This window comes from Lathyrus oleraceus, chromosome 6 (assembly GCF_024323335.1).
Source record: "Lathyrus oleraceus cultivar Zhongwan6 chromosome 6, CAAS_Psat_ZW6_1.0, whole genome shotgun sequence".
NCBI lineage: Eukaryota > Viridiplantae > Streptophyta > Magnoliopsida > Fabales > Fabaceae > Lathyrus > Lathyrus oleraceus.
Genome location: NC_066584.1, coordinates 409,764,558 through 409,908,736, shown reverse-complemented (window position 1 = coordinate 409,908,736; position 144,179 = coordinate 409,764,558). Strand labels below are relative to the sequence as shown.

At 35.7% G+C, this 144,179-nt stretch overlaps 5 protein-coding genes across 5 annotated transcripts; 3 read left to right on the top strand and 2 right to left on the bottom strand.

Moving 5' to 3' along the window:
• Nucleotides 1–13,840: 13,840 nt before the first annotated feature.
• LOC127095904 (uncharacterized) lies at nt 13,841–14,554 on the bottom strand. Its single transcript, XM_051034529.1, has one exon. It carries the CDS (start codon nt 14,552–14,554, stop codon nt 13,841–13,843), a length of 714 nt encoding a protein of 237 aa, XP_050890486.1.
• A 1,812-nt stretch (nt 14,555–16,366) lies between these two features.
• On the bottom strand, nt 16,367–17,278 carry LOC127095903 (uncharacterized). Its single transcript, XM_051034528.1, has 2 exons — nt 17,131–17,278; nt 16,367–17,028 (listed from the first exon to the last, which is right to left on the bottom strand). Exons 1-2 carry the CDS (start codon nt 17,276–17,278, stop codon nt 16,367–16,369), a joined length of 810 nt encoding a protein of 269 aa, XP_050890485.1.
• Nucleotides 17,279–68,698: 51,420 nt separating this feature from the next.
• LOC127095902 (uncharacterized) lies at nt 68,699–69,355 on the top strand. The gene has a single exon (XM_051034527.1). The coding sequence runs from the start codon at nt 68,699–68,701 to the stop codon at nt 69,353–69,355; it is 657 nt and encodes a 218-aa protein (XP_050890484.1).
• An 18,486-nt stretch (nt 69,356–87,841) lies between these two features.
• Nucleotides 87,842–88,612, top strand: LOC127095901 (uncharacterized). The gene has a single exon (XM_051034525.1). The coding sequence runs from the start codon at nt 87,842–87,844 to the stop codon at nt 88,610–88,612; it is 771 nt and encodes a 256-aa protein (XP_050890482.1).
• A 3,893-nt stretch (nt 88,613–92,505) lies between these two features.
• On the top strand, nt 92,506–93,039 carry LOC127095900 (uncharacterized). The gene has a single exon (XM_051034524.1). The coding sequence runs from the start codon at nt 92,506–92,508 to the stop codon at nt 93,037–93,039; it is 534 nt and encodes a 177-aa protein (XP_050890481.1).
• The last annotated feature ends 51,140 nt before the right edge of the window (nt 93,040–144,179 follow it).

Sequence of the window (144,179 nt, the reverse complement as noted above, 5' to 3'; positions counted from 1 at the left end):
GATATATTCATTCGGTTATATTTAATAACCGAGATATTAGATTATCTTATTTTACTATAAGAGAACTCGTTAATCATATTTTACCATAAATCTAACTTATATGTAGTTGCTCCAAAGTCTTACGCATCATTCTCTATGATGGATTGCAAGATAGAAAAAATCTTCAATGTTCTTCAATATTGAACAAAATATTTTTTTCTGCCCTTACAATCTATCTCACATAATGATGTTGATGTTGTTGTTATAGTATTTTTGTAATAAACTTCCTATGTTCTCAATCAAATAAAACATTGAGAAATTTATTGTTTTCCGCTGTTGATAATATTGAGAAATTTATTCCTAAAAACAATCATTTATTTCTCTTTCACGTTCTCTTTCACATTCTCTGTCATGTGAAAACATTTGCCATGAAAACATTTGCTCAAGATAATGAAATCTCTCTGAGATGGATTGAAATTACATAAAAAAATTCTCTTATTTCGAACAAATAACTTATCAGAAATTTGAAAAGATAGATTGTTCTCCAAGAATCCATTGTCAAACTCTTGATTTGTTTAAACAATTTATTTTAATATTCTATGTAAACAATGTAAATATATATAAAAAAAAGCTTTTTCCCCTCGATTTTTAACAAAAATCGAGAGCTATGTGGCACTTGGGTTGGACCATATTTTATTGTTTTTTTATTTAAAAAGAAACATGTTTTACCTCGATTTTGAGTAATAATTGAGGTAAAATATAAGTGTGTTTATTCAATTTCTTCACCTTCCTTAAACAACCTTTGTCGTCCATTTAATGAGTATCAACACTCAAGACACTGTCATTAGTGATCATCGTGAAACCTAAAAGCCTCATTATAAAAGCATTATGAATATTAGTAAATCCACAAGAAACTCAAATGTTGTTGTCAAACCCTCTATGTTTAATCAGAGCGCCATGATATTTTACAAAGTAAAAGTATCAATGTGATAGGTTGCAAGAGTAAAAAAAAATTAGGTTTTTAATATATGGTTCGTGAGAGTCTATTTACTTTTCCAAATATTTATGTGATGAGTGCAGGTGTAGGAAAAAATTGGTTCAAGGTTTGTGTTCTAACATAATCTCTTAATTGAATATTTATTTTATTTATCTAACATTTTTGTTTTATATCAGAAACAAATGATTGCAAAATCCATAGAGAATATATTGCATCCAACATTTGATCTTCCTCAAGATTCAATGAAACGAGGACCAAACATTTGTTCTTCCCTAAGATATCCAACATTTGTTCTTCACTAACAGCGATGACGATGAATCAGATTCAAAATTTGTTATATATTTTTATATATATATATATATATATATATATATATATATATATATATATATATATATATATATATATATATATATATATATATATATATATATATATATATTTCCCCTCGGTTTTGTTATTAAACCGAGAGGTATATGATGCTAGTTTGAAAAATATAGTAAACTATTATTGGGGTTCGAACCCATGATCATTTAAACTAACCCCTCAGTTATTTTTGAACCGAGGGGTAAAGTTCCCACTTTTTATGCCACCCTTTTACTTCGGCATTGTAACCAAGGTGAAATCTATTTCGTGTCTGATATGTCATGTGTTATTTGTAGTAGGGAACTCTTCCTTTTTCTTAATTCATTGTTGGCTTCCCTCTATATGAATATGTTTTTTTTTTTAATTTTATTAGGGAACCCTTCCTTATAGTGGCTAGAATTGACACGCTTGACACACAACAAATGCAAACCTTTATATTCAACATTGTATTTCCTCCATTTGATAATGAACATTGATATTTGTGGTTTCTAGAGATTTACTTCAACACATAATCTTGCATACTTCTTAGGTTCTTGCTGCAACGTATTCTTATGAACTTTCATAGTTCTTCCTACCCAAATACCAACGAAGAATAAAACATTTGAATCATATCATTAAATAGGAAATCCAGAGATATGAATCCAAATAACCACATTCTCAATAGTATCACTTGTTGAATGAAAGTTAAGGCTTCATTGCTTCACCGTTAGATAGTGATTATATATGAACCAATGACCCTCTGATAGAGTTGCATTATTATCATCTTCATGCTTAAAAGAAACAAGATAATAATCATTACTCAAACCGATGATATTGATCACATATTTCCTGAACGACATATGTTTCAAACATGTTTCCAGCATCTTGTAACCAATTTTTCATCCCAACAACTTCATAATAGCTCCCCACCTCCATGCCGATAATTTTTCCTTTCTTTAGGTTCAGAGAAGAAAATTGCTCGACATTGATATTCTCCCATATGACCTTCCTCCACTTTCATCCCTCCACTCTCATCCATATTCTATACTTCTGTATCTTTTTCCTAATATTCATCTTCTCCTTCATTGTTAACACTTTGACCTAGCACCATATCTTTATATGATTTTCCTCCATCTATTCACCCGCTTGAATAACATATAAGTCAACATAACCTTTTGGAGAATATGAGGATTCAGAAAACACCTGATTTCCACCTTTGATTTTCTTGGTACTTCATTCTAGCAGATATCATTCATCTTTTGATTTTTCAAAGTTCTCTCTCGGTGGCTCCATTGTTTTTCCTTATTCACCTATAGTTTTATCTCTATTTTGATTGCTACATATATTAATTTATTACACTTGTATTGTATTGTATATTATTTGTTATCATCCAAACTATGATTAGTAATACACTTGGTTAAATTGCTTTTATTTTTAGAATCCATGCTAACTTGAGATACCAATTATTTTTTGGATTTGATAGAGTAGTGGTAAGTCAGTTTTATGTTATTAGTGTAACACCCTAAACCCCGAAACTTATATAAAAAGAATTACTCGACATATTTAGGATGCTACTCTCAACAACATGCATACTTCACATTTAATTCTAACACTCGCAATGAAATTTCAATTTAATATTCATAAAATTCAAATACCTCAACAAGTCTAAATAGGAAATTAAGATATCTTTATCCAATAATTAACTTAACAACAAAATAAACAATAAGCCCCATTCCCGATGTTACAGATCAAAGCATTTTACTGACTAAAAACAAAAAACGATAAAATAAATGAAGGTAAGCTCTAAGAAGCTATCTTCCACTCTCACTAAACAAAACTCTACTCCAAATTATCTATAAGATGTCAATGGGAGACACCATAAAGCAAAGGGGTGAGAATAAGCTCAAATATGTTAGCGATGCAAAAGACTAGGAAGGGTAACCTAAACAACAACAATAATCATCAATAGGTAATGTATTCACAGAACAATCATCAATTCACAAATGCCAACTTGTATGCAATGTGACCATACCTCAACTCTATATACATGTGGTACCAAATGAACATTTGGTTCTCTAAGGAATCGGGTCCCTACTTTTGAACCCATGAGCTCTTTTCTGAACTTCAAGCCCCCTTTTCTGAGCTTGGGACAAGCCACTAGTCCCCCTTCTGAACTAGCGAACATGCCTCTTTCAACAACAAAGATAACATATGATACATGAAATACAATAATGCAACGACAATAACACAACAATGATTACAACCTCACATCTGACTGTAAACAATCATACAACAACAACAACACAATAATGATTACAACCTCACATCTGACTGTAAACAATCATACAATAACAATAACATAACACTGATTACAACCCCGCATCTGACTGTAAACCATCATACTACAATAACACAACAATGATTACAGCCTCACATCTGACTGTAAATAATCATGCCTTTAACACATCAATAATAGTTCTCACTCTTAACTACTCATCTTAGATCAAGTTTGCATAAGTTTTTGAATTTCAATGGACTTGGATCATAGACCAAGGTACAATGTGCAATTTAGTTGTTATAAGCTTTAGGTGCTCAAGAATTAATCATAAACTTTTAAGCCTACATTGGTTTAAATTTCATCTTTTAAGAAAGAAAAAATTCCATTTTTAAAGCATGACAATCTATTGTCATCCTGTAGCAATCGATTGTCATATATCTCTGCCAACGAAAAAGTCCATTTTTAAAGCATGACAATCAATTGTTATCCTGATGCAATCGATTGTCACTGTGTAAATTTTCATTTTTTTGAATGTTGGGGGTATAGGCAATTGATTGTCATGGAAAAGCAATTGATTTCATCTGTATGTTTTGGAAAGTACTGAACCGGTACCATACCTCTTCATCTCAAATGTTCATGAAACCTTTCCATATCTTTGCATGATTTCATGATTATTTTTCAACCATTATTTCTGGTTTTCAATAGGTATTTTGTGCATTATAAATAGAAGGATTTTTCAATTTCAAAATCATATTCATCATGAATAATTTTCATATATTTTCAAGTGTCAGTAAAATTTGACAGAAACTTTTTCCTGCAGAATTTTCATTCATATGTGAAAATGTTTAGAGAAACACTTGGGCACTTAAAACTTCATATCATCTTGATTTGTTCAATTAAGGAGAATATTGAATTTTCATATATTAGAAAAATATCCAAATCTCAATTTGACCGAGTTTGCTAGAAAGTCTTCCTGTATAATATTTCATATGTTTGTTGTATTTTCAGCTAATGTGTGGTGATTTTTGTCTGCTAGAAAGTTGTTGCTCTTTCTACAGGTGTTTGCAAATGGGAAGGGTTGTCTTTCTAATTGTTGGAAAAATTCCTTTGAATAAGGATGATTCAAAGTCCACCATAATTGTTGGTATTATTGAAAATCAAGGAAGTGGTTTTCTTCTTTGTTTTTGTTAGAAGATTGTAGGATAAGTCTTGGTGTGAGACTTGTACAAAGATCTAACAATAGTGAAAATATCTCACAGGGTGTGAGGGAATTATATGTACCATTTATTTGAAAGGGGAACTTGTCTTTTATTTTACTTCACTTTTATTTTTTGTTTCTTATTCATTCATCTGTTTATTATTTCCCGAAAAATACAATAAACCAGCAAATTTCATAAAATATATACACTCAATATTTACACATGCAACAATGTAACTCGAATCACAAGTTGTACATGATTTGAATCACACAAGTTTCTATTAGCCTTTGCCTAAATTGACTCAAATCACCACTTACACATGACTGGAATCACATAGTTTCTCCCATTTTTCTGTTTGGCGATGTCCAATTTGACTTGAATCACAGTTTCTACATGACTCGAATCACGACTCTTCATGACTCGAGTCACAGTTTTAACTTGAATCGAATCACAAGAAAATGGGTCACTTCTTTTATGTTGATCTTGTTTCACTCTAATTGTTCACTTAACTCAAATCAACAAAATGTTCTTGACTCGGATCTAACAACCATTTTCACCTATTTTTATGCTTAATCTCTAGCACCTATAAATCTTTTGTCATCTCATATATTTCAAAAAAAGAAATGTATATAACTACGTGATAACAACTTCCATTTTTGAAAACTCAAAACCACTTACAAACAAAATTATTTTATCTTCAACCTCATGTTTTGTTCATTATTTAATGGATTCAAATCTTGATTGAGAAGATTTGTGATTGTTGAGCAAGACTTATCCTGGAACAAACCTTTTCTTTGAAGAGTGTGTAAATATTTTTTTGGAGGATTGCAGGACTATGGTAGTTGTGACTAGTGGTGACAAATTCTAGTAAAAATAAGGAGGTTTTTCTCTCTAGGCTGACTTTGGTAGTGTTGTGTGGAAGCCTACAAGCAAGATAAAAGTTCTTCTCAATCTTCACACAATTTATTGCTTAAGAAATTAGTGTATCAAGGGGATTGCCACATATAAATACTTGGAGAAGATTGGTGAAGCTGAGAGTTTCAAAAAGAGAGAATTAAGTAAGGATTTCACAAAGAGTTGGGCATCAAGGCTCTATAGAAGTGAAGATCCATATAGGAGGTTTATTTTCTCATCCTTATTGTGGATTATGTGATTGTATGAACTCTTATAATATTTGGCAAAACATAGTGGAATAACAAATTTCAATGGGAAACTTTTGGAGAGTGAAGCAGGCTTCTTTGAGTATGATAGAGACGAACCACTATACATCTCAGTGTATTCTCTCTCTCTCCCTCTCTCTCATTTTATTTTTTGTAGGTTATTACATGTTTTGGTAATCGTTTCTTAGTGTTGTTTATCGTTAATTCTTGTTGGTAGCGATTAATTACATAACTGTAGGTTTTGTAAGATTGAAACCTATTTGTGTTTTAGCGCTGATTAAAATTTATATACTATGGTGTTAGAATCCTATAGTAATTGTAGTTGTCTAAACAAAACTTATCGTGAAACTTTTCAATTAATCAATTAAATATAGTTTGTAACTTTTTGTTATTGTCTTTGAACTATATAAGAATAATTATGAATTGTAGTATAATTGCATTCGTGATTCCTTCCAAAATACGCATAACATCTCTATTTTCGTAGATCACTTTCTGCAATGCAAACTATAAATTTCTGTTTGAAAACCATGAGAAATAATTTTGAAAATCAGTCAATTTTTTTAAAGGGTCTATTCATCCCCCCTCTAGACCATTTCTCTACTCTGTATTCTCAGCAAATAATTTGGCCTTAGAGTTGGTCTTTTGATCAGGTCTAAGCGACTCAAAAGCTTGGGAATATGGGTGATGATGATCAAAGTGAGCGTATAATAGAGCACCAATTTTTAAAATTGATAATTATGCTTATTGGAAAGAAAACATGTATGTACATTTACTACTAGTTGGCAAAAATTTATGGATAGCAATTACCGACGGGCCTTTCATCCCTAAAAACAAAGTCAATAACTCAATTAAAAACCCACATGATTAGACAGATGATGAAACCAAAACGGCTTCATATGATTTGAAAAACGAGGAATATGCTTATCTTAGCTTTAAGCGCGAAAGTATTTTACTCAATTCCACATCCTAAGTGTGCACAAGCTATGTGGAATGCTCTTCAAACCCTTTACGAGGGAACTAGAGAAGTCAAGGATTCTAAGGTTAGCATGTTGAAACTACACAAAATATACTCGAGCACATCGCATGCTCAAAGATACAACAAAGTCGCCATCGAACTTTATTTATTCCCGAAGGAAAGGGAAACGATCGATAAAACCTGAGGGAAGAGAAAAAGGGTAAGGAAGTCGGTTATACGAGGGGAATGTATTAGCATCTCTCATATATGTTATATTTAACGAGGACTATTTTGATTGTTCTTTTCAAGAATGGGTGTTACTATCTAAAGATTACTCGCGAAAGGGAAAAAAAGAAAATAATAATTAATGTGAAAAAGAAAATAATAATTAGTGTGACAAAGAAAATAATAATTAGTGTGCTCGCCAAGGATTCGATCCCTTGTGCCTACGTATTATCATCGTGCAATAAGGAAGTAAAAGCTCTGTAGTTCGTGGTAGAAAATACAAATGTGTTAGTTGTTTTTAATGAATAGTGTTAACGTTCACGTTCTATAGTAAACTTGCTTGTATACTCGAGCATGTGAGACTTAAGTGTTTGTTTGTTTATGATAGAGTGGATGCGCTTGGATCATACTCTAGAAGTTAAACATTACTTGTATGCTCACGTATGGAGGCTTAAGCTTCGTTCACGGTAGAACGAAAGAACATGTCCTTTCTGAAAAGGTTTGAAAAGAAGATGATACCCAAAGGCAAAAATTAATTTGATGAGTTGAGTTTGCTTTTATTCTGAAAAAAATGTCTTGATTATAATTGTACTAAAGTCTATGAACGAAGGAGAATACTTTGAGTAGGGCATACGCCTCGTACTCAAAGCTACTCTAGACAAGATAGGAAAAATCCCTCTCATCATTCTTCATTGCTTAAGGCTCGTGGCGCACAATTATAACCATATTTTAAAGTGTTTTTGAGTTTATTCACAAAATGGTTTTTAGTCTTAAAGGGAAATAAAATAAAAGGAAAAGATAAACCCTAGAGATTGAGAGCTTAATCTCCAGTATGCATGCAACATTTGTATGGAAGAGTACTTAATAGTTGTTAGACTTGAATCACGCTAGAGTCTATGAACAAAGGCGAATACTTTGATTATCTAGGGCCTATGCCCTATACTCAAATGTATTCTAGACAAGGATAGGAAAAATCCTTCTCATCATTCTTCATTGCTTAAGGCTCGCGGTGCACAATTTATGTCAAAACTGTTAAGTATGTTGAAGAAGAAGCTTTGTTTGTTGATCCTGCTGATGCAATATTGCTTTTAAAGAAGAGACTTGACAATCATTTAATTCTAGTTGTACTAAAGTCTATGAACGAAGGTGAATACTTTGAGAAGCTAGGGCCTACGCCCCATACTCAAATGTACTCTAGACAATGGCAGGAAAAATTCCTATCATCATTCTTCGTGGCTTAAGGCTCATGGCACACAACTTGAATCAAAATCTACAAGTGTTGATACTCCCTTGTTGTGCTTGAATAGAAGTCCATTGTCTGTTTGCAATGTGAATGACTTATACTGACTTGATTCTTGAACTTGCACTTGAGTCTTGACCTTGTGAGATCCAGTACAACTTTAACACAAGGGAATTACCATATCAAGTGATCAAGGGTCTTTTGATCACTTGAACATGCTTGGGGAATTGAGAATAGATTAAAGAATTTGATTGATCAAAGCAAACTTTGATCAACTGAATCAATCGAGGGAAAATCAGTTGAAAATCTATGCACAAAGAGATAAGGACTGCAAAACCTTAGGGTTTAAATCCTAAACACCTAAGTCTAAGGGAACATGCCATGGTTAAGGTGTAATTAAATCAGGGTATCATATCAAAGTTTAATAAGAACAATGATTAAAAGACCAATTAAACCTAAAAGATTAGGAACAAGATTAATTCTACTAATTAAAGCTTTACCACAAAAGGATTAAAATCTAAAACAAATCATGCAATTTACAATTTTATCATGGGAATTAAAATCTAATCTAAATCAAAAAAACTAGGTTAACATCATACTTTTCATTAATTTTTCCAACAATCAATCAAGAATTAATCAACTCAATTAATTCTAATTAAAATGTCTAATCATGTTAATCTCTATATTTTGTATCAATATGAATTAAATACAATTAAATAAAATATGCAAAAAAAGATGAATAAAAAGAATTGTAAAACAAGCAAAATAGGGGGGTTTGATCAACAACACATTGGTGCAACAAGCCAAAATGGCACAAGGCCCATTATAGGCCCAAAATTGTTTCAGATTTGTTAAACAAGGAGGTATAAAAGTGATGAAGGGTGCACACAAGAAGAAATTGGGCCCAAAATGCATTAAAGCCCAATGCTCATGGCAAGGGAAATGAATTTTAGAAGCAACAATCCTCATGTGCTCAAATATCCCCATGTTTCACGTTTTCCATGCCAAACTCAGTCAAAAGTTTAAATGAATTCATTTTCCCTCCATCTAAACCTTTCCTCCACCGCGTCGGAGGTCGCCTCCTGCATCGTTTGAGCCTTAATCTTAAAACAAATTATGTCACTCTCACCGTCTCACTGTCCTAAGTCTGAATCCCATGTTCGTTTCTCACATTCCTTAACTAGTTTTTCAAATTCAAACAAACTATGTATGAACCCTAAATCACCAAATGAGAAATTAAATCATGATACTCTGGAATCAAAGCCCTAGAGGTTAGTGATTTGATTCCCCTTACCAAAGTCTATATACCTGTAACAAGAATTGAAGAAAATAGGGATGGAAATTCGGAACTCATCGGTGGAAAAGACGCAGAGGTCACCCAGAATTTCCGGTAAGTCTATTCTTCCTTTGTTTCAACTTTTGAATCTCCTACTTCTTTAACCTTCTTCTTTCTCAACCTTCTTCTTCTTCTTCTTCTTCTTCTTCTTCTTCTGTTATCTTCTTGTGTGAGTTGAGAGATTGAGATATGAGTTTGTGTTGTGTAGTAGAGATGTGTATGAATGCGCGTGCGCGTGAGTGAGTGAGAGAGAGGGAGAGAGAGAGAGAGAGAGAGAGAGAGAGAGAGAGAGAGAGAGAGAGAGAGAGAGAGAGAGAGAGAGAGAGAGAGAGGATGAAAAAAAAGTGAGAATCTGAGTCTGTGAATGAATTTTCAAGTGAAGGATGAAAAGTCATGTGAATGAGGAAGGTGTGGTGAATTTATAGGGAGGGATGAATTAACATAAAATGAAGTCTATTAGTTTGGTTAGATTCAAAATTAGTTGGATGTTAACTAAATTTGTTAGTTTTAGTTAGAGGTGAAATGAAAGTTAGTTAGAAATTCTATTTTCAGTTTGTGATATGTTAAGTGTTAAACTCTATTATATGTTAACTGCTAAGAAACTTGATTTTAGTTAGATGTAATGTTAGTCACAAGTGAAATGAAATTTGGTTAGGAAATGAGAGTCAAATTTGAAATGTTGAGAAGTTAGTGAAAGTGAAAACGATTGAAATGAAATTTGGTTTCTTCTTGTAGGTTATGGAAAAATGGCTTTATGATCATGAAGAACAAGAGCATTAGGGGTTTAGGGATGGTAGAATGATGAATTGACTTTGGTCAACTAGTTGACCAAAAAGTCAACAGTTGACCAAAAGTCAACTTATGCAAAAATGATATAATTTTGTAATCTTTTTTCAACGCAATGTATATAAACAAAGTAATTAATGAATGGAATGTATTTTCTCTACTAATGACATAATGAAACAATGGGATTCAATTGACCATTTTCCAAATTCAATGCAACCAAATTGAAAATAAGTGTTTTGAATGAATAAATGAATGACATTGAAATCAAATGACCATGAAATGATTTGACCAAATAGATAATGAAACTTTGGACCAATTGACTTTACATTGAACCTTGACACATAATGGGAGCAATGAATGATAATGAATGAGACTTGGACCAAATGATGATGACCAAGAAAACCAATGGATGAAGTGTGACTTAGATCAAATGAGACCAATAAAAGCATGAAATCAAAGAGTAGAATACGAATGAATATAGGGATACCTTAGACCAATCAAAACAAGCCATGGACTAAGGTTTAGCTAGGTCAAAATTCAAACCCAAGTAACAATCAAAGGCCTCAAACCAAGAAGTAACCCACACAAGTGTAGCCGTGATTTTTTTTGAGATTAAGCTATTGATTAACTTAACTCACAAAGCAAGAGTCGCCATCACGTTTTTATTATTTCCAAAGGAAAGGGAAAAAGTACGAACATAATCCAAAGAAGTTTTAAAACAAAACTAATAAAAAGAGACAGGGGTCTGGGGGTTAGTTATGCAAAGGGAAGATATTAACACCCTAAACATTTATAGTAATCTATAGGAACCTCTTTGAAAATCTGTGCATTTTGGCTTAAAAATGATATTGTTTTCAAAAGATTGGAGAGATAGGAAAAGAAATGTTCTTTTTAGAATTTGTGTTTGCAACGACTTTCTGAGTCTCGTGCCTACGTACCAACAAAGTGCAATGGAGGATCAATGCCTCGTAGTTCGTGGTAAAAATAACAAGGATTTTAGTTTTGATTCATTTTTAATGAGAAGGAATTTTGTCATTTTTACGGAAAATACTCAGCTAGTCACGCACAAGTATGAGAACTTTGCATCACCATAGAGAAGGGCTCCAACTTGGATAAAGGTCAACAAGTATGCCACTAGCTCTCTTGGGTAGAAAAGAATTATCGTCAATACTATGGGGATAAGATAATTACATCTCAACTATGTAAATGACTCATGTCTAAGCTTTGAGAAAAGTTTAAAAGAAAAAGTGCACAAAGGGCACAAAATTATTTAAATGAGTTATGCATTTTTTAGTCTTTTGAAATTGGTCTGGATATGCTTAAGATGTGTTAGCATTTATTAAGAAAAAAAAGTTTTGAAAATCACTATACAAAAATCAAGGTTTATTGAGAAAGTGGTTCAAGTTTAAAACAAGAAGGTTTTGAAAAGAAAAGAGAGAGGATATTTTGAAAATTAAAGAAGGAGAGGAGAATAAGAGTCTATCCTAGAGCATAAAGTAAAAGTTAGGGAGGAATAATCTAACCAAGAGATAGCAAGCTTTATGACATAAGTCAAGCAAGAACTCTCTTATTTGGATTAACCCTCAAGCAAGCCAAATAAGCAAAGAATAAATCATGTATTAGATGAAACTAGGATAACCAAGCCAAGTCTTCAAAAGAAGTCTAAAGTCAAAGGTACCAGATGAATCCTAGGGTCTCAAATTACAAGCTTCCAAAGCAAGGGTCAAGGTCCTAGTTCTAAGTCCATAACTCCACAACAATGCTAAGGATAGTAACCACAAGTCCATGAATCCAGAGAACCAAGTTTTTAGGGGGTTTCTCCTTTATTAATGACTTTAAAAGAAAAAAAAAATCCAAATGGATAAAGAGTAAAAGAGCATAAACATAAACAATATGGTATGAGATGCTTAAAATAAAAGCATAAAGTAAATGACAAAAGGATAAAGAACATAAGATAAATGACATTAAAATAAAGTTACCACAAAATAATGTTAGTAAATGATGTTACTAATCAAAAAGGGAAAGGAAATTTTGTCATCTTTTGGAGAACACTCAACTATTCACCCACAAGCATGAAAATATGGACCTTTACATCACCTATGAGAAGGGCTCAAACTTGGATAAAATCAACAAGTATGCCACTAGCTCTCATAAGTGAAAAGGAAGCAATATTTTCATACAATACCATGAGGAGTAGGAGACTTACAATCTCACTTATGAAAATGACTTACTTTTGGGACAAATTTAGCGCTATGTTAAGCAATCGTAATTGGACTTATGTAGAAGTCATAACTATCTGATGTCAATCAATAATAATATTTGTGTTAATACATGCTAGAGAAATGATATGTAAATCATTCTCCTAAAGTTACGCCACAAAAAAAAAGAGAATTGATCAAGCACAAAGGCTAAGAGAGTGGTCCATTACATCAATCCATACTTCATAATACTTAGGACAAACTTATGCATCAATCCAAAGTACCTTAAATGATCCATGATCAATTAAGAGGTAGATTTAAAATTATAAAAAAAACTAGGTCTATGGAATCATATCCGATGATGACCCAACTACAAGCTGATACTTCTTGCGAAGTATTTTGATATAGGTTTCATAGTTGCTCTTCATGGCATCCTTCTCCATCACTAGCTGATCTATAATGCCTTTTGCAAACACTAGAAGTAGGAAGATGAGTAAATGATGAACTGTTAGAGGAAAATAAATCGTCTTGGTCCCTTGACTTCTTCATAGCATGTTGTTTAAGCAACTCTATCAAGTCATCCTTTTCTTTCAACTGCTTCTGCAATTCTATCTTCTCGAGGTTTGAAGCGTGAAACTTGTCTTCCCAAGCATCCTTCTCTTACTTCATCCTATCTAAAGCTTCTTGCAACTCCTCTATGCCTTCAATACGAAGAGTGGGTGATTTGACCATTACTAAAGACATAGGTCTCTCATAAGTGTAAGACATCTTGAATTCTTTTGCTCTCTTCTTCACCCAACTAGTGTAAGGGTCCAAAGCTACATAATTCTTCATTCCAAGCTCACTTTTTCCTTTCCTATGAATATTATGCCAAGCATGCACCATCCTAGCCTTCAATCCTTGAGTGTATTCCCATTCTTGGAAAAATAAACCTTCTAACAAAGTGTTATTAGGTTTGTCCTTCATAGTGAACCCAAGTTAACGTCTTACCAAAGTCGGATTGTAGTTGATTCCTCCTTGTGTACCAAGAAGAGGCACATTAGAGAACTCCTTACAACTATCAATAATCTTGACGTCATCGTAAACAGAAGAATACTAGGTGATGTCATCATTTGTGAGAGACATAAGTCTTTGAGACCACCTTAAGCAACCCTTGTTTTTTTTAAGATATGAGACTGCGACAAATGTGAAATAAACCACTTGTAAAACAAAGGCACACAATAGACAATAGTTCCATTTCCCTTAGAAGTCCTATGATGAATGGAGAAATAGGTGTCACCAAGCAAAGTTCGAACAAGATTCCCGACCAAAAAGATCCTAATAGCATTAACATCAACAAGATTGTCAATGTTGGGAAATAAGACCAAACCATTGATGAGTAAGGCAATAATAGTTTCAAAGGCCACCATGCTACCAACATTAGCAAAATAAAAGGCTTTCTCAATCATAAACTTTGAAGTCAAGCCTCTAATACCTCCTTTGATAGTGAGATTAGCAACTACGTCAGATTTCTTCAGATGAATAACTCTAGCAATAACTTGAGACTCCATAATTCCTTCCAAACCACAAAAGAGAACCCTATAAGAAACTGGTATACTCAAAAGATAAGCATACTCCTCTATGGTAGGCAACAACTGATAATTCGGGAAAATGAAGCACCGGTAGACGGGATTGTAGAACTGAACCAGAGTACAAAGAAGACTATCTTCAACATTAGTATATAGAATAGACAAAAGTCTTCCAAAACGGTCTCTGAAATCCTTAGAATCATCTGCAAAAGATGCTAGCTTTCTCAATTCCTTAAGATCAAGACATCTGAAACTGTAATTCCAAGTATTCCTTCTTCCAATATCCATGGTTAAAAAAACTATGATGTTTGCAAAAGAATCTCTAAGTTCCTTGAAAACCTAGAAAAATGTTCATGAATGCAATGAGTGAATGATGCAACAACCACAAACAAGATCACACAAGCAAGGTCCAAAGGTTCACAGTCACGAGCATGGAGCCAAGGGTAAGAACCAACCCACAAGGTATGTACTAAGGGTATAATGACCTATAGAACAAGATTCTAAAAAGTTCCCATAGTCATAATTCCATCTTTTGGACATTATCGGCTTAAACGGCTACTCTCCAACCAATAATATTTGAAATTCTAGTAACAGACTATCGATGTCACACTAGATGTTATGACATCCAATTCTGCGCAGACAGGAAATGTATGCAGAAGGTAAATGAAAAAGGCAGTAAAAGACACAAACAATTGTTTACCCAGTTCGGTGACAAACACACCTACGTCTGGGGGCTACCAAGCCAGGGAGGAAATCCACTATAAGCAGTATTAATTCAGGACTTAAACCAATTGTTTAATCCTATCACTTAAGACCTACCCAATGAAATTTCAATCTAAACTAAGACCTGAGTTCCTACTCACTCCCCCTCAATCACCACAGTGATTACAACCTTTAATAAGTTTAAAGTCAATGGCGAAGTTATACTTCAAACAACTCTTGATTGTGCTTAAAAGCTTTAATCAAGAAACACATCACTCACGCTTAAAAGCTTAGAGTGACACATCAATTACAACTCAATGAACACCCTAGTCCAATGCAATCATCTAGGTGATAATTGCTTGGCTCACAAGTAAAACCTAATACAAGACACAATCAAAGTACAACAGTGAAATATGATGATATAATAAATGCTTCACGCTTCAAACCCCTGAGTTGCTGAAAGTAGGATTGCTATCCTTTTATAATGCAACACTTGGGCCTTGTACTTGAATTTCCTAAGATTAAGGTTAAGCAAGTTAACCTAATTTCCACATGTTAGGGTGCTAACAAATAGGCTATATGCTAGGCCTCTTAATTGTAGCTCAGTTGTTAGTTTCCTGGATTTTAGCTCAGCTGTTAGATTCCTGAAAAATAGCCTGAGATAAATACTGAAACAGAAAAACTAACTAGCCTACACTTTAGCATATGCTGTCAGGAATGAATATGATAACATTCAGTTTGACATCCAGAACATAGGCTATATGCTAGGTTTCTTAATTCTAGCTCAGCTGTTAGTTTCCTGAAACAGCAGCCTGAAATAAATATTGAACTATACCAGAAAAACTAATTGGCCTATAATTCAGTATCTGCTGTCAGGGATGAATGTCATAACATTCAGTAAATCCTGTATTAGCTAATCCTGCAGCATACTACTCAAACATGTCATCACATCAGTCAAGACATCAGAGTACAATTAGTGTTTTAACACAAAATACAGCCAATCAAAAACATCTACAAACTCCCGCTTTGGCAAATTTTTGGCTAAAACAACTTGGCATCACAACAGAGTTCACAGCAGCGGAAAGCATACGTCCAAGCAGAGAATCAAATTAGCTAATACACTCAGCAACCATAGAAGTTAAACTTCAAACAGTAGCAGCACAAGTAGATAGCAAACAACACCACACTCAGCACACATAGAAGTTAAACTTCAAACAGCAGCATAACCTCTTGTTTAGAGGACCTTCAACTTCAAATAAATCTGTTCAAACAAATCTGTTGTCTTGGGGTACATGTGTTACTCCCCCTTTTTGTCAAAAATGTTGCCAAAGCAACACTTAATATTACAGAACAAAACAAAATAAATTACACATAATTTTCAGAACCATAGGAAATGGTCTAGTCATCTGACTCAGAGTCAACATCATCATTTGTGCCATCATCAGGATTGGCATCTGCTTCTCCCTCTTCACCTTGTCTTTCAGCTCCTTCTGCAGCAGCAGCAGCTTCACCAAGCACATCACCTTCAATCATCTGCAACTTGCTAATCAATTTTTCCAAGTTTAGCTTCCTTGCCTCTAGCTCCTTGCAAGTTTCTTTGAGCATTGCAATGACAACATCTTTACCTGGTTGATTGCTTACACGGGATGTCTCACCTGTTGTCATGGCAATGTCAGGAACATGGGTACCTAGGAACAACTTATGATTGAAGGACAAAGGGATGTCTCTTTTCTTCACAGAATCATTCTCTGTTACGATGTTTGGAAACTGATTCAAAATAATACCACAGATGAGAGAAGGAAAGGCTATAGGCCCCTTCACACTGAAGCTTCCTGCATACTTCAAAGTTTGATCAAAAATATAGGATCCATAGTCAAAATTGGCTTTGGTTCCAACAACATATATGAACTTTCCAAGCATTACAGCAACCGTAGATTTATGATTGGTGGGCACCCAGTTAGCAGCTTCAATTTTGTGCAGCATTGCATACTTGACACTCAGTTTGCTGGCAACCAACTTTCCTTTGAGAGGCCACTTCCTGACTTGATTAGCAGTGATGACTTGACAGATTTTGTTGTCAGTCACCTCAAGCTCAGGTTGAGCTACATCAGGCCTTCCCAAATACATGTTGATCACTGAGGGAGAGAAATTTACACACTTGCCTCGCACATACACTTTTCTGAATTCCTTAGACTTTCCATCATCACATTCTTCAGACACATTGACAATAAATTCCTTTACTAACATCTCATAGCACTTTGAGAACTGAGTCACAGTCTTCATTAAACCAGCCTCTTGAATAAGGTCCATAATCTCCTTACATTCTAGGACATTCTGAGCCAATTCCCTTTCCAAAGCCAGCCTCTTCTGATAAACATATTTCCACCTGTTTACACTTGAAGCAAAATGGAACGATATGTTGTCAATTGGTACCTCAGGGACACTAGCTACAAGCTTGCTAGTGGTTGGCTTCTTCTTTGACAGAGTGTCAGGGACATCACATGGAACATCTGAGTCAGACTCAACAACAACAAACTTGGTCTTCTTTTTCTTGGGCACCCCTTTGCTCCAAGATTTTGTTGGACCATGAACTTTCCTCTTGAGGGAACTCTCGACTGCCACCTTTGTATTGGGAGAGGTTGGCACATCAATCTTCTTTCTGGGGGACCTTTAAGGCACTATTTTCTTTTCTCTCCTAGTCCTAACCCTTTTGGCTATGCTAGGGACGACTGAGGACAACAACTCATTATCAGAAAATTCCTCCAGGTCTACTGTTTCAGCCTCACAATTAGGGTTGTTACTGATATCATGACGTGACGTGAACTTCCTCACCAGCCACATTATCTAAGGGTTTGTCAACATTTGACTCCTTATAAGCATCAGTTTGCTCAACATCATGAGAGATATTCTTTCCTAAAGACTCAATATTTTCTTGATAAGCAACACTATCAGGTTCAATAGTGTTTAAGGGAATGGGAACCCCAAGGACCTTATGATTACTAGATAGTATTCTAGTCACCATAGTGGCAATGGCATTGTGAACATACCTAGAACCTTCTCTGGTTCGTTCATCAAGAGCGATTGCTGAGGAGAAGCCTGATACAGTTTCTTTAGGTCTTCTTGCATGTGAGGTATTCGTAGAGTCAGCAACAGGATCTTCTTTGTTAGGGTTGCATGGTTCAGAGCTAGAGGAATCAGACATGTTCTTGGAGGAAGATGAGTTGGATTGTTGAGACATGATGAATATCTTAGAGGCGAAATGAAAAGTTTCTTTGAGAGAATGCTTGCGTGACTGAAAGTTGAAACGATGGAAGAGGTAACGCTTGTTGCAAGAGTAATAGCTATTATTTGTTGACCAATCAGAGCATACTCTCAAATGTTTAATAATTTGAATTATTAAACAGTAAATACCTAACATCATTAGTTGCTATAATTCCTCAGAAGGACATATTCCCACTCTGCCCCTTAAATCTTCAAACTGAGTAGCATCTAATGTCATGACATTCTGAGTGACATTGTACTCAGTCTGCATCTGATTCATCCATACCAATTGGGAACAACTGCTACCAGAGGCTATGTACTCAGCTTCTGCAGTGGATAATGATACACAACTCTGTTTCTTCCTTTCACCTACACCATTGTGATGAGGAATAATAGGTGAGGACAACTCATGACTTTCAATCTACATAGGTCCCATTAAGTCCATGTGCAAAAATTCCAGAGTTTTGGATGTTTTAGGATGTCCAAGCTTAGGATGTGACATCTTGGTTAGCTTGCCCACCTGACATTCTCCACTGACTTTTCCTTCATCCATAAGCATCTTTGGGATTCCTCTACCTGCTTCCTTGGATATGATCTTCTTCATTCCTCTTAAACGTAGATGTCCAAGTGTTCTATGCCCCAGTTTCACTTCCTTTTCTTCCTTGGCTAAGAAACACATTGAGGAGTAGTTTGAGACTTCAGGTTCCCATAGATAGCAGTTATCTTTGGATCTGGCTCCTCTCATAACTTCCTTATTTTCTCCATTCATCACAACACACTCTTCCTTAGTGAACTGTACATTGAATCCTTGATCACATAGCTGGCTTATGCTGATGAGGTTAGCAGTTAGTCCTTTTACTAACAACATATTATTCAGTTCTGGAACTCCAGGACTGTTCAACTTACCAACACCTTTGATTTTTCCTTTAACTTCATCACCAAAGGTCACATAACTGGTAGCATGAGGTTGTCTATCTACCAATAAGTTCTCCATCCCAGTCATATGTCTTGAGCAACCACTGTCAAAATACCAGTCTTCTCTGGTAGATGCCCTTAGAGATGTGTGAGCTAATCTAGCAACCCATTGTTGTTTCTTGATGGGGGCATTATGCTTAGATGCCTTCTGCTTAGGTCTGACTTGAGAGGTCTGGTTAGGATAACCATGCAACCTGTAACAGAAGGGTTTTATGTGGCCAAATCTACCACAGTAGTGACATCTCCATCTTTGAAATTTCTTCTTTTGATGGTTAATCCTCCTGTGTCCCTGATGTTGTGACATTGGTTGTGACTTCTGTTTGATTTTTTGAACTTCAGCCTTTGAGCTTTTGAGTTCAGTTGAGGATTCCTTAACAAAGCCTAAACCAGACATGGTTCCTGATTTGTGTCCCACTTTTAGAATCTCTTCCAAAGTGTCAGTTCCTTTATTCAGCATTCTGATGGATTTTTTCATTTGATCTAGCTTAGAGGTCAGCAAGGTTATCTCACCATTTAGACCACCTATGACTGTCAGATGCTTCTTCTTCTCAGCTTCCAGCTCCTTGATGAGTTTCTTCTGCTTTTCTCCTTGTATACACACTTCTTCACTTTTGACACATAGCTCTTTATATGAGGCAGCAAGTTCATCAAATGTAAGTTCATCTCCACTTGAGTCATCATCAGAGGCACAAACACTAGTTAGTGCAGTGACATGTTTAGCAGATTCTACCTCATATTCACTCTTAGAGTCTCCCTCAGACCAGGTGACAGATAGTCCCTTCTTTTGCATCTTGAGGAAGGTAGGACATTCAGCTCTAATGTGTCCAAAACCTTCACATCCATGATACTGGATTCCCTTGCCTTGGTTGAACTTTTCTTCAGATTTTGATCTTCTACTGATGTCAGATGAAGAGTTCTTGACATTTGGTCTACCTTTTTGATCAACCTTCTTTATGAACTTGTTGAACTGTCTTCCAAGCATGGCTATAGCTTCTGATATGCTTTCATCACCTCTAATACTTCCTTCTTCTGAATCCTCTTCATTATTTGATACGAAAGCTATGCTTTTGTTTTTGTTTTCAACATTCTCATACAAGCCCATTTCAAAAGTTTGGAGAGAAGCAATAAGCTCATCCACCTTCATATTGCAGATATCTTGAGCCTCTTCTATAGCAGTAACCTTCATGGCAAATCTCTTGGGCAATGATCTGAGAATCTTTCTTACAAGTTTTTCTTCAGACATTTTCTCTCCTAAGCCTCCAGAAGTGTTGGCAATTTCAAGAACATTCATGTGGAAGTCATGAATAGTCTCATCCTCTTTCATCCTCAAATTTTCAAAGTAGTCAGTATCTGGAGTTTAGACATCCTTACCTTGGAGGTACCTTCATGAGTTGTTTTGAGAGTATCCCAAACTTCTTTAGCCAGCTCACAGTGATGCACCAGTCTGAAGATGTTCTTATTTATCCCATTGAACAGTGCATTCAAGGCCTTAGAGTTTCCAAGGGCTAATGGCTCTTGCTCTTTGTCCCACTCTTCTTCAGGAATTTGCATAATGATTCCATCTTTACCTGTCTTCGTTGGATGTTCCCATCCTTTGTTGACAGCTCTCCAGACCTTGCTATCCAGAGACCTCAAGAAGGCTATCATACGAGGTTTCCAGTCATCATAGTTAGAACCATCCAACATGGGTGGTCTATTTAAGAATCCTACATCCTTGTCCATGGTACTAGAAAGTAACGCCCCTAGATCTCACCCAGAAATTAACAGGCAGGGTGCCTACTCTGATGCTAATTGAAATTCTAGTAACAGACTATCGATGTCACACTGGATGTTATGACATCCAATTTTGTGCAGACAGGAAATGTATGCAGAAGGTAAATGAAAAAGGCAGTAAAAGACACAGAAAATTGTTTACCCAGTTCCGTGACAAACACACCTACGTCTGGGGGCTACTAAGCCAGGGAGGAAATCCACTATAAGCAGTATTAATTCAGGACTTAAACCAATTGTTTAATCCTATCACTTAAGACCTACCCAATGAAATTTCAATCTAAACTAAGACCTGAGTTCCTACTCACTCCCCCTCAATCACCACAGTGATTACAACCTTTAATAAGTTTAAAGTCAATGGCGAAGTTATACTTCAAACAACTCTTGATTGTGCTTAAAAGCTTTAATCAAGAAACACATCACTCACGCTTAAAAGCTTAGAGTGACACATCAATTACAACTCAATGAACACCCTAGTCCAATGCAATCATCTAGGTGATAATTGCTTGGCTCACAAGTAAAACCTAATACAAGACACAATCAAAGTACATCAGTGAAATATGATGATATAATAAATGCTTCACGCTTCAAACCCCTGTGTTGTTGAAAGTAGGATTGCCATCCTTTTATAATGCAGCACTTGGGCCTTGTACTTGAATTTCCTAAAATTAAGGTTAAGCAAGTTAACCTAATTTCCACATGTTAGGGTGCTAACAAATAGGCTATATGCTAGGCCTCTTAATTGTAGCTCAGTTGTTAGTTTCCTGGATTTTAGCTCAGCTGTTAGATTCCTGAAAAATAGCCTGAGATAAATACTGAAATAGAAAAACTAACTAGCCTACACTTTAGCATATGCTGTCAGGAATGAATGTCATAACATTCAGTTTGACGTCCAGAACATAGGCTATATGCTAGGTTTCTTAATTCTAGCTCAGCTGTTAGTTTCCTGAAACAGCAGCCTGAAATAAATATTGAACTATACCAGAAAAACTAACTGGCCTATAATTCAGTATCTGCTGTCAGGGATGAATGTCATAACATTCAGTAAATCCTGTATTAGCTAATCCTGCAGCATACTACTCAAACATGTCATCACATCAGTCAAGACATCAGAGTACAATTAGTGTTTTAACACAAAATACAGCCAATCAAAAACATCTACAAACTCCCGCTTTGGCAAATTTTTGGCTAAAACAACTTGGCATCACAACAGAGTTCACAGCAGCGGAAAGCATACGTCCAAGCAGAGAATCAAATTAGCTAATACACTCAGCAACCATAGAAGTTAAACTTCAAACAGTAGCAGCACAAGTAGATAGCAAACAACACCACACTCAGCACACATAGAAGTTAAACTTCAAACAGCAGCATAACCTCTTGTTTAGAGGACCTTCAACTTCAAATAAATCTGTTCAAACAAATCTGTTGTCTTGGGGTACATGTGTTACTCCCCCTTTTTGTCAAAAATGTTGCCAAAGCAACACTTAATATTACAGAACAAAACAAAATAAATTACACATAATTTTCAGAACCATAGGAAATGGTCTAGTCATCTGACTCAGAGTCAACATCATCATTTGTGCCATCATCAGGATTGGCATCTGCTTCTCCCTCTTCACCTTGTCTTTCAGCTCCTTCTGCAGCAGCAGCAGCTTCACCAAGCACATCACCTTCAATCATCTGCAACTTGCTAATCAATTTTTCCAAGTTTAGCTTCCTTGCCTCTAGCTCCTTGCAAGTTTCTTTGAGCATTGCAATGACAACATCTTTACCTGGTTGATTGCTTACACGGGATGTCTCACCTGTTGTCATGGCAATGTCAGGAACATGGGTACCTAGGAACAACTTATGATTGAAGGACAAAGGGATGTCTCTTTTCTTCACAGAATCATTCTCTGTTACGATGTTTGGAAACTGATTCAAAATAATACCACAGATGAGAGAAGGAAAGGCTATAGGCCCCTTCACACTGAAGCTTCCTGCATACTTCAAAGTTTGATCAAAAATATAGGATCCATAGTCAAAATTGGCTTTGGTTCCAACAACATATATGAACTTTCCAAGCATTACAGCAACCGTAGATTTATGATTGGTGGGCACCCAGTTAGCAGCTTCAATTTTGTGCAGCATTGCATACTTGACACTCAGTTTGCTGGCAACCAACTTTCCTTTGAGAGGCCACTTCCTGACTTGATTAGCAGTGATGACTTGACAGATTTTGTTGTCAGTCACCTCAAGCTCAGGTTGAGCTACATCAGGCCTTCCCAAATACATGTTGATCACTGAGGGAGAGAAATTTACACACTTGCCTCGCACATACACTTTTCTGAATTCCTTAGACTTTCCATCATCACATTCTTCAGACACATTGACAATAAATTCCTTTACTAACATCTCATAGCACTTTGAGAACTGAGTCACAGTCTTCATTAAACCAGCCTCTTGAATAAGGTCCATAATCTCCTTACATTCTAGGACATTCTGAGCCAATTCCCTTTCCAAAGCCAGCCTCTTCTGATAAACATATTTCCACCTGTTTACACTTGAAGCAAAATGGAACGATATGTTGTCAATTGGTACCTCAGGGACACTAGCTACAAGCTTGCTAGTGGTTGGCTTCTTCTTTGACAGAGTGTCAGGGACATCACATGGAACATCTGAGTCAGACTCAACAACAACAAACTTGGTCTTCTTTTTCTTGGGCACCCCTTTGCTCCAAGATTTTGTTGGACCATGAACTTTCCTCTTGAGGGAACTCTCGACTGCCACCTTTGTATTGGGAGAGGTTGGCACATCAATCTTCTTTCTGGGGGACCTTTAAGGCACTATTTTCTTTTCTCTCCTAGTCCTAACCCTTTTGGCTATGCTAGGGACGACTGAGGACAACAACTCATTATCAGAAAATTCCTCCAGGTCTACTGTTTCAGCCTCACAATTAGGGTTGTTACTGATATCATGAGTGACGTGAACTTCCTCACCAGCCACATTATCTAAGGGTTTGTCAACATTTGACTCCTTATAAGCATCAGTTTGCTCAACATCATGAGAGATATTCTTTCCTAAAGACTCAATATTTTCTTGATAAGCAACACTATCAGGTTCAATAGTGTTTAAGGGAATGGGAACCCCAAGGACCTTATGATTACTAGATAGTATTCTAGTCACCATAGTGGCAATGGCATTGTGAACATACCTAGAACCTTCTCTGGTTCGTTCATCAAGAGCGATTGCTGAGGAGAAGCCTGATACAGTTTCTTTAGGTCTTCTTGCATGTGAGGTATTCGTAGAGTCAGCAACAGGATCTTCTTTGTTAGGGTTGCATGGTTCAGAGCTAGAGGAATCAGACATGTTCTTGGAGGAAGATGAGTTGGATTGTTGAGACATGATGAATATCTTAGAGGCGAAATGAAAAGTTTCTTTGAGAGAATGCTTGCGTGACTGAAAGTTGAAACGATGGAAGAGGTAACGCTTGTTGCAAGAGTAATAGCTATTATTTGTTGACCAATCAGAGCATACTCTCAAATGTTTAATAATTTGAATTATTAAACAGTAAATACCTAACATCATTAGTTGCTATAATTCCTCAGAAGGACATATTCCCACTCTGCCCCTTAAATCTTCAAACTGAGTAGCATCTAATGTCATGACATTCTGAGTGACATTGTACTCAGTCTGCATCTGATTCATCCATACCAATTGGGAACAACTGCTACCAGAGGCTATGTACTCAGCTTCTGCAGTGGATAATGATACACAACTCTGTTTCTTCCTTTCACCTACACCATTGTGATGAGGAATAATAGGTGAGGACAACTCATGACTTTCAATCTACATAGGTCCCATTAAGTCCATGTGCAAAAATTCCAGAGTTTTGGATGTTTTAGGATGTCCAAGCTTAGGATGTGACATCTTGGTTAGCTTGCCCACCTGACATTCTCCACTGACTTTTCCTTCATCCATAAGCATCTTTGGGATTCCTCTACCTGCTTCCTTGGATATGATCTTCTTTTCCTCTTAAACGTAGATGTCCAAGTGTTCTATGCCCCAGTTTCACTTCCTTTTCTTCCTTGGCTAAGAAACACATTGAGGAGTAGTTTGAGACTTCAGGTTCCCATAGATAGCAGTTATCTTTGGATCTGGCTCCTCTCATAACTTCCTTATTTTCTCCATTCATCACAACACACTCTTCCTTAGTGAACTGTACATTGAATCCTTGATCACATAGCTGGCTTATGCTGATGAGGTTAGCAGTTAGTCCTTTTACTAACAACATATTATTCAGTTCTGGAACTCCAGGACTGTTCAACTTACCAACACCTTTGATTTTTCCTTTAACTTCATCACCAAAGGTCACATAACTGGTAGCATGAGGTTGTCTATCTACCTAAATAAGTTCTCCATCCCAGTCATATGTCTTGAGCAACCACTGTCAAAATACCAGTCTTCTCTGGTAGATGCCCTTAGAGATGTGTGAGCTAATCTAGCAACCCATTGTTGTTTCTTGATGGGGGCATTATGCTTAGATGCCTTCTGCTTAGGTCTGACTTGAGAGGTCTGGTTAGGATAACCATGCAACCTGTAACAGAAGGGTTTTATGTGGCCAAATCTACCACAGTAGTGACATCTCCATCTTTGAAATTTCTTCTTTTGATGGTTAATCCTCCTGTGTCCCTGATGTTGTGACATTGGTTGTGACTTCTGTTTGATTTTTTGAACTTCAGCCTTTGAGCTTTTGAGTTCAGTTGAGGATTCCTTAACAAAGCCTAAACCAGACATGGTTCCTGATTTGTGTCCCACTTTTAGAATCTCTTCCAAAGTGTCAGTTCCTTTATTCAGCATTCTGATGGATTTTTTCATTTGATCTAGCTTAGAGGTCAGCAAGGTTATCTCACCATTTAGACCACCTATGACTGTCAGATGCTTCTTCTTCTCAGCTTCCAGCTCCTTGATGAGTTTCTTCTGCTTTTCTCCTTGTATACACACTTCTTCACTTTTGACACATAGCTCTTTATATGAGGCAGCAAGTTCATCAAATGTAAGTTCATCTCCACTTGAGTCATCATCAGAGGCACAAACACTAGTTAGTGCAGTGACATGTTTAGCAGATTCTACCTCATATTCACTCTTAGAGTCTCCCTCAGACCAGGTGACAGATAGTCCCTTCTTTTGCATCTTGAGGAAGGTAGGACATTCAGCTCTAATGTGTCCAAAACCTTCACATCCATGATACTGGATTCCCTTGCCTTGGTTGAACTTTTCTTCAGATTTTGATCTTCTACTGATGTCAGATGAAGAGTTCTTGACATTTGGTCTACCTTTTTGATCAACCTTCTTTATGAACTTGTTGAACTGTCTTCCAAGCATGGCTATAGCTTCTGATATGCTTTCATCACCTCTAATACTTCCTTCTTCTGAATCCTCTTCATTATTTGATACGAAAGCTATGCTTTTGTTTTTGTTTTCAACATTCTCATACAAGCCCATTTCAAAAGTTTGGAGAGAAGCAATAAGCTCATCCACCTTCATATTGCAGATATCTTGAGCCTCTTCTATAGCAGTAACCTTCATGGCAAATCTCTTGGGCAATGATCTGAGAATCTTTCTTACAAGTTTTTCTTCAGACATTTTCTCTCCTAAGCCTCCAGAAGTGTTGGCAATTTCAAGAACATTCATGTGGAAGTCATGAATAGTCTCATCCTCTTTCATCCTCAAATTTTCAAAGTAGTCAGTATCTGGAGTTTAGACATCCTTACCTTGGAGGTACCTTCATGAGTTGTTTTGAGAGTATCCCAAACTTCTTTAGCCAGCTCACAGTGATGCACCAGTCTGAAGATGTTCTTATTTATCCCATTGAACAGTGCATTCAAGGCCTTAGAGTTTCCAAGGGCTAATGGCTCTTGCTCTTTGTCCCACTCTTCTTCAGGAATTTGCATAATGATTCCATCTTTACCTGTCTTCGTTGGATGTTCCCATCCTTTGTTGACAGCTCTCCAGACCTTGCTATCCAGAGACCTCAAGAAGGCTATCATACGAGGTTTCCAGTCATCATAGTTAGAACCATCCAACATGGGTGGTCTATTTAAGAATCCTACATCCTTGTCCATGGTACTAGAAAGTAACGCCCCTAGATCTCACCCAGAAATTAACAGGCAGGGTGCCTACTCTGATGCTAATTGAAATTCTAGTAACAGACTATCGATGTCACACTGGATGTTATGACATCCAATTTTGTGCAGACAGGAAATGTATGCAGAAGGTAAATGAAAAAGGCAGTAAAAGACACAGAAAATTGTTTACCCAGTTCCGTGACAAACACACCTACGTCTGGGGGCTACTAAGCCAGGGAGGAAATCCACTATAAGCAGTATTAATTCAGGACTTAAACCAACTGTTTAATCCTATCACTTAAGATCCACCCAACGCAATTTCAATCTAAACTAAGACCTGAGTTCCTACTCACTCCCCCTCAATCACCACAGTGATTACAACCTTTAATAAGTTTAAAGTCAATGGCGAAGTTATACTTCAAACAACTCTTGATTGTGCTTAAAAGCTTTAATCAAGAAACACATCACTCACGCTTAAAAGCTTAGAGTGACACATCAATTACAACTCAATGAACACCCTAGTCCAATGCAATCATCTAGGTGATAATTGCTTGGCTCACAAGTAAAACCTAATACAAGACACAATCAAAGTACATCAGTGAAATATGATGATATAATAAATGCTTCACGCTTCAAACCCCTGTGTTGTTGAAAGTAGGATTGCCATCCTTTTATAATGCAGCACTTGGGCCTTGTACTTGAATTTCCTAAAATTAAGGTTAAGCAAGTTAACCTAATTTCCACATGTTAGGGTGCTAACAAATAGGCTATATGCTAGGCCTCTTAATTGTAGCTCAGTTGTTAGTTTCCTGGATTTTAGCTCAGCTGTTAGATTCCTGAAAAATAGCCTGAGATAAATACTGAAATAGAAAAACTAACTAGCCTACACTTTAGCATATGCTGTCAGGAATGAATGTCATAACATTCAGTTTGACGTCCAGAACATAGGCTATATGCTAGGTTTCTTAATTCTAGCTCAGCTGTTAGTTTCCTGAAACAGCAGCCTGAAATAAATATTGAACTATACCAGAAAAACTAACTGGCCTATAATTCAGTATCTGCTGTCAGGGATGAATGTCATAACATTTAGTTTGACATTCAGTAAATCCTGTATTAGCTAATCCTGCAGCATACTACCCAAACATGTCATGACATCAATCAAGACGTCAGAGTACAGTTAGTGTTTTAACACAAAATGCAGCCAATTAAATACATCTACAATATTCTCAAGAGAAACTTGTCCAAGTGTAGTATCACGTAACAACTAATTCAAGTCTACACCTGAATAGCCACCGCACTACGTCCTAAAAGACCAAGATGGGTTGAAGGTTTTAAGGTTTCCAGCTTCTCGGGCTCCCAGGTTGGAAAAAGTAATGCCAATTACGACTACTCGCATGACATCAGTAATCCCAAGGGGCCTCCACTGAGCGGGGGATCTTAAATCAGCTTATTAAGGATTAACTTCGTGTAAGCCAAATAAGACTATACCACCCTCCTATCATAAGAGCACTCAAGTCCGGGTATAGGACTTATCTCACCACATAGAGATCACCAAGCACTAGACAGAACAAACAATAACAAACAACAACAAACATAATATACACAAGTAAACAAAGACGGGCTGAACCCACTAGGGACTACTCCCAACAGAGTCGCCACTTTTCTATAGCGGTAAATTTTTTGAGATTAATCTATTGATTTACTTAACTCACAAAGCAAGAGTTTCCACCACACTTATATTATTTCCAAAGGAAAGGGAAAAAGCATGAATAAAACCCAAAGAAGTTTTAAAATAAAACTAATAAAAAGAGATAAGGGTTTGGGGGTTAGTTATGCAAAGGGAAGGTATTATCACCTTAAACATCTATATTACTCTATAGGAACCTCTTTTAAAATATGTGCATTTTGGCTTAAAAATGGTGTTGTTTGTAAAAGATTGGAGAAATGAGAAAAGAAATGTTCTTTTTATAATTTGTGTTTGCCAAGACTTTCTGAGTCTCATGCCTACGTACCAACAAAATGCAATGGAGCATCAAAACCTCGTAGTTCATGGTAAAAATAACAAGGATGTTAAATTTGATTCATTTTTAATGAGAAGAAATTTTGTATTTTTTAAGGAGAATATTCAACTAGTCATCCACAAGTATGAAAATATTACATCACCATAGAGAAGATCTCTAACTTGGATAAAGGTCAGCAAGTATGCCAATAGCCCTCTTGGATGGAAAATAATTATCATCAATAGTATGGGGATAGGAAAATTACATCTAAACTATGGAAATGACTCATGTCTAAGCTTTGGGAAAAGTCTAAAAGAAAAAGTGCAGAAAGGGCACAAAATGATTTAAATGAGCTATGCATTTTTTAGTATTTTTGAAATTGGTCTGGATATGCTTAAGATGTGTTAGCATTTATTAAGAAAAAAAGTTTTGAAAATCACTTGACAAAAATCAAGATTTATTGAGAAATTGGTTCAAGTTTAAAACAAGAAGGTTTTGAAAATAAAAGAGAGAGGATATTTTGAAAATTAAAGAATGAGAGAAGAAGGAGAGACTATCTTAGAGCTTAAAGTAAAATCTAGGGAGGAAATATCTAACCAAGAGATAGTAAGCTTTATGACATAAGTCAAAAAAGAATTCCCTCATTTGGATTAAGCCTCAAGTAAGCCAAATAAGCAAAGAATAAATCATGTATCAAATGAAACTAGGATAACCAAGCCAAGTCTTCAAAAGAAGTCTAAAGTTAAAGGTACCATATGAATTCCAGGGTCTCAAATTACAAGCTTCTAAAGCAAGGGTCAAGGTCCTAGTTCTAAGTCCATAACTCCAGAACATTGCTAAGGATAGTAGCCACAAGTCCATGAATCAAGAGAACCAAGTTTTTTAGGGGGTTTCTCCTTTATTAATGTCTTTAAAAGAAAAAAAGAAAATTCAAATGGACAAAGAATAAAAGAGCATAAGAATAAACAATATGGTATGAGATGCTTAAAATAAAAGTATAAAGTAAATGACAAAAGGATAAAGAACATAAGATAAATGAAATTAAAGTAAAGTTAACACAAAATAATGTTAGTAAATGATGTTAGTAATCAAAAAGGGAAAGACAATTTTGTCGTCTTTTGGAGAACACTCAAATATTTACCCACAGGCATGAAAATATGGACCTTTACATCACCTATGAGAAGGGCTCCAACTTGGATAAAATCAACAAGTATGCCACTAGCTCTCATAAGTGAAAAGAAAGCAATATTTTCACACAATACCATGAGGAGTAGGAGACTTACAATCTCACTTTTGAAAATAACTTACTTTTGGAACAAATTTAGCGTTATGTTAAGCAATCGTAATTGAACTTATGTAGAAGTCACAACTACCTGAGGCCGGTTAATAATAATGTTTGTATTAATACATGCTAGAGAAATGATATGTAAATCATTCTCCTAAAGTTATGGCATACAAAAAAGAAAAGAGAATTGATCAAACATAATAGCTAGGAGAGTGCTCCATTACATCAATCCATACTTCATAGTACTTAGGACAAACTTATTCACCAATACAAAGTACCTTAAATGCTCCATGATCAATTAAGAGGTAGATTTAAAATGATGACAGTTCATCCAGCACCAATCCACACATCATGAACAAGATGGATATAAACCATCCAATTGATCAAGAGGAAGAGAATGAGATGAAGAATAAGAGGATAAGAGAGATTGCACCCAAATTGTATCAAAGGTTTGATCAAGTCATCATCAAAATCAATCATACATTTTGATGGATTAAGGTTTTCACCCCATCAACACCCAAAATCCATTGAGTTCGATGAGACATATGATCAAAACAATCATGATTCAAGGCCAACATAAGTCAACAAAGCTCAAACAAATATAAAATTCCATAAAATAAAATAAAATACATCAAAAATATTTTTAAAATGAATTTTAAAAGGGAAATAAAAGAGAAAACCCATAAAGTCCTTCAAAACACCTAATAAATGACCAAGAAAATTATGGAAAGCTGGAAATAAAATAAGAAGCATATAATAAATTTTTCAGAATTTTAAAATGCATAAAAGCATTTTAAAACCAATTAAAATAAAGGAGAAAAGAGAAAATTCAAGAAAAATAGAAAATCAAGAAAATAAAAATCAGATGAAGAAAAATAAAAGAGAATTTTAGATATTATTTTGGCATTTTTTGGATGTAAAATGAATTTTCTATGAATTTTAAAAGAAAGTGAAATTTAAAATAAAAAAAGAAAAAGAAATAAAATCAGAAAAAACACGGAGCATTGAATATGACTTCATTAATTGATGCGGCAGATCCAACAATCACAAGGCTATGACGCACAATGGAAATTAGCCAAAATAAAACACGGGATCTAATTCGAATTGGACCGATCATAACATTTCAAATGTACAACGTGTCTCCAAACTCAAATAACCTGAGATAAACTCTGGTCGTCATCCATGATGATCCCTCAGCAGAGTTTCATCGTTTGGTAAATTCAGAACACAAGACCACCATCAATGTGATCGCCTCCTCATCACGAATTCAATCTCATGCTCCAAATTCATTATTTCTAAACTGAGCATGGGGAATTTCAGAGAAGTTTCAGAAGCAAGCAAGCCACCAAAAATTAAATTAAATGATGAACACAATCAACCAACACCAGATAAGTTAGGGGAAAGCATCAGCGAGTGAAAAACTACATTGTGGTAACTTGTTTGAGTTCAAATGATGCTCGAAACTACCTTGTCCAAATGGAGAAGTTGATGAAGCTCAATCTGGTTAGAGTGATTCAGGAGGTCTTGGAGCTTGGGAATTGTTACAAAAGCTTCAGAGAAGATTGAAGGTGCTAATGAAATCAAGAAATTGGATTGAAACAAACTGGAATTCATAACACGATAGTTTAATTTTTTGGAAAAATTTCAGAGTGAAGCAGGGATTTCTTGGCTCTCAAAGTCTTAGAAATGAACGCAATAGATTCCTCTATTTATAGGGAATGTGTTTGGATCCAAATACGTATGGAATCAAGCTTAATTCTTGCAAAACGAATTTGATCAGAATGTGTGGAAAGTGTGACTTGCAATCCATCAAAACTCAGCCAAATCATGTGTTTCAAGGGTTAATTAACTTCAGAAGACTTGATTAAACATGTTTAGGTCATAAACACATGGTAATTTAGCTTGTAATTGGGAATTAGTGAAGTTCAAATTTGGACATGGTGATTTCTTTAGTTCTAAGTCACCATGTTCAACTCAATGGGGCATCTTGCGCAGGAGGCTTTTTGATCCCATTCTACTTGCGATGTGTTGACATCATAACAAAGATTATAATGTACCAAGAAAGTTTGAATTTGGATGCTTGATCACAAAGTTGTGGCATGTTGAAGTTGGCACGAAAAACTGGTCATGTAACTTAGAAAATTCTAAGTACCAAATGGATGAAAATGACCTATAATGTCTCAATGAATTCCATGGCCTTCCAAGCATATTTTGACTTTGATCTTTGAATCAAACTTGTAGAGTGCATAAAAAATGATATTGCACAAAAAGAAGAAACCTCAAATGTTGAAAATTGAATAAGTTATAAACCTTGAAAGTTGAGAAAAAGTCACTTAAAAATAAGTTAAATTTCACTAAGTCCACAAATGATCTATAATGTCTCCAAAATCCTACAAGTATAATTGGATATTTTCATGTAAATAGAAGTTATAGAGGATGATGAGAAGATTCATATGCAAAAAGAAGAATTCAAAAATGTTGAGAATTGAAGGAGTTGTGATCCTTTGAACTTTGACTTCAAATGTTGACTTTTTGGTCAAACCTCTTGGAATAAAACTTGTGCGCTTGGATTTTTATTGCATTTCAAGGTACATGGATGATCACATGAAACCAAAATAATGTGTCCTTGAATTTATTTTGATTGTATTGCTCAAATCTTGAGGTAACTTGTTGAAGAAGTCATGGAAATAAACACATGAACCTTTGAATTTTCTTGAGAAGTAAACCATAAGACTTTGAGATGCCAAGATACAAATGAGATTGAAAGGTGCTTTATAGCCTTAGATATCATGCTTGAGAGATACGCCTCTTGAGAATTAATGGTTGATCATACTTTGTTGAGGAATCAAAATAAACCCTAGCTAAGGAACCATGCTTGATGCTCTTGATTGAAAAGCCCTAACTTGCACAATAAACTTAAAGGAAATAAGAAATATTTTTGCTATTTTGATTAGTGGTTAGATAAGAAATGAACATATAAACACAAAAGGTAAAACACCAACGAAGAGGTGCTTGATGATCCTTGCAAAAGTTAAGCCCCAAAGATGAGAGAGAGAGAGAGAGGACCAAGATGTGATCTTGTTTGTATGCAAGGATGCAAATGACATGTGGGATCTTAAGGTTAAAAATTAGGGGATGAAAACAAGCAATCCAAAAATTCCATGAACCAAACAAGGGTTTTTCACCCTCTCAAAGCAAGCTATAAGGTTCACCAACCTTAAGATCAATGATTAGGGTTAGGTATGGAATGAACATCAAGATGCAACATATAAGGCCTTAAGAACCTATCAACTAGGGTTTTACACATTGATCACTATGATGAGCTCTTCTAAATGATTGTAGCATCACAACTTCTAGGGCTTGATCCTCAAGCAAACCCTAGCTCCTTGTTAAGTATAATAAACATTATAACTTTTGAATATATGATGATGTTAGTACACTAGATGACATGGATGTACATGAATGTAAATGGATCTCAAACTAAAAGGTTAGATGAAAATGAAAAGGGGAGGGCAAATTTTTGGGTATGATAACTGGCCCTATTTAATCTTCTCGAACGTGAAGGTATGAATAGCAACGAATTTCAAACATTCGAGGTAGGAGAGGATCATATACCAAAATAACCAAGAAATTTTCCTGCTGGTAATGAATGAAATGTAAGGTAAGGGTATTAAATAGGAAATGGTTTAATGGATGGTGTATAGGTTTTTTGTATATGGTTATCTTTTGGGGATTAACTGAGATGTTTGGGGGGAAAATGGATCAGTTGTAAGGAGACATGTTGGCTATACATGATGTATGCAATATGCCATGTATGAAATGTATGATTGATTTTTTTCCTTCTCTTTCTCTTTTTTTTTTCTTTTTTTTGTTTGCTTTGCCTTCATGAACAAGTTTTCGCATGTACTAGTGATTGAAATATTCCAGTAGGATTCCACGAAGGTAAAAAGATGAATGTATTTGCGAAATCCAATTAACAAAGGATATATAGGTAAACTAAAATTTTCTGTAAAATGAAGAGAGACATTTTGAAAAAGGCAAGCATGATTGGACTGAGAAATGATTTAATTTTCTGCTACAAGAGGTAGAGGAGACTTGCAAAGACAAATAAAGGGATATGACGTTTCCTCATGCAAAAGGCACATGAGAAATCCTTAGCAAATGGCTAAGAAAGCATATGAAGGTGAATGTGATTTCTCACGCAAAAGGAAACGAGAACTTCTTAATAAAAGGTTAAGAAGGAATATAAAGATGATGGAAGACTTCCCTGGGGATATGGTTTCTTGCACAAAAGGTAACACAGTAAGAGAGATTGGGAACTTCCTAACAAAAGGTTAAGAAGAAAGATGAATAGGTTTCTCACACAAAAGGTGATGAGAATTTCCTTAACAAAAGGTTAAGAAGAAAGATGAAGGTGAATTTATCATACAAAAGGTAATGAGAACTCCTTAACAAAAGATCAAAAAGAAAGTTGGGAATGAAACTCTCATACAAAAGTTAGAGAGAACTCCTCGACAGAAAAGTTTGTTGGGGATTGAAATTATCATGCAAAATGTAATGAGAACTCTTTAACAATATGCTAAGACGAATTATGGATATGAACATGGTTTCCCATGCAAAAGGCGATGAGAAACTTCTCAACAAAATGTTAAGAAGAAACCTAGAGGTATTTCTCATACAAAAGGTAATGAGAACTTCTTAATAAAAGGTTAAGAAGGCACGTGAAGATGGATATGATTTCTCATGCAAAAGGCGATATGAAACTCCTCAAAAAAAGGTTAAGAAGAGAGCTGAAATGGATTTCTCAGACAAAAGGTAATTATAACTCTTTAGCAAAAGGCTAAGAAGACGCTCGAAGTGTGGAAATCACATCGGACTTGCCAAACATATGTCAGGTGTCTCCAAAATAATTGAAAAGGGAGTAGGTCATTCATCCAGTCCCTGCCAAAGATACAAAGCTTTGACAAAGACGACTTTCTCATGAAAAAGGAAACAAGGACTTATGAAAGGTAGGTGAGGAGACATGATTTCATGCAAAAGGCAGAGAAATAACTCAAAAAAGGTAAGTTGACTCCACAAAAATCTTTTCCATGCAAAAGGCAGGGAAAACTTGAAAAAGGAAAGAGGGGACTTACAAAAGGTAAGTGTTTGACAAAATATCATAAATAATTGCTAAAGGAAAATAAAAGGTTTGAAGATATTTTACCAGGCGGAACCTGAGCTTTGAAAGGATTTTCTAGACAGGAATTGGGCTTTGATATGCTCTATCAAATAGGGACTTTGCAGTAGGCACGAAAAACCTCATGATGTCCCTCAGGAACAACGACATGGATTAAGTTCTCGAAATATGGATACCCACCCCGAGACTCACCAAACCTACATAAGGTATTTCAAAACAAATCGAGATGCAAAGTTCTGACAGGGATAATCTTCTCGTGCAAAAGGCAACCAGGGGCTTACAAAAGGTAAGAAATGAGACATGATTTCGTGCAAAAGAAAACAAAAGAACTCCCAAAAGGTAACTTGTCTCAATAATATCTTCTCCATGCAAAAGGCAAGGAAGACTTGCAAAAAGCAAATGGGGACTTACAAAAGGTAAGTGACTGACGAAAGGTCAAAAGATACTTGTAAAAGGCAAATAAAGTAGAGATACTTCGAGGAATCTGGTGGGAATACCAATCAGAAGTTTCGTGGAAATAATATTCTAAGTTGGGGAAATAAAATTATCCCAACCGAGGATTTATTTATGCTTTCGAGAAAGACTTGCATGCAGTTTATGCATGTTTGATTTTTGCATGGCGTATTGTTACATCTTTATGGAATATGCTACATATTTTTGAGAATGCAATGATGATTCCTTATGCAAGATGCTGGTGCATGGTCGGGATTTGGTTATGTACGAGCTATGCATGGTTGGATGCATCTTTGAAGGTTGGGAAATTAAGATAACAATGACCATTGGGTTTATCAATTGATATCACGCCTCTCTGTTGAAAGGTTAGGGGATGACTTCCTGACATTCACCTTGAACTTAGCAGTTTCTTACACACGATGGATCTTGCTCTGAACAACCTTGAAAACATAGAGACGGTCTTCCCCTCATAGTTAGTCATACCCCCACTTGTTGGGTATCTGTAAAGCAACTTTGTTGTAGGATGATCTCGATATGACCTGCCCTAGTGTCTTGGAACTATATACCTCTGATTAACCATCTTTTGGAGTGATTGACTTCTTGTGTTCTTGAGGTGGTCTGCCCTAATATGATCCTCAAAATAACTTTCCTGTTGGTTGGTTAATATTTGAGGGTAATACCGATGACTAGGCGGTCTTGGAGAGATTTATCGAATCTCGATGTGATTGCCCCAATTTGACTAAATCTTGTAGATAGTTCTCGATGTGATCGCCCCAGATTGTCTGAATCTTGTAGATATTTCTCGATGTGATTTCCCTGGATTGACTAAGGTGACTTGCCTCTGCTCAACGGAGTCCTCAGGCATTCAGTTCCTTTGATGTGATCAAGCTTCTCAATTTAGGCTCATTGTGGAAACTTTTTTGATGTCAAGTGTTTACTCTCGAGTAAAAAAATTCATTTTGGAAATGATAATGTCAATTCTATGTTTATGCTAGTTTCAAAATCCAAGCTTGTCCACTGGAATCATGTCATATAGTGAGTAGATCACTACTTGGGAATGTCATATAAATACCAACACAAATGATAAAAAAAATTATTTATGAGTCAATTTTAACATGATCCTACCGCAGTATGCTTTTGAAATAAACCATACTTCAATTAGGTCTTTTAAGGGTTGTAACGTGGCCTGGTTCACGGTCTAAGAAAGAAAGGATTTTTGGCTCGAAAGCTATTCTAACCCACCCATTCTCCTTGATGTTCTCCACTCCTACATTCAGCTAGTTCGACACGAGATCTCATTTTTCAAAAGGGATTTCGAATGGTGGAAGTAACGTTTAATAAACCAACGAGGTTTTTGGAGTGGCAGTCATCCCCCTATTGTTTGGTTTGTAGCCAAACGAATTTGTTCTTGATGAGGATTTTCTTTTTGATTCCTCTTTTGCTTCTTTATTTTTTGATCTCCCTAATTTTGATGGACTGATTCCAATTTGCAATCCGTAGAGATGCCCTAATTTTTGCCTAAGTTACTTCTTTTCGAGTTTTCGACTTAACGAGCTTTCTTTCTTTTTCTTTTAACTTTTGATTTCTTGTTCCTTTTTCTTTTGTTGGAACAAATCGTGTGACATTTGTTTATTTAATTTGAAGGGCTTGTGAATGCCTCATTTCTTTTGTTGGTGAGGGACAACCGTTACAGATTTGTGGTTTCCGACCTCTTGTGAGGGATAAAGTATGGTTGATCCTCATATAGGACACTCTCTTTTTGTCTTTTGAAATTTCAATGCATGGTCAAACTAACTGAAGACTACCCTGCCTCGGGTTAAGCTTGAGGTTTTTTTGTTCAGAAAGAAACTACTACTCCTTGGCTCAAAAGGGTTGACTAAGGATTATCTTCCTTACACCTCCGGTGTTTGGGGATTTGAAAAAATGCCTTACATCGTCAGCAAGGTTTTATTCAAAAGCATACATGTAGTAATTTCGTGTTTTTTCCAATTTCATCATTCTCCTTTTGATTTTGCATAAACAAAAGTTCGATACTGACAAATAAAGTATGAGTGAACATAAATGGATTGATTCAAAACATGCATATTTATTTCATTGTTATTATCAATTGAAAACAAACGAGTCTTACAAGTGAACATTACAAAGGACAAACAAGAAAGTTACACATGAAAATGATTAAATGAAAAAATGATTGCCAATGTTGAGGAGACACTCCCAGGCTTGATTGACTGTTGTAAGACACACTTCTACAACCTTGGTGCTTACTTAAACAAGGTATTTCCATTCACCAACAGGTTCCCTCCTTGTAGAGTTAAGCACCCCTGATCAATCAGTTGTTGTACTCTAGCTTTGAAAGCATTACAGTCCTTAGTTGAGTGTCCTGCTGACCCATCATGATATCCACAATGCACGTTGGAGTCATACCCTAGGGGAAATGGTTGTGGTAGAAACTTTAGAGGCTTGGGAACCACCAGTGAACTCTGAATTATATATGATAGGAGTTAACTTTATGTCATAGGAATTGGATTTAGAGGAGAATTCCTTTGTTCCAAATTATTCCGAGGTCCATGCTTATCCTAATATTCTCGGCCTCAGACTTGCTGATCTGGATACGAATTCTGATTCTGCGCTTGGTTCCTCTGACTTGGTTGGGGAACAGGAAATGTCCACTGGTAGGGAGGCCTTGGAGGTCCGGATTATGGATGATATCCGTGAGGAAGCTCCTGATATGCGGTGGAGTCAGATAGATGCACATTAGTAATCACTTTTGCTACGATAGCTGGTGTGGGATTGCCTTCCTTCCTCAACATTACTTATAGGGTTTCCAAAATTACGCTCATTTGAGTTTCTAGTTGGTTGACTTCCACCCTTAATGATTCTTGACCTCTCTGAAGTTCTTCCATGGTGATCTGAGACATGGTTCCAGTTTAAAACGGATGTCGGGAAATTAGATAACTGTTCAGAAATGGAAGGTGATATGAGGTTTTGTCTTGTTGGGAAGATATGCATATACATTGACGGATGTATGAAGAATGCAGTGTTATGCCATGCATTTTTTTTCAAAGGATGCAACGCTAAACAATACATCATAGATTCAGAGGTTCAATGATACAATAATTTAGCTTCCAAGGTTCAGCATGCATACAGTACTACAATAAAATCATACAATGATGTAAGTTAAAAACTCGGCATGCTGTAGATATTCTGCATATACTGCTCGATGCAGGATCAAAGGTTCGGCGTTACGCGAGAACAAGGTATGTAGGGTCTTGGTTTCCTACAGAAAAAGCATATCCCACTCACATGTGTGTAATATTCTTCAAAGGTACCCTAAAAAGGTCCCTAGAGTCAAGGACCCATTTTGAGATACCATTGCCTTAGTCGACTTACTCATCAGACAATGATGCTCCCAAAAGGACCTACTCTAGGTGTGACGTCTCTTGTTGACCATGCTCGAGGACTAACTCTAAGTAGGTCAATCAAGACTATAGCCACATTACTATCACGTGTTTGTGCTCAAGCTCGAGTATAGAGCTTTTCTCTCATGTAACATCATCCCAACCCAACAGAGAGTATAACAGATATATCCAGAATATGCAAAATATTTAAAGTAATAACGAAATGAAATAATGGAATAAAGATAAATCTAGTAATGCGATAAAGATAAACACCAAAAGCACGCAAAGAAAGCAAACAAAACTAGGCTCGACTTTCTTATGTAATTCCCAGCCGAGTCGCCAGATGAACCTATGCGAAATATACTCGAGCATATCACACACTCAAAGAAACAACCTGGGGGAATAGAAAAAGGGTAAGGAAGTCGGTTATATGAGGGGAAGGTATTAATATCCCTCACATCCATTGTACTAAACGGGAACCACTTTGATTGTTCTTTGCAAGAATGGGTGTTACTATCTAAAGATTACTCATGAAAGGGGAAAAAGAAAATAATAATTAATGTGAAAAAGAAAATAATAATTAGTGTGATTGCCAAGAATTCAATCCCCTATGCCTACATATACTCATTATGTAATAAGAAAGTCAGAGCTCCGTAGTTCGTGGTATAAAATACGGATGTGTTGGTTGTTTTTAATGAATAATGTTAACATTCGGGTTCTATAGTAAACTTGCTTCTATGCTCGAGCATGGGAGACTTAAGCATTTGTTTGTTTGCGATAGAACAAATGCGCTTGGATTTCACTCTAGCAGTTAAACATTACTTATATGCTCATGCATGGAAAGCTTCGTTCACGGTAGAACGAAAGTAACATGTCCTTTCTAAAAAGGTTTGAAAAGAATATGACGCCCAAAAGAAAAAATGAATTCGATGAGTTGAGTTTTCTTTTATTCTGAAAAGAATGTCTTGATTATAATTATACTAAAGTCTATGAATAAAGGCAAATACTTTGAGTAGCTAGGGCCTACGCCCGTACTCCAAGATACTTTAAACAAGGATAGGAAAATCGCTCCCATCATTCTTCATTGCTTAAGGCTCATGGCGCATAATTCTAACCGTATTTTAAAGTGTTTTTGAGTTTATTCACAAAATGGTTTTAGTCTTAAAGGGAAAGAAAATAAAAGAAAAAGAGGAACCCCAAAGGAAGAGAGCTTGATCTCTAGTCTGCATGCAACATCTGTATGGAAGAGTACTTAACAATTGTTAGACTTGAATCACACTAAAGTCTATGAACAAAGGCTAATACTTTGAGTATCTATGGCATATGCCCCGTAGTCAAAGGTACTCTAGACAAGGGTATGAGAAATCCCTCTTATCATACCCTCAAATTTAGACTACCTCCATATCATCCTTTATAGCCCTAATTCATGAGCACACATCCAACACATATCATCTATGAAGCCTTAAGACTCACTGATCGTGGTAAGGTGTGCCCAAGCCACATTTCCCCTAATCTTTATCCTCAAGCATCCCACAACCTTGGAGGATTACTCAAGACATCTCACTTACTCTCCAAGCCCCTAATTGGATGGTGAGTCCCCATTGAAGACATGTGAAGATTCATCTGGTCACCCAAGGACTTCAACCCTAGTTCTTGACCCTCATTGGCTTGTACAAGTCATGGTTCACCTTGATATTTGACCATACTGTAAGACCCCAATTTTGACCCAAAGATCCCTCATGTTATCTCATCATTTGCATTGGCTTTGGGATCACACCTTGGCATCCTCCTTACCCCTATTTCATTGGGTTTGCATTGGGAGAGATCACCAAGCACATTTGGTTGTATCATACTTTTTTTTCTTTATTATTTACTAACCAAAATACCAAAAATATGTCTATGTATAGCCTTGTTTCTTTTGTAGGTAGTGTGCGCATCCACCAATACCTCATCAAGCTCACAACTAGGGTTTGAGAACCTCAATGCAAGGAGATAAATCAAGATATGGTTCACATTGGTTCTATACATCATATATGGGTCCCCATGATCTTCATTTATCATTTTGATCAAAAATTCATCAAGAGTTTGAAGTTTGTGTGCCTTGGAAGCCCTAATTCATCTATGTATCTTGTGTGACTTCCTCAACAAGCTCCTTCAACATTTGATCAAATATATCAAGGTATACTTTATTATACATCATATTATACATATATGATCATCCATGAGTCCAAAATATCAATATAACTTCAAGTTTCCAAGTTGGTTCATGGTGGTTGACCAGAGAAAGTCAATTGGTCAAAACTGGGGTTCACTAGACCCTATCTCCTACAATTTTTGTCATATGAAAATTATTCCAAGATACAAGTTACTCCTTATTACATTCCAAACAACTTTCATGTTGAGGTCAAGATCTAGTTTTGCTTGAAAAGTCATTTCTTATGGTGAAAGATTATAGGTCATTTTGTTTGTGCCCTAGTTAGGAGGCCAACTTCCAAGGACCATAACTTGCTCAATATTTATGATATTAAGGACATCCAAGTTTCATGATCAATTTCAATATATCCTCTCCAACTTTTATTATTTGAGAAACTTCAAATTCAACTTGCAAGGGCATGTGCCAATAGGAAACATTATAGGTCATTTTGGGCCATTACCATTGAACAAGCAATTTTCCTCAACTTCTAAAATGCATAACTCCATCATGACAAATCCAAATAAGTTCAAATTTATGACCTAATTGAAGAGGTTTGAAAGAGATACAACTTTGGTGAAGGAATTATTTCCATTTGAAGCTCATGGCAAAAGTTATTCAAGGTGGAAGAAGTGAACATTTGACTTGGTACTTAGAAAAATTTCAATTATGATTGATTTTCCAAACTTCCATCTCAAAATTCATCATGATCCAAGATTCAAATTTAAACGTTTTCAACATGAAAGTGGTTCCCCTTGATCTCACCTTTCAAAAAAGTCCAAAATCACTTCATTTGGCCAAGGTTTGAATGACTTGCGCATGGTTACTCTTCGTGGTTCCATTTGGATGAATCTCATTACCACTTTTCAATTTCAAATGCATGGCTTCATGTTACACTTTCAATATTGCTCATGATCACTTTTGGACTGATTTAGATCATCACATGGGCCTATCACACGCCCATGTAAGCATGCATCTCACCTTTCCAATTTTGGCCAATTTTTGAAGTGTGCAAAAAGCAATGAGCAAGCCTATAAATACAAGTGCACTGAGCTCAGAAATGGATCCCTCTTGCCCAAGCTTCGTCCCCATTCTCTCCCAAACCCCATTGAAAGGATAATCTTGAAGATTTCTTGAGAAATCGATTTTCAATTCTCATTCTATTTTTGAATTGAAACTCCAAGAGTCCAAGCTTTTTAACCATCCAAATCATCTTCTGCAAGCTTCTAGAGTCAAGCCAAGCCAAGTTGGAAGCAAGATCAAACCAATTTGAAGCTCCTCGAAGGTGAAATTTTAGAAACTTTTCGTCTTCGATTTTCTCTTATTTCACATCCATTTTGATTGATTGTTGCTTTGCTAAAGTCCTACCAATATAGACAATAAGATTGAGTTATTTTGAGGTCAAATCGAAGCAACTCAGATCATGAACCTCAAATTTCAAATCCATGTATCTTTCAATATACTTGGAATTGGAAGAAATGGAGGTTAGATTCGTGCTCCTGAGCATTTTTCCTTCAAAAACACGTACTCACTTTCTATTTTTCATTTGGTTGAGGGTGGACCAGTCTGGTGAGGTCCACCGGAGAAGATGACCAGAGCTAGGGCTCCGGTGGTGCATTGGCAAGGTCCAAGCCATCTATTCATGAATCCACGTTTTAATCTCAGCCTTCCATTTTGATTACCACTTGTGTTGCGTGTTTGACTCAGGTGTTTGGTGCATTCTAGCACGTGGCCATTAGATCTGCCACCTCAATTAATGAGGGAGATCTGATGACCCTTGTTTTTTTGAATTTCTTTTTATTTTCTCATTTTTCATTTAATCCCTTTATTTTGTTTAATTCATATTAATTTCATTTTTAATCCAAAAAATATGGGTCTTTCACCAAAAATCATTAGATATTGTTCTCTTGCATATTCTGAATTAAAATTATTTTTTGGATTAATTTTGATATTTTTCCTGAATTAAATGTTTTTGTGCATATTTTTAATTGTTTAAAAATACATCCGACTTTTCAAAAATAGTGAAATTTTTTGTCTAAGGTCCTTTGACCTTGTTTGACCTAGGATAAATCCCTTGGCCATTTATTTTGTGTTTTGAAGGGATTTTAAGTTTTGACCAAATAAAAATGTATTTTAATTCATTTTTAAATTGTTTTTAATTGATTAAATGCTTGAAAATATTGTTGAGCCATTTTTATGGTCTTGTAATGTTTGTCTTTCTGTTTGGGCCTTGGTCAAGGTTGATGTGACTTTTGTTGGATCAAAACTATTGGATTTAGAGGATTAATGAAATGTACATTTCATCTCCCAAAATGAGTGGATGGTTTTGATTTGATGAAAGTCCTCTCATGACCAATTTATGTTTCTATCTTCCCCTCCCTCTTCATCTTCATCCCTATTCTTCCGCGTTCCATCATTTGACCAATGAAATCTCTAATTTCTAAAGGCTAATTGATTCATCAATGACCTTGTGTCAGATGAATCAATACAAGTATAACTGAGATAGGTCACTCCCTCTTGACTTTTCGTTTAGTGTGTGGTATGTTTTAGGAGTTTGGTACTTCATACCAAATCTCTAACATGCATTAACACCTAAATTTTTATTATCCGGCCTCAGATAGTTATGACTACTACATAAGTCCAATTATGATTGCTTAACATAGAGCTAAATTTGACCCTCAAGACATAACATTCTAGTAAGTGAGATTGTAAGTCTCCCATTCTTCATGGCATTGTGTGGAGACTTGACCTTTTTTCCTTTCATGGGAGCTAGTTGCATACTTGTTGAATTATCCAAGTTGGTTCCCTTCTCATGGAAGATGTCTTGGTTTAAGGATTCATAGTTGTGAATGAATGATTGATTATTCTCCAAAGAATGACTTAATCAATTAAAAATCACCTCTAACGCCACTAACTTGTGACTAACTCTTGTTAACATTGCTTTACCTTCAAGTCATTTACTATTATGCAATTTAAATTTCAGTCATTTATCATTCATTGCCATTTACATTTCATATAACTTGTTTATGATTATGTCATTTTCACTTTGCTTATTTAAGCCATATCTTGTGATTGTATATATATTATTTGTGTGTTTTGGTTTTGTTTGAGGTCTCAGGACCTTAAAATACCTAATAATAAGAAAAACCCTAAAAACATTTGGTGGACTGTTGAACTTGATATGAACTTTTTGACTTAGGAATAGGCAACATTCCCTGTGCTAAAAGGACTTGGCCAATGCCAACATTTTGAGACTGAGCTATTTTGAACCGTGCCTTCATCTGATACAAGCCTTGGGAATTTCTTGGGTTCATCTGCTACTCTATCTTTGTGCTTAATTGTTATTTTGATCTTGTGTCTGATGCTTTATTCTGAGTTGATCAAGGAATATTTCATCTTATACATTAAAAGACAATGAAGATTGCTAGCTATTGAAGTTGCTTGCTTGGATATGGATATCTTTATTTGATGCCTTGATCTTCATGATATCTGGATATTACTCATTGCTTATAGATCATTGATTTATTAAAGTCCAAAGGGAAATGAGTTTCTATATGACATTCTTGTCTGTTGGATTGCATCCCATTGGTCAGATCTTTTCAACTCTTGACTTTTAAACTTATGCTCAAGATAACCTCTTCATCTCCTCCCACTTATGAAATTTCAAAATCTCTCCCCCTTTTCAAAAACTTTCTATGCTTGTGATTTCAAACTTAGACTTTGTTTTAATAATTATAAACTTTGGCCTTATGCCATTGAATTTTCAAACTCTTTCTCAAATCAAATTTGTAAATAAACTTGATCATATTGACTTGAAATTTCAAAAGACAAAAAGAACTAATAACTCCATTCAAATGTTTGGCCCTTTGTGCCTTTTCTTATTAAACTTTTATTAAAATCAATTCACCAACTTATTTGAAATTTTTACCCTGAACTACGAGGTTTTTATCCCTCATTTTTATGTTGGTACATAGGCACAAGTCTGAAGATCTTGTCAAACACAAAAATATAATCAATGAATTCTTTTCTCACCCTACACTCTATTTTTCTCAAACATCTTTTATTCCAAAATATATGCACACATAAAAAGGGCTCCCTAGGAGTACCTAGTACACTTTTGGTACTAACACCTTCCCTCTGTGTAACCAACCCCCTTACCTATAATTTCTGGAATTTTATTAGTTTTGATTTGAAAACTTCTTATCTTTGAGTTTTGTTTGTACTTTTCCCTTTTCCTTTGGAAACAATAAAAGTGCGGTGGTGACTCTGGTTTCATTGACGTTAAGCTTATGCATAACTTGATGGTCATGAATTTACCGCTACAGAAATTAAGTGGCGACTCTGCTGGGGAGTAGTCCTCAGTGGGTTTAGCCTACTTTTTATGTGTATATATTTGTATGTTTGATGTTTGTATATTTTTTGTGTGATATAATCTATCTGTTGTGCTTGGTGATCTCTGAGTGGTGAGATAAGTTCTAACCCAAACTTGAGTGCAATTAAGATAGGAGGATGATATAGTCATGTTCAACTTGTGTGAAGTAGTCCTTAACAAGTTGTCTTGAGACCCATCTACTCAGTGGAGACCCTTTTAGAGTTACTGATGTCACACAAGTTATTTGTGGATAGGCATTACTTTCTTTGATTTGGGGTCCGAGAAGCTGAGGACCGTAGAACATTTAAACCAACTTGGCCTATTTAGGATGTAGTATGGAGACCGTTCAGGTGTAGACCTGATAACAATTGTTATGTGTTACTAGACTCAGACAAGTTTCTCTTGAGAATATTATGGGTTGATGAGTCAGTCATCCTAACCTATAATATCCAATAGATGGGATTAATATTCTGGGAACTTCTTAGAACATGATCTACATGTTTTTATCCTTAGCACACTCCTTTGGGATGGTTCTTAACCTGACTCCATGCTCGTGACTCACAACAAACCCTTTGATTCTCGGTTGATCCGATCAAGTCTCATCAATATCAATGGAAATTGGGTGTTGATAAGGTGAAAACCATGATCCACCAAAATGGATGATTGATCTTGATGATGACTTGATTCATCCCTTGACCTTTGTTTGTGTTTGCCTTGTGTGTGATCCTTTGTTTGTGATTGTTGCATTCATGCACATCATAATATTCATCACAGAAAAATAAATTTCAAGGAAACTGAGGTCTTGTTTGCAAATACTTTTCAGACCATGGATTATGGACGAAGGAACACTAAGAAGTACAGTTTCATATGTCCTAATTTGAAAGAGCTAAGGAAGTTGTCATCCTTTGTATTAGATCCTATGGACTTCAGGAAACATCATGGGAAGCTTTTGTCTGTATTATCTGCTGATATGGTTGAAGGACTTCTGAGTGTTTTGGTTCAGTTCTATGGTCTTGTCTACCGGTGCTTCACTTTTCCCGATTATCAGCTTGTACCTACATTAGAGGAGTATGCCCATCTCTTGGGAATACCTATATCTGACAAAGTACCTTTTAGTGGATTGGAGGAGATTCCCAGATCTCATGTTATAGCTGAAGCTCTTCATCTGAAGAAATCTGAAATTGATGCTCATTTGGTGAAGAAAAGAGGTATTCTTGGATTGACTTCTAAGTTCCTCATTGGTAAAGCTATTTTCTTTGCTCAAGCCGGTAGTATGGATGATTTTGAATCCATCTTTGTATTTCTCATTTATAGTCTAGCTTTGTTCCCTAACATTGACGATTTTATTGATGTTAACTCCATTATAATCTTCTTGATTGGGAATCTTGTTCCGACTCTGTTGGGTGACATGTATTTCTCTTTGCATTTGAGGAATTCTAAAGGTGGTGGGACTATTGTGTGTTTTGTTCCTCTTCTGTACAAGTGGTTTATTTTGCACTTGTCTCAGACGCCTACTTTTTTGGAGAACAAGCAATGTCTACGGTGGTCTCAGAGACTTATTTCTCTCAGTAATCATGATATTGTTTGGTATCATTCTACATTGAGTAGTGTGGACGTTATTGACAGTTGTGGTGAAATTCTCTAATGTGCCTCTCATTGGTACACAAGAAGGAATCAACTACAACCTTACTTTGGCTCGTCGTCAACTTGGGCTCCCCTTGAGAGATAAACCTAATAACACTCAATTAGAAGGTCTATTTTATCAAGAGGGTAAATATCCCCAACATTTGAAGCAAAGGATGATACATGCTTGGCATAATGTGCATATGAAAGGAAGATCCGAGCTTGGTCCATGCAATTGTGTATCTTTGGAAGCTTACACTATTTGGGTGAAGAAGAGACCTCTAGAGATGAAGATGTCGTATTCCTGTGAAAGACCTATGTATTTGGTTATGGCTGAGCCATCAACTCTCCCTAACCAAGATGTAGAGGAGTTGGAAGACGCACTCACCAAGATGCACCAAGAGAAAGATATGTGGGGAGAGCGGTTCCATGCTTTGAGCTGAAAGCATGAAGAGTTACAGCTTGAGTCGGAAGAAAAATATGCACTTATTGAGATTCTTGAAGATCGTGCAGTGAAGAGATAGAGGGAGCCAGAGGGTCTATTTTCCTCTAGTATGCCTCAGCCTTCCGGTGCTTGGAAGAAGATTGTTGATCAACTAGTTCTTAAGAAGGCTCAGATAAAGACATCCTTTGAGTCTGAGATTTGATGCATCCGAAGGAAGTATGCACCCATAGCCAAGTCATCTGGTGTAGTTTCTAAGGGATCCTTAGGATGATAGGTTCCTTTTCTCTTGTATTTGTATTTTGGTTTCTGAAATTGTACTCAGTGTAATCCTTCTAGAATTTTATGAATAAGAAGAGATTTTATGGTCAATCAAATTATTATTATTGTTATTATTTGAATATATATATTTACAAATAGGACTTCATATGTTCCTTGAAATTAAAAACAATCAAAAGCATTGCATTTGCATAACAGGTTTTTGTCGCCATATGTCTTATCAGTTCTTCTTTTATGCATCAGCCAAGCTAACTCACCACTATAATCCCCGCGCTAATCAACCAAAGAGAATAGAGCATATAGAGCAAGAGAACCAAGAGCTGAAAGATGAGATCTCCAGTCTTACAACGCTGATGGAATCTGTGGTCATTTCCCAGAATCAGCCATCACCAACTCCTGCAACTCCTCCTCCTCAAAGTACTGTCATTTCTGACGTTGCTACCTCAACTGTTCCTGTTGCTGCTGCCAATCAATCCCTTCCTTCTATGCCTGCTGGATTCCCTTGGGGAATGTCGTAAAAATTTATGCCAGAAGGGTATGCGCCCGCATTTGTTTCTTTGCCGGCATCTATCCCGGTTATGTCAGTGCCACCTACGGTTGTTCACACTCTTCCTCGTGTTGAGGACACTATCTACCACTCTGATTCATCTTGGGGTCCAGATGTGTATGAGAAGATGGATGAGATGAAAGATCAATTCCTCGAGCTGCACAAAGAGTTGAAGACTCTGAGAGGGAAAGACTTATTTGGGAAGAGTGTTGCTGAACTCTGCTTGGTCCCCAATGTTAAGATCCTGGTGAAATTCAAGGTCCCAGACTTTGAAAAGTACAAAGGGAATACTTGCCCGCTAAGCCATCTTGTTATGTATGCCAGAAAAATGTCTACTCATACTGGTAATGATCAGTTGTTGATTCACTATTTCCAAGACAATTTAACTGGAGCTGCCTTGAGGTGGTACATGGGCTTAGACAGTGCAAGCGTTCGTACTTTCAATGACTTGTGTGAGGCCTTTGTCAAGCAGTATAAGTACAATGTGGATATGTCACCTAATAGAGACCAGTTGAGGTCTATGTCTCAGAAGGATAAGGAGACATTCAAAGAATATGCCCAAAGATGGAGAGAATTGGCTGCTCAGATAAGTCCATCTCTTGAAGAGAAAGAAATGACGAAGATCTTCTTGAAGACACTGAGTTTGTTTTATTACGAACATATGATTGCGAGTGAAGGACGTTTATCTAAAGAAGCATCAGCCAGCAATAAGTATGGTGGGAGTTTCTCTAAGAGGAAGGAAGGAGAAGCTAATTCAGTGTTAGTAGGGAGGCAGAGGAGGCCTCATGTCAAAAAGAGTTCTCAACCCCGTCAACATCAGCACCAAGTTTCTTCAGTAATTCCATTTTTCCCAACAATCAATCAGTTCCAGTTCAGCAACAACAACATCAATAGCCACAACAAAGAACCAACAACAACAACAACAATAATCACCAACAAAATTTTGAGAGGAAGAAGGTCTCCTTTGACCCTATTCCTCTGAATTATGCAGAGTTATACCCATCATTGGTTCTCAAGAATCTCATCCAGCCAAGACATCCTCTGCAAATTCCTGAGCCACTACCATGGTGGTTCCAGCCTAATCTTCATTGTGCTTTTCACTAGGGAGCCCCTAGCCATGATATAGAGAATTGCTATCCTCTAAAATGTGAAGTTCAGAAGCTGGTAAAGAGTGGTTTGGTAACACATTTGTGAACATGGTGGACAGTTGTCCTAGTGAGTTTAAGATTTATGATGTCCGCTATATCAGAAGATCTTTAGTGACAATGCATAAAGATATTTGCTTGGTTAGTGATTGTGAACATGACCATGATGGTTGTGTAATCTGTAGCATGAACCCTCATGGATGTGTCATTATCAAGAGGGATATTCAAAGGCTGGTGGATGAAGGACTTATCCAGATTTTCCAGTCCCATCATTTGGGGGATGATGTGAATGTCATTGTGCCAGTGTTCAAAACCCCTGAGCGGGTAGTCACTCAGTTTGATAGAAGCAGCAACAATAATGTTAATAGATCGGTATCGTTATTGGTCATACGGTTAGCGGGCCCTGTCCCTTAGTCATCCGACAAAGTTGTGCCATATCAGTATAATGCCACTATGATTGAAAATGGTCAAGAAGTTACTCTACTAGTTATAGATTGAGTGGTAAACATTGCAGATATTATGAAGGTGACCCGTAGCGGTCGTGTGTTCAGTCCAGTATTCCCAAAGATAGTGGAAGATGTTTCGGTAAGCAAGAAGGCAGAGATTCTAGTAGTGAACTCGGCTAGTGCTCCAACGTGTCAGTCTGGTGAGCCCAGCAAGTTGAAGACTAACGATTATTATGAGGTGTTAAGGTTAATCAAGAGAAGTGAATTCAATGTTGTAGAGAAGCTGCTCCAGACTCCGTCAAAGATCTTCGTGTTGTCACTGCTGATGAATTCTGAAGTGCCCAGAGAAGCATTGCAGAAAGTGTTAGAACAGGCTTATCTTGAGCATGATATTATCGTGGATCCGTTTGACCACATAGTTGCCAACATTACTTCTTGTAACAATTTGAGTTTTATGATTTAGAGCTTCCCGGGGAAGGAAGGAATCACAATTTGGAGTTGCACATTTCTATGAATTGCAAGGAGGACGCTTTGTCTAATATGTTGGTTGATACAGGGTCATCATTGAATTTGTTGCCAAAATCAACTTTGTCAAGACTCTCTTATCAAGGCGCCCCAATGAGGTATAACGGCGTAATTGTCAAAGCGTTCGACGGTTCTCGTGAAACTGTCATTGGTGAAGTGGACCTTCCAGTGAAGATAGGTTCGAGTGATTTCCAAATTACTTTCCAGGTAATGGATATCCACCCGGCCTATAGCTACTTGTTAGGAAGACCATGGATTCATGAAGCTGGAACATTGACGTTTACTCTTCACCAGAAGCTGAAATTTGTGAAGAACGGCAAGCTCGTCATTGTTGGTGGAAAGAAGACATTGTTAGTGAGCCATTTGTCATCTTTCACATATGTTGATGCTGGGGAGGAGGTTGGAACGCCGTTCCAAGCTTTATCTATTGCTGATGAGTTAAAGAAAACTGGGGCACCCATGTCTTCTTTGAAAGATGTGCAAGAGACTATTCAGGCTCGCAGTATTGACAAGTGGGGTCGTGTTGTGTAGGTCGTCGAGAACAAGAATAGAGTTGGACTAGGATTTCAACCAGGGTCGTTCAATGCCAAAGTCAAAGTTATGCAACCAGTATTCCGCAGTGGAGGGTTCATTCATGAGAATGATCAACACTTAGCTACCACTATTGAAGACAATGGTTATGAAGATGAAGCTTGCGCCAACTTTGTGACGCATGGCCAAACTTGCAATAATTGGGTTGTTGTTGATGTTCCCGTTATCATTCACCATTCTAAGTAATTTGTTTGTTATTGTTTTAAGAAAAATCCTATTCCTATGCCTAAGGGAGAAGTGAACATTGTTGGGCATTTTTATTATTATCATCAATAAAATACAATTTTATTCATCCACATCTATGATGTTTTATTTTTGCTTTTTGCTTTTTCTGAAAATGGTAATCACAAAAAACATAAATAAATAATAATCTTCCATCTGCATAATATTTGTCCGCACTCCACTTCTCTAAAATCAAAATATCAAATCATTATGCAGGTTGGTTCTCAAATTCATTGAATACAATAATCCTACTCCTTCTCCAAACTTTGATTTCCCTGTGTTTGAAGTTAAGGAAGAGATTGATGATGGAGAAGTATCTGATGAATTATCTCGTTTACTTGAGCACGAGGAAAAAGCCATTCAGCCGTTTGAAGAGCAGGTTGAACTAGTCAACTTGGGTTTAGAGGATGATGTGAAGGAAGTCAAGATTGGGTCTCAATTGTGTCTAAAAGCTAAGAAGGGGTTGATTGATCTTCTTCAAGATTATTATGATGTGTTTGCTTGGTCCTATCAAGATATGCTTGGGTTGGATTCTGAGATTGTGGAACATAGATTGCCGTTGAAGCCAGAATGCCCGCCGGTCAAATAGAAGTTAAGAAGAACTCATCCTAATATGGCAGTAAAGATCAAAGAGGAAGTGCAAAAGCATATTGATGCTGGTTTTCTTGTAACCTCCGATTATCCGCAGTGGGTGGCCAATATTGTGCTTGTTCCTAAGAAAGATGGAAAATTTCGCATGTATGTTGATTATAGAGATTTGAATAAAGCAAGTCTGAAAGATGAATTTCCTCTGCCACACATTGATATGTTGGTAGACAATATAACTAAATTCAAAGTCTCTTCGTTTATGGATGGATTTTTCGGTTATAATCAAATCAAGATGGCACCCAAAGATATGGAGAAGACCATATTCATTACACCCTAGGGAACATTATGTTATAGAGTGATGTCTTTCAGTTTAAATAATGCTGGTGTAACATACCAAAGAGCTATGACCACTCTTTTTCATGATATGATACATAAAGAGATTGAAGTACATGTTGATGATATGATTGCCAAGTCAAGCCATGAAGAAGAACATGTTGAGCATTTGTTGAAGTTATTCCAGTGTTTGAGGAAATATAAACTCCGCTTGAATCCCAATAAGTGTACTTTTGGTGTTCGTTCTGGTAAGTTGTTGGGCTTTATTGTCAGTGAGAAGGGTATCGAAGTTGATCCTGCAAAGGTGAAAGCAATACAAGAGATGCCTGCACCCAAAACTGAGAATCAAGTCAAAGGTTTTCTCCATTTGAGTTATATATCAAGATTTATATCACATATGACTTCCACATGTGCGCCTATTTTCAAGCTTCTTCGGAAAGATCAGTCTTGTGATTGTAACGAAGATTTCAAGAAAGCTTTTGATAGTATCAAAGAGTATCTGCTTGAGCCTTCGATTCTATCTTCGCTTGTTGAAGGAAGACCGTTGATCATGTATTTGACTGTGCTTGATGAGAGCATGAGTCGTGTTCTTGGTCAGCAAGATGAATCTGGAAAGAAAGAGTATGCAATTTACTACCTCAGTAAGAAGTTCACCAACTGTGAGACTCGGTATTCTATGCTTGAAAAGACGTGTTGTGCATTACCTTGGCTCGCTAAGCGTCTGCGCCAGCATATGTTGAATCATACTACTTGGTTGATATCCAAAATGGATCCAATCAAGTACATCTTTGAGAAGCCTGCTTAAACTGGGAGGATTGCCTGTGGGTAGATGTTAGTATCTAAGTATGATATTGAATACCGATCTCAAAAAGCAATTAAGGATAATGTCTTGGTTGACCATTTGGCTCACCAACCGATTGAAGATTACCAGTCAGTGCAGTATGATTTTCTTGAAGAAGAGATTTTGTACTTGAAGATGAAAGATTGTGATGAACCATTGCTTGAAGAAGGGCCAGAACCTGGTTCCCATTGGGGCGTGGTATTTGATGGAGATGTTAATTCGTATGGTAATGGCATTGGGGAAGTGATTATTACTCCTCAAGGCACTCATTTTCCATTTACAGCTAGATTGACCTTTAAATGTACAAATAATATGGCTGAGTATGAAGCTTGCATTATGGGGCTTGAAGAGGCCATTGATCTTAGAATAAAGTATCTTGACGTCTATGGAGATTCAGCTTTGGTTGTGAATTAGATCAAAGGTGAATGGGAGACGAATCAACCCGGTTTAATACCATATAGAGACTATGCAAGGAGGATATCAACTTTCTTTACAAAAGTTGAGTTTCATCATATCCCTCGAGATGAAAACCAGATGGCAGATGCTCTTGCAACATTGGCTTCAATGATTATGGTGAAATTTTGGAATGAAGTTCCTAATTTGACTGTGATGCGTCTTGATAGGCCAGCTCATGTGTTTGCTGTTGAAGAAGTCAAAAATGAAAAGCCTTGGTATTTTGATATCAAGTGTTTCCTCCAAAGTCAGATTTACCCACCTGGGGCATCTTTAAAAGATAATAAGACTTTGAGGAGATTAGATGGTAACTTCTACCTAAATGGCGATGTGCTTTATAGGAGAAACTTTGATATGGTTTTGCTCAGATGTGTGGATAGACACGAAGCAGACCTATTGATGACTGAAGCCCATGAAGGTTCCTTTGGTACCCATTACAATGGATATGATATGGCAAAGAAGATGTTGATAGTTGCTTATTATTGGCTGACAATGGAACCTGACTGTTGCAAGTTTGTGAAGAAATGACACAAGGGTCAAATTTATGCAGATAAAATTCAGGTTCCTCCGAAACTGTTGAATGTCATTTCCTCTCCATGGCCCTTGTCCATGTGGGGAATTGATATGATTGGTATAATTGAGCCCAAAGCTTCGTACAAACATCGTTTCATTCTGGTGGCTATTGATTAGTTCACAAAATAGATTGAAGCGACATCGTACGCAAATGTGACCAACCAAGCTATTGTAAAGTTTATCAAGAATCAGATTATATGCCATTATGGTGTGTCAAGCAAGATCATTACTGATAATAGATCGAACTTGAACAATAATATGGTGGAAGCTCTTTACAAAGACTTCAAGAGTGCACATCATAATTCTTCTCCCTACAGACCCAAGATGAATGGGGATGTTGAAGCTGCAAATAAGAACATTAAGAAGCTAATCCAAAAGATGGTTGTGACGTATAAGGATTGGCATGAGATACTCCCATTTGCTTTGCATGGGTATCGTACATCCATCTGCACTTCAACAGGGGCGACCCCTTTCTCTCTTAATTATGGTATGGAAGTTGTGCTCCCATCATTGCGTATTTTGATGGAAGCCAAGTTGACAGAAGCTGAATGGTGCCAAACCATATATGATCAGTTGAATTTGATTGAAGAGAATAGATTGACTGTCATGTGTCATGGTCAATTATATCAGCAAAGAATGAAGAAAGCTTTTGATAAGAAGGTCAGGCCTCATGTGTTTAGAGAAGGTGACCTTGTGCTCAAGAAGATTTTATCTTTCAAACCTGATGCTAGGGGAAAATGGACTCCTAATTATGAAGGCCCGTATATTGTGAAGAGAGCATTTTCAGGCGGTGCTTTGATTCTTACAACTATGGATGGTGAAGAGTTCACTCGTCCTATGAATGCCGATGCAGTCAAGAAATAATTCGCCTAAAAAGCAAAGAATAACTCACTAAGTTGAAAACCCGAAAGGGCGGCTTAGGCAAAAAAGAGCGTCTTGGTGGATTGAAAACCCAAAAGGGCGATCCAGGAAAAAATTAGAGACATAAAACAGAAAATTTATCCCGGTAGATTGAGCACCCCACCTTGGGGCAATCTAGGCAAAAATTAGGGATTATGGCAAGTAACTACATTCGGTTGGTCCTAATCATGAAAGCAGTTTTGAGCAAGTCATTTTGTTCTGATTCATAATTCTCAACTGAAGATAAGCATAATGGATGTTGAAGTTGGTAGGGAGAGTAGTGATCATTGTATTCAATGTAGCCCTTTTCCATGTAAATTACCATTTTCAAACTTTGTAAAGATCTAAGGAGTTTCGTCATTTATGGACTACCATTCCATTAAATAAAGTTGAGCTTTTATCCAATTGTTTCTATTCTTACTTACTTCTACTAAATAAAATTGAATTTTTATGATGATAATTTTAAAATAAATTAATGAATAATAATTATTTTTCTTAAATAAAAACAATCACTTTAAGAATAATCGATTTTAGTAAGGAATGTCAACAACAATCTGAGAACAGGTAAGTCTTGAAGTGGGAAGCATTATTGGTCTTCCCCAAGAAGCTGGTTTGGTAATTACTTTCCTTCTCAACAGTTCATCATTTATCCCCAGCTTGGTTGATGAGTTTCTCCCCGAGTAATTTATCATCCCCCAGTAGAATTAAGTTGATGATTGGTCCCCTTTGCAAATTCATATTCCCCAACTGAGGTGTTCACGTCTATATCCCCCTGTTAGTAGTTTATGATTGGACCCTGGAGATCCAGGACCGTTATTTGGTTTCCATTTTGCATTTGATTATGTTGCATAACTTCGACAGTTTCTTCTTTATGTGAATCAGATCCAGTTATTTTTGCCTTGGAATTGGTTTATTTCGTAATTTCCAAGAAGAATTCAATGAGTAATGAGGAATGTGATGGTCTTGGTCATAGCATCCCCAACAATTTTCTTAGATTCTCATGCAGAGTGTTACCTCTTGTATTCCCCGGTGGAGTTGATCTTATGATATGAACATCCCTCATTCCCGGTAGTATTGAATTCTGAGCAGTGTTTGATTTTTGTCCCCTGCAAGGTTGTCTCCCATTCTGATATGGTGTTGACTTAAAATTCCCTGTAGTGTTGACAATTTGGATCCTCAGGAGATCCTTTTTCTATCCTCGGCATGTTTGGTTGATCATCCTTCAGCAGTACTCCCCCCATAAAGTTTATCGTGATTGATTGGAAGCATGTTCTCCATGACTCTCCCAGCCAGGGCTGAATTATTCAGATCTAGACGATTTATTTTCATCTCTAGCATTTTCTCCAGTTGGTGTTTCGATCTTGTTGAGATTAGCCGAGTGTTGCAGTAGTGATTCAAATCTTTGTTATTTGTATCCTTTGTGTTGTTTTGTCAACATAATTAGGATCATATACATGCATATTCATGCGGAAAACATAACATCAGATATTTCATTATGCATTTTATCGCATTTGATTTTTTTTCTTCTGATCCCCTGCTTTGGTAATATTATTTACCCGGGCAAATTTGGTGTGTCTGTCCTCCTTCAATTGTAGAGTGTCGGCCCCTTAAGAAGAAGAGTTTAACCTTTCTCATTCCCTACTGAGTCATTTCCTCGTGGATGATTATTATTTCAGTTTCCTCCCTAGTTAATCATCTGAATAGAACCACTCCCCTTGAGTTAGATCCTCTTTGGGTTGAGTCTTTGTTTGATCATTTCTTTCTAGTTATTACCTAGATAGATATTTTGGTCCCTTGAGAGTTTATTACCCAGTAACTGGTAATTTTCTTCTCGATTTTTGAATACATTACTTTTTCCCAATACCCAATAAAAGGTAATCTACCTCCTTTGTTTTCCCCAGCGGATTCGTTTTCACGTTTCCCCAGGTAGTCTATCCTTGATATGTTCATGCTAACTGGTGATATATATTCTTCCTTTTTTTTGTTTTCTACCCAGTAAAAAGGTAGTTGTAATCTCTATTTTATTTCCCAGAGAGTCTATCCTTGATATGTTCACTTTAACTGGTGACAGATTTTCTGTCCCTTTTCGGTATTCTACCCAGTAACCGGTAGTTATAATTCCTACTTTCCCTTGCTGAGTTTATCCTTGATATGTTCATCCTAAATGGTGACGGATATTCTCTCTTTGGTATTTTATCCAGTAACTGATAGATATAATTCCCATTTCTCCCCAGCAGGTTATCCTTGATATGTTCATCCTAACCGATGACGAATATTCTTCCTTTGAGTTTATCCTTGATATGTTCACTTTAAATAGGTGACATATACTCTCTCTTTGGTCTTCTACCCAGTAACCGGTAGTTGTAAATCCTATTTGAGTTCTCTCTCCAGTAGGTTATTCTTCCCCAGTAACAGGTAACGAATACACCTCTTTCTCCTCAGCAAGTCATCCTTGATATGTTTACCCTAACCGGTAACGGATGTCCCTCTGTCAGAGTGTATTATCTTTCTACCTAGTAATCAGTAATAGATAATATATCTCTGGTACTCCTGTGTTGAAGTTCATTCTTCCGCAGTTGAGTTTGAGTGTGTATTTCTTCAGTGAAATCGCCATCCCCTGTTTGATTTGAATATTTCAGTTTTTTCTGATCCAATCCTATCCTCTGCAGATTTCCCTTATCTCCATACCGAGTCCTTCCATTGATTTATTTTCATGGAAATTCTCCTTGTGTCTCCAACAGTTTTAAGTCGTAGCCTGGCCTATGAGCACCTTTTTATCCCCTCAGAGTCTTTGTCTCCCCATTGAGTTTTCCTTACGAAATGCATGGTTCTCCTGTGGACCTTCAGTCTCTTCCAAATTCTTTTCCTTTGTGGCAATATATTCCCCATAAAGATTATTTTAACATTCATATCATATGCATCATGATGTCTCTTAGGGACCAAAATTTGTTTCTATATGTTGTTATTAAATCCATTCTACTGAGTTGATACGAAGATTTTAACCTTCACATCCTCAGTTAGAATTTCCTTAAATAGGGGCAACTGTAAGACCCTAATTTTGACCCTAAGATCCCTCATGCTATCTCATCATTTGCATTGGCTTTGGGATCACACATTGGCATCCTCCTTACCCCTCTTTCATTGGGTTTGCATTGGGAGAGATCACCAAACATATTTTATTGTATCATACTTTGTTTTTCATTATTTACTAACCAAAAAACCAAAAATATGTCTATGTATAACTTTGTTTCTTTTGTAGGTAGTGTGTGCATCCACCAATGCCTCATCAAGCTCACAACTAGGGTTTGAAACCCTAAATGCAAGGAGATCAATCAATAGATGGTTCAAATTGGTTCTATAAACCATATATGGGTCCCCATGATCTTCATTTATCATTTTGATAAACAAATCATCAAAAGTTTGAAGCTTGTTGTCCTTGGAAGCCCTAATTCATCTAGGTATCTTGTGTGACTTCCTCAACAAGTTCCTTCAACATTTGATCAAATATATCAAGGTATACTTCATTATACATCATATTATGCATATATGATCCTCCATGAGTCCAAAATATTAAGAGAACTTCAAGTTTGCAAGTTGGTTCATGGTGGTTGATCAGAGAAAGTCAACTAGTCAAAATTGGGGTTCACTAGACCCTATCTCCTACAATTTTTGTCATATGAAAATGATTCCAAGATCTAAGTTACTCCTTATTACATTCCAAACAACATTCATGTTGAGGTGAAGAGCTAGTTTTGCTTGAAAAGTCATTTCTTATGGTGAAAGATTATAGGTCATTTTGTATGTGCCCTAGTTAGGAGGTCAACTTCCAAGGACCAGAACTTGCTCAATATTTATGATATGAAGTTCATCCAAGTTTCATGATCAATTTAAATATATCCTCTCTAAATTTTATTATTTTATAAACTTCAAATTCAACTTGCAAGGGCATGTGCCAAGAGGAAACATTATAGGTCATTTTGGGTCATTACCATTGAACAAGCAATTTTCCTCAACTTCTAAAATGCATAACTCCATCATGCCAAATAAAAATGAGTTCAAGTTTGTGACCTAATTGAAGAGGTTTGAAATAGATACAACTTTGGTGAAGGAACTATTTCCATTTGAAGCTCATGGCAAAAGTTATTCAAGGTGGAAGAAGTGAACATTTGACTTGGTACTTAAAAAAATTTCAATTATGTTTGATTTTCAAAACTTCCACCTCAAAGTTCATCATGATCCAGGCTTCAAATGGGAAAGTGTTCGACATGAAAGTTGTTCCCCGTGATCTCACCTTTCTAAAAAGTCCAAAATCACTTCATTTGGCCAAGGTTTGAATGACTTGCGCATGGTTAAACTTCATGGTTCCGTTTGGATAAATCTCATTACTACTTTTAAATTTCAAATGCATGGCTTCATGTTACACTTTAAGCATTACTCATGATCACTTTTGGACTGAATTACATCATCTCATAGGCCTATCACACGCCCATGCAAGCATGCATCTCACCTTTCCAATTTTGGCCAATTTTTGAAGTGTGCAAAAAGCAATGAGCAAGCCTATAAATACAAGCGCCTTGAGCTCAGAAATGGATCTCTCTTGCCCAAGCTTAGTCCCCATTCTCTCCCAAACCCCTTTGAAAGGATAATCTTGAAGATTTCTTAAGAAATCGAGTTTCAATTCTCATTCTGTTTTTGAATTGAAACTCCAAATGTCCAAGCTTTTTAACCATCCAAATCATCTTCTGCAAGCTTCTAGAGTCAATCCAAGCTAAATTAGAAGCAAGATCAAGCCAATTTGAAGCTCCTCGAAGGTGAAATTTCATAAACTTTTCTTCTTCGATTCTCTCTCTTATTTCTCATCCATTTTGATTGATTGTTCGTTTGCTGAAGTCCTACCAATGTAGGCAATAAGATTGAGTTATTTTGAGGTCAAATCGAAGCAACTTAGATCATGAACCTCAAATTTTAAATTCATGTATCTTTCAATATACTTGGAATTGGAAGAAACGGAGGCCAGATTCGTGCTCCTTAGCATTTTTCCTTCAAAAACATGTACTGGCATTCCATTTTTCATTTGGTTGAGGGTGGACCAGTCCGGTGAGGTCCACCAGAAAAGATGATCGGAGCTAGGGCTCCGGTGGTGCGTTGGCAAGGTCCATGATCATGAATCCACGTTTTAATCTCAGCCTTCCACTTTCATTACCACTTGTGTTGCGCGTTTGACTCAGGTGTTTGGTGCACTCTAGCGCGTGGCCATCAGATATGCCACCTCAATTAATGAGGGAGATTTGATGGCCCTTGTTTTTTTGAATTTCTTTTTATTTTCTCATTTTTCATTTAATCCCTTTATTTTGTTTAATTCATATTCATTTCATTTTTAATCTAAAAAATATGGGACTTTCACCAAAAATCTTTAAATATTTTTCTCTTCCATATTCTGAATTAAAATTATTTTTGGATAAATCTTGATATTTTTCATAAATTAAATGTTTTTTTTGCATATTTTTAATTGTCTAAAAATACTTCTAACTTTTCAAAAATAGTGAATTTTTTTGTCTAAGGTCCTTTGACCTTGTTTGACCTAGGATAAATCCCTTGGCCATTTATTTGGTGTTTTGAAGGGATTTTAGGTTTTGACCAAATAAAAGTGAATTTTAATTCATTTTTAAATTGTTTTTTAACTGATTAAATGCTTGAAAATACTGTTGAGCCATTTTTTATGGTCTTGTGATGTTTGACTTTTTGTTTCGGCCTTGGTCAAGGTTGATTTGTATTTTATTGGATCAAAACCATTAGATTTATGGGATTGATGAAATGTACATTTCATCTCCCAAAATGAATGAATGGTTTTGATTTGAATAAAGTCCTCCCATGATCAATTTGTGTTTCTATCTTCCCGTCCTTCTTCATCTTCATCCCTATTCTTCCCCATTCCATCATTTGACCAATGAAATATATAATGTCTAAAGGCTAATTGATTCATCAGTGACCTTGTGTCAAATGAATCAATACAAGTATGATTGAGATAGGTCACTCCCTCTTGACTTTTCTTTTAGTGTGTGGTATGTTTTAGGAGTTTGGTTCTTTATACCAAATCTCTAACATGCATTAACACCTAAATTTTTATTACCCGACCTCAGATAGTTGTAACTTCTATATAAGTCCAATTACGATTGCTTAACATAGAGCTAAATTTGACCCTCAAGGCATAACATTCTAGTAAGTGAGATTGTAAGTCTCCCATTCTTCATGGCATTGTGTGGAGACTTGACCTTTTTTCCTTTCATGGGAGCTAGCGGCATACTTGTTGAATTATCCAAGTTGGAGCCCTTGTCATGGCAGATGTCTTGATTTAAGGATTCATACTTGTGAGTGAATGGCTGAGTGTTCTCCAAAGAATGACTTAATCAATTAAAAATCACCTCTAACATCACTAACTTTTAACTCTCAGTTGACTAACTCTTGTTAACATTGCTTTACTTTCAAGTCATTTACTATTATGCAATTTAAATTTCAGTCATTTATCATTCATTACCATTTACATTTCATATAACTTGTTTATGATTATGTCATTTTCACTTTGCTCATTTGATCTATATCTTGTGATTGTATATATATTATTTGTGTGTTTTGGTTTTGTTTGTGGTCTCATGACCTTAAAATACCTAATAACAAGAAAAACCCTAAAAAACATCTGGTGGATTGTTGAACTTGATATGAACTTTTGGACTTAGGATTAGGCAGCATTCCCTATGCTAAAAGGACTTGGCCAATGCCAACATTTTGAGACTGAGCTATTTTGAATTGTGCCTTCATCTGATACAAGCCTTGGTAATTTCTTGGGTTCATCTACCACTATGTCTTTGTGTTTAATTGTTATTTTGATCTTGTGTCTGATGCTTTGTTCTGAGTTGATCAAGGAATATTTCATCTGATACATTGAAAGACAATGAAGATTGCCAGCTATTGGATTTGCTTGCTTGGATGTGGCTATCTTTATTTGATGCCTTGATCTTCATGATGTCTGGATATTACTCATTGCTTATTGATTATTACTTGATTAAATTCCAAAGGGAAATGAGTTTCTATATGACATTCTTGTCGGTTGGATTACATCCCATTGGTCATATCTTTTCAACTCTTAACTTTTAAATTTGTGCTTAGGATAACCTCTTCATCTACTCCCAGTTCTTAGATTTCAAAATCTCTCCCCCTTTTCAAAAACTTTCTTTGCTTGTGATTTCAAACTTAGACTTTGTTTTAATAATTAGAAACTTTGGCCTTATGCCATTGAATTTTCAAACTCTTGCTTAAATCAAATTTGTAAATAAACTTAATCATATTGACTTGAAATTTCAAAAGACAAAAAGAACTAACAACTTCATTCAAACCTTTGTCCCTTTATGCCTTTTCTTATTAAACTTTTATTAAAAGCAATTCACCAAGTTATTTGAAATTTTTACCATGAACTACGAAATTTTGAATTCACCTATGGACTTGACCTAAAATCACCTCACAAAGATCCAAGATTCATTTTACATCATGATATGATTATATGAGCTTCAAACATCCATCATAATAACTTAAAAATCAAGAAATCACAAAACGACATTTCTAGGTCATGTTGGTTAGTCATATTTTGGCAAGAATGATCCATCATTTGGTCCAAAGCCTATAACATTTTCACCTTTCAAGCTTTTCAAGATCTTATTTGAGCCAAATGTCCTAATTTAGTCTCTCTTTAACTTTATTTCAAGGTCCAAGACCTAATTCATTGAGCAATGATCTTAATTTTTTCCTTGGCCAAGCTGGTCCAAATGTCTAACAAGACCTAGAATCATGCCCAAGACCACCACTTTACCACATTGCCATTTCTAAACCATAACTTCTTTTGACCTGGTTGTTTTTGCATTTGATCAAGGACATGACAAAGAGTATTTGGCACAATTTTCATGCAAAATGCACAAGCCAATTTTATTTGGCCAAATTTCAAATTGGGATTTTATCATGATGCATAAACCATACAGAATTGGCATTTTAATGCACCAAGCCATTTAACCAGATGGAGCTGATCCCTTTTGACCTCTAACATATTGCTTAACATAGTGAGGTATGTTTAGAAGTCAACTTGGATGCAAAAAAGTCACAAATTTAGGAACCCGAGCCATGTGCAAATTTCTATTTTTTTCCCAAAATGGAAAAAAGCAATTGGGATTACAACCATGTTTGAACCACCCTTGTTCATCCATTTCCATGCTAGAGCACAAACAAACCAAATGGGAAGGAAAACCTGTTCAGAACCTCATCAATACTTCCTCCACAAGCCTCCCATTTAGTCCTCTTTAAGATTCACACTTTTCTGATCAAACCTCACTCATTCTCTCACTTAAACATACCAACACCTTCCCTATAAATATGGAAAGATTTTCCATCTCAGAACCAAGCTTTAAGAACCAAACTCACCCTGCTACAAAACCGTGTTTCACCTTCAAAAACAGAGTTCCCATTTTCAAGTTCTAAGTCATTTTAACTCGAACCAAGTGTCCAGTATCCATCCCTCAACCTCACTCAAGCTTTCCCAAACACTAACTCACCTTGGAAACACCTCCCCTGAGCCACTCATACTCATCAAAGTTCCACTCTGAAACCGATTTCGATCAGATAGTTACACTTATCCCCTTCACTCAAACAAGTTACCATCTTGCTCGAAATCACTTGATGAAGCTTAACCCCATAGTTTGAGTCTTGATTGTTCATCATCAACCATTTAATTTTTATTTTAGGTCAAATCATGTTTCTAAACTTTTGAGAAATACTTCATACTCAGAGCCAATTATTGACTCATGACGGTGGAGATGAGAACGATGAAGTGTGGGGATGATTATTCCATGTTTAAATCCCCCTAAAAACACGAGTTCTGAAGTTTATATTTGGGTGGTTGAAGGTTGAAGAGGAAGTCTTCTTTGCACATTTGAAATTTTAAAAACTTTTGCTATCTGTTCCTAATTGGATGAATTACACGCGTTTTTTCATTTTAATTGTTGTTTTATTATTTATTTCATTGAAGTGCGCTTTGGTCACCAAGGGCGCTTCACTCAGTTGGTAAGGGGGTTGACCCCATGACTCCAAGTTCAGGGGTTCAACCCCTAACACCCCCATTTATTTTTTATGTTGTTTCTTTATTTCTTTCTTTTTCTTATTTTTCACCTATATTTTTTCCATTTTATTTTATTTTTTTCACCACCCATTTTAATGCTGATTAAATATTTTCAAAACAAACCCTCAACCCCCCCACCCTTTATTTTATTACACTTTGTTTTATTTTATTTGGAAATTTTTTGGTTAACTTTTCATGCCTTGAATATTGATGGCTAATGAGATCTATTAGGTAATGATTATGGATTGATTAGGGTTGATAAAACCTTCAATGTTTCAAATCTATCAATGAATGATCAATGGATCATTCATGATACTTTGAGGCATTGATAGGTTGCCTCTATATAAACTAAACTTAAGTCATTTGACACATAGATGAAGCCTTAGCTCATGTATAATGACTTGTGTTTCCGCTTGACTTATTGTGACCCCATTTGATTGACTTTGCTTCCTTTGTTTACTAACCCTCTAACCATTATGCTTCCTTGTATGCTTTGTACATAGATCATTATATCATTGTTTAACTTATCCGTTAGTCGACTTGCTAATCTTTAATTATTGAGTGATACAATCTTCCGTTTGTCAAACTATTGATAGATGGACTTGGGATTGTATAACTTTCATTGTTACAAATATATTGTTTGTTGATCATTGATCATCTTCAATACTTTACATCAATGATAAGTTATCTATTGACGTGCCATATTTTGAATCTTTTGACCTATGGATAGATAATCCTTAAGTGATCACCTTGTACATATCACTAACCATTAACTACACTTCACTAACTTTGATACTATTAACCTTTATTATTGTGATATTATTATTATTACCTTGTGATTTATCTTTATGTTATTGCATTGTAATTTATTTTCAAGTATCCATTATCATCATTATCATTATACATACTTATCATGCATTTTTATTATTGTCATCATACAATTAAAAACAACAAAAACATGATAAAATGATAAGACCGAAAAGATACATTCCACTTGTAATCAACCATTAGACTTAGAGGATTTCACTTAGGACCTTTGCTTGGAGGACATTACCCTTATCTTATGATACTTTGTTTCAACTTTAGATTTCATCTGTAACTTATATACCTGTTGTAAGAATGGCATCATGACACTACTCTAGGGAGACATGACTATAAGACCATTATCCTTTGTTAGCTTAGGTCACTTTTGTACAAACAAGGCTTTCTCTTGGGATACCTCAGTGAGACCCTTTACTTTCTTGTTTCGCTACTTTGTATATATTTTATCCATCACCAATTTCATAATCAAATCAACAAACCTTTGGTCCAACATCAAGTGGCATTTTCATAATCAAATTCAAAATACAATAAAACTACGATTAGTATTGTGAGCCACGAGCCTTAAGTGGTGGAGAATGAGTAAGAATGAAGCTTTCCTACCCTTACTATGATTATGGACACAAGATGCTTGGCTTGTTTATCTAGAATTTTCACATCCGCCCATTGAATTTAGTGCAATCTAATCACAAACAATCTTTTCATAAACCCTTCTTCAAGGTAAAATCAACACAACCCATCAAACTCATTATTTTTCCTTAGGGCACCACTCTGAAAATCCTTTTCTCAAAGGTAAAATCAACCAACCTACAAACATTTTCTACTCCGAACTACAAAGCTCTGATTATTCATCACCCGATGAATGATACATAGGCACAAGGGTCACAATCCTTGGCGAGCATAATAATAAAAAAACCCAAACTCCCATTCATTCACACCCTTTTTAAAAAATTAAGTAGAAGTAAGTGAGATAACTACCGACACACGCAAACAACTTAAATGGTTCCAATGGAGTGCCATGGAGATGAGGGGTGTTAATACCTTCCCCTCGCGTAATCGACTTTCGAACCCAATCTCGATTGCGATACTGATTCTTTATCTGTATTGCACTTCCTATAAGCATCTCTTTTTCCTCAAGGGTTTTATCGACTATTTCCCCTCTCCTCTCCCATAGAGGAACTCCAATAAAATTCAGTGGCGATTCTTCTATTTTGCGTTTTCTCTATCCTTTGAGAGTGGAGGTTAATTCTTTTATTTAGTATGTCCGGTTCCCTCACTTCCCCGAAACCCCGGTTGCAACAGCTGGCGACTTTGTTGGGGAACCGGTTTACCTAAGTAAGTCAAGCCTAGTTTAGGTTATCCCTTTTGCGTGTGCGGGGATTTATCCTCTTATTTTATTTTTATATCTTTATTCTTTTATTCTTTTATTACTAACTATATATTTATTTGTCTGTTTGTTTGTGACTTTAGCTCTGTGACGAAGAACAAAAGCGGTTAATGATGATTGCAATTAAACCTTATGTTAAAGACTCCCCACCCAAGTCTGAGAGTATGCTTGAGATAGGAGAGGTTGAGTAGTATTGGTCCCCGGGGAGATTTCCCCGTGAAGGGTCATACGAGAACCTCACTTAGTGGTAGACTCTTTTAGAGGTATTGATGGTCGTCGAGGTTTCAACATAAGCATCCTTATCTTCATTAGAGTTTGTGACCCTAAGACCCCTTTTGTAGAACATTTAACCTTGTCCGGCTTAGACGGATGGTTGCGTAGTATAGGTCCCCGAGGAGCTTTCCTTGCGAGGGTCGATATGGAGATCTCGCTTAGAGTAGATTTCCTTGATGGAGATGTCGCTTGGAAAGTAAATTGAGATAAGCGACGAACACTCAAGGGAGTCCATGACTCTAAGTCTAGTGTCTTACACCCAATTTCTTAAAAGCTATAGATCTCCCAAAGTGAGAACCTTGGTTCAAAATCAGTCATTATTAAACCACACTTCTCGTCACAGTGATCCCAGATTTTGAACCCTGTGTCTGAGTTCTGTGGAAACCAATAAAAATCGTTCATCCATCCATGCATTCATGAACATTCATACATCATTAATCAATAAGAAAAGCTCATAGCATCTCGTTGTTTAACGCATGAAATACAAGATAGTTTGCAAACACAATCATGGATCCTACATCAAGGAAAATCACTTTCTCCTTTAGATATAAAATTTTAGAAATTGACACTTTGAAGGTTCTATGTTCTAGGGTTACATCCCTCAAAGGTAACAAATTTCGAGCTACATATGGCAATATCTTGGACCTTCTAACTGAAAAGATTGACTATGGAGCACTCACCACCCTAACTCAGTACTACAACGTCCCATTGAGATGTTTCACATTCCCCGACTTTCAATTATCCCCAACTCTAGAAGACATTGAGAGGCTTCTCAACCGACCAATAAAAGATTACAACCCCTTCCCTAAGTTGGAAGAAAGATTTTTCCTGTCCGAATTATCTTCAGTCTTGGGTATCAACACCAATGAGCTAGTAGCCAATTGGGGACCCAAAGGTTCCATCAAAGGTCTGACGAAGAAATGCCTATAAGACCATGCTTAGAATATGATTAAAGAAGATATGGTAGAATTCTGTAGTGCGACCTTAGCACTATTGATCCATGAAATTGTTATATTCCCTAACATAGACAATTTTGTGGATCACTTGGCAGTGGAAATCTTCCTAACCAACAATCCAATGCCATTCTTGCTCGCATACTTCTATCATACATTCCATACAGGGCATGAGAAAAGAGGACAGACATTTCTCCGTTGCACTCCCCTCTTGGATTTATGGATGAACACTCATATGCCTCAGTGAAGACCTTTTCTTATAGCAACCTTTCTTGGCCCCAAAGATTCGTATCTCTCTCTGCCAGTTCTATCCTTTGGTACAATAGAGAATGGGAAACCAAGGACGTCATTTCAAGATGTGGAGGGTTCCCAAATGTCCCCTTAATAGGAACACGTGGTTGCATCAATTACAATCATGTGCAACTCAAGAGACAGTTGGGGTATGTTATATTGAGTCCTCCCGAGGACAAAGACCTTGTTCCTTTCTTCATCAACACCGTGGACCCACTCAATTCAGCCATGAAGAGAGTGAAGAAAGCTTGGACAAGCATAATCTGAATTGACCAAGAGTGGGGCAAAAAGAATATCTTGGTCAAGGAACCCTATATTATATGGGTAAGAGAAAGGGATAGAGTTGCCAAGATGCCTTTCCTATATGACTCTTCATCATTTCCTTTGGTGCCAGAACCCGAGCCCATATTGCAAGAAGACATGGACAAACTTACCAACAAAATACGAGAGCTTGAGTTGGAGAACACTCAACTACGAGTCCAACTCGGCCTTACCAAGAAACACAACAATGTCTTGGAAGATAAGGGTAAGCAAGTATGTGAGGAGTTTGAGGTCATCAAGAAGAGACTAAGGGAGGTAGAAGGCCAAAGAGTTTGGGTTGGTCATGCTCTACAAGGATCCAATTTTGAGCTAGACGCTCACAATAACAAGTTGGATCAAGCATATCGAACTATCAAGGACCTTGAGAGAACTGTTGAGAGGTCAAATGTAATGAATAAGGAGGTTCGAGAAGATTATGAGGCCCAAATCCCAGAGCTAAGGACCACTCTCAAAGAGTGCAAGGATCTGTTATCCCAAGAGCAGTTGGAAAGGGAGAAAGTCTATCGAAGCTTCTTACGTGAGCAATTCAACCTTGGAAGAGCTTGCGAGCAAATTAAGAACTTGAAGTTGGGGATCTACGACCAAACCTACTTGGAATTTCAAAAAGATTGCAGATATTGGGAGGAGAGATGTCGTGGGGCAGAAGCTTCAGTGACTCAAAGGGATGACATTATCCAAAACCTCTAAGCCCTTTACAACGAGTGGAGAGACAAGTATGAAAACAAGAATGTCCTCACTAATTATGCCCTCCAAGACTTTCCTGAGAAGTTAAAAGATGACGATTTGATCATGTGCCCCAAGAACACCCCTGAGGAAGTCTACCACTTCGTCAAATTTTGCAAGAAGACAATGGAGGAGCTCATTAGCAACATTGAGGCTCTCCGTAAGTCTTAAGGGATAATGTCGCATCACGCGAAAAACCGGCGGGAAAAGAAAGAAACAACAGAGCCGCCACCGTGCGTTATTTATCCCAAAAGAGGGAAAGGAAACGCTCGAAGTAAACCTAGGAAAGAACATGGTCTCGCGACCAAAGAGAATGGGTTCGGGAGTCGGTTATGCGAAGGGAAGGTGTTAGGCACCCTACGCATCCGTAGTACTCTACGGGATCCACGCACACAAGGAAGGAAAATGGTTGCTAAACACTGCTCAAACACACACACACTGGCTGAAAGAAACGAAAGAGACTGACTGAAACTGACTCGGCAGGATGTCGCATCCTGGGCCTACTTAGTCTATCAGGCATAGACATCAGAGTCGAAGTAGTTCGGACTGGGGAAACAACACATGCTCGCTAGGATGTCGCATCCTATGCATACGTATCTTCTCGGACGAGAGAAGAATCAGAGCATTCGTAGCTCGGCTGACACGCGCACAAACAAACAAAACACAAGCAAACATGGAGCCCGACTGCCAATTGCTGGACTTACATCAGCATCCGAACCTAAACAACACAACAGATAGATAGGGAGTCGAGGACTCAGCCTATAACTGTCAAACAAACACCAAAAGAAAAGAAAAGACGCCCGGAGAGATCAGCTCAATCTCCTGCCTACATACTTCATCTGGTGTGAAGATCAGGGCGATGTAGTTCCCCTACGCAGGGACAAGGATCTAGCCTAACCAGATAACAGAGGGAGACACAACTCTAGGGAGACTACGACTCGAGCCTAGATGTTGTCATGCAAAGTCAACCCTAAGTTAAGGTTTCTAGCTAAATGGCACGAGGGCCAACCTATCCTAGACAAGGCTTGCACAGGAAGCAAGGGTCTCGATTGCAACTAGGGCAAGAGAAAGGGGAGGTCTCAATCGCAACAAGGGCGAGAGAAAAGAATTAGATGTTAGTGGTTAGTCAAACTCGGCAAGACATCGCGTCTCGTGCCTACGTATCTCACCTGAACATGAGAATCAGAGTTGCCGTAGTTCGGCCGGCAGGGAAAAAAGACTCGATTGCAACTAGGGCAAGAGAAAGGGAAAGTCTCGATCGCAACGAGGGCGAGAGAAAGGAAAAGGGTCGATCGCAACGAGGGCGAGAGAAAGGATCGCAACGAGGGCGAAAGCAAACAAGTCAAACAAACAAAAGCACAGGTAGCACACACTATATGCACACAAGAGGCTCACACAAGGGTTAGGTTTTAGTTGAGGGGTCATATCAACCTCAACAAACAAACCTCTGGAAATGGGGTAAGTGTGCTCTTAACCTTGCCATTGAGAGGCTAAGGTGAAGCAGATGAAAGGATGAAGTGAGGATGAGACCTCACAGCTCTTATCCCTGGCCAGGGAGAGCTAATAGACAAATGAGCATGGGTCCAGAAAGTGGGAACCCTTCTATACTCGAAGACTCTGACACTGTACACTTTGTACAAGATCTTGGGTTTGTATCCCAATGCATCAACACACAGCAGTGTGAGCAGAGGGATGACACAACAAGAGTAGTGGGGGATAGATTGCATATCCCTACCTTCCACCAATTGCCTTTCTTGAAGGACTTTTCCTGCTTGGGACAATTTTAAACATACACAAACATGGCCTCTTAAGGAGGGCTTCAGACAGTTTGCCCGGTCAAATAACAGACCGGGTCTCCAGACTACATGAAGTAAAAGAGATTATACCTCAAGCAAGTTGCTAAAAGCAAAGCAAAGCAAGTTCAGAGAACTTAAGCAACTAAAGTACCTGAAAAAGTCAAAACAATCAGCAAACAGTTCAAAAGTTTAAATCAAAAGGAATTGGTAAACAGTCAACACAGATGGTCAACTGTGCAAGGCATAAGACTCAAACACATGAGTCACACCTACAAAACAAAGGTTAGCACATGGTAAACAATCAAGTTCAAACAAGTTTGAATGATCTTTGAGGCATTGGTGCTTAACCTGAAACAAAAACTCAATTGTGAGCTCAAAAGACCACTAGGGCTAGCCTAGGGTCAAAGATGAAAGAAAAAGTCAAAACAGCAAAGAAAAGTCAACCAAAGTCAAGGTCAAACATATAAGAAGCTATCTCAATTGGATTCACAATCACATCATGCATCATCATCAACTTATAAGCAAAAGAAGGCAAGGCATGGCAAATGAAAGCACAAAAAAGTCAACAGAATGACTTGCATCAAAAGTCAACTCAAACAATTTCAAAAATCACCAAATAAATCACACTCAATCCTAACATCTAGCATGGAAAGCATGTCAAATTTCATGGCATTTGGATGAGAGGAAGGCAGTCAATGAAAATCAAGAAGTCAAACCAAATTTAAGCATGCACAATGAAGGTCAACAAACATGGGTCAACTTCAAAAAATCATATCAAATTGAAAACAGAAGAGAAATGAATGAGATTAACACCAATGCAAAGCTCAAGATGTCTAGTTATCACATATGAAATTTCATGATCATACAATATGGTATGAGGATTTCCCAAATGATTTGGCAACATATAGCACAAAAAGTCAACCATGGACTAGGCAGGGAAGAAAATTCAAAATCAAATGGAAAACAGCAATATTAAATCCAAGAAAATTCATACACCAACTAGACATGTAAAGGATGGCTCATGCAAAAAATTGGATCATTTGGATGCAAGGAAGCATGTCAAACAAAATTGGGAAAATACATGTTCATGTTGTGACACCAAATGTAACACATGACTTCAAAAATTCATATCCAGCAAACCACAAATGGGAAATCCACAAACTTTATATCAAAATGAAGGTCAATGTGTCTAGTTTCTCCACAAAAAATTTCAAAGGCAAAGGATGCATCATGAGTATTTCACAATTGAAATGGCAAGAGATATCATTTATGCATACATGTTGGGGAAACAATTGCCAATTAAAATCCAGCCAATGAAAAAATGATTAAAAATCAAAATCAAATACTAGACACATTCATGAACATGATGGAAAAATTCTCATGATTTTTGGATGAAAATTGAGTGAGAAATTAATTTTTGAAGATGAGGAAATAATTGGATGTAACATGATCACAATATATGGCAAACGAGTCAAACATGGTCAACACAGTGGCAAAGTTGTAAATAAGTGTGCCACTTAACTAAACTGCAGCGTTTTGGCAAGGCAATTGAAATGTTATGATTGGCTACCAGCCAATGAAACAGTAACTCGGCCAATGGCATTTCAATGTTCTGGGTTTAGCTCGTGCAAGTTAGGGTTTCTACCAACAGCAACATGCATTCATCATCATTCATCGTGGCAAAATGGAATCAAACACAATGATACAAAACAAATGGCAACGCAATCAAAATGTTCATGCAACAAACAGCAACAGCAGCTAATCATGTTCAATATTTCTGTGCAACCTTGGGGTTTTAGAAGAGCAGCATCATGCATTCATCAACAAATGTTCATCATGCAATTCGACCAAAAATTATGAACAATAAAACACAACCAACATCAACAATCAAGTACAGCCTATGAACACTACCATTACATAACATTAACCAACAACCAAAACAAAGATTAATCAAGCAAATTCTGGGCAGAGTTGAAGCTTATGAACAGGGTATCAACTTCATCATCATCATGCACTCAAAATTAAATCACCCAGAAATCCAAATTAAACATGGCAATCGATTCAGCAAGGCATAAACATCACAAATCCATAAGCAAAATTCATTGAAACACGTTGGATAGCATGCATCGAGCACAAATGTCATTGAACACAAAACTTTATTTCCAAATATCTCATGCCATAATCAATCATTTTAAACCATTCGAAGTTCCTAATGCTCAGGGAGTGAAGATCTATGAGGAACAGGCAATAGTTTTAAGAAACAAAGAAATCGAAAAACCAACCAGATTTGAAGAGCTGAGTGAAAGTGTGGTTTTCTGGTTGCTAGAGGTTGAAACAGATACTCTTTTGGCCTTGGAATGGTAGATGGTGAAGCTGTTTTCACTCACAAATGCATGAGATAACCTGAATCAATGTTTGCCATTGTTGGTAGCTTCATGTAGCAGCAACACAAAAGGGGTTTCCAGCTAGTGATTGATGGTGGGAAAGCTTGGAATGGTGCTTGGATGGCGAAGAAATGTAAGCTGGCTCGATGGCTCTTGAAGTTTTGGTCAGAATTTTCACAAATGCAAAATTGCAAGATGAGAGAAAGGGAGGGTTCTGGTATGCAAAGGCTGCTCTAGGGTTGTGGAAATGAACAGAAATGAAGCTTATATCATCTGTTTAACAATGCCTAATAACATGCTAATCAAGTTTTAACTTAATGAATCCAAAATGCAAAAATGCTAAAATGCACATAAGTGAAAAGAGAGGTGTGAACTGTACACGAATTGGGCTTTAAACCAGCTGCTCATGACTAACATAATTGCTGTTTGTAGTCTCTAAATGGAACGGCCAGCTTGCTTTGCTCTTATGACTTCATTTGCAAGAAATGCCAATTTTGCATTTGGTCCAAAATTGATGATATAATGGTGGTATGATGATGATTTTAAGCTCTAGACAAATCACAAATGATGTTTCCAAGCATTTCCAATTGGCCAAAGTGAGAAAAAGTCAAAGAATCAAAAAGTCAACTTTGGGTCAAACTTGATTTTAAATGGAAAAGGTCAAAAAATGCCATTTTGATTGGCATGGTTTTGGAGGGTGAAATTTATATTTTTGGAAAGAGGATGAAAAATGTGGTTTGTAGGAAAAAACCCCACCAAATTTGGCCTTATGGTTTGAGAGATATGCCTCTTTGAAGTTCACAAATTGATGAAAATGAATTGATCATATCTTGACAACCACACATGGGATTTGAGAGTTCTTGGACTTTTTGAAAATGGGAGAACAAGACCTTCAACTTTTATGTTGGGCAAAAATTCATTTGAAGCTTGTGTCATGATGCAAGTTGAGGATCAAGAAGTTTCCATTTTTGGCAGTTGAAATTACAGGTCCAGTTTCTATTTTGGGAAATTTTCTGATTTGCTTCAAATTCTTCCATGATGTTGATTGCCATGACATATAAGGTCTATTAAGACATGAATAAGCTCTCTCAAACCATTTCCATCCATCAAAACCATAAAATCAATCACAGTTGACCAACTTTGACTTTTCTAGGGTTTTGGATGACTGAAGTACTTCTGATGAATTCCAAACCCTAATTCCTTGAGGCCTTGACTTCAAATGATGTCCCAAGTTGTATGGATTCTTGATTATTGACCATGGTGCCCAAATTCCACAAGAATGGCCACCATCCACTGCTTTGACTGATTGTTGACTTTCTAGGGTTTCTGCCTGCCTGTGCATTGACTGCTGACCTCTGAGCCTTCAACCCTTGACTTGAACACTTCCAATGATACTCCAAGACATGTGAACTTGTTGGACAAACCCTAGGGCTTTGATTCCTTGAGAAACACCTTTGCTTGATTGGTTGACTGATCTCCTGATCAGTTTGACCTAATTCTTGATTGCTTGCACTTGAGGCAACTGAGGACAATGCAAATGCTATGCAATGTATCATGATATGCTATGACCTAATATGATATGATATGTACAATGGTAGGTGCAAATTTGAGGTGCTACAGCTGCCCCTATTCAATCAGCTGGGAACCCGAATGGATGATAGCGATGGCTGTCAGACTTTCAGGGTAAACAGGGATTGAATACTAAAGAACCGTAGAAATTTGCACCGACTGGAATCCACCAATGGAAACGTCCACTGGGATTTATTACTGGGTATATTTTTTTTGGGTTTTTGTTTTCAAAGAGTACGGCCACATCCAGACATCGCAACGACGATGAATGGGAAAAGAAAATCACAACTAGCTGCCGACGGACAACTAGGAAAAACTCAACGTTTATCGGAACCAACGGAGAGGTAACCAGACATTATGAATGACTGGGAGGAATACAACCATACGTCAATGGACGAAATGGGAAAAACTCAACGTTTACCAAGACCAACGGAGAGGTAAACAACTGGGGACGACCAGGAAAAACTCGACGTTTATCGAAACCAACGGAGAGGTAACCAGACATTATGAATGACTGGAAAGGGTACAACCATACGTCAACGGACGACATGGGAAAAACTCAACGTTTACCAAGACCAACGGAGAGGTAAACAACTGGGGACGACCAGGAAAAACTCGACGTTTATCGAAACCAACGGAGAGGTAACCAGACATTAATGAATGACTGGAAGGGATACAACCATACGTCAACGGACGACATGGGAAAAACTCAACGTTTACCAAGACCAACGGAGAGGTAAACAACTGGGGACGACCAGGAAAAACTCGACGTTTACAGACATCGAAAGATGATGTTTACAGACACCAAAGGGATCAACCAGACATTTACAGATGAATGGGAAGGCTCGACCAGACATCAACGGATGAATGGGAGAAAACTCGACGTTTACAGACATCGAAAGATGATGTTTACAGACACCAAAAGGATCAACCAGACATTTACAGATGAATGGGAAGGCTCGACCAGACATCAACGGATGAATGGGAGAAAACTCGACGTTTACAGACATCGAAAGATGATGTTTACAGACACCAAAAGGATCAACCAGACATTTACAGATGAATGGGAAGGCTCGACCAGACATCAACGGATGAATGGGAGAAAACTCGACGTTTACAGACATCGAAAGATGATGTTTACAGACACCAAAAGGATCAACCAGACATTTACAGATGAATGGGAAGGCTCGACCAGACATCAACGGATGAATGGGAGAAAACTCGACGTTTACAGACATCGAAAGATGATGTTTACAGACACCAAAAGGATCAACCAGACATTTACAGATGAATGGGAATAAGAGAAAAACAACCAGACGTCAACGGACGACTGGGAAAAACTCAACGTTTATCGAAACCAACGGAGAGGTAAATCCACATGGGGAGGGTACAACTAGACGTCATAGGACGAATAGGAAAAACTCGACGTTTATCGACACCAACGGAGAGGAGAAATCTTCACTAGGGAAGGGATAACGATGTTACGAACATCGAAAGATGATGTTTACAGACATCAAAAGAAAACCAGACACTTACGCATGACTGGAAATCACCGAAAGATGGTGTTTACCGACACCAAAGAAGACCAGACACTTACGCATGACTGGAAATCACCAAAAGATGGTGTTTACCGACACCAAAGAAGACCAGACACTTACGCAGGTGCTGACGGGGTATTGATATTCTCAAGATGACAGGGCTAGGCTGAACACTTGCAGGGGGTCTCACTGGGGAGAAACAAACTTTCTGTCACCAACAGGTGAGGAAATAAACCTCTTGGGGACACCACATGCTGACTGGAGCAACTGTAGCAAATGCGTTGTACAGGTTGAACAAAAAATCCGTCTCTGCAGGGGATACGGTCTGATGGGGTTTCGAACACATGAATGCATATGTTTGAATTTTTCTATAGCGTAATGTTCCATTTAGGAATGGAAATGCTACGCGATTTTTTTGAAGATGCAATGATCACTACATGCAAAATGCAAATGAACCCTGGCTAGGGAGCCAAAAAGATCAGACATTCCAACTCTGTGGGGACACTCTGACTGAGGAAACTCTGCGGGGAACTCTGCTTGGGGGAATAGCAAAGCGACTTCACCGGAAAGAAGACCCAACCAATCCTCGGATAGGATAAACTCTGCTTGGAGAATATCTGTTATTCCGCTGGGGGTGACCCATGCCGACTATAGGTAGAATCAACTCAGCCGGGGATGCAAATATCAGTCTACTATAGGAACTCGTCCAATCCACTGGTAGGATGAACTCTGCTGGAGTGAATAATTCTACTCTACTAGGGACGGCCCAACCAATCCATATGTAGGAGAATTACTGCTGGAGATGTATTTCACTGAAACCCGCTCCACTCGGGGATCTATCTGAGAGAATGTCGGATTACTGGGACATCAATCCACCGGATACTGAATCTTCAAAGAAAAACACCCGTGCTGGTGGAGAGGAAGACTGGCCTGCTGGAGAGGCGAAAGTTGAAGTCTTCAGTAAACGCTCTGCTAGGGGAGCTGCCCCACAATAATGTCCAAAACAGCAAACTTGCTGGGGATGCCCCACGATAGGGCTCAAACAGCACTCTACTGGGGATGCCCCACAATAGAGCTAACAGGGATTTGGAGGAAGAATCTGTACTGCCGGGAACATGAAGATGAACAACTTCAACCAACACTGCAATGAGCAACCTTGCTGAGGAGAAACCATACAAGGTTCTGCAGGACAAAGATACAGTCATGCTCGAGATACGAACAATTGTCTTACCTGTTGGTAATCATACCACCCTCGGGAGAGCACTGTGGGTCTCCTAAGTATCCTTCCATCATTGTGAACGTTCACTTTGTTTAAGAACAGTTTTTTTTTGAAAAATTTGTTTATTTTGAAAACAATGATACTTTATCAATTAAAACATGCAAAACATTTGTTGAATAAAAACAAATAAGAGTGCAAATAATTAGATAAAAGCTCAAATTGATGTAATGGAATGGTAGTCTGCAAAGGGCGAGACTCCATAGATCTGTACAAATTTGAAATCGGTGATATATATTGGAGAGGGCTACATTGAACATAATGACCTTTCCTCTACCATTCTGAATTTTCGATGTATTCAAAGCTTCAGTCGACGATGAATCGAGAATCCCTGACGGATGACAGATGTACAGCACAGTCTTGTCAAGATGCAGTTACTTGCCAAATCCCTAATTTTTGCCTAGATTGCCCCAGTGTGAGGTGCTCAATCTAGCGGGATGCGAATTCTTTTTTCAATGTCTCTAACTTTTGCCTGGATCGCCCTTTCGGGTTTTCAATCCACCGAGACGCTCCTTTTTGCCTAAGTCGCCCTTTGGGGTGTTCGACTTAGCGAGCTTTTGCTTTTTTTCTTTGTTTTAGGCGAAGTATTTCTTGACTGCATCAGAATTCACAGGACGAGTGAACTTCTCCACCCATTGTTGTAAGTGTCAAAACATTGCCTGAAGAGGCTCTCTTGACAACATATGGACATTCATAGCTTGGGGGTTCACTTGCCCCTGGAATCGGGCACGAAAGACAAAACTTTCTTGAGCACACGGTCCTTTTCTCAGAACTCGAGACTTGACCTTCTTGTCGAATGCTTTCATCACTCTCTGCTGATGTAACTGACCATGCTACATGGCAGTTGATCTCTTCTTTTCGATTGAATTCAGCATCAGCCAACTTGGGACTTTGAGGGTGCTATTTTTTGTTTCTTTCTTTGTTTCTTTTTCTTTTGATTTGGATTTCTTTTGATTTGGTTTTGCACCCTCCTCTTTCTTTTTTTCTTTTTTTTTTCTTTTTTTTTCTTTCTTTTTTTTTTGATAATGCCCCAGTTGGCTGTTCTGCTGATTCTCGAGATGCAGCTGAGTGATCTTCTTTTCTTGCTCAAGAAGTCGGGAAATCTCGTCAGGAATCCCTTCAACATCATCTTCGTCCGCTTCGGATACAGGGAATTCAAAATTGGGAGATGACGTCCGATCACTATGTTCAATGGGTTTGAGAAACAACCTGCATAATGATTTAGAGATGAAAAGCTTTTTGAAAAACAAACAAGACAATCGTTATGCAGATGAAAAGATTGCTTTTATTCTTGTTTTTTTTTTTTAAGGTTTTTTGTGATCACCAATTTCATGCAAAAGTGAAAAGGGAAAACAAATGGAAAAACAAATGTTTAACATGAATTTATTTGAATGAAAATATCATTGCACAAAATGTTGCCAACAATGCCATCACTTCTCCTTTTGGCGTGGGAGAAGGGTTTTTAAACAAAGTGATTATTGCTCTGACTTATGAAAAACTGTAGGAAAGCCCACAGTGACCCAATTGTGATAGATCCCGCCGGGGATGACAACTGTCAGTATTTCTTGCATTAGCTACTTCTGCTTTTCTGAACAACCCTTCTGAAGAAAAAGTCGGCGCCAGCCCAGGACTTGTTATCTTCAAGCTCGATTAGCATTGGGACCTAAGTCTTCCAAAATCAGAATACCTGACCTCACAAGGTCTTGAACCTTCATCTTCAGCTGGAAACAACTATCCACGTCATGACCAGGAGCACCCGAGTGATACACACAATGCTGTTCAGGCCTATACCACCACCGAGGGTTGACAGGTATGGGCGGCGGGTCTCTGGGCGTAATCAAGTTCCGCTCTATCAGAGAGGGATACAGTTCGGCGTAGGACATGGGGATTGGATCAAAAATGATCTCCTTCCTCCCATTACTTGTACCAGCTTGATTACCATCGTGAGGCTGGGAAGCCTGCTGCTGAGGATGATGTTGCTGACGCTGATGCTGCTGAGCTGATTTTCTCTGTTGCTGTTGAGTTTGAGTGGCTGGAATAGTCACAGCGGCGACCTGACGATATGGTCCCCTGTTTGCACTCCTTCGACGGTGCACAGCATTTGTTTCATCCTCTCCCCTTCTGGGTGCCCCAGAGTATGTCTTCTTAGAACCGGAAGAACTTGAAGAGCCAGGATGGCGAACCGGAGCGTGGGTTGCTCTGACATTAACAGTCTCTGCAGCAAGAGGCTGTTCACTGATTTTGATCCCCCTCAATTCATCACCCACGGCACAATCATCAACGAGAATAGTGACCGCAGCATTCTCATGAACGGGTACATCCACTGGTGGAGTACGGCGGACTGGTGGAATCACGGCTTCCAGTCTCTGAGCTAAGGCACGCAGCTCCTCTTGCCCCTGAACGACCCCTTGCATCGTTGTTATGAACTGGGCCATGTTTGCCCTCATCTCGGCCAATTCTGCTTGAACCTGATCCATAATCTTCTGATGATTGAGTCTGGTCGTGGTGCGGACGGTGATCAACAATCCTGTCTCAGTCAAAACCCAAAGTGAGAAGTCTCTCCCAAGCACGTCTGCAATGCAAGGATGATATGTGCATGATATGCATGATATGGGTATTATTTTGTCATGAATGATCCTGATAAAGGATATGCGTATGCGAGTTAACTTTTTTTCTTTTTTCATGCATCATTATTTTTTTGAAAATAAACATGCTATGATGCAAATGATGGAGCCACAACTGGCAGGAACTGGCATCTGAGGAACCATCTGAAACCCCAAAGTCATCTGAGGAGCTGGCATCTAAACCCAAGTCTGGAGAACTGAGTCACCATCTGAGCGAGTACCCACAAATTCAGCCCAGGGATCCGAAATAAACGAAACCCTCCGATCAAAACCAGGATCAAACCTCCGGCGTCCAGAAATAGATGTCCAGAATTCAAAGTCACCATCAGTACCAGGAGTCACCAACGGTACCTGTAATGAATAACCCTTCCCCACTCACGGGTGTAGTCTAGGCCAGGGTAAAGCTGAGAGAAACGCAGCATAAATAACCTTTCGCAGAAATACTGTCATATACACACCCGAAGTATGTAACGACAGTATCCCACCAGGGTCTGAACTGCTCGTGATATCAATGTTCCGCTAAGTGGCGCCATACCACCCGCTTCCCATGAATCACTCTATTCCTAGTCATCCTAGATTTCACTCATGGTCTGGGTATTGGACCTTTTACCTCAACTGACTCCCCCCCCCACACAGAGAAAACAAACAACCAGCCCAGACACCAACAAATGATGAATATGAATGCAAACATTAATGCACATAATCAATGCAATCAATAAATGTACATATATACAATGAATGCAATAGAATACAACAAGCAGAAAGCAACCAAAACCCTAACCTAGAGAGCGCTAGGAGAGACTCGCTCAGGGAAGATGGACCAGCATAGGTCAACTTCTCTATATCCCCAGCAGAGTCGCCAGCTGTCGCATCACGCGAAAAACCGGCGGGAAAAGAAAGAAACAACAGAGCCGCCACCGTGCGTTATTTATCCCAAAAGAGGGAAAGGAAACGCTCGAAGTAAACCTAGGAAAGAACATGGTCTCGCGACCAAAGAGAATGGGTTCGGGAGTCGGTTATGCGAAGGGAAGGTGTTAGGCACCCTACGCATCCGTAGTACTCTACGGGATCCACGCACACAAGGAAGGAAAATGGTTGCTAAACACTGCTCAAACACACACACACTGGCTGAAAGAAACGAAATAGACTGACTGAAACTGACTCGGCAGGATGTCGCATCCTGGGCCTACTTAGTCTATCAGGCATAGACATCAGAGTCGAAGTAGTTCGGACTGGGGAAACAACACATGCTCGCTAGGATGTCGCATCCTATGCATACGTATCTTCTCGGACGAGAGAAGAATCAGAGCATTCGTAGCTCGGCTGACACGCGCACAAACAAACAAAACACAAGCAAACATGGAGCCCGACTGCCAATTGCTGGACTTACATCAGCATCCGAACCTAAACAACACAACAGATAGATAGGGAGTCGAGGACTCAGCCTATAACTGTCAAACAAACACCAAAAGAAAAGAAAAGACGCCCGGAGAGATCAGCTCAATCTCCTGCCTACATACTTCATCTGGTGTGAAGATCAGGGCGATGTAGTTCCCCTACGCAGGGACAAGGATCTAGCCTAACCAGATAACAGAGGGAGACACAACTCTAGGGAGACTACGACTCGAGCCTAGATGTTGTCATGCAAAGTCAACCCTAAGTTAAGGTTTCTAGCTAAATGGCACGAGGGCCAACCTATCCTAGACAAGGCTTGCACAGGAAGCAAGGGTCTCGATTGCAACTAGGGCAAGAGAAAGGGGAGGTCTCAATCGCAACAAGGGCGAGAGAAAAGAATTAGATGTTAGTGGTTAGTCAAACTCGGCAAGACATCGCGTCTCGTGCCTACGTATCTCACCTGAACATGAGAATCAGAGTTGCCGTAGTTCGGCCGGCAGGGAAAAAAGACTCGATTGCAACTAGGGCAAGAGAAAGGGAAAGTCTCGATCGCAACGAGGGCGAGAGAAAGGAAAAGGGTCGATCGCAACGAGGGCGAGAGAAAGGATCGCAACGAGGGCGAAAGCAAACAAGTCAAACAAACAAAAGCACAGGTAGCACACACTATATGCACACAAGAGGCTCACACAAGGGTTAGGTTTTAGTTGAGGGGTCATATCAACCTCAACAAACAAACCTCTGGAAATGGGGTAAGTGTGCTCTTAACCTTGCCATTGAGAGGCTAAGGTGAAGCAGATGAAAGGATGAAGTGAGGATGAGACCTCACAGCTCTTATCCCTGGCCAGGGAGAGCTAATAGACAAATGAGCATGGGTCCAGAAAGTGGGAACCCTTCTATACTCGAAGACTCTGACACTGTACACTTTGTACAAGATCTTGGGTTTGTATCCCAATGCATCAACACACAGCAGTGTGAGCAGAGGGATGACACAACAAGAGTAGTGGGGGATAGATTGCATATCCCTACCTTCCACCAATTGCCTTTCTTGAAGGACTTTTCCTGCTTGGGACAATTTTAAACATACACAAACATGGCCTCTTAAGGAGGGCTTCAGACAGTTTGCCCGGTCAAATAACAGACCGGGTCTCCAGACTACATGAAGTAAAAGAGATTATACCTCAAGCAAGTTGCTAAAAGCAAAGCAAAGCAAGTTCAGAGAACTTAAGCAACTAAAGTACCTGAAAAAGTCAAAACAATCAGCAAACAGTTCAAAAGTTTAAATCAAAAGGAATTGGTAAACAGTCAACACAGATGGTCAACTGTGCAAGGCATAAGACTCAAACACATGAGTCACACCTACAAAACAAAGGTTAGCACATGGTAAACAATCAAGTTCAAACAAGTTTGAATGATCTTTGAGGCATTGGTGCTTAACCTGAAACAAAAACTCAATTGTGAGCTCAAAAGACCACTAGGGCTAGCCTAGGGTCAAAGATGAAAGAAAAAGTCAAAACAGCAAAGAAAAGTCAACCAAAGTCAAGGTCAAACATTTAAGAAGCTATCTCAATTGGATTCACAATCACATCATGCATCATCATCAACTTATAAGCAAAAGAAGGCAAGGCATGGCAAATGAAAGCACAAAAAAGTCAACAGAATGACTTGCATCAAAAGTCAACTCAAACAATTTCAAAAATCACCAAATAAATCACACTCAATCCTAACATCTAGCATGGAAAGCATGTCAAATTTCATGGCATTTGGATGAGAGGAAGGCAGTCAATGAAAATCAAGAAGTCAAACCAAATTTAAGCATGCACAATGAAGGTCAACAAACATGGGTCAACTTCAAAAAATCATATCAAATTGAAAACAGAAGAGAAATGAATGAGATTAACACCAATGCAAAGCTCAAGATGTCTAGTTATCACATATGAAATTTCATGATCATACAATATGGTATGAGGATTTCCCAAATGATTTGGCAACATATAGCACAAAAAGTCAACCATGGACTAGGCAGGGAAGAAAATTCAAAATCAAATGGAAAACAGCAATATTAAATCCAAGAAAATTCATACACCAACTAGACATGTAAAGGATGGCTCATGCAAAAAATTGGATCATTTGGATGCAAGGAAGCATGTCAAACAAAATTGGGAAAATACATGTTCATGTTGTGACACCAAATGTAACACATGACTTCAAAAATTCATATCCAGCAAACCACAAATGGGAAATCCACAAACTTTATATCAAAATGAAGTTCAATGTGTCTAGTTTCTCCACAAAAAATTTCAAAGGCAAAGGATGCATCATGAGTATTTCACAATTGAAATGGCAAGAGATATCATTTATGCATACATGTTGGGGAAACAATTGCCAATTAAAATCCAGCCAATGAAAAAAATGATTAAAAATCAAAATCAAATACTAGACACATTCATGAACATGATGGAAAAATTCTCATGATTTTTGGATGAAAATTGAGTGAGAAATTAATTTTTGAAGATGAGGAAATAATTGGATGTAACATGATCACAATATATGGCAAACGAGTCAAACATGGTCAACACAGTGGCAAAGTTGTAAATAAGTGTGCCACTTAACTAAACTGCAGCGTTTTGGCAAGGCAATTGAAATGTTATGATTGGCTACCAGCCAATGAAACAGTAACTCGGCCAATGGCATTTCAATGTTCTGGGTTTAGCTCGTGCAAGTTAGGGTTTCTACCAACAGCAACATGCATTCATCATCATTCATCGTGGCAAAATGGAATCAAACACAATGATACAAAACAAATGGCAACGCAATCAAAATGTTCATGCAACAAACAGCAACAGCAGCTAATCATGTTCAATATTTCTGTGCAACCTTGGGGTTTTAGAAGAGCAGCATCATGCATTCATCAACAAATGTTCATCATGCAATTCGACCAAAAATTATGAACAATAAAACACAACCAACATCAACAATCAAGTACAGCCTATGAACACTACCATTACATAACATTAACCAACAACCAAAACAAAGATTAATCAAGCAAATTCTGGGCAGAGTTGAAGCTTATGAACAGGGTATCAACTTCATCATCATCATGCACTCAAAATTAAATCACCCAGAAATCCAAATTAAACATGGCAATCGATTCAGCAAGGCATAAACATCACAAATCCATAAGCAAAATTCATTGAAACACGTTGGATAGCATGCATCGAGCACAAATGTCATTGAACACAAAACTTTATTTCCAAATATCTCATGCCATAATCAATCATTTTAAACCATTCGAAGTTCCTAATGCTCAGGGAGTGAAGATCTATGAGGAACAGGCAATAGTTTTAAGAAACAAAGAAATCGAAAAACCAACCAGATTTGAAGAGCTGAGTGAAAGTGTGGTTTTCTGGTTGCTAGAGGTTGAAACAGATACTCTTTTGGCCTTGGAATGGTAGATGGTGAAGCTGTTTTCACTCACAAATGCATGAGATAACCTGAATCAATGTTTGCCATTGTTGGTAGCTTCATGTAGCAGCAACACAAAGGGGTTTCCAGCTAGTGATTGATGGTGGGAAAGCTTGGAATGGTGCTTGGATGGCGAAGAAATGTAAGCTGGCTCGATGGCTCTTGAAGTTTTGGTCAGAATTTTCACAAATGCAAAATTGCAAGATGAGAGAAAGGGAGGGTTCTGGTATGCAAAGGCTGCTCTAGGGTTGTGGAAATGAACAGAAATGAAGCTTATATCATCTGTTTAACAATGCCTAATAACATGCTAATCAAGTTTTAACTTAATGAATCCAAAATGCAAAAATGCTAAAATGCACATAAGTGAAAAGAGAGGTGTGAACTGTACACGAATTGGGCTTTAAACCAGCTGCTCATGACTAACATAATTGCTGTTTGTAGTCTCTAAATGGAACGGCCAGCTTGCTTTGCTCTTATGACTTCATTTGCAAGAAATGCCAATTTTGCATTTGGTCCAAAATTGATGATATAATGGTGGTATGATGATGATTTTAAGCTCTAGACAAATCACAAATGATGTTTCCAAGCATTTCCAATTGGCCAAAGTGAGAAAAAGTCAAAGAATCAAAAAGTCAACTTTGGGTCAAACTTGATTTTAAATGGAAAAGGTCAAAAAATGCCATTTTGATTGGCATGGTTTTGGAGGGTGAAATTTATATTTTTGGAAAGAGGATGAAAAATGTGGTTTGTAGGAAAAAACCCCACCAAATTTGGCCTTATGGTTTGAGAGATATGCCTCTTTGAAGTTCACAAATTGATGAAAATGAATTGATCATATCTTGACAACCACACATGGGATTTGAGAGTTCTTGGACTTTTTGAAAATGGGAGAACAAGACCTTCAACTTTTATGTTGGGCAAAAATTCATTTGAAGCTTGTGTCATGATGCAAGTTGAGGATCAAGAAGTTTCCATTTTTGGCAGTTGAAATTACAGGTCCAGTTTCTATTTTGGGAAATTTTCTGATTTGCTTCAAATTCTTCCATGATGTTGATTGCCATGACATATAAGGTCTATTAAGACATGAATAAGCTCTCTCAAACCATTTCCATCCATCAAAACCATAAAATCAATCACAGTTGACCAACTTTGACTTTTCTAGGGTTTTGGATGACTGAAGTACTTCTGATGAATTCCAAACCCTAATTCCTTGAGGCCTTGACTTCAAATGATGTCCCAAGTTGTATGGATTCTTGATTATTGACCATGGTGCCCAAATTCCACAAGAATGGCCACCATCCACTGCTTTGACTGATTGTTGACTTTCTAGGGTTTCTGCCTGCCTGTGCATTGACTGCTGACCTCTGAGCCTTCAACCCTTGACTTGAACACTTCCAATGATACTCCAAGACATGTGAACTTGTTGGACAAACCCTAGGGCTTTGATTCCTTGAGAAACACCTTTGCTTGATTGGTTGACTGATCTCCTGATCAGTTTGACCTAATTCTTGATTGCTTGCACTTGAGGCAACTGAGGACAATGCAAATGCTATGCAATGTATCATGATATGCTATGACCTAATATGATATGATATGTACAATGATAGGTGCAAATTTGAGGTGCTACAGATAACCTTTAGGTTTGGCATTTAGTTTGCATGTTTGTTTCATTTCAACAACTTGTATTTTGCAATTTCTAATGTACTTGTACTTGTATTATTCCCTTCAAAGGATGAATGAAGCTTCGTTATGATTCACTCAGTGTGTACATCTTTATTCTTGATTGCAACAATAAATTGTTAAGTATTTCTCGCAATAAAGAACACGAATAACTAAAGAACTTTGCATTAATAAAACACACAAAAAAACATTCATGAATCATTCGCATTTTCAAAACAAAAAACAAAAAAACTCATCATTCACCCTTTCTTCAACAAAAACCGACATAACAAACTGACTTCCCGGCACCACTACAACACTCGCTGCAATCAGCAAGCTATTATGGACCAATTAGAGCAAAACCATGTTGCACTCCACGAAGAAGTATCCCAAATGCAAGCACAAATAGGACAAATGATGGAGATCATCCAAGTCGTCGCTCGTGGTCAAGAGATTATGGCCAAGATACAAGAGGAGATGAATCAACGAGCCCATGCTTCTGTTGCCACTCCTAATACCATTCCTGTAGAGAATCACATGCCTCCTCATGGCAACATCCCTGTCCAGATTCCTATGGGTTCACCCGGCGGTGTCCCTCCACCTGTTCTTAACCCTCTGGTTATTAAAGTTGACGATCAGTAAGATGCCTATTTTAGTTCGTGAGCTGACTCTGCCTATGACGCTTTTGATCCCTCGTCCAACGAGGTAGAAGAGAAGGTGTGGGATATTGAAGAGAAGTTAAAAGAAATGGAAGACTTTGAGGCTTTAGGTATCAACGTTGCAGAGATGTGTCTTGTCCCCGATATGTTCATCCCTGTCAAGTTCAAAGTACCCGACTTTGAAATGTACAAAGGAGCCAATGACCCTAGGACACATATTCGAGCCTATTACCGAAAGATGGACGGTTACTCCAACGATGACAGACTTCTCATGCATTTCTTCCAAGACTCATTGAGTAGAGCGTCTCTACAATGGTATATGCAATTGGAAGGAACTCATATTTGGATATGGAGGGAAATGGTTGAGGAATTCCTTAAACACTACCAATATAATACTCATATGGCGCCCAATTGCACCCTGCTGCAAAATCTGACTCAAAAGTTCGAAGAGACTTTTAAAGAGTATGCACAACAGTGGAGAGAACTTGCGACAAGGGTACATCATCCATTGTTGGAGTGTGAATTGGTAGAAATGTTTATGGGTAATCTGCAAGGCCCGTACTTGGACGGGATTGTAGGGAGTACGTCCTCCGGTTTCTCTAATTTGGTCTTAGCTGGTGAAAGAATAGAGAATATGATCAAGATGGGAAAGATTCAGAACTCTACAAGCACCTCTGGTGTTGTGAATAAACCATTTGTAGCTTATGGTAAGAAGCGTGAAGGTAAAACAAATGCAACCACCATTGTTAGGGGAAGGGCGTCGACATACCGTGCACCTTACCAACAAGTAGCCGCCGTAGCGCCAGTTCAACAACAACAACCGTTTATAATTCCAATTGATCAACGAGTACAACAATAACCTACTCTATATCATCAACCACAATAGCAATAACAACATTATCATCAATAACAACAATAATAACAACAACGAAAATGACATCCCGAAATAAGATTTGATCTTGTTCCCATGCAGTTAAGAGAGTTTGAGCTTCCACCCACGATTTCACCCATGACTCTTCCTTCAAGATATGATGTAAATTCGCAATGTGAGTTTCATTCCGGCGCTCCCGATCATTCTATTGAAAACTGCAAAGCCTTGAAGTATAAAGTCCAAGATTTGATAGACTCAAAGGTAATCACGTTTGCGCCTAATGGTCTGAATGTGAACAAAAATCCAATTCCGCCATATAATAATCTGTATGTGAATATGATAGAAGTTGAAGAGAAGAAAAGATTATTGTCCCGATTGGACGAATTGAAGACTCCCCTCATTGATATAAATAATGTTTTGATGAAGAATGACTCGTTTCCTGTCTGTAGTGCTAACTGTGAGCATTGTTTAATTAACCCCCAACAATGTGAAGTTTTGAAGACTATTATCCAAGGATTAATGAACCAAGGAATCTTGGTAGTGAAGCATTTATCGTCTAATGAAGACGTGTCAGCTTTGAATATCCCTTACGACCAAGTCCAACCTCTTCTAATCCCGTACGATCTATCCCCCATGACTATCTCCAACAATCCAGTTGCTCCCATGGTGATAATTGTCCCAACACCGATCCTTTAATGACACGAAATCAGTTCCTTGGATCTATGACTCAACTGTCTATATCCACGGACAGAAAGTGCAAGAAGAGCCAGTAGCTTCTAATGTGCCAATGGTAGACATAACCGGAACCGGTGGAGTAACGAGGAGTGGAAGGATATTTGCACTTGTACCTACCGTAATTGACAATGGCGGCACTTCTAATCAAGAGAAAGGCAAACAAGTTGAAAATGATCATCAAAGGAAAAATTCCTTACCTACTAGTGAGGTGGAGGAATTCTTGTGCATCATTAAGAAAAGCGACTATAACGTGGTTGACCAACTCAACCAGACCCTATCGAAGATCTCAATACTGTATTTGCTAATATGCTCTGAGGCACATAGGGACGCCTTAGTAAAATTCTTGAAGGTTGCCCATGTACCACAAGAAATATTTATTTGTCAGTTAGAGGGTGTAGTCAATAACATCTCTTCTAGTAAAAGTTTGGGGTTTAATGATGAAGAGCTTCCCTTTGAAGGGAGAAACTACAATAAGGCCCTACACATTTCTATCGTATGTGTAGACACCATTATGTCTAGGGTCTTGGTGGACACCGACTCATCCCTTAATGTGCTACCAAAGAGTTCTCTATCCAAGCTAACCATTGAAGGGATTACCATGAAACCCAATGAACTAGTTGTTAGAGTGTTTGATGGCTCAAGGAGGACTGTGATTGGTGAAGTTGACCTCCCCATAAAGATTGAACCCCATACTTTATTTATCACTTTCTTTGTAATGGATATATATCCCTCTTACATTTTTTTGCTCGCGCGGTCTTGGATACACTCAGCCAGAGTTGTCGCATCAACACTCCATCAAAGGTTGAAATTTTTTGTCAATAACAAGCTCGTGGTAATTGAAAGAGAGGAGGACATCATGGTCACCACTTGGCATCTTTCCGATATGTTGAAGGAGAAGGTGAGGTGCAAGAAATTCCGTTCTAGTCATTTGAAGTTGTTAATGTAGAAATAGTTTCCCCATGGGGGAAAAGAAAAAAGTTGAATTTCCGATGATTTCTTGGAGAGTCGCTCAGGCTGTCATTGAAAGCAGTTACCTTGGAGGTTGAGGAAAGGTTTTGGAGTTACCTGTCAACAAGGACCGCACCGGCTTGGGATACCACTCCAAAAATCTGAAGAAACAAGTGCCAATTGCTATAAAGGGAAAAGTGCTCCTCTTATCAGAAATCTTTGCAAGTACTAGACACCTCGTAGACGGTCAAATATCTGCATTGGAAGAAGAAGGAGTTATCATGGTTGATGAAGAAGGACTGGTTTACAAGAAGGTTGAAGGACGATAACTAACCAATTGGACCACACTTGAGTTACCTGAAGTCACGATGTTTGAAAAGTAATTTTCCTGTTTGTTGTTTCCCTTTTTAAGAAAAAGAATTCATGATATGCCCAAAGCATGGGGGAAGCATTTGTAGGCCCCCGTTAATTTTCCATCAATCAATTAATGAAATGATCATTTTTTGCATCCAAATTATGCTTCTTATCTTTTCATTTATTTTTACTTTTTTTCACTTAAATCAAAAATGGCAATGTTTTCTTACTTTTATTTAAGTTTTTAGTCATTTTTTCTCCTTCACAAAATAAAAAAAATCTTGAATCATTTGTCATGCAGTTTCCCTTCGATTTCCACCAATAACGACTTTGTTATGGTCTCGTATGACTTCGACAATCCAATCAATCACACCGACAAAGACTGTCAGGATGATTGTGAACTCCACGAGGAGTTAGCTCGACTGCTAAAGCAAGAGTCAAAGGTCATTCAACCACATGAAGATTTGGTAGAAGCGGTCAACCTTGGAACTGAGGAGGAAGTTAAAGAGGTCAGAATAGGCTCAACCCTACAAGAATATGTAAAGACAAAGTTGGTCAAACTACTACAATACTACATGGATGTGTTCGCTTGGTCCTACCATGACATGCCCGGTCTAGACACCAACATTATAGTCCATCATCTACCCCTCAAAGAAGACTCTCCTCCTATGAAGAAAAAACTAAGAAGGACTCGTCTTGACAAGGAAATGAAGATTACGGAAGAAGTGCAAAAGCAGCTCAACATAGGTTTTCTAGCAGTTTCTAACTACCCTAAGTGGATTGCCAACGTCGTGCTCGTGCCTAAAAAGGATGGAAAAGTGCGTATGTTTGTAGACTAGAGAGATTTTAATAGAGCAAGTCCCAGAGACGACTTCCCACTACCTCACATTGATGTGCTAGTGGACAACACAACTCAACTCTCCATATTTTCCTTTATGGATGGGTTATCCGGTTAGAACCAAATCAGAATGGCTCCGGACGACATGGAGAAAACAACCTTCATCACCCCATGGATAACTATTTGCTACAAGGTCATGCCCTTTGGCTTAAAGAACGCTGGTGCAACATACCAACGTGCAATGGTGACAATATTTCATGATATGATTCATAGATAGATTGAAGTGTAGGTTGACGATATGATCGCCAAATCCCAAACTGAAGAGGAGCATTTGGTTAATCTAGAGAAGCTATTTGAACGCTTGAGAAAGTTTAAATTGAGACTCAACCCTAGTAAATTTACATTTGGGGTAAGATCTGGAAAATTGTTAGGTTTCATCGTCAGCCAACGAGCCATCGAAGTAGACCCTGAAAAGGTAAAGGCCATACAAGTTATGCCTGCACCTAAAACGAAAAAGGAGGTATGAGGTTTTCTTGAGAGATTGAATTACATCGCTCGATTCATATCTCATCTCACGTCCACCTGTGAGCCAATCTTCAAATTACTTCGCAAGGATCGAGCTACCATATGGAACGGCAATTGCCAAAACGCCTTTGAGAAGATCAAGGAGTACTTACAAAAACCTCCGATTTTGATGCCCCGTGTGAATGGAAGACCTTTAATCAAGTACGTAATAGTGCTTGAGGGATCTGTGGTATGTGTTATCGGCCAACATGACGAAACTGGAAGAAAAGAGCTTGCAATATATTACTTAAGCAAGAAGTTCACCGATTGTGAGAGTAGGTATTCGATGCTTGAAAATACTTGATGTGCACTTGCTTGGGATGCTAAACACCTAAGGCAATACACGCTCACACACACACACAACTCTCTTAATCTCCAAGATGGATCCAGTCAAGTAATATTTTAGAAGCTTACTCTAACTAGTAGATTAGCTCGTTGGCAAATGGCTTTAACTGAGTACGACATCCAACATGTCACTCAAAAAGCTATCAAAGGGAGTGAACTGTATGATTATCTTGCACATAAACCTTTGGAGGGCTGCCAGTCTATGCGCTTTGAATACCCCGAGGAAGGACTAGAACCTGAGTCTCGGTGGACACTTGTGTTTGATGAAGCTTCTAACGCTCATGGAAATGGCATTGAGGCAATCATCACATCCCCAAATGGTTTTCACCTACCTTTCACGGCAAGGTTGTGCTTTGAGTGTACCAACAATATGGCGGAGTACGAGGCTTGTATCTTCGGTATAGAAACTACTATTTATCTTAGGATCAAAACTTTGGATGTCTACAGAGATTCGGCCTTGGTCATCAGCCAAGTCAAAGGAGATTGGGAAGCCATAAATTACAAGTTAATCCCTTACAAGGAGCATGTTCTAAAGCTGATCCTGTACTTTGATGAGATTACCTTCCATCACATCCCTAGAGAGGAAAAATCAGTTGGTCGACACCTTAGCAACTCTTTCATCCATCTTTAAGGTCAAATGGAAGAATGAAGCATCATCTTTTCACCATGACTACTTGGACGAGCATGTTTATTGTTTGGCAGTCGAAGACGAAGCTGATGGCCATCCTTGGTTCTATGACATCATGAAGTTTCTAGAAAGCCAAGAATGTCCTAAGAATTCACCCATTACCGACAAGAAGTAACTTCAAAAACTATCAACCAAGTTCTTCTTGAGTTGAGAGGTATTGTACAAAAGGAATTATGATTCAGTTTTGCTTAGATGTGTGAACAAACAAGAGGCAAACCAAATTATAATGGAAATACATGAAGGCTCCTTTGGGACGCATGCCAGTGGACACACGATGGTGAAGAAAATCTTAAGGGTCGACTACTATTGGATGAACATGGAGGTTGAATGCTACCGCCATGTCCAAACGTGCCATAAATGCCAAATCTATGGAGACAAGATCCATATACCGCTAGTACCACTCAATATCCTAACATCACCTTGGCCTTTCGCCATGAGGGGAATTAACGTGATTGGATGCATTGAGCCAACTGCCTTGAATGTACATCGCTTCATCTTGGTAGCTATAGACTATTTCACTAAATGGGTGGAAGTAGTCTCGTACGCCAAGGTCGCAAGACAAGTGGTGGCTCATTTTCTAAAGAAAGAAATCATTTGTCATTATAGGGTCCCAAACAAGATCATTGCTGATAATGGATATAACCTCAATAACAAGATAATGAAAGAGCTATGCAAAGGCTTTAAGATCAAACACCATAACTTGTGACCTTATAGACCAACAATGAACGGTGTTGTTGAGGCAGACAATAAAAACATCAAGAAAATCGTGTAAGCGATGGTGAAAACCTATAAAGATCGGAACGAGATGCTCTTGTTCGCATTGCATGGCTACCGCACCTCTGTACATACCTCCATCGGGAAACCCCCTTCTCTCTTTTATATGCCATGGATATCGTCCTATCAATCGAAGTATATATTCCTTCCTTAAGGATTTTGACAGACGTCAAGCTTGACGAAGTCGAGTGGGTGCAATCCCGATTTGACCAATTGAACCTCATTGATGATAAGCGATTGGCATCTATCTGCCATAACCAGATATACCAAAAGCGCATCAAGAAGGAACATGACAAGAAGGTCTTTCCCCGAAGCCTCAAAGATGGAGACCTAGTCTTGAAGAAGATTATGCCGATGCATACTGACTCTAGGGAAAATGGACGCCAAACTATGAAGGCCCATATGCTGTAAGAAAGGTTTTCTCTAGAAGAGCCTTAATCCTTACAACTATGGATGGTGAGGATCTTCTATCCCATATGAATGTGAATGCAGTCAAAAAATATTATGCTTAAAAAAAAGAGAAAGAACCCGATAAGTTGAAAACCCGAAAAGGAGGCTTATGCAAAAATGGGTATCCCGGTAGACTGAAAACCCGAAAGGTCGGTCTAGGCAAAAATTAGGGATTCATAAAAAGCGAGAGGCTAGATTTCGTAAAGAATCTTCTACACTCTATAGCGGGTTAATCCAATTACTTTCTTCCTAAGCAAGATCTGAGGACTTCCAAGTACATAAGGATTATAGCAGAATCAAACATGATGGAAATTCAAGCTATTGTTATTGCCATTATAGTTTTTCAATTTCTTTTTGCAATCACCTCTTTTAGAAATTGCTTCCTTGTACAAATCACCCATTTTTGGGGATCATTTTTTATTAGTAAAATTTATTTCATCATACGTGACCAATACTTTTACTTTTCCTACTTTGTTTGTGAAGTGTGACTTTTCTTAATTAACATTGCATCTAAATTTTTGGGTAAACCAACTTTTACTAAAAAAGAAACTTTTAAGAGAAAATAGTGAAATTACTTCTCTTCCAAAAGTATTTAAAGGTAACCATTGTCCAACATGCTTGGTATACCTAAGCACCGCAATGCCACAAAGTCCATTGGACTTGATCCAATCAAGAAATTCCTTAGCAGGAAGATTCCCGATTATTGCCCTAAACGTAGCTTGGATGTTAAAAGATATAAATTCCAATGCCGGGAAGTCATTTCACTCTCCCCAAGCAAACTTAAAGCCCAATAATACTCGGCACAATTTGTAAGCCTCGTATTTGCATATTCCCTAACAGCCTGAACATGCATCAGCATTTCACATGCATAAGAGTGCATCATAAGTATACTCTCTAATCTTGCTCAAGAATAATTTCTCATTTTTCTCCCCAACCTTTGCTAGGGATGTTCATCACAAAAATCAATTTTCCTCCCCAACTGTCGCTCAAGAACAATTCATCAATTTCCGACCTCCCCAGTCGTTGCTAGGGATTGTCCTTGTCAGATTTCAGAAGTTTCCAACAATTGCTAAGGATTTTCCCAGTAGAGTCAGATATTCTAACTGTTGTTAAGAGTCATCAATAAACTTGCAATTTTCCCCCAAGAAACCCAGGTATTTCAGTCGTTGCTAGGAACCGTCATTGAGTTGCCTTTCATTCCCCACAAGTCAGACATCCCAGTCGTTGCTAGGAATTGTCACTTTCATATATTCCCCTTCTAGAGTCAGGTATTCCAAGCCGTTGCTAAGAATCATCGTGGAATTTCTTTCCCCAGCTTACGTAAGGTATTCTAGCTGTTAGTAAGAATTATCGCTGAACTGCTTTCTTTTCCCACCACGAGTTAGGTATTTTAGCCGTTTTTAAGAATCATCACTGAACTTTTAAATTATCCAGACAGAGTCAGGTATTCCAACCATTACTAAGAATCATCGCTGAACCATTTGGATTCATCCCTAGTCAAATCAGGTATTCCGGCCATTGCTAGGAATCGTTGCTGAACGTCTCCTTTTTCCCCCAAGAGTCAGGTATTCCAGTTGTTGCTATGAATCATCACTGAACTTGAAGGCATCCCCACAGATGTCAGGTATTTCAGTCGTTGCTAGAAATCATTGTTGAATCTAAATTTCCCCATCAGAGTTGGGTATTCCAATCGTTGCTAGGAATCACCACTAAACTTTTTCCTTCCCATTCGTTGCTAGGGGAAGTCACCTCTTCTTTACAAAAATTCTTATCCCTAGAGGAGCTTCTTCACTACCCTTCTTATTGTAGTTTTGTTACTGAAATGTCCTCTTTGAAGAGATACTTATGTTGCATACATCGCCTTACATATCATGCATAGTTATCATAACCATATTCATTTCCCCAATAATTGATCTCATATCAAGATCATTTTCCATCCCGTAAATATTTTCCCACATATAATCCCCAGCAAATCAATTTCATATCACTCTTATCCTCGGCAGGGCAAATTTATGGTTACTCTTTTTTTAGTATTTAATCCTATCCTACCTTGAACGCATCAGAAGCCGTTGTTATCCATACATTCAAGTTCGTTGCTATGTCATACCCTCAAATTTATACTACCTCCATATCATCATCTATAGCCCTAATTCATGAGCACACATCCCACAAATATCATTTCATAAGCATTTATACCTAATAATCCACAATGTTCCACAAACTTAAGGCAAATGGTTTATCTATGAAGCCTCAAGACTCACTAATCATGGTAAGGTATGCTTAAGCCACCTTTCCCCTAATCTTCATCCTCAAGCATCCAACAACCTTTGAGGATTACTCAAGACATCTCACTCACTCTTCAAACCCCTAATTGGATGGTGAGTCCTGTAACACCCCTTTTTCTACCCCAAAATACTTAACAAATAATCAGAGTGAATAAACACGCATATAAATAAAAGGGCGTCACATCGATGTTTTCAAAAACTAAAAGCTTTCAAAAACCAAACATCATTCATCATCAATATACAATACACCTGGTCATTTAAAATAACACATTTCAATTATCATGAATATTCAAGAATATGCGTTCGCAGCGGAAAATAATGAATATCCATGCATTTCATAAAATGATTCATGTCCCATACCATGATCATCTCCCAATAATCTCTTCAAGATAAACTAAAACCATATCCAGAATATTTTGCACTATGGCCTCTCAAACAGCAAATTTCAAATAAACACGTTCACAGGTAATAATGTAATACCTGTCCAAATCAGATATGAGTTCAATACTACCAATCTATCCCGTGTTACATGACCAGAGCATTGACTCACTACTTAGTCTCTAAAACAAAGCACCAGAACTCTCCAGCTAATCTCGAGTGAGTTACCGTCCACTTACTTCAGCAATACTACTCTGGAGTCTCTGCACGATGCCATGTAAAGCAACATTCAAACAGAATGGTGAGAATTCAAATCATTATGAAGAAGTATAATAAAGCACAATGATTAAATCAACAATGAACAGAATTCATCACACCTTATATAACCATGTAAATAATACTAACCAATATTTATTTCACAGGTTTCAAGCATACGTCAAAACTCAAGGAGTATAATATTCAAATCCAATATTGTATTCCCAAATATACACACAACTACAACTATCACATAAGCACATATTTTGCCAAATTATGTATCCAAACATCACCAAATTCAATTACTATATCTCATACACACCTCACAATCACATCACTGCAAGCATTCAATTATCACATAACTCTAATGTGACTCAATGCAAGACATGTGACTCTATGCATGTGGTACCGCAATGTGAACCCAACGTTTCACCGCTTTCCGATTCAATATCTAGAATCCAAGCCACGCTTCCGATCCAGACAAGATCAAAGCCACTACGTCTATTTCCAATTAAGGATCAACGTCTGCTACGCCTATTTCCAATTAAGGATCAACGCCTATGTGAACCCACAGTTTCACCGCTTTCCGATTCAATATCTAGAATCCAAGCCACTATGTCTATTTCTAATCAAGGATCAACGTCTGCTACGCCTATTTCCAATTAAGGATCAATGTCTATGTGAATCCACAGTTTCACCGCTTTCCGATTCAATATCTAGAATCCAAGCCACTACGTCTATTTCCAATTAAGGATCAACGTCTGCTACGCCTATTTCCATTCAAGGATCAACGTCTAATGCCATGTGAACCCACAGTTTCACCGCTTCCACCATGAAGCCGACCATGCCATGAATGAATGTACAAATACCAACACATATTCAAAGCTCTACCAACACCCGTTATTGGCGTAACTCGAAGAAACACATGCTCATATTTCTCAAACTCAAGAGCCTTCCTCCCCTTATCATGATAACTCTTTTGACGACTCTGAGAAGCCTTCATCTTCTCTTGGATCATTTTAATCTTATCCGTAGTCTCTTGAATCAACTCGGGTCCAACCACAACATTCTCTCCCGATTCGTACCAACACAAAGGAGTTCTACACCTTCTACCATAGAGAGCCTCAAAAGGTGCAATTCCAATACTCGAATGGAAACTGTTGTTATACGTAAACTCGATCAAAGGCAAGAAACTATCCCAATTTCCTCCTTGTTCCAAAACACAAGACCTCAAAAGATCTTCAAGTGACTGAATAGTCCTCTCCGTTTGACCATCAGTTTGCGGATGATATGCCGAACTCAAACGCAACTTCGTACCCAAAGCACTTTGCAAATCTTCCCAAAATCTCGAAGTGAACCTCGGATCTCTATCCGAAACAATGCTCGACGGAATACCATGCAAACACACAATCCTTTCGATGTACAACTTAGCAAGTCTCTCCATCGAATAATCCATCCTTATCGAAATAAAATGAGCACATTTCGTCAACCTGTCAACAACGACCCAAATCGCCTCACAATTACTCGATGTTCTCGGCAAACCCGAAACAAAATCCATAGAGACACTATCCCACTTCCACTCGGGAATAGATAACGGTTGCATCAAACCAGACGGCTTTTGATGTTCAATCTTTGACTTTTGACAAGTCAAACATGCATACACAAATTCCGCTACATCCTTCTTCATACCTTGCCACCAAAACATCTTTCTCAAGTCTTGATACATTTTAGTAGCACCAGGATGAATACTCAGACCACTTCTATGCCCTTCCTCGAGAATCCTCTTTCTCAAATCCGCAACATCCGGAACACAAACTCGATCACGACACCTCATGATACCATTCTCATCAATCCGAAAGTCACCACCTTTGCCTTGATTAATCAATGTCGTAACATCAACTAATTTCAAATCTGACTTCTAACCTTCTCTAATCTCGTCAAGAATGCCACACGTAAGCTTCAACATACCAAGCTTAACACACAAAGGCGTTGCTTCACAAACCAAACTCAAATCTCTAAATTGCTCCAACAATTCAAACTCTCGAATCATCAACATAGACATGTGCAATGACTTCCTACTCAATGCATCGGCTACAACATTCGCCTTTCCAGGATGATAATTCAAACCAAAATCATAATCTTTCAAGAATTCCAACCATCTCCTTTGCCTCATATTCAATTCTTTCTGATCGAACAAGTACTTCAAACTCTTGTGATCACTAAACACATCAAATCTAGATCCAAACAAGTAATGTCTCCAAAGCTTCAACACAAACACAACGGTGACCAACTCTAAATCATGCGTCGGATAATTCCTCTCATGAGCTTTAAGTTGCCTTGAAGCATAAGCTACCACTTGCCCTTTTTTCATCAAAACACCTCCCAAACCTAACAAGGAAGCATCACAATACACAACGAAAGTTTCTAACGGATCCGGTAAAATCAAAATAGGAGCCATAGTCAATCTTCTCTTAAGCTCTTGAAAATTCGCTTCACACTGCGAAGTCCAAATGAAAGCTTGACATTTCCTAGTCAACTGCGTCAATGGTAACGACAACTTAGAAAATCCTTCAATGAACTTCCTATAATAACCAGCCAAACTAAGGAAACTTCGAATCTCAGCAACAGACTTAGGAGCTTCCCACTGAGATACAGCTTCAATCTTCGTAGGATCCAGAGAAATACCACCACTCGAAATCACATGTCCAAGAAAACTTACTTCACTCAACCAAAACTCACATTTAGAGAGTTTAGCAAACAACTTCCTCTCTTTCAACACCGATAACACAACCTTCAAATGCTCGGCATGATCTTCTTTACTCTTGGAATAAATCAATATATCGTCAATGAACACAACAACAAACTTATCCAGATAATCATGAAAAATTCTATTCATATACTCCATAAATACACCAGGTGCATTAGTCACACCAAAAGGCATCACGGAGTACTCGTAGTGACCGTACCTTGTCCAAAAAGCAGTCTTTTGAATATCCTCAACCTTTACACGAATCTGATGATACCCAGACCTCAAATCAATTTTGCTAAATACACAAGCTCCAACCAGCTGATCCATCAGATCGTCAATCCTCGGAAGTGGATAATTGTTCTTAATCGTCACTTTATTCAGTTGTCTATAGTCAACACATAATCTCATAGAACCTTCTTTCTTCTTGACCAACAGAACAGGTGCACCCCACGGTGACACACTAGGACGAATAAACCTCTTCTCAAGCAAGTCTTCAAGTTGATTCTTCAACTCTTTCAACTCAGAAGCAGACATTTTATAGGGAGCCATCGATACAGGACTAGTTCCAGGAACTAAATCAATCGAAAACTCAACCTCACGTTCCAGCGGTAAATCACTTATATCTTCCGGAAATACCTCCGCAAACTCACAAACTATTGGCAATTCTTCAATCGTCCTCTTCTCACGAATATCCAAAGTTGCCAACAACATAAACAACTCGGCACCACCTTGCACCGATTCATCCACTTGCTTAGCAGACACAAACCAATCTTCCTTCGCACCAACCTCAGGAAAAATAACTGTCTTCTCGAAACAGTTGATATACACCCGATTAAATTCTAACCAACACCATCCTCGAATCCGACCTCTCTTCGGGTTTAGGAAAAGCACAACATTCTCAAAACAGCTTAACTAGCCAACACTGCACTCTTGCATGCAACAACATAATGTCCAAGCTCGACACAATTGGAACATCTAAGATAAGCAGACGCTCCTCCCCCACTTATTTAATCCCCAACCTGCCAATGGAAAATAAAACAAGCATCGACAGTGTTCTCACACACATGTCGCATACTAGGGAACAAACATAATTAAACAACCTGGCCGGACGGACCGACCTGCTCTGATAGCACTAATGTAACACCCCTTTTTCTACCCCAATATACTTAACATATAATCAGAGTGAATAAACACGCATATAAACAAAAGGGTGTCACATCGACATTTTCAAAAACTAAAAGCTTTCAAAAATCAAACATCATTCATCATCAATATACAATACACCTGGTCATTTAAAATAACACATCTCAATTATCATGAATATTCAAGAATATGCGTTAGCAGCGGAAAATAATGAATATCCATGCATTTCATAAAATGATTCATGTCCCATACCATGATCATCTCTCAATAATCTCTTCAAGATAAACTAAAACCATATCCAGAATATTTGGCACTATGGCCTCTCAAACAGCAAATTTCAAATAAACACGTTCACAGGTAATAACGTAATACCTGTCCAAATCAGATATGAGTTCAATACTACCAATCTACCCCGTGTTACATGACCAGAGCATTGACTCACTACTTAGTCTCTAAAACAAAGCACCGGAACTCTCCAGCTAATCTCGAGTGAGTTACCGTCCACTTACTTCAGCAATACTACTCTGGAGTCTCTGCACGATGCCCTGTAAAGCAACATTCAAACAGAAGGGTGAGAATTCAAATCATTATGAAGAAGTATAATAAAGCACAATGATTAAATCAACAATGAACGGAATTCATCACACCTTGTATAACCATGTAAATAATACTAACCAATATTTATTTCACAGGTTTCAATCATACGTCAAAACTCAAGGAGTATAATATTCAAATCCAATATTATATTCCCAAATATACACACAACTACAACTATCACATAAGCACATATTTTGCCAAATTATGTATCCAAACATCACCAAATTCAATTACTATATCTCATACACACCTCACAATCACATCACTACAAACATTCAATTATCACATAACTCTAATGTGACTCAATGCAAGACATGTGACTCTATGCATGTGGTACCGCAATATGAACCCAATGTTTCACCGCTTTCCGATTCAATATCTAGAATCCAAGCCACGCTTCCGATCCGGACAAGATAAAGGCCCCTATGTCTATTTCGAATTAAGGATCAACGTCTGCTACGCCTATTTCCAATTAAGGATCAACGTCTATGTGAACCCACAGTTTCACCGCTTTCCGATTCAATATCTAGAATCCAAGCCACTACGTCTATTTCCAATCAAGGATCAATGTCTGCTACGCCTATTTCCAATTAAGGATCAATGTCCATGTGAATCCACAGTTTTACCGCTTTCCGATTCAATATCTAGAATCCAAGTCACTACGTCTATTTCCAATTAAGGATCAACGTCTGCTACGCCTATTTCCATTCAAGGATCAACGTCTAATGCCATGTGAACCCACAGTTTCACCGCTTCCACCATGAAGCCGACCATGTCATGAATGAATGTACAAATACCAACACATATGCAATTAAGATCATCTCTACCATCTTAACATTCCATATATCACCATAATTCAACTCTATGAATTATCCACCAATGGTACATATACACATTCATAACAATATATCATTCACAAATATAGGCTAATTATCAACTACTCACACTTAGATTGCAATTCAAAATGAATACAACTTTTAAAATCTCAAATTTTCATTTTTCAACAGTGGTAACCGGTTAACGCTCGGTGGGTAACCGGTTAACATAAAACAAAATCAATTTCCTACGCAGATTTTTAAGCAAGTAACCGGTTAACGCTCAATGGGTAACCGGTTAACATAAAACAGAATCAATTTCCTGCGCAGATTTTTAAGCAAGTAACCAGTTAACGCTCGGTGGGTAACCGGTTAACATAAAACAGAATCAATTTCCTACACAGATTTTTAAGCAAGTAACCGGTTAACGCTCGGTGGGTAACCGGTTAACACAAAACAGAATGCAGAATTTTCTGCGTTTTTCATTGTTGAAGGACTTTCGGACCTCCGATTTCGATTCCGTAAAAAGCCAAACGTTCAGAAAATTATAACTCATACAATACTCTAAGTATATAACGTTAATTTGCAGTTTTAACACAATCAAATCACCACAAATCGAGAATACTCATCAAGACCTAACAATTCCAAAACCATGCAAATTAGGGATTTTAACCTAAACCTATTTCTACCCATTGCCCCAATTATACTAACCCATAATAATAAGGATTCTCCCCCTTACCTCTTCAATTTTCTGGAAACCCTAGCTTCTCTCTTGTTCTTCCCCTCTTCTCCTTACTTTTCCTCTTCTCTTTCTCTATTAGCGTCAAATGATCAAAATAATCCTACTCCTCACTCTCCTCACCTCTTATATACTAGTATTCTATTTGGGCTTAAAGAATGATACCTCTAATTTAATTATTAGGCCCAATAATACCTAGTATTATAATATCTCCATTTAATTCAAATAAATTAAACCAACTCAATATGCACACCAAGTTAATTAATTCAATTATTCATTATAACTCATATAAACTAAATAATTAATTAACACACCAAATTAATTAATATAATCAATTATTATACTACCTAACAACCAATTAATTAATTAACACTCTAAATAAATAAAATAAAATATAATAATAATAATATAAGAAATAATTACTAAAAATTGGGTTGTTACAAGTCCCCATTGAATACACGTGAAGATTGATATGGTCATCCAAGGACTTTAACCCTAGTTCTTGACCCTCATTGGCTTGTACAAGTCATGGTTAACCTTGAGCTTTGACCATACCATTGAGGACTCATAATATCCGAACATTGTTCATGCCACAACCCTTTGAATCACCTCAATACATCCCTTGTACCTCAAAACCCTAACTTGTCTGGCTTTGGTTCTTGATGAAACTTGTGGTTCAAGAAGCCCTAATTTGTGTATCCTTTGATTCATGGCCTTGCCTCATTTTAAAATCCCATCATACCACACTTCATTCACCTTCAATTCAAGTCAATTTCAACCATAATTCACCAATCAAACACCCATTCAATTCATGTTACAAGTATTTGGTTTGATCACGAACTTTGAACTTTCAATGCCTTGAATTCACCTATGGACTTGACCTAAAAGCACCTTACAAAGCTCAAAGTCTCATTTTACATCATGATATGATTATATGAGCTTCAAATATCCATCATTGTACCTTAAAAATCAATAAATCATAAAATGATATTTCTAGGTCATGTTGGTTGGTCACGTTTTGGCAAGAATGACCCATCATTTGGTCCAAAGCCCATAACATTTTCACCTTTCAATATTTTCAAGATCTTCTTTGAGCAAAATTTCCTAATTGAGTCCCTCTTCAACTTTGTTTCAATGTTCAAGATCTAATTCATTGAGCAAGGATCTCAATTTTTGCATTGGCCAAGCTTGTCCAAATGCCTAACAAGGCCTATAATCATGCCCAAGACCACTACTTTACCACATTTCCATTTCCAAACCATAACTCCTTTTGATCTAGTTCTTTTTGCATTTGATTAAGGACATGACAAAGAGTATTTAGAACAAGGTTCATTCAAAATGCACGAGCCAAATTCATTTTGCCCAAGTTCAAAGTTGGGATTTTATCGTGATGCATAAACCAGACCAAACCAGTCAGAATTGGCATTTTGATGCACCAATCTATTTAACCATATGATTTTGATCCCTTTTGACCTCTAACATATTGCATAACATAGTGAGGTATGTTTAGAAGTCAACTTGGATGCAATAAGTCCACAAATTGAGGAACCCGAGCCATGTTCAAATTTCTATTTTCCCCCCAAAATGGTAAAAAGAATTTGGGGTTGTAACCATGTTTGAACCACCCTTGTCCCTCCATTTCTATGCTAGAGAGCTGACAAACCAAATGGGAAGATAAACTAGTTCAAAACCTCAACAATGCTTCCTCCACAAGCCTCCCATTTTATCCTCTTCGAGCTTCACACTTTTCTGATCAAACTTTACTCATTCTCTCACTTAAACATCCCAACACCTTCCCTATAAATAGGGGGAGGTTTTCCATCTCAGAACCAAGCTTCAAGAGCCAAAATCACCCTGCTACAAATTTATGTTTCACCTTCAAAAATAGAGTTCCCATTTTCAAGTTCTAAGTGTAGCGGTAAAAAAGTTAAGATTAAGCTATTGATTAACTTAACTCGCAAAGCAAGAGTCGCCATCGTGCTTTTATTGTTTCCAAAGGAAAAGGGAAAAAGTACGAATAAAACCCAAAGAAGTTTTAAAATAAAACTAATAAAAAGAGAACAATGGTCTGGGGGTTAGTTATGCAAAGGGAATGTATTAGCACCCTAAACATACATGGTACTCCATGGGAACCTATTTGAAAATATATACATTTTAGCTTTAAAAAGGTGTTATTTGTTAAAAGATTAGAGAGATGAGAAAAAAAGCATTTTTATCATGATTTGGTGTTTGCCAAGACTTTTAAAGTCTCATGCCTACATACCAACAAAAGGCAATGGAGGATTAAAACCTCGTAGTTCGTGGTAAAGATAACAAAGATGTTTGTTTTCATTCTTTTTTTTATGGAAAAGACATTTTGTTATTTTAAGGAGAATACTCAACTAGTCACCCACAAGTATGAGAACTTTGCATCATCATGAGAAGGGCTCCAACTTGAATATGGATCAACAAGTATGCCACTAGCTCTCACAGATGGAAAAGAATTATCATCAATACTATGGAGATAGGAGAATTATATCCCAACTATGGAAATGACTCACGTCTAATGCTTTGAGAAAAGGCTTAAAAAGTAAAAGATGCACAAAGGGCACAAAAATGGTTTGAATGAGTTAGGCATTTTTAAGTCTTTTTGAATTAGTCTAAACATGCTTAAGATAGATTGGCATTTATTAAGAAAAAAAGTTTTGAAAATCACTTGACAAAAAGTCAGTTTATTGAGAAAGTGGTTCAAGTTAAAACAAAAAGGTTTTGAAGAAAAGAGAGAAAATTGTGAAAATTAAAAAAGGGGGAAGGAGAACAAGAGACTATCCTAAAGTAGTAAAGTAAAAGCTAAAGAAGAAAGATCTAACCAAGAGATAACAAGCTTTGTGACATAAGTCAAGAAAGAATTCCCTCTTTTGGATTAAGCCTCAAGCAAGCAAAACAAGCAAATAGTAATCCATGTATCAGATGAACTCAAAGTAACCATGGCAAGTCTTCACAAAGAAGTCCAAAGTCAAAGGTATCAGATGAATTTTAAGGTCTCAGGCCACAAGTCCCAAAGAAAAGGTCAAGATCCTAATTCTAAGTCCATAACTCCACAAAGATGCCCAGGATGGTAACCACAAGTCCATGAATTAAGAGAGACAAGTTTCTTTTTTTAGGTTTTTTAGTAATGACATAAAGAATAGTCCAAACGCACCAAGAGCAAAATGAAATAATCACAATATAATATGGTATGAAATGCTAAAGATAAAGCATAAAGTAAATGACATAAAAATAAAGGAACATAAAGTAAATGACTTGGAAATAAAAGTTAATACAAGTATAGTGTTAGTAAATGATGTTAGTAATTAAAAATAAAAAGATGTGTTGGTCACTTTTTGGAGAACACTCAACTATCCATTCACAAACATGAAAATATGAACCTTATACATAATTTATGAGAAGGGCTCCAACTTGGATAAAATCAACAAGTATGCCACTAGCTCTCACAAATGGAAAATGAGCAAAATTTTCACATAATACCATGAGGAATAGGAGACTTACAATCCCACTTATAAAAATGTCATTGCCTTTGGGACAAATTTAACGCTATGCTAAGCAATCGTAGTTGGACTTATGTAGAAGTCGCAACTATCTGAGGTCGGTCAATAATAATGTTTGTGTTAATAAATGCTAGAGAAATGATATGTAAATCGTCCTTCCAAAGCTATGCCACACAAGAAAAAAATGAAAGGGGATGATCAAGCATAAAGGCTGGGAGGATGGTCCATTACTTTAATCCATATTTTATAAAACTTAGGACAAACTTATGCATCAATCTAAAGTATCTTAAATGATTCATGAACACTTAGAAGGTAGATTTGAAATGATGAAAGTTCATCAAGCACCAACCCACATATCATGAACAAGATGGACACAAATCCATCCAATTGATCAAAAAGAAAAGAAAGGGATGAGTATGAAAGGGGACAATAGAGGTCACACCCAAATTGAATCACAAATTCGATGAAGTCATCATCAAAATCAATCATCCATTTTGGTGCATTAAGGTTTTCACCCCATCAACATCCAAGATCCATTGAGTTTGATGAGACTTGGAGTCAAAATCATCATGATCCAAGGCCAACAAAAATTCACAAGGTCAAACAAATTAAAAATGAAATTAAAATGCATTAAAGGTATTTTTAAATGATTTTAAAAAATGGAAATAAAATGGAAAATCCACAAAGTCCTTCAAAACACCAAATAAATGGCCAAGAAAATTATGCAAGGATGGAAATAAAATGAGAAACATATAATAAAAAATTTAGAATTAAAAAATGCATAAAAGTATTTTTAAACCAATTAAAACAAAGGAGAAAAGAGAAAATTTATGAAAAATAGAAAATCAGTGAAATAAAATATGGAAAAATAAAAATCAGATGAAGAAAAATAAAAGAGAATTTAAGAAATTATTTTTGAATTTTTTGGATAAAAAATGAAATTACTACGGATTTTTAAAGAAAAAATAATTTAAAATAATAAAAGAAAAAGAATTAAAATCAGAAAAAACCAGGAGCATTGGATCACACCTCATTAATTAACATGGCAGATCCAACACTCTAAATGATGATGAACACGATGGAACGCGTTTCAAGCTAAACACAAGATCCAGTTTGAATTTTACCAATCAAAACATTTCAAAATGCCAACATGTCTGGTCTAAACTCATACCACCTGAGAAATACTCCAGCATTTTCTCCGGTGAGCTCTCACCGGAGTTTCATCATTTGGTAACTTCAATACACGAGACCACAAATTCAACCTTATGCCTCAAATTCATTTATGTGAACTGAGCAAAGGGAATTTCAAAGAAGTTTCAGAAACAAGCAAAACACGAAAAGTAAAATTAAATGATGAGCATGATCAATCAACACTAGATAAGTTAGGGGAAAGCATCAGAGAGTGAAGGACTACATTATGGTAACTTGTTTGAGTTCAGATGATGCTCAGAACTACCTTGTCCAAATGGTGATCAGAAGTTGATGAAGCTCATTCTAGTTGGAGCAATTCATAAGGTCCCAGAGCCTGGGAATTATTGCAAAAGCTTCAAAGGATGCCGGTGGAGCTAATCTAATCAAGAAAGTGGATTGAAACAGGCTGAAACTCAAAACACAATAGTTGAATTTTCTGGAAAAACTTTAAGTTGCAGTAGGGATTTCTTGGCTCTCAAAAGCTTGCAAATGAAGGCAAAAGCTTCCTTATTTATAGGAAGTTTTATTGGATCGAAATACGTATGGAATGATGTCGAATTCGTGCAAAACAAATTTGATCCAAGTGTGTGAAAAATGTGAATTGAAACTCATCAAAACTCAACCAAATGATGTGTTTTAAGTGTCAATTAACTTCTGGAGGTTTGATTAAACGTTTTTAGGACCAAAACACTTGCTAATTTGGCTTGGAATTGAGTTTAGTCAAGATCAAATTTCAGGTAATGGTGATTTCTTCAGTTTCAAGTCATCGTGTTCAACTCAATGGGGCTTCCTACTCATGAGGATTTTTTATCCCATTCTTTTTGCAATGTGTTAACATCATGGCCAAGATTACAATGAGCCAAGAAAGTTTGCATTTAGATGTTTGAGCACAAAGTTATGGTGTGTTGAAGTTGGCATAAAATACTAGTTCCATAACTCAGAAAAATTTGGATGCTTCATGGCTGAAAATGACCTATAATTTCCCAATGAATTCCATGGCTTTCCAAGCATAACTTGACCTTGGTCCTTGAAGAAAACTTGTAGATGGCATCACAAGTGACATTATGCAAGAAGAATCAGCTCCATATGTTGAAAACTGAAAAAGTTATGATCTTTGCAAGTTGGCAAAAAGTCACTTGAAAATAGGTCAAATTTCACTAAGTCCAAAAATGACCTATAATGTCTCCAAACTTTTGATGATACTCCATGCATTATTGGATCTTGTTATGTAAAGAGAAGTTGTATAGGATTTTGATAAGAGTCATATGCAAAAAATGGAATTCAAAAATGTTGAGAATTGAAGAAGTTGTGATCCTTGGAACTTTGACTTCAAAGTATTGACTTTTAGGTCAAACTTCTTGGAACAAGCTTGTAGAGTTAGACTTTCCTTACATTTCAAAGCACATGGGTTATCATATGAACTCAAGATAAGATGCCCTTAATTGCATCTTGATTGAATTGCTCAAAGATTGAAGTTACTTGTTGAAGAAGGCATGGAAATAAACACGTGAACCTTTGACTTTTCTTGAGAAGTAAGCAACAAAACTTTAAGATGCTCTTGACTTGAGAAGCCCTGTTTTGCACAATAAACTTAAGGGAAACAAGACATATTTTTGGAATTTTGATTAATGGTTAGATAAGAAATTAATCATATAAACACAAAGGTAAAACAAAGAGGTGTTTGGTGATCCCTGCAAGAAGCAAACCCAAAGATGGATAGGGGAAGGGCCAAGATATGACCTTGCTTGTATGAAAATGAGATGTGGGATCTTAGGGTTAAAAATTAGGGTATGACACTAAGTAATTTCAAATCGAACCAAGTGTCCAGAATCCATCCCTCAACCTCACTCAACCTTTCCTAAACACTAACTAACCTTGCAAACACCTCTCCTGAGCCACTCATACTCATAAGAGTTCCACTCTGAAATCGATTATGACCAGGTAGTTACACTCATCCCCTTATCTCAAACAAGTTACTATCTTGCTTGAAATCACTTGCTGAAGCTTAACCTCATGGTTTGAGTCTTGATTATCCATCATCAACCATTTAATTTTTATTTTAGGTCAATAGTGTTTCTGAAGTTTAAGGAGGATCAATGGCTCATGAGTGTGGAGATGAGAATGATGAAGTATAGGGAGGATGATTCCATGTTTAAATCCTCTTAAAAACACGAGTTCTGAAGTTTGGATTGGGTGGTTGAACGTTGAAGACGAAGTCTTCTTCGCGCGTTTGAAAATTTAAAGACTTTGTTGTCTATTCCTGATTGGCTGAATCACACAAATTTTTTAATTTTAATTGTTGTTTTATTATTTATTTCATTGAAGTGCGATTTGGTCACTAAGAATGCTTGGCTCAGTTGGAAAGGGGTTCAACCCCCTACACCCCCCATTTATTTTTAATGTTCTTTCTTTCTTTCTTTCTTTTTCTTATTTTTCACCTATTTATTTTACATTTGATTTTTTTTCACCACCCATTTTAATTTTGATAAAAATATTTTCAAAATAAACCCTCATTATTTTCCCCCTTTTATTTTATTACACTTTGTTTCATTTTATTTGGACACTTTTTGGTTGACTTTTCATGCCTTGAATATTGATGGCTAATGAGATCTATTAGGTCATGATTATGGATTGATTAGGGTTGATAAAACCTTCAATGTTTCAAATCTATCAATGAATGGTTAATGGATCATTCATGATACTTTGAGGCATTGATAAGTTTCCTCTATATCAACCAAACTTAAGTCATTTGACACATAGATGAAGCCTTAGCTTACGTATACTAACTTGTGTTTCCATTTGACTTATTGTGACCCCATTTGATTGACTTTGCTTCCTTTGTTTACTAACCCTCTAACCATTATGCTTCCTTGTATGCTTTGTACATAGATCATTATATCATTGTTTAACTATTTGTTAATCAACTTACTAATCTTTAATCATTGAGTGATACAATCTTCCATTTGTCAAACTATTGATGGATTGACTTAGGGTTGTATAACTTTCATTGTTACAAATTTATTGTTAGTTGATCATTGATCATCTTCAATACTTTGCATCAGTAATAAATTATCGCTTGATGCGCCATATTTTGAGTCTTTTGACCTATGGATAAATAATCCTCAAGCGGTCACCTTATCCATATCACTAACCATTAACTACACTTCACTAACTTTGATACTATTAACCTTTGTTGTTGTGATATTGTTATTATTACCTTGTGATTTATCTTTATGTTATTGCAGTATAATTTATTTTTAAGTATCCATTACCGTACATACTCATCATGCATCTTTATTATTGTTATTTACTTTATTTTCATCATACAATTAAAAACAACAAAAACATGATAAAATGATAAGACCGAAAACATACATTCCACTTGTAATTAACCATTGGACTTAGAGGATTTCACTTAGGACATTTGCTTGGAGGACCTTGCTCTATTATTATGATACTTTGTTTCAGCTTTGGATTTCATTTGTAACTTACATACCTGTTGTAAGAATGACATCATGCACTACCCTAGGGAGACATGACTATAAGACCATCATCCTTTGTTAGCTTAGGTTACTTTTGCACACACAAGGCTTTCTCTTGGGCTACCTTACAATGATACCCTTTACTTTCTTGTTTGTCTACTTTGTATATATTTTATCCATCACCAATTTCATAATCAAATCAACAAACCTTTTATCCAACATCAAGTGACATTTTCATAATCAAATTCAAAATATAATAAAACTATTATTAGTATTGTGCACCACAAGCCTTAAATCGTGAAGAATGAGTAAGAATGGAGCTTTCCTACCCTTATTCTGATTATTTTGGACATAATAGGCTTGACTTGTTTATCTATAATTTTCACCTCCGCCCATAGACTTTAGTGCAATCTAATCACAAACAATATTTTCATAAACCCTTATTCAAGGTAAAATCAACACAACCCATCAAACTTATTTTTTGCCTTAGGCAACAACTCCAAAAACCCTTTTCTCAAAGGTAAAATCAACCAACCTACAAACACTTTCTACTCCGAACTACGGAGCTCTGATTCTTCATCACCCGATGAATGATACGTAAGAACAAGAGTCATAATCCTTGGTGATCATAATAATAAAAAAACCCAAAAGCCCGTTCTTTCACACCCTTTTTAAATAATGAAGGTAGAAATAAGCGAGATAAATACCCACGCACACATGCAACTTAAATTGTTCCCATGGAGTACCATGGACGTGAGGAGTGATAATACCTTCCCCTCGCATAATCGACTTCCGACCCAATCTCAGTTGTGATACCGATTCTTTATCTGTATTGCACTTCCTGTGTGCACCTCTTTTTTCCCGAGGGTTTTATCGACTATTTCCCCTCTCCTCTCCCATAGAGGAACTCCAATAAAATTCGACGACGACTCTTCTATTTTGCGCTTTCTCTCTCTTTTGAGAATGGAGACGCATTCTTTTGTTCAGTCCCTCTGGTTTCCTCACTTCCCTGAAACCCCAGTTGTGACACCTCTTATCATTCTTCATTGCTTAAGGCATGTGGTGCACAATTCGCGCCAAAACTGTTAAGTATATTGAATAAGAACTTTTGTTTGTTGATCTTGCTAATGTAATATTGCTTGTGAAGAAGAGACTTGGCAATTATTTGATGTGAGTTATACTAAAGTATATGAACAAAGACGAATACTTTGAGTAGCTAGGGCCTATGCCCCTTACTCAAAGGTACTCTAGACAAGGGTAGGAAAAATCTCTCTCATCATTCTTCGTTGTTTAAGGCTCATGGAACACAACTTGAATCAAGATTAACAAGTGTTGATACTCCCTTGTTGGGCTTTAATAGAAGTCCATTGTTTGTCTGCAATGTGAATGACTTTTACTGACTTGAATTCTTAAACTTTAACTTGAGTCTTGAACTTGTGAGATCCAGTACATCTTTAAGACAAGGGACTTGCCCTATCAAGTGATCTAGGGTCTTTTGATCACTTGAACAGGCTTGGGGAATTGAGCATAAATCAAAGGATTTTATTGATCAAAGCAAACTTTGATTAACTAAATCAATCGGGGGGAAATCAGTTGAAAGTCTATGCACAAAGAGATAAGGAATGTAAAACCCTAGGGATTAAATCCTAAACACCTAAGTCTAAGGGAACATGCCAGGGTTAAGGTGCAATTAAATCAGGGGATCGTATCAAAGTTTAACAAGAACATTGATTAAAAGATCAATTAAACTTAAAAGATTATGAACAAGATTAATTATACTAATTAAAATCTAATCGTGAAAAAATTAAAATATAAAACAAATCATGCAATTTACAATTTTATCATGGGAATTAAAATCTAATCTAAATCAAGAAAATAGGTTAACATCATATTTTTCATTCATTTTTCCAATAAGCAATCAAGAATTAATCAAATCAATTAATTATAATTAAAATGCCTAATCAAGTTAATCTCTATATTTTGTATCAATATGAGTTAACCACAATTAAAGAAAATACGCAAAAAAAAAAGACGACGACAAAAAAGAATTAACAAAAATAATTGTAAAACAAGAAAAACAGGGGGGTTTGATCAGCAACATAGTGGTGCGACAAGCCAAAATGGCACAGGGCCCATTGTAGGCCCAATTTTTTTCAGATTTGTTAAACAGGGAGGTGTAGAAGTGATGGATATTGGTCTGCTTGTTGATTGTTTGATTGTTGTTATTGTTCATTGTTGGTGCAAGCTTGGTATAAGTTTGTTGTTGCAGGATGATTGTCATGTGCCAGGTCAGTGATGGTGAATGGCTTGACCTGTTATTATGCATATTAGGTGTTTGCTAGGTTTGTGATGGTTTGGCCTGTTGTTTGATGATTGATGCATGATGGTAGGTTGTATGGTTTGGCCTAAGTTGGTTTGCAATGTTTGCTGCAGGTTTATTGTGAGGTATGTTTGCACTGCTATGGTAGAATGTTAGGCATGTGTTAGATTTGTTTGCATTAATTGTAATTTGGTTTGTATCATGATTGCTTATGTGTGAATATGGCCATTTAATATTGGACCCGTTTGCATATAATGGCAATGTATATGGTCATGGTAATGCTTGTAATGGTCATGTATGATTTTGGTTTGGACTTGGCTTATGTATGAAAAATGGTATAATGAACATGTGTTTGGTTTCTTCTTGTAGGCGATGGACAAATGACTTGATGATCATGAAGAACAAGAACATTAGGGGTTTAGGGATGGTAGAATGATGAGTTGACTTTGGTCAACTAATTGACCAAAAAGTCAATAGTTGACCAAAAGTCAACTTATGCAAAAATGATACTCCCTCCGTTCCTTTTTAATTGTCTTTCTTTGACTTTTTACGAATACCAATAAAACTAATCAAGTTTACTACTTTTCTAGTAATAATTGTCTTTTTACCTATAATACCCCTATCTATTTATTTATGTATTTAACTTTTTCTCTCTCTTTAATAAATAATTAGGGGCAATTTTGACTAATGACAATTGGTGTTATCTTGAACTTTGAAAATGACACTTAAAATGAAACAAAAATTTTATGCAAAAGAGACACTTAGAAAGGAACGGAGGGAGTATAATTTTGTAATCTTTTTTCAATGTAATGTATATGAACAATGTAATTAGTGAATGGAATATATTTTCTCAACTAATGGCATAATGAAACAATAGGATTCAATTTACAATTTTCCAAATTCTATGCAATCAAATTGCAAACAAGTGTTTTGAATAAATGAATGAATGAATGATATTGAAATCAAATGACCATGAAATGATTTGACCAAATAGACAAGGAAACTTTGGACCAATTGAATTTACATTTAACCTTGAAACACAATGGGAGCAATGAATGATAATGGAATGAGACCTGGACCAAATGATGATGACCAAGAAAACCAATGGATGGAGTCTGAATTAGATCAAATGAGACCAATAAAAGCATGCAATCAAAGAGTGGAATGTGAATGAATGTAGGCATACCTTAGACCAATCAAACAAGCCATGGACTAGGGTTTAACTAGGTCAAAATTCAAACCCAAGAAACAATTAAAGGCCTCAAACCAAGAAGTAACCCACACAAGCAATCCATCAATTCCATGAACCAAAATAGGGTTTTTCACCCCCTCAAAGCAAGCCATAAGGTTCACCAACCTCAAGATCAAGGATTAGGGTTAGGTATGGAATGAACACCAAGATGCAACCTCTACGGCCTCAAGCACCTAGAAACTAGGGTTTTGCACCTTAATCACCGTGATGGGCTCTTCTCAATGACTGTAGTATCACAACTTTTAGGGCTTGATCCTCAAGCAAACCCTATCTCCTTGTTAAGTATAATCAGCATTAAAACTTTTGAATCTATGATGATGTTAGTATACTAGATGATATGTATGTACATGAATGTAAATGAATCTCAAACCAAAAGGTTAGATGAAAATGAAAAGGAGAGGGGAAATTTTAGGGTATGACACATGTTAACAGAGGAGTTCGAAATTTTCCGTATGGAACATGGAGAATCTATGGAATCTATGCATACTTCTTTCCTCCACTTAATCAATAAACTAAATAACTTAAGAAAGTCTATTCTAGCAAAGATTGTGTTAACAAAATATTAAGTCAATGAATAAGGAATGGCAGCCAAAAGTTATTGTCATAAAAGTACCTAACAAATTTAATACTTTGGACATCACAAAGTTGTTTGGGAAACTTACTAAACATGAGAATGAGCTTAAATGACTCGCAAATGGAAAAGTGAATTAGAAAAAGAAAGAGAAAGTTAAAGAAGAGAAAAAGGATCTATATTCGAAGGCTTCTTCATTTAAGGCAAAGAAATCAAAGGAAGAAAGTGATAATTCTGACGAAGAATCTCCTAAGGAATAGGAGATGTGGTTATTCATTAAATGCTACAATCAATACTTGAAAAGAAATAAGCTCAAGTATTCCGACAAAGGTTTGATAAATTTCAAAAAAAAATTATTCGCCTAAACGAGTACATAAGAAAAATGATGAAGACATCACATGTTATGAGTGCGGAAAATTAGGACATTATACAACTACTTGTCCAAGTTTGACTAAGCATCATAAAAATATGGATAAGGAATTATGCAAGACAAAGGGGAAAAATGCAAAAGGTCGTAGAGCTTGTATCACGTGGGAAGAAGAGGGTGATACCTCCTCCTCAGATTCCTGCTTAAGCTTGGATGATGAATGTGCTAACATATGTTTAATGACACGAAAGTTAAGTGAAGACTCATAAGTATACTCTTTTGATCTGAAAGATGAACCTTCATATAGAGAATTATCGAAATATTTTAATGAAATGTATGTGGATTTGTTAAATGCTTTTAAGAAAATTCTTATACAAAAGAAAATCATTTTAAAACTTGAAAAGGAGATTGATGATATTAACAGTGCTTGGATTCCTTAAAGGAAGCACATACATCTCTAGTTGATGACCGTTTTAGTGTTTCTAACACTTTAGTTAAAAAGGTCGAAAAAGTATAGTGTGTTACTTGTCGAAATTTAAAGTTTGAAATTGAAAATCTCAAAGGATAATTAACACATGTTATTTCGCTATTTACTACTAGTTCCACTTCCTCAAGTGATAGAGGAATCGTTTAAAGAAAAACCATTATCTTACTAGAAAAAATAGAAAAAGTATTTCATCTAAAGTTATATGTCATTATTGTGGTGATAAAAGTCACATTAGGCCTCTTTCTCATATTAGGAATGTTCAAGTGTCTAATGATAAAATGAAATGGATACCTAAGTGTTCCTTAACTAACTCCAAAGGACCCACTAGTTGGGTACCTAAATTGCCTATTTGATTGTCTGTAGGATATTATTATCTGCGCGAAAAGGTTATTGTTCCTAGATAGCATATGCTCAAGACACATGACATGAGATGGTTTATTCATCAAGTTCGATGAAAAGAAAGTGGTCACATCACTTATGGGGACAATATAAATGGTAATATTTTAGGAGAAGGTGTTATGGTAAATCTCTCATAATACCATAGAAGGTGCTTAAACATAACCTACTTAGCATTAGTCAATTATACGATAAAGAGTGCTATGTGGTTTTCGATACCATAAGTTGCTTAATTAAGAATAAAGCAAGTAAATACCTTGTGTTTAAGGGTTCTATGATTGATAATGCCTATATGCTTAATTTGGATGATGTGTCAATGCATTGAGCTAAAGGATTATTCATAAAGAGTGAATATTCTTGGTTATTACATAAATGTTTAAGTCACGTGCATTTTGACTTAATAAATAAAATAACATCCAAGAATCTAGTGATTGGTCTTCAAAAAATTAAAATTTCAAAAGAAAAATTATGTTATGCTTGCCAAATGAGAAAGCACACGAGAGTGTCATTTAAATCAAAAAAAGGTTATTTCAACATTAACATGTCTCGAGCTTCTCCATCTTGACTTGTTTGGCCCTTCAAGGCCACGACGTTTAGGAGGTAATTATTATGGGTTTGTAATTGTGAATGAATACGCTAGATTTACTTGGACGTTATTTCTAACCCATAAGGATGAAACTTTTAAGGCTTTAGTTAATTTTGCTAAGATTGTCCAAAATATTTTTAATTTTAAAATTATCACACTCCGTAGTGATCATGGTGGTGAATTTGTAAACCATCAATTTCAAAACTTTTGTAACAAAAATGGAATTGCTCATAACTTTTCATGTCCGAGAACTCCATAATAAAATGATGTTGTTGAACGTAAAAACTGGGTTTTGGAAGAATTGACTCAAATCATGATAAGTGAAATGAGATTGCCTAAGTACCTTTTGGTGTATGCAATTATTACTGCATGCCATGTCTTAAACAAGATGGTCATTCGAGCAATCCTAGAGAAGACATCCTATGAGTTACTTAAAGGTAGGAAACGAAGCATTTCCTACTTTCACATTTTTGGTTGCAAATGTTTCATTTTAAATAATGGAAAGGACAATCGTAGTAAATTTGATGCTAAATATGATGAACAAATATTCCTAGGGTACTCATCTTCGAGTAAAGCATATAGAGTTTACAACCATAGAACATCACCGATTTAAGAATCTATTCGTGTTGCATTTGATGAACGACGAAAGTCTCAAAGAGGATCCTCCTTCACCCAAGGATGAGGACATTAATAAAGATAAAAAGGAAATCTCACATGAGGAAGACAAACAAGAGATCTCAAATCAGTTGGATCGAGATTGGAAGGTTGCAAAAGATCATTTGTTGGATCAAATACAAGGAGATATCAAAAGAGGTGTAAGTACTAGATCTCATGTTAACAATTTCAATAATTATTTTGTTTCATCTCTCAAATTGAATGCAAACTAATATCTTATTCTTTACTAGATGAGGGAATGGTTACTTGCTATGTAAGAAGAACTTCTCCATTTAAATGCTATGAAGTTTGAGACCTTTTTTCGCGTCCGGTTGATAAAACCGTCATTGGCACTAGATGGTTATTTATGAATAAAATGGATTAATGTGGGTTAATTACTATAAATAAAGTAATGATAGTGGGAAAATGATATAATAAATCTAAATGAATAGACTACAAGAAGACTTATGCTCATGTAGCCCGTCTAGAAGCTATTCTACTCCTTTTGGCTTTCACATGTTGTCTAGATTTTAAGCTTTATCAAATGAATGTCAAATATGCTTTTCTTAATGGCTACATAAATAAATAAGTCTATGTCTCTCAGTTTTAAGGATCACAAAAAACCTAACTATGTTTTTAAACTCAAAAGATCCCTCCATAATCTCAAACAAGCTCTAAGGTATGACCACCTTAATGATTTTTAATCAAACAATAATTCAATCGTGGTAAAGTAGACACCACTTTGTTTATTAGACGCAAAGCAAAACATATTTTTTTATTTAAAATATATGTCGATGATATTATTTTCGGTTCTACTAACAAATCTCTTTGTCAAGAGTTTTCAAGTTTGATGCAGGGTGAATTTGAAATGTCCCTCATGGGAGAGCTCGCATATTTCTTAGGTTTGAAAATTAAGAAAGCAGAAGAAGGAACTTTCATAATCCAAACGAATATTTCTTGGAGCTTCTCATGAAGTTCGATATGCAAACTTTGAAGAGCATCTCAACACCCATGGCTTCAAACGTGCTGATTGAAAAAGACGAGAATGAAGTGGAAATCGACATCACCAAATATATATGTATTATACGATCCTTACTCTATTTAACGATGAGTATGCTAGATATTATATTTTGTGTGTACATGTGTGTGTGTGTGTGTGTGTGTGTGTGTGTGTGTGTGTGTGTGTGTGAATCAATTGTACGATCCTTACTCTATTTAACCGTTATGTAAATTTAAGGCTGATTGGATTTTGGATGAGAAGGGGAATTAAAATGGAAAATAAAACAAGTTTGTTTATAAAAGCAATTAAAAGTGAGATCAGAATATGACTTGCGTTCAATTGTACTCACATCTAAGTCGGATTAATTAATTGAATTGGGACAATATTTTTCTTTGATAGGAAGAAACTTAGTTTAAATGAACTGTTTGCGTTTACCAAATCAGAACCTAGTTTTATTCTAAATTCTATAATTCGTTATCGCGGTTCAGCCTGCTAAAGTAGAAAACTTGTATTTTTGAAAATTAAGAACTTCTAATTAATTAAAAAGTCATTTTCGGGTGAGAAACATATTTAAAGGTGATATCGATTGTCGCTCACGTAGCACCAGAGTTCAAACTTACAAATGCCTGTTGTCGAATCATATTTATTCCTATAAACTTTATTTTTGAAAATGATTATTTTTCTAATTTAAAATAACCTTTGTTGTCACTCTTGATTAATTAAAATCTGATTTTTATTTTTCAGCTAAGATACAAGTTCGTCTCTTTTGAAATGGAACCAATATCCCTAATTTTCAACGCTTTCGCGGTAAATGATTTTAGTTTAAAACAATATAAAAATCACTCCCAAAATGAATCTCAATTTAATTTAATATTTTCCAACTCAGATGCAACTACAATCAAAATGGCGGTCCTCACATTCCGGACTCTAAACAATTTACCCGAACAAATTTGACATAGTATTCATGTAAAAATCATTATACATGCAAAATAGAAACTTAAATATAATAATGATGATTACAAGTAGCAACAACAAGCATGCAATATATTCCAATCATGTGCGATAACACTAGCACGATAAGCCTCACTAAGAATTTGGAACTTAACTTACGAACTAAACATATAGAAATTCGGCATCATTTTCTTAGGGATCATGTTGAAAAAGGGGACGTGGTTTTTTAATACGTTTATACGAAAAATCAGCTTGCTGGCAGTTTTACAAAACCATTATCATCATAACCTTTTCATGAGATTTGTAGGTAATTGGGAATCTTGGATTCCTTGTGCTTTAAATAGATTGAGATTTATGTTTAGTTTATTTTGCTATTTGGATTTTGTTATTAACTAACACTCTTTTGTAGCAAATCATAGTTTCACCAACTGCATTGATATGTCTCTATAACTCTTATATCTGATTATATCATTGTGTGTATGTATGTTCTTCATATGTTTATTGGTTTTCTTATTACATTCTTTATTTCATTCATTCATTTCTAGCATGCTTATGATTGTTCATCTTTGCAGATAAAGTATTTTTAAATGCATGTTATTAATTACGTGCATTTGATCATTCATATACTTGTTCATGCATTATTTAATATTCCATTCATAATCGTTTTTTATCACTTGATTTTTTGTTGATATGTTGTTGCATGTATCATGTCTATCTCCGTATTTTATATCCAATATATGATTTTTTTTTACATTCTTCTTAGATATTTAGATGATGTGTTCATATGGAATTTGGTTATTTGGCATTTAAACTCATTATCATCTATCTCTTTTTGATCTTGTCAAAGGGGGAGAAGTTGTAATGAGAGTCTAGATTTGTTTTATGTGTTTTATGTTGGTGTGTGTGTAATGTTTTAGAGGGGAAAAAGTATTTGTTTGCTTTGGCTCAAAATTGATTCAATTCCAAGTGAAAGCATTCCAAGCATCAAAAATTGGGAGACTGAAGTTTCTCGTCTTTAATACATCAAGGGGGATAACCCCGATATAGTTTTATTGCTCGTCTCTTAAGCTTTTGTTTTGTTATTATTGTTTATTGATTCTCCTCTTCAACTGTACATCTTTGGATTAAGTTTTGAATTTGTTCATTTAGCATGTATAATTCAAGTGTTTGTATTTGAGTATGATCGTTGTGTTTTAACTCAATTGGTTGAGTTAATGGAACATGAATCATATTTGATGTTGGTTCAAGTTATATGGAAAGTGGAATATCAAATTATTTTGAAAATTAAGATTTCATGTGCATGACTCGAATCACTCACAAACCATGACTCAGATCAAATCAAACATAGGAAAACATGAAGTATTTAATATATGTGACTTGAATAACAACTTTCACTTGATTAGAATCATACAACATTGTGACTCTAATCACAAGTTGCACATGATTTGAATCATACAACTTCTTGTTAGCATATACCCAAATTAATTCAAATCACCACTTACACATGACTCAAAACACATAGTTTCTCACATTTTCTTATTTGGCGCTGTCCAATTTGACACGAATCACAATTTCCACCTGAATCGAATCACGACTCTTCATGACTATAATCACCATTCTAACTTACTCGAATCATAGGAAAACTGGTCACTTCTTTTATGTTGATCTTATTTCACTCTAATTGTTCATTTGACTAAAATCAACAAATATTCTTGACTCGAATATAACAACTATTTTCACCTATTTTTGTGCTTAATCTCCAACACCTATAAATCTTTTGTCATCCCATAGCTTTCAAAAAACATACGTAACTACGTGATAACAACTTTCATTTTTGAAAACTCAAAACCAATTACAAACGAAATTCTTTCATCTTCAACCTCATATTTTGTTCATTGTTTAATGGATTCAAATCTTGATTGATAAAATTTATGATTGTTGATGAAGACTTGTCTTTGAACTAACGTCTCTTTGAATAATGTGTAAATATTTTCAGGAGGCTTGCAAGACCGTGGTAGTTGTGACTGGTGGTGATAAATTCCAATGAAAAGAAGAAGGTTATTATCTCCAAGAGGATCTTGGTAGTACTGTGTGGAACCCTACAGACAAGGTAGGAGTTCTTCTCAATATTCAGACAATTCATCGCTCAAGAAATCGGGGGATTGCCACAAACAGCAGCTTGGAACATGTCGGTGAAGCTAGAAGATTCAATAAGCGAGAACCGAGTAAAATTTTTACAGGGTTTGAAATCAAGGATGTATACAAGTTAAGATCCGTATAGGATATTTATTTTCTCAACATTATTGTGGATTCTGTGATTGTATGAACTCGTGAAATATTTACCAAAACATAGTGGAATAACAACTTTCAATGGGAAATCGTTGGAGAGTGGAGTAGGCTCCTACGAGGATGATAGAGTCAAACCTGATGTATACTCTTTCTCTCTCTCTCTCTCTCTCTCTCTCTCTCTCTCTCTCTCTCTCTCTCTCTCTCTCTCTCTCTCTCTCTCTCTCTCTCTCTCTCTCTCTCTCTCTCTCTCTCTCTCTCTCTCTCTTTAATTTTTATAGGTTATTGCATGTTTAGGTAATTATTTCTTAGTGTAGTTTATCGTTAATTATTGTTGGTAGAGATTAATTACATAAGTGTAGGTTTTGTTAGAATCAGAAACTGTTTGTGTTTTAGTGTTGATTAAAATCTGTAAAATATGGTGTTAGAATCCTATAGCAATTGAAGTTTTGTAAACAACACTTCTCGTTAAACTTTTCAATTTATTAATTTAATATAATTTATAACGTTTTGTTATTGTCTTTGAACAATCTAAAGATAATTGTGAATTGTAGTATAATTTCATTTGTGATTCCTTTCAAAAATAAGTATAACGTCTCTATTTTCACAAATCGCTTTTCACTAACGTAAACTCTGAATTTCATTTTAAAATCCGTGAGAAATAATTTTAAAAATCATTAAAGGGTTTATTCACTCTACTAAACTATTTCTCTATTCCATATTCTCACCCAATATTATTCTCTGTTTATAATGTGTGTCTTGCACCCTATTGTTAAAAGAAGCTATGATTAACACAAAACATTTACAATGATTTTATTTCATTTGACTTCTTTAGACATGCTTTTGAATCCTAATAAAAATTTATCAATAGTTTTAGGTATAATGGTAAAAATATTATTGAGTTTTGATGTATTTTTTTTTACAAAGATGTCTTATGTGTTGAGGATTTATTCAAAATGTTATACATTAGTATCAGGAAATCCATTTTTAAGAAGGAGAGAGAAATCATTGGAGTGGTTAATAAGTTGATCATCAAATAGAAATTATATGTACATGAATTTTTGTAGCGTCCACATGGTGTGCAAATCTCTTCCTTTTTTGTGTATTATAGAATTGGATATTTCTCTTGCGGTGATAGGCTTAGACTGGTGTTTGTTAGTTGTAATGAGTCAAAGGTAATTCAACTTTAATAAAGTTTGTCATCTCCTATTGTAACAATTAGATTATACGGAAAAAATAGAGATGTTGATCCAAATATGAAAAAGTGTGTGTCATTGTTCAAGTACTTAAATGTGTTTACACTATAATGTAATATGTTATTAATTGAATTGTATACAATAAAATCGTTATTGAAATAAATGTATGACATTGATGTAAATAAGAAAAAATATTTATATACGTAAAAAAAGATGTACTCCTAATACAAATATTAGAAACTTATGTATCACTTATAAATTAATTAATAATATTTTTACATTATTGTGCGAATTTGATTTTTTTTGTTAATATAATTTCAATGTTTTCTATTGTCAAATAATACTTAAATTCTATTTTTCAATTTTGTGTAATTGATGCAAGCACCAGAAAAATACGAGAGAAAATAAATTAGTGATTTAAATACGAAAATGTGTTATTTTTCCATTAGTTAAAGTATGTAATAATTTAAAAAAAAATTAAATTAAAATAATGATTTCATAAATGTGTGTAATATTTTTCCGTTGGAAGTGTAAGAAAATTTAGGCTTAATACATGTTTTATAGTTTTTTAATTTAATTTAATGTTTATCAATTAATTAAAAAATATTATAAATTTAACTTCACTTCTATTATTCTATTTAATCTTTTATTTTAGATTTTATGAAATTTTAAAATTTTAAACTCAAACATTAGTTGGTGTGATTTCACATTTTATAAAATAGTCGTGATATATGAGAAATCATTTTAGGTTTATATATTGGTTAAAACATAAATAGAGGCAAATGATTAAAAGAGTTTAGTCATTTCTCTCATTAAAAATTTAAATACGTTAGTTTAGTTTATGCGACTTTACAATTATATGTACAACCAATCCACTTAAGATGTGCCTACCCTTATTTACAATGTCATTTTCTTGTCTAATAAATAGTATAATTTTCTAAGTGTTGTAGGAATTAAAAATTCATTTAGAGACGATTTAAACTATGAAAAAATAGGTGATTAATTGAGCATGTAAATTTATTTTATATTGTCAATCAATGACGATTATGTATCCCGTTAAATTAGGTTGAAGATTTTAAAATATTTATATAATAAAATAATATATTTTTATTAAATTGGATGACGGTGTAAAATAGAATATCGTCATCAAATCCTTAAACTAATTCACTTCGTGTGAATTTTTTTAACATATTTATATTAAATCTATTTTTAGCTCAACAAACAATTTCTTTGCTTTTTCTTTTTCAAAGATAAATTCAGTTAGGGAGTTAGTTAATAATAAATAAAATAAAAATTGAAAATTCAACTAATTTATTAGTAGCAACACATGATATATAATTAATTAATAACAAATTTTTTATTTTAATTTTTAATAAAAAAAATTGAGAATAAAACTAAAGAGTAATCTTATTGAAAAGAAAAAAAAAATATACTAACAAAGTTGTAATTTGGTAAGGACAACAAGTAATAAGATGGTAAGAATTTTTCCATGTATCGAAAACAAATATCCCAATTAGTATTAAAATGAATTTAAACTCTTACAAATCAAACAAATAGTTTCTAAGATTGGTTTGAGTGATAAAATGGTAACTTATGTGATTGTTAAATAAATGACTAAAAGATGTGAGGGATGAAGTTGACTTTGAGTTTCCCTTACACTCTTTATTTGACTTTACCAATAAAAATACTTGTTTTATGTAATCACTCATTTCCAAGCTCATTTATCTTTAATCTATTAGCAATTAAACTGTTAACAACTTAAATTAATCCATAATCTCCTAGTCATTTACAAATTTAAGATTAAACCTTTAAAGTTAACATAAAGATTTGGGTGGTCCATATATATATATAGATATATATATATATATAATATATATATATATATATATAATATATATATATATATATATATATATATATATATCTATTATATATATATATTATATATATATATATATATATATATAATATTATATATATATATATATAATATATATATCTATATATATATATATATATATACTTATCGTATATATATATATTATATTTCAAAGTGTTTACTAATTAATTTCACTACTATTTCACAAAGTAAAACATTAATCATTTTTAGGTGAAGACATTATAAAGAGATACTAGATAAATAGCATTTTGCTTATGTCATATTACCGAGTTCTCTGCTTTACCTCTTAAAAAAGACTATACTAATCTTTCTTAAAAATAAATCTTGTGAATGTTCTCAAAATAATATTTCATAATTAAAAAAACCCTATAAAAAAACTTGGGCTAATTAAAAAATAATCCTATAGCCAAATTTCATAATTAAAAAATAATCCTGTTCATTTAGAAAAAAATTAACAAAAAATGATTCAAATCCAAAAAAAAAAGTTTCTAAATAATGACATTTGATCGCTAAAATATTTATAGAGAACTTTAGTGACCATTTCTGGGTAATTCCTCATCATCTTCATCCACCTTTCATACATTTATTCTTAAAACTTAAAAAATGGCTTACAAGAAAACTTATTATTAGATGTAATTACATGAAATGGATTATTAGATAGAATTACATGAAATGGATTTTGGATGAAATAGGATGTAGAAGTTTATTAATGTAGTAAAAAAAGTAACATCAAATTCAATACTACTCTTGATTACATTACCATGAACATATTATCTACGCACCAAATTTGTCAAACTAATACATATTAAATTTTGGTCTAATTCATCCTTACAAAACTTATTTGTAAGGAAATGGGTAACACTCTAAATAAACTCTTTCAATATTTTATCTCTAATCAATATAGAACTTGCGATTTTCCCAATAATACTCTACTCAATAACAGCTACAAATGACCTAACTCATAACCAAACCAATCTTTAACATATTCAAAAACATCTCCAATATTATCGGTGTTAAGTGAAAAGTGTAATTCATGTGCCTATAACTTCTTACTGCAGAGCTGTAACCGGTTACATCCCCTTTAAAAAATAATCAGGAAGTTTGCGTAACCGGTTACACCTTATCTGTAACAGGTTACAGTAGAAATAAATGATTCAGTAATCGGTTACACTTTCTCTGTAACTGGTTACAACTGTAGAATTTTTTGATTTTTTGTTTTTTATTTATACCTCACTAATAATTACTCTCTCTCTCTCTCTCTCCATATTAAAAATCACCACTCTTGTGGTCCCTTGTTCTAACATTTATCATCAAGAGTCTGGTTCGATCCATCAAACACTTAGTGTGCAAAAATGTTTTCCATCTCTAATGAACGTATCTATGAATCTCTCAATTCTCGATGTGAAGAATTACGACAAGTGGTACAAACAAATGAATGTGTTATTTGGTTATCAAGATGTTTTTGAAGTGATCAAGAACAATGTTACTCCACTTGTAGAAGGTGCAATGGTTGCACAAATGACCTTGCATAAGGAAGAGAAGACAAAAGATTACAAGGCGATATATCTCATTCACCAATGTGTTGATGCCGACAACTTTGAGAAGGTTGGTGATTGTACATCCTCAAAGGAAGCTTGGGAAATCTTGGAGAAAAGTTATGCAAGAGATGATAAGGCAAAGGAGACAAGGTTACAAACTCACAAAAGGCAATTAAAACTAATTCAAATGGAGGAGAAAGACACCATTGGAGTGTGTTTGGATGAGTTATTGGGAATTTTTAAAGAATTTCAAATTCTAAGTAATTTAAATTATTCAATTGAAATCCATTTATTTTAAAATTGTTTTATTTTGATAGAGTATTAAAATGATTTATTGTTAAATTAGGGTTATTTTCATAAATTATAAAAAAATTGGGCCAAACTTAAAATATTTAAAATAGAAACAATTTGCAATTTTTAAAAATTTGAAGGAACCAATTTGTAAAATTTGAAAATTATTAGGGACTTATTTTTAATTTTTAAAAGTTTAAGAAGTGAATTTGAAATTTTTATAAAATATGAGGACCATCTTGTAAAATTTGAAAAATTAATAATGTAAATACTTTAATATTCATGTTATATATAGTGAAAGAGCAATTTTAAATTCTTTACTTTTTGTTGCCATTTGAAATTTCTTAAATTTAACTTGAATAAAATACTTCATAAATTTACACCATTTTATTAATTCTCCATACTTTTTATCCAAACAATGAATTTTGGTCATGCCATTTTAAATTTTCTTAAAATATTACTTTCCTTCATTAAAATGTTTCATCTAAACACATTCTTTGTGAATTTACTACAAAAATAGCAAGATTGGTGAACCAAGTAAAAGCGTGTGGAGAAAGATTACAAAGCAATATGTTGTCGCGAAAATATTGCGTTCTTTGACGTCAAAATTTGACAATATAGTAGTTATGAATAGGAATCAAAGGATCTCACAACAATGAGAAAGGATGAGCTACAAAGCTCTCTTGAAGCTCATGAGCAGAGAATGACGGAAATGAATGTTGACAAGGCAAATAAGGAGATCACTTTCCATGACCGTTTCGATGAAAGAGGGAATCAGGTGAAGGGAAAGTGGCCCATGAACAAAGTTATAGGGAACTTTCAAAATTTTGGTGGGAGAGAATCCCAAAATTCCAAAAAATCAACATTTCAAAATTGTGAAAGCAATGATAATAGGGCTGGTGGATCATACAACTCTACAAGTGGCAACATTAGAGGAAGAGAAGGAAGTAAGAAATGAGACAAAAGAAGCATGCAATGCTTTAATTGTAAAAAATATGGTCATTTTGTAAGATAGTGCAGTGCCAAGAAGAAAGAACCTCAAGAACATGAAGCTAGAGTTGCAAGACAAGAGTATGATGATGAGAAAACACTCTTGGTGATGAAAGCCATTTCCTCATCAATAGAATCCCCATTAGAATCTTCTCCATCAGAAGTTTCTTCTGGTTTTTTGACTTTTAAGGATCTGGAAGCTTTATCACCGGATCTTTCAGCATTAGAATTCAAAGCATGAGATCTAGGTTTCAACACAGGTTCATCACCATTCAGTTCAATTTCATGGCTCTGAAGGTTATTGGTCAAACTTTCAAGAATAACTGTAACGTTGGGGATGTATCTTCCAGGAAGACTCCTCAAGAATTTCTTAACATGATATGTGATGGTATAGCTTTTGTTTAAGACCTAAAGGCCTGATACAAGAACTTGAAACCTAGAAAACATGGTTTTAATGTCTTCATTACCAAGACTACTCCACTAGGTCTAAGGTATAAATACTTTCGTAAAGGATTCATAGACACATAATATATAATCTCACTTTTACTTTCACTATCTTGAATCCTAAACTAATTTGGCGTTGAAATGCTAACCATCCAGGTATCTCCTAGATCCATCGTATCGGAGATTGCAGCACTGTTAACGGCCTCGTATCAACACCGATACCTTAGACTCAAGAAGAATCATAATCGCAACCTTCGATTCATGGTGTCACATCAACGTAGTGCATCAAAAGCTCTATTTTGTTGTAGTTTCTACAATCATCACCAGTTTTGATTCCGCAACGGAATAAATATATATATTCATATGTTCATATGACACCTCAGATAACTATTCACCATATGTTCATATACTAAAGTAATAATAATAATAATAATAATATTAATATTATATTTTTAACAAGTTTATTCCAAAATAAAATATTATAATATTTTTATAATAATCTTAAGGGTAATGTTAACTTGTGCCCCAAAGACACATGTTAAAAAACCCATAAATAAAAAATTTATATTGAAAAAAATAATAAAAGTATTAATTATAAAGTTATATTAAATTTAAAGCACAATTTCCAATAATTTTTTACTATATTTATCTCTTAACTTGTGCCCTTGGGGCACAAGTTAGCATTACCCTAATCTTAAAAAGTGTTTTGTTGAAAAGGGGTTGTATAACTATTCTAACCATAGACAAACGGTTTTTAAAATAAGTTTTGGTGTGGTTTAACTTTCTTGACCTTAGACAACGCGTTTTGTTTATTTTTGGATGGTGTCTAATATTTATTTTTGGCCGCGATTTTCTTAAATAATAAGTGATGACTAATATACGGATTAAGACAAAGGTTTTATTTTGAGCGTTGGCTAAAGTACGAATTAATGGTTTTTTATATAGTGTTGTCTATTATATATATTTTTAATTTATTTTTTTCTTAAACATACAACATCACATATATAATAAAGCTCTATTTAATATGGATACTTTAGTCATCGCTTATTTTTAAAAGTGCTGCTAAATATCCTTTTGTCGTGTTTAATAGCGTTTTTTATAAATAAGTGATGGTTAAGGAGGTGCTGCCTAAACTCACTTTTGACATAGTGAAAACATCACTACTACTACAAATAATATATTTTATGATAACGCTTTCACCTTACCCAACCAAAACCCGAGGTAAAATGTCAAAGAACATCATGTTTCACGACAAAACTTTCACCCAATCACATATTCCATTGGTTTCGCTATATATCAAAGAGAAAAAATAATTCAGGACATTCTTCGAATCCCATCAACAATAGTTTATATTTTTATTTCTTTAAAAGTAGTGTGTTTTTTTTTAATTAATAATTTATTCATTTGGTTATATTTAATCATTGATAGATTAGATTATCAGATTTTACTATAAAAATATTCGTTAATCAGATTTTACCATAAACATAATTTATATGTAGCCGCTCAAACTTGTAGACATTATTCTTTTGGATTAATTGTAAGACAGAAAATAATCTTCAATGTTCTTCATATGTTAACCAAAAAAAATAATTGCTCAAATAATGAAATCTCTCTATGATGGATTACCAGTGCAAAAAAAAAAATTCTCTTGGTAGAAACAGATAACTAATCAGAATTTTAAAAAAATTGTTGCTCTCCAAGAACTCACTGTCAAAATCTGAATTTGTTTAAACAATTTATTTTGATATTCTGTGTAAACAATGTGATTTAAAAAAAATTATTTGTCCCTCAAGTTTTTATAGAAGCCAAGAGGTATGTGACTTGGGATAAAATATATTTTATTGTATTTTTTATCTAAAGAAACACATTTTATCCAAGTTTTGAGAACTAATCGAGGTAATATATTTTATTGGAACAATATTTGTTGTATTTTCATCTTAATAGAAATATATTTTACCTCGGTTTTGTGTAATATTAGAAGTAAAATATAACTGTGTTTCTTCGTCATTCTTAAACAAATAATTTTCCTCCATTTAATGAGTATCAATGCTCAGAAATACTGTTATTATTGATCTGCGTGAAACCTAAAATCCTCATTATAAAAGTATTATGAATAAAATTTGATAGTAGTGAATCCACAAGAAACCCTCTACGACCGATCAAAATTTGAACACCACTCATGTATATATAGGATGCTACATTGTAAAACCCAAACATTATTGTGAAATCCTCTACGTTTAATCAGAGCGCCGTGAGATTTTACAAAGTAAAAGTATCACTGTGATATATTGCAAGAGCATAGAAAATTAGGTTTATTTAATATATGATTGATGAGAATGTATTTACTTTGTCAAAGATTTATGTGATGGATTGCAAGAGCATAAAAAATGGTTCAATGTTAGTTTTATAACATAATCTATGATCATGTATATGCAAATTTATTTTATTTATCTAATCTTTTTTTAATTTTATATCAGAAACAAATGCATGTAGTACCCAACAAGGTTTTAATGGAGCTAAATATCAATATTTGTCACCTCAAATTTATGGTGATGAAGATGATTTGAACAATAATAAAGATGACTCAAATTCACAATTTGTCAAACATTTATACTTGTGGATTAAAACGATAAAAAATATAAAATAAATAATTTTATATATTAATAAAACATAAAATATATGTTTCTTTCAGTTTTTTCAACAAATATATATATATATATATATATATATATATATATATATATTATATATATATATATATTTTCAAAATAATTGAGAGGTAAAGTGGCGCGTTAAGAAACAAATATATATTTATTGGAGATCGAATTCATTCTAGGTTCAACGTTTTTCCATTAATTATTTAAAAATTAAAGGATAAAGTGAAAACTTTTCATGTCCTCCATATCTCGTGGTAAGCAACTTACAAACCACTTCATGTTCTAGGTGAAATGAGATTATTTTTAGTAGTGTGTGTCATTTCATTTTCATCTTATTCCTTCTCTTTTATATTAGGTTTAATTACAACTTTGATCCACCTATGTTATTTTTTTTATCCTACAATTTTAAAATTTATATTTTTGATCTATTTTTTAAGTTTTAGTTTCGGATTTTAATCTCAAAAAGAGATCAAAATCATAATTTTTAAAATAAAGGACTAAAACCTAAAAAAAGATAAAATAGAGGAAGTAAAATTACAATTAAACCTTTTTATTATAAATAATTTTGTGAAAAAAAATTATACTGAATTATAAGTTTTTTTACATTATCAAAAAATCATTAGAATTATTCTTTTATTATACCCTTAAGTATTTATTTTTTTAATTATTTAAATTTATTTTCTCTATATAATTATTGGTGAACAATATTATTAAAATTTTCATAATTTTTTTCATACAACAATAATTACATTTCTGAAAAGTTTAAAATGAATCTTATAATAAAAAACCAAGAGTTTATATATTTTATACAGTTTTGACCTTTGATTTATGACCTTAATGAAATGAAACTACTATTTTTTTACCTAAATAGAAAATTTCACCCGTTGAAAAGTGATAGAGTATATATTGCAATATCGAAGAAAATTGAGAGTAAGTTATCCTCCACTGAGCCCAAAGCATCTTCTTCTTGCCTAATGATAATAGAAACAAAGTCATGATTGGTTTTTAGAGAGCATAAAAGATGCCAAGAGTTAGAGTGCAAGAATCGTAATATCCGGAAGATCCTTAAACTTGTTACATTACTGTTCATAATTACACCCACTATCATTCCAATCTATATACGCAAGTATTTTGAAACAAGACAACAGCTGTATATATTGCATCTTAGGATGCAGACAACTAACATATGGATGCTGGTGTCTCATATTAAATAAACTCTTTCCCAATACTCAAAATACTACACTGCATGATTTCACGGATCATGTCATATACGTATTTTATCTTAGGGTTAGGGCCACACCATTAATAATACTGTTATACTTAGGTTTACTAAAATATTGAAACATGATTTTATGGTTTTTTTTAGGGTGAAATATAGACAACAGTAGATAGTGGTGGCATGTTTACTTACTCTACTGCTCTTTCCCCATCCATCAATTTATCATTCTGAATGACTGACAGGATTGATATGCAAACCGACCACACCACCTCTCTTCAAATTCAACCCCCACCACTCCTTTTCCAAATTTTCATCATCTTCACACGCAAACCATCAACACTCACGCAAACAGAATAAAACATTGCCACAAAACTTTCACTTTTTTGTATAATATATTCATTCATTCATCTTTTTTTTCTTTCTTTCTTTCTCAGATATATTATTAAAACAATAAATAAGTTTTAGTAGTAGCATTTGTTTTTGAGAAAAGAGAACATTGAAAAACCCTCACGTGGGGTTGTCTGACACATCCAAAAATTTCCCACTATAACCTGAATGAGAGATTGAGAAACCTCTTTCAAGTACTTGTCCTTGCTCGTTTTCTAACACACTACACAGTCACACACACCCTATCTTCTATCTTTAGTATACTTCATGTTTTATCTATATTTATATATACACGTACTTGTTTTTTTTTATTAATTCATTTTTCTTCTTATTTTTTATTTATTTTCTCACGCAAAAGAGAAAAGATAGGAGTAATAAAGAAAAGGGTTTAGTTTTGGGAGTTTGTTTTTGTTTTGTCTTAGAGATGTGGGGTAGCAGTAAGGGGGCTCACGTGGGTGAATCTGACACCAAGGCATGTTTTTCTACATTACTCTTTTCCTTCCTGGTTTTACCTTTCAATACCATCAAGTTGAGACAAAGAGGTTTCTTGCATTTGGGTTTAGCTTTTTTCTTTCTTTTTACTTATGGATATGCACGAGGGGGTTATATTTATTTAGATTACAGTTTAGTGGTTTCATTAAGAAAATATAATATTTTAATGGAAATTCATTTTACTTTTTAAAATATACTATATATTTTGCACACAATTGAAGAGCCTAATTCTTCCCTCTAAAAAAAGACTACATTGAACAATAAAAACCTCAACTAAAATATTTAACTTTGATGAATTCTCGAGACATGAATTCGAATCTAACAAATTTGATTAAATTTTTATAAATATTTATTTGATTATACATTGGTTAATATTTAATAAAAAACTACAAAAATATATATTGAATTAAAATTAATAATTTTTTTTCATAAATTTAAAAAAATTTAATGCAAAAATTCTAAAATGAATTGATATATTTAATAAATCAATATACTTATTATAATTAAATACTCCATTTTTATTTATCAATAATACATATGTATATATGTGTATTTATTAGTCTATAATCAATTATAATAATTATCTAATTTAAAATATTTTTAAAATAATGATGTTAAATGTGTATATTTCATTTGATATTTTTTATATTTAAACTTAATAAATATTTATATTTTTTACTTGTAGCCAACTGAATTGCATTAATATTAGATTTTTTTATCTCAGGTTACAATTCTCTCTCTCTCTCTCTCTCTCTCTCTTCTCTCTTCTCTCTCTCTCTCTCTCTCTCTCTCCTCTCTCTCTCTCTCTCCTCTCTCTCGCTCTCTCTCTCCTCTCTCTCTCTCTCTCTCTCTCTCTCTCTCTCTCTCTCTCTCGCTCTCTCTTCTCTCTCTCTCTCTCTCTCTCTCTCTCCTCTCTCTCTCTTCTCTATATATATATATATATATATATATATATATATATATATATATATATATTATATAATTATTTTACTTCTAAACAACCTGATGTGCATTATAACATTATATTTTTTCTATCATATTTCAAGTTCAAAAATTTCTCTCTACTTAATAATAATTACTATATTTATATGAAATTTTCTTGAGTTTTTTTCTTTTATAAATTTTTTAAAACTTTAAATTTAATTAATTATTTCTTTATACAAATGTGTTTTATTATGTTAACTAATTCTTTCTTTAAAATTCTACAAATATTTAAAGCATTTTCTATTTTAATCAACATTTTTAATTCACGTGAATTATAGAGGATCTTATCTTTAAGGAAGTATTAATAGTAATTAATTTTAAAAAAATGGTAGGTATATAAAGTAATTTCTTATTTTCTATTGAGATATACGTTTATTTTTAATGATTTTTTTAATATTATATATTTTAGTTAAAAATAATTATAAAGAACTTTTACTTTAAAAACTTTTTAAAACATAAATTTTAAAAAATTATTTTAATTTTCATCATTTTACTCGGATTATATATATACATTAACTAATGAATGTATTTAAAACATTTCGTTAGCATTTCCCATTTTTAATAAGATACTAATGGTAGAGTATCATCAGTAAATACTTTAGTGCATTCAAGAAAATGCCATATGTCAGTCTCAAATTGCATTTATGGTATATTTGGAGCATATTAATGGCAAGTTATGTGTCTTCCATTAACAAGACAAACAAGAATTAAGAACCTTTCCATGTTTGATGTGACCTTTAGAGGATCCAGCACTGCTACCAATGACTAATTCAAACATCAATACCAACAACTCCCATGAAGTATTAACTCTACTCCTCATCTCTTTTTATACGGGAAATGGTTGTATTTCCTTGCAAAATGATTGATAGGCACGAACTTAAATTATCACATAAAGATTCTTTACGTAACCATTGATTACTTAACTGTTTTTTTTTCCTTCGTTTGCATAGGGATAAGTTATTGTTAAGGAAAATGCAATTATATTTAAATATATTTTTGATTTTCTTAAATATTCATATTTTATTTTTAATCTCTTCAAAAAATTATTTTAAAACTTTTATCTATATTTTTTATTTCTCTTATTAAAATCATCGTTAATTCAGTTGCACAAACTTTATTGTTAAAAGCCATTCATATATGTTGCAAAAGGGACTTAAAAATGTGATTAAAAATATTATTTTTTTAAATTTTTTTTTGAAAAACTAAAAATAAAATATAAAATCCTATATTTAAGAGGATCACAAATATATTCAACTCTTTCTTTTAATTTGAAATGCATTGTTATTGAACATTTAAAAATAAACATTGTGTATTGTATAAAAATATATTTCCTATAACTAATGAAGATTGACTATTTGCTATTTTTTTTTATTAAAACTCAATTAAAAATAAAAGTTTACATGAAATTTTATTATTTAGTATTTATTTTTAATGATTATATTTTTATTAAAATTTAAATTAGACTACTTTTATATTCTATTCGTTAATTTTGGTTTAATGATTACATCAAATTTGATTTTAAATTAAAATCAAAATTAAATAAAATTTGATTTTGAATCAATCTTGAATGTTGTTTTGGTTCGACTATATCCAATTTGATTCGATGATACTTTCATAGATTTGACTATCATAAGAAGAGAACTCCTCGAGCGGCTCCAAGCCGGTCATATCCCTCCTCAGTCCGACCACGACTAGATGTGACGTCCCAGATTCAAATCAAGCATTTATTAAGCTTCTTGGATAATCGTCTGGCCATTGGACCTTCATTGATCCGGAAGCAGGAGATTCACACCTCCAACACATCCAATGGTCCTCTGCACTCCATACAAAAGTAGCAAGGCAGTTATTTCTCTTCCATATATAAAGGGGATGGCGTGCGTCATTTCAGGTAACAAGTTTCAAACACAATTTAAATACTCTCTCCTCATTCACATACTGGCTTGAGCGTTGGAGTGCTAACCTTACAGGCTCTTATTCCTCGAATGATTCTTATATCTCCATAATAACCTCAAGCACTAAAGAAACCATTTACACAAGCTTTTCAAAATGTGTGTGACATACTAATTTTTAATTTTTCTAAGTCTTGTCTCAAAAGTAACTGTCTCTCGGTCAAGATACCTAAAAATGCTTATAAAGCAGGACTTGATCGCTAGAGGAATAATTTTACATGGGAAATTTATCACTAGTAAAGGTAACATGTCATTGAAGAAATCAGAACTACATTACAAACTCATGAAATTATGGAGTCCAATTACTAATTGGGATTTAACTCCTTTGGGGTGTGGCTATTTTGAATTTTCATTCAAATCAAGGAGGATCTCAATAAAATTTGAAGTGTAGGGTCATGGAATGTTAAGTCCTCACTCATGTGTTTGTCTGCATGAATGCTAGATTTTTTACCTAAAATTTTGAAGATTACACATGCTTAAGTGTGAATGAGGATGCATGGTTTTCCATTAGAGTATTGGGAACCAACTAATTTATTTGTAATTGCTTATAATAATATCACTCCTTTATCAATTGATGAGCTTACAAGATAAAAAAAACTTTGAGGCATTTTACGCGTGTGCAGATAGACCTTAACATGTCAGATAACCTCAATGATCATATTTGGGTGGTGTCGCGCCACAAAAAATATCTGAGCGCATCGCACGCTCGAAATACAACAGAGCCGCTATCAAATTTTATTTATTCTAAAATAAAGGGAAAATATTAATAAAACCAAAAGGGAAGAGAAAAAGGGTAAGAAAACCGGTTATGCAAGGGGGAGGTATTAGCATCCTTCACATCCGTTGTACTCAACGGGAGCCATTTTGATTGTTCTTTGTGTAAATGAGTTTTATTATCTAAAGGTTACCTGTGATTGGTTTTAATTAAGGGAAACATAAGTTTTTAATAAATGTGTTCGCCAAGATTTTGAAATCATGTGCCTACGTATTCCCGTAGTACAATGAGAAAATTAGAGTTTCGTAGTTTGTGGAGTAAAAAATGAGTATTTGTTGGTTGATTTTAGGGAACGATGTTACAATTGTCTCCTATAAGTGTTTTGATGTTAGTTGTTTGATTTTGGTTCGAATGCTCTAAGTTGTTAGTATGACTGCTAAGGAATGAATTATAACAATTCTTTTATGAAAAGAAATTGATGTTTGGCCTGAACCAAGGACAAAGAATTGAAAATGTGGTGTCTTAACCAAGGATAAAATTGTAAAAATGGTGTCTTAACTAAGGACTAAAATTGTAAAAGTGATGTCTTAAACAAAGATATGAATTAAAAGTAGTGTCTTAACCAATGATAGAAATTAAAAGTGGTGTATGAACCAAGGAAGTGGTGTTTAAACCAAGGAAGTGGTGTTTAAGTTAAGGAAGTGGTGTGTTTTTTATATTGGTTGTGATTGATTTTAGTCTGAAGACGAATATTCAGACAAGGAGCTCTACAACAGTGTCTGAATCATTCGGAGAGAGAGTCTACACCCTCCTCCTTTTTCTTCCTTTTATTATGAAAATTCACATTAATTTGAATTGCAGTAAAGTCTATGAATGAATGTAAATACTTTGAACAATTAGGTCATGTGTCCCGTATCCAAAGATATTCAGAATAAGGGTAGGAATGCTCCCTCTTATTCCTTCTCCGTTTCTTAAGGCTCATGGAGCATAATTCACATCATATTTGTTAAGTGTTTTTAATTTATTTGCAAAAAAGAATTTTTAATTTTATGTGAATAAGGAAAAGGACATGATTAAGAGCATATGAAATGATACCAAAGATGGGGAATAAGGTATAATGTTATCGTGCATTAACTTTACCTATTTTTTAGAGTTTTTAGAATGGGGACTTGACTTAAGGGAACATGCACAAGTCCTAAAGTAAATCTAACTCAAATTAAGTGATCATGGGACTTTTAATCACCCAAATCAATAAGCTCTTAAGGGTTTATGCAAGTGTTTTTAAAGTTTTTACCCTATGGTTTTGATCATGTAACTAACCTAAAGGATTCATCATATAAAAAGTCTAAGGAAACTAATACTTCACAAGAATCACCAAGCAAGAAATGATCATCATAAAGCTCATGAGAATTTTAAAGAGAAAGAAAAGAAGAGAAATTTGGGCCATGAAACCCTAATATTTTAATTAAGAAAAACAACCTTAATTTAGTAATTTAATCCTAAAATTATCTAATATTAAGTCCCTAGTTTTTACTAAAGGTGATTATGATTTAATTTAAAAAAAGATCTCCAAAAAGATCTGATTATATCATCCTAAAGTTAATCCCTAGCCTTAAACATTTAATCCAAAAGGAATTAAAAGAAACAAAAAAAAAAATTAAATAAAAAATACCACAGGGCATATGGCTTTTGGGGTACCGAAAGCAAAGAGGGCGTTGAGCCTATGGATTAACGCCCATTATATTTTTTTTATTGTTTTAGTTTTCTTCATAAATGAGTGTAATATGAGAAAATGGACGCACTGGACAAAAAAAAAGGCCTTTAGGCCTTGCCTTGGTGGCCCATGAAGGAGTTAGAAAGGGGCAAAAGGGAAATAGCCCCTCTTCATTAATCTTATTTGCCTAAGCGTCATAGTCTCCTCTCTTAGACTCAACCTCACCTAAAAGTTATTGAAATTTTTATGGAATACATTATAAAATGACATAATACTATTATTTTGTGTTGGAAAAAGACCCGCGATTAATTGCTCAACATCGGTCAGATGCCTAATAGCACGAGGCTCATTACCTAGTCTACTCCACTAGATCCAAGGTATAAATATTTTCGTAAAGGATTTTAAGGCACATAATATCTAATATCACTTTCACTTTTACTATCTTGAACCTTAAACTATCTTGACGTTGAAATGCTAACCATGCAGGTACCCCTTAGATCCATTGTATCGGAGATTGCATCACTGTTAACGATCTCGTATAAACGCCGATACCTAAGCGTTAGTTTTTATGTTTCTCGTTGATATGTCAAATGGTTTTCGATTTATATTAAATTTTATAGACATGATCTATATGATAATAACTTTCAATCAAACGGTAAATTTTATTATACAAATATGCGGTAAAGAGATATGGAAGTGTCATGTTACTAAGTTTGACATATTGATGTCATTTGATCATATATATATATATATATATATATATATATATATATATATATATATATATATAATATATATATAATATATATATATATATATATATTATATTATATATATATTATATAATATATATATATAATATATATTATATTATATATCTATATATTATATATAATATATATATATATATATATATAATTATATATATATATATAATATATATTATAATATATATATATATATTATATATATAATATATTAAATAATATTATAATATTTTATAATAATCTTAAAAAGTACTTTGTGAAAAAAGAATTGTATAACTATTCTAACCTTAGACAACGATTTTTAAAATAAGCGTCGGAGTGGTTTAACTTTCTTGACCTTAGACAACTCATTTTTTTTATTTTTAGAGGCTGTCTAATGTTCATTTTAGAAATTAAGGCCATGAAACCCTAATCTTTTAACTAAGAAAAACAATCCTAATTGAGAAATTTAATCCTAAAATTCTCTAATATTAAGTCCCTAATTATGATCTAATTAAAAAAAGGATCTCCAAAAAGATCCTATTATATCATCCTAAAATTAATCCCAAGCCCTAAAGATTTAATTCAAAAGGAATTAAAAAAACAAAAGAAAAGAATTAAAGAAAAAAAAACCATAAGGCATATGGCTTCTAGGGTGCATAAAGAAAATATGACGTTGAGGAATTGATTAAGGCCCATTGTATTTTTTGTTATTGTTTTAGTTTTGTTCAGAAATGGGTGTATATGAGAAAATGGATGCGCTGGAAAAAAAAGCATTTGAAAATTGGCTCGGTGGCCCATGAGGGAATCATAAAGGGGAAAAGGGGAAAGAGCCCCCATTCATTCATCTTGTTTACCTAAGAGTCTCAATTTCCTTTCTCAGACTCAACCGCACCGGAAATCGCCTTTGGCGGCGGTGGAGTCCAAAACATAACCACACCACCACCTCTGAACTCGTCTCACCTCCCTCATTACATTTATAACCTCTATTTTCTATAAATGATACCTTAAATTCTTATTCAAATACCTTTATCCCTAACTTTTTCCTGAACATATTTCTTTTTTTTTCGTCCACCGGGATACCCATTTTTTCTAAGTCGCATTTTCAGGTTTTGACTTAACAGACTTATTATCATTTTTTATTTGATGCCTAATTTTTGTATGGAAATTTGTTTTTTTGGTCCACCAGGATACCCATTTTCGCCTAAGTTGTCCTTTTGGATGTCAACCTAGCAGGCTCTTTGTTCATCGTCATTTTTTAGGCATAATATTTTTTAACTGCATCGGAGTTCACTAGAAGTGGAAACTCCTCCCCATCCATGGTGGTGGGGATTAGGGCTCCACCTGAAAAGACATTCTTTATGAAAAATGGTCCTTCATAGTCATGAGCCCACTTGCCTCTTGGATTCAAATGTATTGGAAAGTATTTTTCGAGCACTAGGTCACCTTCTCGGAATACGCGGGGGCGAACCTTATTGTTAAATGAGTCCTTGAGTCATTTATAATATAGCTAGCTGTCATACCCTAATTTTACCCCTAAGATTCCACCTATTATATCATTTGCATTTCAACCAAGATCACAAGCATGGTATCCTTCTGACCTTCACCTCTTTGGGTTTGCCTTTGTGGGAGATTATCAAGTACCCTTTGTGTTTTCTTTTTACCTTTTTGCTGGCTTACATTCTAACTTTGCTAACCTGATTCAAAATATAAAAATATATTTTGTTTCCTTTTTCTTATTGTACAAGGTAGGGACTTGCAATCAAAGGATCAAGCTTGGTTTCTAAATTAGGATTTTGATTTCCCAAGGTCAAAGTTTGGTCAACAAGTGGTCCACATAAGCTTCTACTTCAAGGCATGACCTATAATCTTAGGTCACATTCATGTCAAGCTTCATTCAACATCATTTGATCAAGAGAATTTCAAATTTGGTGTATGTTTTCAAATTCGATTCAAGTATGGTTCATATGTTTATTCCATGCCATCTTTATCCAATTTTCAAGAAATCATCAAGTTTCTTTAAAGGTAAATCAAGATTCTTCCATTTTGTATCCAAGTGGTCATCAATGGACCTTTGGATGCAAGAAAAGGGCAAGAAATCACAAGTTGCCACATGTTTGGTTGACCTAAAATCAAGTATGGCATGCCACTTGGTCCAAACACCATAACTCTCCCATTTCTCAACATTTTTGGAATCTACTTCTAGCCAAATGTCACATTTGAACTCCTATACAACTTTTCTTCAAGGGACAAACATCAATTTTTCCTCTAAGTCCATAAATGTTGGAATTGACCAAGATGCCCATGTGTGCATAAAAGTAGGTCTAAGTCCTAGTCAACCTTATGTTTGGCCTAGAATTTAAGGTCACGACCCCAACTTTCCATTCATGCCATTTTCAACTCAAGCATTCTTTTGATTTTATTCTGTTTTCACCTGATTCTTCACCATGAGGAGATCATTTGGCACAAAGAATATCTAAAAATGCACGAGTGAATCTCATTTGGACTAAGCTCCAACATGGTACCATGAACTCTGTTCTTGCGCAAGTTTCAGGTCATGAAATTCATACCAATCTCAAAATGGGACCACCTGCACATGTGAAACCTCTTTGAAAAATAAAATGCATCTGAACAAGTGCAAAATGACTTGGTTTCATCATCAACTCAGGCATTTCATGTTTCATTTCACACGGATTGCAAATCATCAAAAGTATGACCTAATTCACACGAATTTTCCTCCATTTCAAATGTACCATGATCTCATTTCATTCCCTATAAATAGAGGAATCTTTTTCCTTCATCTGCAAGCTTGGATAGCAAAGAAAACTTTGAAACCATTTGAACCTGATACCTCAAAAAAGCAGTTAACCATTTCTTTGATTCAAGCTCTTTTAACTTCGAATCTTCACCCAAAATCACTCATCGGAACCTTCTGAAGCTAACTGAAGCATTGCCTTGGATTGAAACTCTTTGGAATAATGCCTCCAAATCCATCATTGTTGACCTCTGAAGCTTCAACGAGAAAGGTAGATACGAGTTAGATTTCTAAGCAAACAAGTTATCAGTGTGTTCGTCGTGATTCACTGATCAAAAGCCCTTAACTACCTTGAATTTATATTGTGTATTTACCATTTAATTTTACTTTAGAAAATTATGGTTCTTCGTGTTCTTGAGCAAATTTTCTTTGCTCTGAGCAACTCAATGGCTCTGATGCAAAGAGACATGAACTATGAAGTGTTACGAAGCTAACTCCATGCTTGAGTGTTGCTAAAAGCACGATATCATGAAGTGTGCAAAATAAACTCAAGGTTGAAGATGAAGTTCAGATATGCACGCTTTGGTGACAAAGTTTGAATCCTTCCAATCGCTGCCTGACACGCGTGCTAGCCATTGGTGCGCCCTAATTCAAATATTTTCTTTTTCATTTTTACTTTCTGATTTAATTTTTAATGATTCTTAATTCATTTTCCCTCAAATTTTGTTTATAGAAAATCCATAAAAATATTTTTCATCACATATATTTTTTGCATGATTTTAAAATTATTTTTGCATTGAATTGATATTTTCCTTTATTTTTATTTAATTTTCATTTTCCATTTTTATTTTTGATCATTTTCAAACATTTTGAGATATATTTACTGTTATTCTTCTTAACTTTGTCTAATTTTCTTAACCATTTCTTTTATGTTTTTGTGCTTGATTTGAAATTTCTCTTTAATTTCCCTTTTTAATCAATTTTAAATCCTTTTTTTTAATTAATTTTTGTGCAACTTGATGTTTGAGTTTGAGTTGTTGACTTGGTTGGTCAATGCTTCTACATTTCAAGTCATCCATAGATGGACTCTTAGGTTGATTCAATCTTGATTTTTGAATTCAATATGTTGATAGATGATCATTTGATCATATTTTTGGCACTTTGAGTTAGTGATAGATCATCCCTTGGTTGTGGCATATGTTTGGGTCCATTGACTTGTTTGATAGTGGATCATAAGTCAAACACTTGAGCTTGCTCTTATCTTTCCTCTTGTTCTCTTCTTTCCTCTTTGAGTTTTGAACAATTAGGCTTCATGCCTTGGGAGTTTAATTTTGTATCAATACTCTAACATGATTGCCACATACATTCCTTGCCTCATGATCACTAACTTGTTACACCTAAATCATAACATTTACATTTATGCTATTTACATTTATGTCATTTATATTCATGTCATTGGCATTCTTGACTTTTATTCTTTATGCCTTCATTTCCCTCTTATTTCAAAAGAACAAAAACATGATAAAAATGGCTAAGACCCTAAAAAACTTTAATCTAATCTTATGGACTTTGTGTCATTATCCCTTGTTTGAGGAGTATTTTGGACTTTGGACCTTAAGACTTGATGTTTTCCCCTTGCTTGGAGTTTATCTGACATTTTGATTTATCTGATACCTTGTGATCCCTCTGAACCTTTTGATCTTCAATTCAAAACTTGGATGTTGCTTTGTGGCTTTTTTGTTCATCTGGATCTTTTGATATTCATTTTCTTATATTTTTTTCCATCTTGTGGCTCAATCCAAAGGGAAAGGAATGTTTATTTTGACTAATGCCAAATGCTTGCTCCATCTT

Bases quoted from the DNA above. Each gene is read 5' to 3' on its own strand.
- LOC127095900 (XM_051034524.1), top strand. From the start codon at position 92,506: ATGGCTTTAACTGAGTACGACATCCAACATGTCACTCAAAAAGCTATC.
- LOC127095901 (XM_051034525.1), top strand. From the start codon at position 87,842: ATGGAAGACTTTGAGGCTTTAGGTATCAACGTTGCAGAGATGTGTCTT.
- LOC127095903 (XM_051034528.1), bottom strand. From the start codon at position 17,278: ATGGACCTTATTCAAGAGGCTGGTTTAATGAAGACTGTGACTCAGTTC. The intron at 17,029-17,130 runs GCAAGTGTGTAA...AAATCTGTCAAG, and splicing joins CAGAAAAGTGTATGTGCGAG to TCATCACTGCTAATCAAGTC.
- LOC127095902 (XM_051034527.1), top strand. From the start codon at position 68,699: ATGCCTTTCCTATATGACTCTTCATCATTTCCTTTGGTGCCAGAACCC.
- LOC127095904 (XM_051034529.1), bottom strand. From the start codon at position 14,554: ATGGATATTGGAAGAAGGAATACTTGGAATTACAGTTTCAGATGTCTT.